The following is a 144,179-nucleotide window of genomic DNA, read 5'->3' as shown; positions in this document are numbered from 1 at the left end:
GGTATGGGTTTTTTACGTTCTTCCTGGGGAAGACTGTCATTGATCCCCTTCCTCATAACCGTGGGAAAAGCTTTGGAACTTGGTCATAGTAGATACCAAAAGCTCAAATGAGAAAGGACGAAAAAAATTACAGACCTGAAAAAATGTGAAAGAAACCCAAACTCTATGCCTTTTAAGTCACTTATGACTCACAGTTTGACTGACTGAATTTGGCAGCATTTGTGGTATTTTGGGTATATTTGTGGAAGCCCACAACAGTGGCTTTTGTCGTCCTTTGTATTCAATAATTCAACACAGATTTTAGTCTTTTAAATCATTGGTGTCCTTTTGAGATCTTTTCAGGAGTGAGAGTTAGCTTTGAATTACTTGAGAAGTATTATTAAATAGATTATGTAAAGAAAGTGTGATCTCCTTTGGAGGTTTTCTATCCTTTTAATCAGGGGCAGAACGCCTGGGAGCAGGGCCAGAATTAAGGAGCTGGCAGGGACTGTGCATCCTATAGAAGAGGGAAGGGAATTTGGAGTCTAAACCTGAGCAGACAAAGGGGTGGAAGAGAATAAGCCAAAAGCGGGGTGTGCTGCTCCGAGGAGAAGGGGCAGAAGCAGCGGGAAGTAAGGCGTACTGACAGCAGCCACTTGACCAAACCAGACTGCACCATCTCTTTCACAGCTGGAGTCAACCTGCGTGTGGTCTCAGAGTTGCAGTCCCCTGCCCTTGTCCTGTCCTTAGGGACAGCACTCTGCTGAGCTGTGTCCCCACATCGTCGTCTTGCTTCTGCCCGCTCAGTGGCAGGTCCCTTGGGACAGGGTGGTGGGCACGCAGCCCTACGGCGGTCACCCTCAGAGAGTCTGCCGCGAGCCTCTGACTGACCCTCCGCACTACTCTGGGCCCTTCGCCTAACGTAAGGGGGCTGGAAGAAACGGAGGATTTCAGTCTTGTTTTGAGCGAAGAATCATCATCTAATCTAGCTGCTAGGACGAGTCAGCAGAAATAACTAAATATGGGCAAGTTTTTAAGTGTGTGGTATGAAGGTGAATCAGCTGCAAAGCTTGGCAGCTCCAAGCACCTGAACCCTGGTAAACTGTGGTTTTATTAAATTACAGTAAGTTACAGAAATTAAGGTTTTGACAAAGATTTTTACAACACTTAAAAGAAATTATTCTGACACTAAAGGATAGACAACCATCTAAGTCTACTTTCTACTCTTTGATTAAACTAACTAAAATGCATTTGAATATAAGGTAAATTAATCTTTAAAGATGATATTAAAGTATTGTACAGTAATAATGTTTTATGTCAAAAGACATTTTGTGTTATATAAAAAACTCCAGCAGAGCTCAGATAGTTTAGCTAGTTCGAGATCTGAAGAGAAGTATTAAAAGGGCATCAAAGGTAAGGTGTTGTTAAACTCCTATAGACTGCTTCTCGGAGTTGTGTAAATTTTCTCCAAAAACCAGGCACTGAAATTTAGTTAGAGGTAAACCTGTTTGACTCTTGGCAGAGCGGTACTGGAAGTAATATAGCTGCAGTCCTTTCAAATGCAGAAGGTGATCTGTCCTGAGCCAGTCTCTTTATATGAAAGTAAAGACTTTGAACGCAATGCACAATTTCCTCCTTTTTGAAACATTTATTTTTATTTACTTTGTAAATATGCTAGACAGATTTTCAGTAAACAATCACTTCGTGACCCATAGGGACAGTTTCTGTGACTTGCTCGCACTTTGCTTAGCTATGATTTTCAGTTTGTACAATTAATCAGACGAACTTACAAAGCAAGTAAATAATACCATGTTGTAATTAATCGCTCTTGACTTTGCTTTTTGACCTTTTTGGATGTCTGAGTATTTTTTCTTCAAAAGGCGTGTAAGAAAATCCTGTGACTGCTTTTGAAGAGCCATCCCAAGCTTACTGTACTGCTAAGAGCCACCAATATCACAGTCCACGAGGGATCACGTCAAGTGGGTTTACAGAGCATCTCACATCCATTGTTGCTTTCACAACCTCCCATTGAAGGCAGTCGAGACGTACCCTGTGATACTACAGTAGTGGTACATAGTGATTTATACACTAGACTACGCTTTCTTGTGTCTTTTTTCCTTCCTTATTTTTTTAACCAGTCCACATTTCGAGACTAATCTTGTTATGCTTTTAGTGACAAGAGAAACTTCAGAACTTCTGACAATTCCTTCACTGTGCATCTTTGACAAGTGGAATTAAATGTCTAAGTTAGGCTAGACATCTTTTCGCAGTTGCGTGTAGGCTAAATTTAAATGTGATGTAGATGGTATTGCTATGTCAGTTTGAATGCAAGGAAGAAATGCAGTTTTAAGCAGGAAAAGGAGCTAAAAGAATTGATGAGACAAACTGTATCTTATCTGATATCACCTGTAACTTTGTGGACTTATCTGCCCGTGTAAGACGGGTTAACGTAAAATAAGGTGTACAGACCTCACAAATACAGCTTCATGCTGATCCCTATAAAAAGTTTTTGAAGAGAACGCTTTTATTGCAAATGAATGCCGATGTGCATGATAGGAAATTTATTGTATCACAAATAATTTCCTCACAGAAAAGTAGGATCTGAGAAATGCACAGAATGTGTTAGTATATGGTCAAGCGTTTTTATAAAAAAAAAAGTAGGAGTATTTCCATGGGGAAGCCTACTGGAATTTTCTTAGTAGGGGCCGTTTGCTTTTCTTCTCTTGTACTGCAGCGTTATCTCCCATTCTCCAAATCTTGTGCTAATTAGCCTCCTACCTGCTTTTTCCCAATGCCAATTCTCACTGTCTCACACCATGTTCAGTGTTTGAATCCCCTTCCTTCTGTCTTGTGCTGGCTGGAATCCATCTCTCTGCATGCTGAATATGTTAATTAATTTTCTCGTACACTGGACTGATATATAAACTTGGTTTATCTAATCACACATATGGGTCATGTAGTTTCTTGCAGAATACGTGTACTTTCCTATATGTTCTGTAGTAACACGGGAAAATTAACTTGAGGCCATATCTCCAAATACATACTTCATCATCCCTAGAAACTGAAAGTGTCGGTCAACCAGAAATGCATCGTGAAGCAGTCCATCTCTGGTTGCATCCCTGCTTTCCTTTCAATGCAGTCACAATTTGCTCTTTGAAAATGGAGGAATGTGCAGGGAAGGGACGGCTATAAGGTTAGCGAGCAGTGTGATAATATTTGAAGTTAGAACTGTTCTCCTGCAAAGTACATCACAGGACAGAACAGTAGAAAGCGTTTGTACAGAATATTACGCTGCATTTGGGGTTACAGTGTCTGTGTAAGGGATCATTAACAAATAACCACTTTGTCCCTAAGGAAAGGTACAATCTCTGCTAACTTTTAAATACTCTATTTACATCGTTTTAATATCAATGAGGGTAGAAAATGGTAACAAACATACTGATTAACACTAGTGCAACTTCCTGTGTGTGGGAATGGCTGGAATCAGATGCTGGAGATGTTTCAAGTAAGCATAGGTATAAAAAGCTTGCCCCTAAATAACTCCATGTTGCTTATATTTCAAAAGAAATTAGCTTAGGCTTTAAGTCAAAGTTTTGATACCGTTTTCAAAACCATTGACAATGGTTTTGTATTCTTGAGATACAAATATCTCACCTGTTGTATAGTTTAACCAAATTTTTAAAATGTTGTTCTTTTTATGTTGTTTTTTTTACTGTTTTTTTTTTTTCAATTTCAAACATTAATTTATTAAATCTTCTTTCTGGTGATCTGAAACAAAAATCTGATCTTTGTACCCATCATGAGAATGAACCACTTTGTCCAGTTGCAGTCTTTTATCTTTCTTCGTAAAAGAGATTTTTCTATGCAGTTTTGTATCTTTCCTCTAGTTTTGCAGTTCCCCTTTTAGAAGGAATGACACATAAACATAGAATTCAGGTGAAGACCCATTATTGATTCCTTGAGGAAATTATAGTGTTTTCAGTGCTGTTTTCCATCCAGTTCCCTGGGTATCTTAACACTGTCTTACCTTTTTCTGGCACAATGAGCAGATGCTTATGCTGAGATTTCTACAGTTAAATCAATGGTCACAAAATGTATTTGGTCCGATATGATTAAGTTAGACCTCTTGTAATTTTTTTTTTTTTTTTTTTTAGTTTGCATTACTTTGTATTTTTGAGCATTAAGTTTTATTTGTCTTTATGCTGCCTGTTCAGCTTGATCGTTTAGGATTTCTGAAACTTTTCATGGCATTTTTGGTTCTGACTTGTGAGTTGCTTTATGTCATCTGCATATATTTTTTTAATTTACTACTCATTTCCTAGGAGATTTAGTCAGAAGTATGGAGCGATTTGTTACCATACAACCATTTATTTTTATTCTTCACTTTATAGCCAGGTTTTGACCCAATATGATAATTTTATATTGGGCCAAAATGTGCATTACACATTAAAGGTGAGCATTTAGCAAGAGATCTGCAACATTCTGATGTTACCTCAGCACAAGAAGACACTTCTGTTAAAATCACAGGCTTTACAAGTTTCAATTATCTTGGCTACCTTTGAGTTTTTTCAGTTTGTAAAGTATTCCGTTGCATATTCATTCCATATGCTAAGGAATGATATATTGCAATATTTTTTTTATTTTGCTGGCAGCCATCATACCTGTAACCCTGTGAATGCACTGTACAAAACTGAGCCCATCCAGAACCGAAGTGAGGTATCTTGCTCAATAAGGACCTTTCACCATCTCACTGGTTTTGTTTCAGCTGCTCTACCTTGTTTCAATGGAAAGGAAACAGTGAATAATAATATAAATGCAGAGTGAAATGAAAAAAAAAACCTGTCAATAATTGAATGGAAATCCTTTACTTCACTTTTGTCAATGCCTACTTCTAATCTTACTTTGCTATTTTTGTCTTTTTATTGCCATATAGTTTTCAGACCACATTAGTCCTATCTTGCTTCACTTTTAATAGCTTTTCTTTAAATCCATTAATACTCTAAATGGGATTAATCTTTCTGCTGTCCAAGAATCAGATGGGAATCCTCACAAGTGTATTGTTGCAATTTAAAAATCAGAGTATTATGCGCACTAATACAAAATTTGAAATTTTGGTAACCATACGTCCCTCACGCATGTGAACAGAGGTGTCTGTTCAAAAGATCTAGCGTGGAGGTTAGAGAGCAGATAAGTAAGCTGTTTTGCATCCTCCCTTTTTCGTCCTTGTCCTTTGGACCGTGCTTTTGTGTAGGTGTGTTCTCAGGTGTTTGCAAAAGAGAACGCAGTAGGACAACTGTACGGGTAACTGGATTTTCACAGCTTGCTTAGTGTATACCACGTCTGCAGGCACAGCTCAGGACTTAAGGTGCAGAGCGCTGCCTTTTGGTTTGGTGGGAGGAATGCGCTATGGCCACAGTAAAGGTCCTCTTACCCTCAGCAGGTTCGCACAGGTGCTGGTGCTTTCAAGTAGATCTAGCTTGGAACCTCTATTCTGAATATGTCTTTGATACAATCATAAAAGTAATGAGAAGATGGTCGGTTGTTGTTTTGAATGGTTGGGTTACAGGAAATCTGTGAAACGCTACATTTCTGAAGATGCGTGTTTTAATTGGGCCAGTTGGCTTTGCTTTCACCAGTTTTTTGCAATGTGACACGCAGCAGATAATATGACTGGGAAAGACCAGCGAATTTAGAAACACAAAGCTGCTGACTTGCAGTTACTGTTTGCCAGCAGGAAGGAATTTATCTCCTTACTTTTCCCTTGAGGTCTAAGCCCATCCCCTCCCCCCACCAGAATATTTAAATATGTGTAGAAACAATTCTCAAACCCTTTTGAATCAAGTTTTCTCTCACCTCAGCTGGCTTCATTTCTTTATCTTGGCCTCTGTCGGGTTCCCGCGTTGAGCTTGTAATTCTTTCATTAGTGCTTCTTTAAGGAAAACTGCAAAATCTGCTGACACAGAATTTTGTTAGCTGTAGGAGTAAATCTTCTTTAAATGTCAAATTATGTTCCAGGTACATTGCTCTTAGTATCACTTCAAAGCTGAAGTTCACGTTGTATGCTGGCATGCATCAGAACGCTGTGTAGCATGAGTCATGAAGAAACCTGCAGACTATCTTTGAAAAAATTATTTATGCTGTGTCTCTTATTCTGAACTGTAGATCTGAGAATGCTTTAAACAAGGTTGAATTGTCTAAAACTGTTAATGAAAGAAAACCAGGGACCTAGAAGATAAGAGTAATGTCCATGACAAATAATTCAGAGGAACTTCTGAATATTGTCTGGAAATTTTTTAACCTTTGTCTTTTATCTCCATATTTCACGGAATCACAGAATTATCAGAGTTGGAAGGGACCTCTAGAGATCATCTAGTCCAACTCCCCTGCCAAAGCAGGATTGCCCAGAGCACATCACTCAGGACTGCATCCAGGCGGGTCTTGAAAATCTCCAGAGAAGGGGACTCCACACCCTCCCTGGGCAGCCTGTGCCAGTGCTCTGTCACCCTCACCGTAAAGAAGTGTTTCTGTGTATTTGAACGGAACTTCCTGTGTTCTAACTTGTGCCCATTACCCCTCGTCCTGTCACTGGGAACCACTGAAAAGAGCCTGGCTCCATCCTCCTTCAACCCACCCTTTAGATACTTGTACGCCATAATAAGGTCTCCCCTCAGCCTTCTCTTCTCCAGGCTAAAGAGTCCCAGCTCTCTCAGCCTTTCCTCACAAGGCAGATGCTCCAAGCCCTTAATCATCTTAGTTGCCCTTCGCTGGACTCGCTCCAGCAGTTCCCTGTCCCTCTTGAACTGGGGATCTAAGAATCCCGAAAACACTAGTGATTTCACCAGATGTACTCGCCTTGGCTTTTGAGCCAAATCTGCTGCCTCTACATTGAGTGTTATGCAACTGACTGGTGCAATTCATTTGACTAATTCTTTCTTATCAAGTGTGAAAGGTGCAATAATAATTCAGTTTGGAAGAGAAGCATGCTCTGGGTTAAACATGTAGTAGCTCATTGAAGAGTGAGGTACCGTCACAGATAAACACCATCTTCTTTGGAATCTTCTGTTTGAGCAAAGTGTTTCCTTTCCTCACATTGAATTCTGTTTGATTTTGAGGAGTGTAAAGGTCTCTGATGTGTTGTGGAGAAAACAGAATGTGTAACATCATATGGTGATGGTAATATAATAGTTACATAACAAATCTTTCAACACTGATACATGTTACCAAAATCGTTAACCTTAGAGTTCAAATATTTGGGTTTGTTATTCACGTTTATACAACGCTGCATGGACGCTGCAGGTGTCCCTTCCTGGTACATTGAGAGAACTAAAAGGAAGGGCGGCTTTAAAAATAGTAGGATGGGAGTGTGGCTGGGTTGGATGGTGACCAAGCATCTCAGAAGGCCTGTAGTGACTCACGGTCTCAGCTGTCTCGGCACTGCCATCCCCGAGCAGCCGCTCCCCAGGACAGCCACACTGCTGACCCTGTGATGTATCAGAGCTGACTGCAGCTGCTTCAGAACTAGATGTAGCTCAAGAACCACACGTTGGTCCCTCTGGTATAGGTTGTTCAAGTTTGTTACGTCTTATGGTTGTTGGATGTGCTGTACGGTTTGTTATGCCACTACAGTGTGTAGGTATTACAAGGCAAGAAGCATATCCCCGTGAAAGAATACACGTGAGTATGAAATATAGATACTTCACATTTTTCTGAAAATCTCTTCATGTATCGCTTCGATTCTACAACAGAACTTGTTTTCTGAAGTTCAACTTCTGTTCTTAATAGACATTGAGCTTTTAGGGATGAATGCTGATTAACATGACTGACTTTCTGTGCAATTTGTTTCCAAACCAGTGTTTTTAAATTGGAATTTATTTTTTATGCCTGTGCTATGTATAAGGTATTAGACCTTCGCTGTTTTTATTTTATATCATATCACACGTTTTTTCTTTCACTGTAACAGCAAAATCAGCGTGAAAGCATGAATCTCATATTCCTTGTTCTTCCATTTAGTGCTTTGATTACGTCATAGATTTTAGCACATACAGAAGGCACACACACTGAATGCTTTTCTGACTGTGGATGTCTTTTTGCCTACTGCCATCACAATTGCCTCATGTGCACTTTTTTAGTTGATGCTGATTCTTACTGACCTTAATCCCTCTTCTGAAGAGAAATGCCTGTCGAACCTTGTAATACTGTCAAAAAGCATGAAGTTCAGAGAATCACAGCCTAGTGATGGAAAAGTCCTGTTAGGTCATCCAGTCCACCTCTTGCCAGCACAAGATTCTCCACAGGGACATACTCTGTAATGCTCTGCCTACTCAAGAATGGTATGTAGTTCTTCGGCTGGAAGTCCAAAGGTTGATCCATTGTACGTGTAGATGTCCCGTTGCAACATTTCTCCTCTGTGTTTGCTTTCACCTGGAGACCATTCAGGTAATAACTGATTGTCCATCCCGGGCATCTATGTGTGCGTGGGGCTGTGGTGTATCATATCCAAAAGGCAGGAATGAAACCTGGCAAAAGAACAAAATGCTGCCAGTGTCTGAAGGGACACGTGACTGAGCAGACGAGTGTTCTGCTTCTGCACTGGCAAGCAATTCTGGCCAAGAAGCTGAGTATCAGTGACTGTTTATTAGTTTAATAGAACGGCAGCTGTTTTCTCAAGTATCCCGACATTATATTGGGTAAAATGTTGAGCTTAGCAAAGCTGTATATTTCTTTCAGGTTACCTGACCTAGAGAGCAGTATGGAAAGCTGCATATCTGACAGTAGAAAGTCCTTTGTGATACTGGAGGATCTTAAGTAAATGATTATGGATTGATATTCCTGAAATGCTACCTTGCTGACAGTAGCCTCAAGTGAGCTCTATATATACATCTCACAGTCTGTGTATTTAGAATGAATGTAATATATACCTATTAAAAGCTGAGAGTTGGTTCTTTTACACAGTCTGGGGGGGGGGGGGGTAAGGCTTCTCATCTGCTACAGACTGTGTTGAGCAGAGGCCGGGGTTGGGAGCTTTTCATTTTGGAGGCTTTCAGATGTGTATTTGTAGTGGTCTTATTTGAACTAATAAAGTGTTTCTCAGGGAACAGCCCGTAAATCTGAGACGGGGTTTGGAATTCAGTATGTTCTTTGGGGCTGTAAGGAACAGTCCATCAGACTTCTCTGGCAGATTTCTAATCTGTACAGCCAGTCACTATATGCTTAGTTTGTAAACTGTAGGTTGTAACCATACACTAGCCAGTCATGTTGCAAGCTGTAAGGACAGTGGCCGCCTTGAATTACTATTCATATAATTAATCCTTAAAATAACTGTCCTTTCCAACGTAGGGAAAAGCTTTAAAGGGATATCTACAGTAGAATTTTTTTTGATAGTGGTTTGATTTAGCTGCCTGGTACAATATAGGAAAATAGTGCTTTAAAAGCTTAGAATTTACGATAGAACATATAATGTGCCTTTTTTATTGTTTAGTCTCAAGGTGTGCATTTTCCTGTTAAAAAACTGCAAAATTTTAGTATTTTTGTGCTAGATATTCTAAAAGTGAAAATAAAAAAAAATAGTGAACTTAAAAGTTAGTTTAATTGTGCCAAAAGGAAAAATAGGCATCTTTGAAACTTTTTTGTTTTTCTCCAAACATCTCCTGAGAAAACCACGTCTACCTCACATTGCATCATCAGACTAATCTTTTGATGAGAACTTCCTCTTACAAGGTCCTTCAGGACTGAATTCTTTGAGTTCCTGAACACTGAGCAGCATAGCTCATACAGGTAGTAAAATGGTGATTCATATCGAAGACAAATTTTTAACTCTGTAAGGAAATGCTGGAGTAGATACAACTATTGAAAATATCTCTTCATCGATATGTGGTGAAATCTACGTATGCAGTCCTCTTCTGAATTTTGGGGTGCGTTGTGCTATGTAAAGTATCAGTTCTATGACAACATCAATATGACAGGTTCTACTCTCAAAATTCTTAATAAAATTGATATTTGCAAGTGAAATATAAAATTCCGTATGGGGAGAAGTATCATGATGTGCAGAGCAAAGAGCAGAATTGAGACTAAGGGATGATCTTGCAAATGTAAACTATAGCGTGTGACGTATGGAAAAATATGTATGTGCAGAGATCTGGGTTTTCTTAAAATACTAACTTTATCTGTATCATTCTCATCAGCAGAAGAAAAAGAAAGATTAAATGAAAAAATACGCTTTGGGTTGAGCCGTCAACAAAAAGAAAAACTTTCTTTTTTCTCCCAGACAGGATTTGAATTTACAGTCCATGTGAAAAATGGTAGAAGCAGATAGGGTTTTGAAAACTCAAGTCCTTAGTTTATTACATACTCTTAAAACTTTGAGAGCAAAGTTGTTACTTGAAACAAAAATGTCATGTAATTTATGAAGTTAATGGAAGGTAAAACTTTTGACATTCCTTAAATTTTAATCCCTCTGCAGTGCATGTGATTTCATGTGATCTCTCGCCCTCTGAGAAACTGCTTCATTATCTTGCATAACATTTTGGCAGATCTCCATCTTTGCTCTGCTGAATAAAGGAATAGTGTTTCTACAGAAACAAGTTTGAGAATTTACAAGATGGAGAAGGAGCTCCAGGTTTAAAATCCAGTTCTTAAATAACCACTTGTTAGAAGCCAAGCTTTTTTACTGCAGTCATGTTGTTATTTTGGGGGGAGCTGAATTTCACAAAAAATTTTTACAAAAAATTTTTGCAAAATATTTAGAAGCAGTTTTCATTCCTAAAATAACAAGCTGGTACTATTTTCTTCTGTCTTTAGAATCAACACTTTTAATGTTGGGTTAATTACATTTTGTAGTTTTCAATTAATAACTTCATTCTGGTCTCTTTTCTAACTTGTGCCACTATAAGCGGCATCAGAAGCAGATACCCGGTATCATGACAGTTTTATTCTGTTGTAGAGTTACAGGTTTCTTTTTTACCCAGAGAAAGATCCTGTTCATATTGTATCGCCTAACCTCTGTTTCTACAGGGTGGGTTTTTTTCCTGTACACAGTTAAATTTAAGATAGGGAATTTTTTTTTTTGGGGGGGGGGGGGGAGGGGGGAAATAGCTATATTTAAGACGCACAAAAAATCCGGAACTATAAATTTCAGTTCAAAATTTGTCTTTCACGCAGAAAGAATTCCCAGAGAGTGGCTGAAGTTGTGTGGTTTCCCTTTGCAGGGGAGGAAGGCTGCAGGAGCTGCCTCTCTGTCTCTCTGCTGTGCCGAGGGGTCTGAGCCCCGTGTCCAGGGTGACGGGCACCTACACGGACTCACTGCCCGCAGGTCGCAGGTGGAAGGGTGCACCGGGCTGTTGTTGGGCTGAGAGGTCTGACAACACGTGCTGGAAAAATTCTGTGCGAGGGCCTGCAGCTTCCCGTGGCATTGGGGAATTTAGAAAGACCCTGTGAAAAATCACAAGGAAAGACACAATTTCTGTTCAGTTGCTATTGGGATATGCAGATAGCGCTCCGTAGTTTTCTTACTGTTCGCTTTTTCTTCGACAGTGACAGATTTAGCCAAATACAGTTCAGAATTTCAATTAATGTCCTATTATTAATAATTGTAATTCTTGAATGCCAGGTTTTAAAGGAAGCATGTCCACTTTATGCTGCAACTCCAAACCTGTGCTGTGACTCCTCTTACTGCCGAGATCTAATTGTAAAAAGAAGCTGTACACTCTTTAGGTCTGAAAAAAACCAGGTACTTGGCTAAAGATTGTTGTGTGTGGGTGCGTGCATCTATTCACGCCTGTGTGTGTGCATGCATGGAAACTAGAGGTCACGTGGATTGCCTCAAAATGCCAATTTGAAAATGTTTATTTTACTAGTAAACAAATCAATAGCAATTACTAAAGCTTTTATTAGATGAATAATTTACACTCGCGTAATGTCATTGATTTAGTTGTTGTGGATGCACTTGAAATCGCTTCAGCTTCACTTACGTAGTTTTAATTTAATGAATTAATGGATGAATCTAATTCCTCAGAGTGTTATTGAAGTTGATTTAAATGTGTCTGCACTAAACTGGATATGAAACTAGTTTAATTTAGAACACGACAGCAAAATATTTCATGTGTACAGCTGTAGCTGATACTTCTGTGTACACTGTCTTCGAAGTGGTGTAGTATCAATTCCTGTTACAGTACTTCTTCAAACTTAGCGCACGACCAAAGGAGTGGACAGCTTCTTTCAGTCCACAGACATCCTACCCTAAACACGATCAAGTAGATTGAAAAAATAATCAGAGACATTCTTACTCTGATTTGCTGTGTTCTGGTGTAGAAATTTTGTCCAAGATGTGAGTGCTGCCCTGATGACAGCAACCCTTCACTAAGGAGTCAGCCCGTTCATCTGAAACAACTGTATTCGCTATTGAGCCAGGAAGTTTAGCCACCTGCGTAGGCTTTTTGTTATCTAAGAAGTAATCAATGCACACAACATTCTTCAGGTATTGCTGCATTAGCTGCTGAGTTGGAAATGTCATCTGCCGCTCGGGAAGAGAAGGTTAAGTCTTGAGAGAAATTAGGGGATTTGTTCTCTAATTTAACATTTGATTCTGTTGTTCTGCTAGACTACCACAGTGAGTGAGTAGTTCCTACTATGAAATGGAGTAGAAATAAAAGCCAGTGAACTCTAGCAGAAAAAGGTAGGGAGGAGGTTTGTCTCTGTCATGGGAAATGGAGAAACATGGCCCCTTAATACGCGTTTGAGCGGTGTATTTCTTTGCTACAGCAAAGAGGTGAGCTTACGCACAGCGCTGTTGATGAACTGGTGGTGGTGTCCTTAGGACACCAAGGAAATTTCTGTTAAGTAACAGGATCCAAACTTGCCAACATACAAGTGATGTACTGGTAGTAAGACCGGTCTTTTAATCCAAGATAACTTGCCATCGGCTAAAAATAAAGTTTATAGATATGACAGAATGAGCCCTGGTAGAAAAACATGCCGTTGGGACCCACAAAGGCTGTAAACACTTTATGATATGTGCCAACTCCATTTAGATTTTCTTTTTAAAAAAAGAGGGGACAAGTTGATGCAGCAGACTGATGTAATATTTGATTTACACTTTATGTAAAATAAGTGATTTTGTGATGGACGTGTTTCAGGGCATATGCTGCCCACTTAAAACAAACAGTTCTGACTGCAGTCACATTTAAAAGATAAGCCGAAGTTGTCCTCTGAGAAAAGGTACGTGGCTGTGAACAGTGAAACTGAAATTTAGCTTATGTGCGTGTTACACTATTAGTACAAATATAGAACTACTGAATGGAAATGTAAAAAGTTTCAAAAATTTTGTGCGTTTATTTTATTTTGTCTGTTGAGTCCACGTGTGTTTTTTCACGGCAATATTTTTTCCTAGGTAAAATCACTAGGGAACAAAGTGCGGATAGTTGAGATGAATTTGGGGTGAGGTGTAAAGTGTGTTAAGCTAGTCAAGGAAGTAAACATACTCTATTATTATTTATTTTCAGCAGTGAAATATACCCCGTGGAGAAGATTCTTTCACATTCGTGGGAGCAGTTAGACTAGTGCTTAGTGAGCTTTTCTACTTCTGTTTCTACTTTTGATCTACTTTTAATCGTCCCACTTCTTATTTATCACAAATGTACATGGATTGAAAAATTAAAATTCTTGCCAAAAGGCATGGTGCCACCCTTAAAAGTAGCTTCTGTCGGATCTGTCAGTTGATAACTGAGTAACGCATGATTTTTTTTTTCTAGGTCATTTGAGCATATGAGGCAAAGATCTTGCTGATGGTGCGGCTGGTATCTTTGTCCTATAACATCTTATCAACTAAAAGATTTCCTTCTTAATTTGACTGAGGTTGAGTTAAATAGTCAGGAAGTACAAGGCGCAAGACGTGTATATGGCATACTGAGGAAAAAGATTTTTAAAAAAGCAAGAACATAATCAAGGCCTAAGAAGATGTTTTATTGAAATGAGACAGCATGGAGAAACAGACTCTAAAATTAGATAGGTAATAAAGTAATGCTCGCAGCAGTAACACTGAAACATTGGGAACTGATTAAACAGACTGAAAAACTGAAAGACCCGCTTTTCAAAAAGCAGCCCTGTGTGGAGTAAAGACAAGGACTAACTTAAAAGAAAGCACGGGAGGCAAAAAGTTACCTTTCTCTATTGCGCATTTGACTCCAGTTGAGCAGTGCACAGTATCTCTTGAACGTGTGTTAGGAAGTACTTCCTTGCAGCAAGCCTTTATCCATCTTAAATATAGCCGATAGAAATCCCATTTAAAAACAATTATTTAGAAGGCTGTCCTTAAGTAGAACCATTATGCAAACCGAGAAATACCACAGATTCCTGGCATTCTCGTCCTTAGTGCTGCAGTCGGTCCCTCCAAGCTCTGTTGAGGAGGGAGAGGAGCTGGGCAGGGCTGTGTTTCAGGCTGTGATGTACTCGCAAGAATGGTGAAATCGTTATCACCAGCCTGCCAAAACGAATCCTGATAAGGAAAAGTAAACAAATCCAGGGAAAGTAGAAGGGTGACTTTTTTGCTTTCCCTTTATTATTCCTCCAGGGAAGGGTGGAGTCACAAGGAATAATAGTACACGTTTCCTTTAACATTTAGAGACAAGGTGATTTCACTAGCAGAGTAAATATTCTACGTTCCATTTATGTCTTGCATTTTGTATTTCAGAGTGGTTTCAGAAGTGGAAGCTCTTCATTGAGTTTTAAGTCATAGCACGTCTCTTTATGGTCTTTGCATAAGAGAATAAATAGCAGAGAGTTCAGTTACAAAAATTATTTTCTAACCTTTATATTCTGATTGAGATTTTTACTTTTGGTTGGAGTTTTGAAGCCAATTATAAAAGTGCTGTTGTGGCTTAATTTAATCACAGTGATGATCTCTAGACAGCTTTGTAGAAATAAATAAGGCTTACCTGACGTCTTTGAATTATAAAGGGCCTGCCCACTTATTTATATAGCTGACACATAAAATCATCTTCCAGGATTAACAGTTTCACATAACACTCCCAATTTTGTATTTTGGTTTTAATTGTGATAGGCTGTAGATAGTTTAATACCACCATGCTTACGGGCGTATGCCAAATTCCCTCTGGCTGTCAGTGAGATTCTGTGGGTATTGTGGATCCAGATATTTGAATCTTTAGTGTAAAAATAAATGTCAAAGGTATGACAATGCAAAGGGCCAGATTAAAGTTCTGTAAATTTTGGTAGAACTCGAGGAGTCTTACAAGAGAGTTTGTTCAGTGTGTGTAAGAATGGCCTGGCGATACAGTCACGATTCCCCAGGCAAGTGGGAAAAACCTGTTGTGTTAATAATGGTCATTTTCTTTCAGCCTGTTCAAAATATGTCTGTAAGTGAGAGGAGGTCAAGCAAAAGGTTTAACTGGTGTCTCAGCCTTTTTTTTTTTTTTCCCCCCTCATTATTTTAATCTCTTGAGTTGAAGCCCTATTTCAGTTTGCAGGCACCTCCCCACTGTTCTGTATTCACACAAGAGAATAGGGGGTTTTGGAGATGTAGTTGGTACTCCCACAACGATGGTCTAAAATGAAATATTATGCTTTCCAATCGTATGTAGAAAGTATAATGTACATTCCTGTCATACAAAACATGGTACGTTTTATCATTTTTAACATTTTCTAAAATTACATAACTTTCTTTCAGCATGTGTACTTTTAAATGTAAAATGCAGGAGACAGGGCTTCTGCGCTCCTTATTTGATTTTTAGGTACCACGTTTACATTATATGGTTATTTCAGAGGAGATTTCAAAGTGCCGTGTCAGAGCAGTCCTACCACGCGCTGCGGTTAGCTGAAAGAAAAATTAGCTGCTCTCTGCAGCATTCTTTCAATGCATTTTTCTTGTGATTTGTCTTTCAATTGGCCGTTCCTCTTGTGGAATTATTCCGTAGTTTTAATTGAAGAAGAATAAGAAGTAATACTGTTCTGTTCACATAGTGGCTCACTTGCTGAACAGTCACGACGTTTGGAGCCTTGCCAGTTGGTTTGCCACTGGAGGAAAAAGTTATGATCTAGACTGTAGCATACTTTCAGAAAGTGACTTCAATTACCTACCAGTCAGCCATCTTTATCTTGAATAAAGGTATCTACAGATGGTGAGTATATAATCTTCTCCTTCAGCACAAGTATCAGTAGCTCAAGAAAAACCACATCAAAATCTACATTAGATACACAAGTTGGGAAAGCAAGCTCTCTTGCTGTTTGTATGAAACCAATTTTTTATGTCTATAGTAAAGTCTTTCTTTGGAGACTGAAATTTGGCTGTATGTTAAGGAAAACCCCTGCTGAAACAGAGTGGTACAGTGCCATCTAGCAATTCCCAGTTTAGTGGTGTTTACTGTTGTTTGCAGTGAGAGACCTCAGCTGGTGATAGCATCTAATTGTGCAAAGAGCTCTAATTGTATGTTCCTGCCCTGAAGAGTTTACACAGTTAAATATAAAAGATGGACCAAGCAAAGGAAGGAAACACGCAAATAGTTGTCCACCAGGGCAACGAGAGAACTAAGAATGGCATCCATCCAGGATGCCACTGGACCTCCAGGCCAGTGGCCTGTATGCTAAATGAGAGCGCCTTAGGGAAAAAAAAGAGGAAAAAAACAAACAAAAAAAGTAGTTGAAGGAGTAAACCTGCTCTTTTACTTTGAGAGGGTCAATACACAAAACCAGATTAGAAAAATCTGGTTTTGGATATCGACCTATTTCTTTTAGACGATTGGAAGTAGAATGTCTCTGGCCTTCCAGATGCACCCCCTAGATTTAATTCCTGATGATTTATGTGTCTCCTATGGCATATATATATTAATATAGTAAAAAAGCACTGTCCAGAGGGGACAGTGTTTGGATTGAGTTTTTCTGGAACGTTAGAAAAATCCTCCAGATGGCAGACTAACTGCTTCAGTGTATATACAGTAGATGGGGATGTAGTTGTATCCCTCACTAGAAAACGTTCCTGGTTTTGAATTGGTGTTGATAGAGTAACTGATTTTTTTTTTGAAGCAATTTTGATCAGAACCTGGGGGAAATTACGCAGTTTAAGTAATATTATAGTGATATAATAATAGATAAGGTGCTGACTGAGCACCTTACCTTTGTTCTCTTCTTAAATAACTAAAAGTCAGAATCAAACTTACTTATATGTGGAGTGGCTTAAAAGATTTCATTAACAGTAGAAAGAAGATGGATATAGTAGGAGGATGTGGGATGTTTCCAGGTCATGTTTCACATTCCATTTATTACTGCCCAGTGCAGCAGTAGTGGTACGAGAGCTTCAAAATGTAACACAACTGTGAAGCAAATTCTGTTTTGACACTTAGTTTTTACTTAGTGCACTGTAATTGCCCAGAAAATTAATTCTCCCTTCTCTTCAGAAATCTCCCCTGCTTAATGTCTTGTCAGTAAATCTGTGTGGAATCATAAATTTGATACAGAATTTGTCACGTGTGCCATCTTCATATGTTCTGACTCTTCTTGTGCCTAGCATCTGTTTCAGCTTTTTCAAGACACATCTCTGGAGAATTCATAATCTCTTTATATTTGCAGGATTTCTCATTCATTATCCAGTAACGTAGACTTAAATTTCAATAGAGGAGGTAATATTGTGAGATTATTAAATATATTTCAAATTTCTTCTAATACAATTTTGCTGCTGGAGGCAGCAGGAAAAAAAAAAAAGAGAATTTTGTAACTTTCCAAGTCCTTACAGATTATCAGCATATATGCTGCAGGTAAGTGATAGTCCATCGCCCCCAGAATGAGGGTATTGGCGCCGTTTTGGCATCTTCATTTTGGCTTCTTCATTTGTGGAAAGGCAGCAGATAGATGGATGCATCCCTCCACTATTGCTTCCAAGTCCTGCAGGATGGTAAATGATTTCTAAAACAGCATTTTGATAAATAAAACATGAAATACTCTTGAAAGAGGCTTGTCCAGAGTTCTCCCTTTTTTAAGTACAGGGTTTGCTTCGAGAGGCATTTTGACACATCTGGATGCACAGCATGTTCGCTGAAGGCAAACAGACATGGCAGTGATAAGGGACAGCTGGGTCCTGCTGGCTCAGCACACTGGAGGCTGCCACTAAAATGCTGACACTGCATCGTGACCGCAGTTCCCAGGTGATCACTCCATTGCCTGTGACATTAGAAATCAGCAGAAAGTTGGCTGAGGAGTCATTCATGCAAACTCAGAGAGAGAGAGAGAGAGAGAGAAGGCAAAAGAGAAACCACAGCTGACTCTCTGAAGAAGAGGCAAATCGGTGAGCCCGTTACAGAAGTTTTGGTCCGTGCATTCCATTCCTCAGATAAAGTTAGAGGTAAAGTCATATTCAGGTATATACATTCTGTCAATTGGTATACCCTGATGTCAAGAAATTTGAAAAAATACACAAATTTTATTTAAATTCACATAACTGGTATAAACGCATAGGTCTTTTTTTCATATTAGCTCTCATTCTCTCTATCCATTTTTATCTTTTTGCTGATTCCAGGGGGATCAGCAGAAGGAGAGGAAGGAACACAAACTTCCATGTGGCTTATAGGCATTATTTATCATCTCAGTATGCAGTTTTTTTTCATTGGTAGAAAGAAAAATTTGGAACACTTGGGCAACTCAAGTCCTTATATAATTTTTTTTTTGCTTTACCATGGGTTTTATAGTTTGACAAGTAAAAGTTGAAATAAGTGCAGAAAAGAAGAAATGCTCATAAATATTTTTTAGGTTAATGGCATATTACATTCAGTTAGAGCACTAAAGCAATTCCAGAGGGTTTTTATTTGTTCAGAGTTCTAAGCCTAGAGTTAGGCCCTGGGACCTCATGCTTGTAAATAGTTTGCAAACCATCAGTAAATATGATTGAAAGGCATTAATTCCAGAAAGGCATGTATGGTTGCTTAAAATATCAACAAAAATGTTGTTAAAATGAGAAATCGCATTCTGAGACGATTTGCTCTGTTATACAGCTGGACCAAAATAGGCAAAGTGTGTACAAAGTGAAGTTTGCCCTTAGCCTTTTTTATGTTTAATCTAAATTAGATGCCTTGTCTGCCAAAATACGGCTTTAACAATTCAAAATGAAGAGCTGTAAAGTACAATTCTCTTTTGAGAAAATTAGAGTTTGCCAAAGGAAGGCTGTTAATGTGTGCTGCTCACTACAGAGGGGGGGAGCGGAATCACTGTATACACTGATTTGGCAAAATAGCTAAAAAAGTATTGTCTTTTATTACACTATGTTTTAGCAAGATAAGTCTACAGTGTATCTAGTATCTCAGAATTAAAATTAGAACTCATTAAATAGTACATAGTTAAAAAAATTAAAAACCAGTGACCATATACTGTTTCTTTTGTGATTTGCTTGGGGAAATGGCATTGAATGGTGGGCACGCTGTATTAATATTAAGTATAGGATATATTGCTATGTAAATGAGATTAACCATGGAAATCTCCATATCTGTCAATATTTGGAAGTTATAAATGGAGATACTTGGAAAGAAAACAGGAAATACCTTTTAAACTATTTTGAAATGTATTTTCTTAGAAAGTATTGTTGTAGATTAGTTAATTATTCTGCTTGGAATTCTTGAATTTTTAAGGCTTAAATTTAAAAAGTAAAAGGCAGGCATTTCAGCTTTTATATGGATTTTAACGTGGCTTTAGTCATCGCCCACGATCACAGATGACAGACGCGGAGAGGGCTGCAGGATATTAGCAAAGGATAAAAGGCAGGTCAGAACAGGAGGGGAGTGAGTTAAACTGTGTTTAGATAAGCTGGATATATGCAAGTTGGCAGTTGCCGATGGAATTCATCCTAGACTACTTACGGAAGTAGCTGAAGCAGTCTCTGAAGCATTAGCAATTATCTTTGAGAACCCACAGAGGATGAGGGGGAGAGGTCCCAGTGGTCTGGAGATGCGCATAATGCAGCACGTCTCTTTAAACAGGAGAGAAAGAAGAGCTAAGGAATCGTAGACAAAGGAGCTTCGCTAGTACCAGCAAGATACTAGACCAAATTGTTTAACAACTGGCTTATACCATCTTGAGGGTAGTAAGGTGGTAAAAACATTGACTGTACCTTTGTGATGTACAAATTATATCAAGGCAAGTTCCTTACTTTTTACAATAGTTCAGTAGCCTGGGGGGAGGGGAGGGGAGGGGAGGGGAGGGGAGGGGAGGGGAGGTCCAAGCAGTGTTAGATATCTGACTTCAGCAAGGCTTGGAACACAACTCCGTATAGCATTCTGATTGGCAGTCTAACAAGGTAAAAATAAAAATCCACTGTTAAACTGTTCAAAGCAGCATGCTCGGTATACTGCTGTCAGAAAGGGTAGCCGGTTCAAAGAGGGTTCGGCACTTGTGCGTCCTTCCATCCCTGTCAGGACAGTTTCCATGCACAGTTTGTGTGGGGGTGCAGAGAGTATGCTTACAGAACATCTGGGTGATAACAGCCTGAAACTGCTTCTAAAACATGCGAGGGGCAGGTTGGAATTTGCAATGCCCTTGATTAATTGGAGATATGGTCTGATATCAATAAGACATAGTTCAGTAAATTCAAAAGCAGATGGAGGAGAAATACGATGCAAAATATAAAATGAGGAATAACTGGTTGGCAGCAATAAAGCAATGGATGAATGGGCAATTGTGGAGGGCTGCAAACCGAGTGTGTCAACAGTGTGATGCTTTTTCAAAGAAAAGCAAACATTGTTCTGAAATATATTCATAGGATTGGCAATTTCAGATGTATTAGTGAGACCTCCTCTGAGGTCAGGAGTAATTATTCACTTTTTGGCTCTGCCCTTAGGATGAAAACAGATAACGGTGTACAGAAGAGAGCAGCAAATATGGTATGTTTAGAAAAATTTGCCAAATGGGGTTTGCTAAACTTAGAAAAGGGAAGAACAGAATAAACATGAGTTTTCAAATAGGTAAAAACTTGTCGAAACATAAACAGCAACCATTGTTCTCCAGGACCACTGGCTGTAGGATGAGAGATACACAGTGCTTTGTTTGCAGCAAGAGTGACAGACACAGGTCAGCTCAAAATCCGTCTTTTTTGTCTTAAATCACATTTAAGTGAAGTCGTGAACTGTGGTTTGTGCTGAGGTACACATGCACAGGCTGTGTTTTGGAGATTTTTGAAAACAACTCTGAAAAACAACTCGTAAGAGATCTAGTTATATTTATCTTGACTCTCTGGGAGAGAATGGGCTAAGTCATACAGAACATTTTAATGAGATGAAGGCTGGATTTTGCTCTACAGCCTTACCTGATTGTTACTGTACAGTCTTGCCGGATGATTTGCGGTGATCGGGTTAGGGATGTGTGGGCCCAGCAAAGACGGCCATGAGGAGGGCAGCACCTCCAGAACAATTCCTGTGACTCGCAGCTCGCTCCTAGCGACTCCTTGGGGAAAAAGGAGCGGACCTTGGCCTGGGTGAATTGTCCTTCAGGCTGTCAATCAAACCCTACTGGGCTAGACGATCTCTTGACGTCTCTTACAGCCTCTAATTCTGTGATTCTTTGATTATTTAAATGTCATTTTCTGTGGTCCGACTTACAGGCTAAACCAGCGAGTTCTATTTAGATTTTTCACTTTATGGTTCATTGACTAAAAGAACCGTTCTGGTCTGTTGGTTTACTGTGGGTGATAAACATGTGGCTAGCCAGTACTTGGTAGGGAAAAAGAATATTTCCTTAGCATTCAGGTTAAAATAATTTTGCATCTGTGCATTCATATGTTTCCCTAAAACAGAAAATATATCTTTAAACTTGGAAAAGTTTAGAATGTGAATAAAATCACGTTTAAATATTGATATGGTTGATGAGATAAAAGTATGTGACATATGAATCTGTATGGTCAGCTAATCAAATGTCTTGCATGTCTTCCGTATTATTATAAAAGCCCAAACGTTGCATCTTAAGGCAAATTGTGACCATATCCAGTAATTTTTAATGGTTGACTTGCAATAATGTCTAAAATCAGTGTTTCGCTAAAAACACTTATCAGGCTGTTGTATACAGAAAGGTGTCTCTTATGAGCTGGACTCTGTAATCACCCTGAACGTTCACTTTCTCTCACGTAGCTGGGTACTAGAAGGACGAGTTAGCTAATCAGCTGGTGTACCCCCACATCAAAACAGATGCACTGATTTAGACGCCTGGAGAATCTTAATGCGACCTTGAGTTCCCGCAGTAAGCTTTTGGTAACAGCTAGACACACTTGAATTCCTCAGGACCCCTCTGCATGGGCTACCTGCATTCCTGTATGGTCAGAATCCACTCTGATGTGTAGGTAAGATGTATAGGGCAGACTTACCTTTGGTTGCTGTGTCTTTGAGTATACTGGACTGAAATATGTGAGTTGAACTCCTTCATGTGAATGATGCGTGTATCATGAATTCCCTGTCTAGTTATATTATAGAAATATTCCTTGCTACTGTAGCGGCAAGCAGGCATTTCAAGCAAGGAGTAGAAATCTTTTCCTAAAAGTGACATTAAAGCTTTTTTTTTTTTTTTCACGTACTGTTTTATTTTACAGTAAACAAGATGATAGGATGTTTGTATTCAAAATTCCAAAACTTCCAGCCTAGAATATTTTGAGGAGAGGGAGAACATGGCTAGAGGTCACAGGTTGAGAAGCTGGGTGATGCTTTTAGTGAATGACTGCATTAGAGTACATGGAAATACTGCATCTCGCTGGGATAGTGTGCTTTCTTCAGTCATGTACTATTTAAAGTAAAAGGGCTTTTAGTTTAGTGTAGGCAGAGCAATTAGCATTCCCCTAGAGGGAAGTATATAATTATTTTGGAAAATAAGAAGCATGATCAAGAGGTTTCTTAACACGCTCAGCTAGTTTTCTTGGTGTTGACAGGATTTTCCATTTTTTGTTGTGTATTCTTTAATACCAGGTATTTCTGGTTCCTGTCCCAAGTCATCTTCTAAGGGGCCAAAAATCCTACAGAAATGAAGACAACGTCTTACAAGATAATATTAAAAGCACTGATAATAGTAGCAAAGAAGCTGTGTAGCTAGTAGAATACGATGACAGAAATATCTTAATTTATGTATGTTGGGGTGTGGGGAAGCTGTTTCCCTTTCACTGACATTGTTGTTAGTGAATTGTTAAAGTGTTTATTTTGTTATTGATGAAAAAAAGATGGTGATAAGCAAAAACACTTCCTGGAAAAAGGTGCAATATAAAAAAACCTAGAAGTTCAGTGGACTTTCTCTCTCAAATGATGTAGCTGAAGTGCTGCTGTAGAAGACAGTTGCCTGATATGTAGTTGTTTCTGGAGTATTACATGTTTCTCAGTTGAAACAGTAAGGGTGAAATGGTGCCCCAGGATACAGAGTCTTGGAAACTGCAGCATACAGGATCCCCGAGCTGATGTGAATCCTTGTGCTCAGGCCAGCATCTGGTTTGACGAGTGCCCTTGTGATGGCCGTCCAGCCCGTCGGTGAGGGCAGTACCTGGACCTTCATGGCCTGGCCACCTCTGCAGGCTGCTCCACCGCCGGCTCCACTGTGGGTTGGTACAAACCAGGGCGGATCCACAGCACGGCACGTCAGTGATCTGTTATGGGTGGCCCCGGCTCCTGTCGTCTTCTCCTGCCGTGGTTCCACCAGCTCCACAAGCCAGCCCCGCTGGGACTTCAGCAGCCCTTTGAAGTACAGGCTCTGTGGTGTCTGTCCGTGCCAGAGAACAGAGCAATTTTGTGCAAGTTCTTGAGCAGATCCTATGCAGCTGACTCTAGGAAACCGCAACCATGTTCTGGATCGCTCTAGGAACCAGATGAGCAGCCTGTGTTACTGTCTGGCGTTACCGATGGAGCTGCCACATCAGCTGCAGAAGCTGCTGTTCCTGGGCTGGATTCTGCTGGTCCTCCTACTCTTGTAGTACCGTGCCACCGCCAGTGACTGTAGAGGTACTTCTGCACTGTAAACAAGCATGAACATCAAAGTCCTAGAGGGAGAAAAGAAGATACATTCATGATTTCCTACTGCATTTGCAGAGCTGGAATGTGGTTTGCAGTAGTAAGACACAAGCTTCAGAAGAGGCTAAAAGGATACGTGTGTGTCATTAATGAAATCTGCATAGCTACTTCTGTTGATTGCACTGAGAAATCTGAGAGAGAACTAATCCAAGTAGCAGGACATCCCTGTGGTAAGGACTCACTTAAATAAATCTGCCTGATTCTATTTCATTTCACCTGGGCAGATGTGTCTGATTACTTTCCTTCATGTCTTTGTACTGGCTTTCTGTTGAGAGGCTGCAGCTCGGCCCATCTTTGCCAATGGCAGCAGCAAATTTGGAATCCATCCATTTACAAAAATCAGTTAAGCCAGCTGCAGTGGCTGTGCAAGGAGGTACTGCCTTACCTACTAAACACGAATGGCTGGGAGGGGGCTCGCTGTGCTTAGGGGGGGTCCCAGTAACTCAAAGGAAGGAGCTAGTGGCCAAGCTGGGAAAGAGTGTGACTGGCTAGAAATGAGGAAGAAGGTTATATTCTGTACAAGAAACTTGGAAGATGACAGAGCCAAATGTCTGGAATGCTAAAGTGGAGAGCAAATCAAGCAGGCACCTTTCTAGTGACCACAAGCCCCCAGCTGTCAGAAGCACACTGCGTACTCCCCCACTGCTTCCCCATGGTGACAGATGTCCTACTTTTGCAATTCAAAAATCTGGTCGTGCTAACTTATGAATTATACAAGGAAAAAACCACAAAAATTGCTTCACCCATCACTGAAAAGAAGCTACCTCTAGGCTGCAACGATGTCACTGTTTAATGGTGCGGGACAACTGTATAGAGCACTTATGACTTCAGGAAAATGTTAAGCATAAGATGGCTATTCATTTTTTAAAAATGACCAGGCTGCTAACACTCTAACGTTGCACACATGGAAGCACAGACATGTATGCATTGCTTTTTCATGGCCACGCGTTTTCAAGGCGTTTTATCCTTTATCTGATTGAAAACAGTACCTTAGTGCCAGATCCTGTGTTAACCTTGGGGAAAACTGACTGACGAGACTGTCACTCTGGGCATTTCTGGTAACACCTGCACCTTCTCCCTGCTGACCTTTTATACAACTAGCTAGCCAAGCTAATCCGGGCTGGTTTAAAGGAAACAGTGAACTGCTTTTCCAGCAACTCTGATTGCAAAAATATATTTGCTTTGATTTATGAAAATTTAAAGTCTTTTGGGCATAGGGGATCAAACTTTGTGTATACTTAGTAGCATTTTTTTTTTTTGCATTATTTATGTCCACAACTGCAAACAATAGCAGCAGCATTTATACTTGGGAAATATTGTGCAGTTAAACATGGCCTGAGTTAGTTGTCTGCAGAATAAACTTTCTGCTCTCTGAAGGAGGTAAAAATATGGTAACAAAAGAAGTTCTGAAAAAATATTTGAACAGAGAAAAGTACACAGGAGTGGCAGACTAATCCTGGAAAATAGTACAGTACTATTTTCTAGTTATATGCCAAAAAAATTGGCAAACATTCGGGTATTGTGGCTTGAACTTGGGTGGGAATGATATTTTAACATAATTGTCTTTTCCACTTACATAAAAAGCAGCAAATGCTTAATGTTATGAAAGGAAAAGATGAATCTAACCCTCCCAGTTCATTGAACAAAGTGAAAAGACCTCCTTTACTTGTTTTCATTCTGGGTAACAACTATCGATTCACATGTTGGGAAATAATTAATCCATCCATCATTTTTGTCTGTCATGCACAAACATTTTTATTGTTAGTTTAAGTATCCCAGTGCAGAAGTAGCGGAAAATTTAGATGGGCTTCTCTCCTTCTCCTCTCCTCCTTGTATCCTTCATGGCATAATCCCACAGTTCAACCTCCATGTCCCACACAGTTCCACAGACACATGTGGCCTCCTGGACCATAAAAATCAGAAGGCTTTGGTGGCTTTGCTGTAGGCCAGTGTTTTTGGAAATGCTCAATTGCTACACTCGTTTTCTGTATATTACTACAACATCACTGCTTTGCCCCTTCCTCCAAATTCTGTTGAGGTTAAATGCTGTGCGAGGTTTCCCGCAACCCTAGTAGCATTTTCTTTGCCCGGGGCCCGCTGGGAGAAGGAACAGTTTGCAGATGACATTTATGGGATGAGATGATGGCACATGTTTAGGACTAAATGGAGTTGTCAGACACTAATTGATTCGCATGTCAACCTCTAACTACGCATGAGGAGGAGATAGGGAGAATTACAGCTTGCATCTTGTTCCGGTGTTTGGATAGTCTCAAAAATTGTCTCTCTGCATTGTACATACTGTAATAGGCTGAGACCAGCAAAGTACATGGGTTTAGATGTTTAAGTTTTGATATGCATTTGAAGATGAATAGCATTAGAAATCTTGGTTGTGGCTTCTCTCAAAGTAAACGTGTCTGTGTAATGCAACAGAATATATAACTGTAAGTGCTGTCATTGCAAACTGTCTTTTGGAGTTTCTGGTAAAGCTTTGATTAGGACAGCCGGAGTTGAGATTCTTTTCTGGGTAGATGCTGTACTTGAATGACCTTAGAGGAGGAAAAAAAAAATCCTGTCTTGAAATGTTCTAACTGTATGAACAGGAAACGCATAATTTTCACTCTAATTCCTTCAATGAACTTAATATAAAAATAACCTGCCGTTGCTGTAAGGTTAATGGTGCAGAGAATTTTCGCTGGAGTTGGGCTGACTTGGGCAATTCTCTTTCATCCTCTTTCTCCCAGGCCACGTGGTGTTTCTCGTAGCGGAGCGGGCTCAGACTGTGTTTAGAAACGCAAAGCTGTGTGGATGCACGTGTGCATGTGAAAGCAGGAATGTTTACTTTCCGACTAATTGAAATGCGTGAGAGAATAAATGTGCATTTTTTTAGTATATGGTTGCGTCTGCTGCAGCGAGTTGATCCTTAGTACCTAAATAACAAGTGTGCTTCTTGGAAAGAGGAGAAGTGTGACTATCCTACACATCTCGAGCCCCTGCCCTTGTTCAAAACCCTACTGAGTGTCCCTCAAAGCTCCCCCCAGAATGCTCCCGACTTCTTCGGTTATTGCTGCAGTGCCACACACTAACAGAGAAGTCACCCAGAAGCTGTTCAAACCTCCTTCAGAAAGGCTCCAAATCCAGCCTCTTGTATACATTACAGTCAGCAAATTTAAAAAAAAAAAAAAAAAAAGATTCTGCTATATTATCATTTTCATATCTGCAAAATGCTTCTTCAGTGCTTTGTAATGTATGGCATGAAGAAAGATGAGCTGTTGCACTTTTTCTTTCCTGAACATTTCTTTATGCAGACTTCTCCTACTATAGGATTACAAGCTGGCAGAATAATGCCTGACAGGAATTGATAAAGAATTGCAACATGAATCCCTGCAGGGCACATTGGGGCAAGTTTGTTATAGGAACAGTCTTCCTCTGTTTACACGAACAAAAGCCGGGCTTGACAGTTTCACTGATCAGCAGCTTTGGGAGTGTGTGAACTCACTGTTATTCTGCGTGGCTTTTTCTACAGTTTTCCCGATGGTAGCAACAATCTCTCTTTTTACACTGTTCTTTTTCAGAGTGTTCTCGCTGCTATGCAGTCCTTTCCAATGCAAAGCTTATAGAGTATCACCCATCAAATTAAACTTATTTTACCTTTTACATTTATTTATGAATGAGAGCAAGTGAAGAACGTGAATGTTGAATGAAAAACGTGTGGTGACTGCAGCTTGGTTTTCATATACTTTCCAGTGAGATTTGCTTCCACAATTATTAGGTAACAATCCATTTAAAATGAAATTGTGCTCTGCCGGAAAGCAGGTTACACCCACGGTCGTGCGTACGGGTACAGTTCCATTGGTAACTTCTGTGAGGGCTGAATTTCAACCGCGCTGTCATCATCGTCCTTGTGTAGGGAAAGTGATGCGTTTCAGTCGTATAGCTCCTTCAGGCTGATGAATCTGTGCCTGCTATTTCATGTTGAAAGAATGCGTTTTATTTCCAGAGCTTTTAGTCCAGGATTCTGCAGAGGCACGGTGTAGCACCTCCATTGAAAAATGACATTGTACTTACTGTGCTCACGGAATTCGTGGGAGTCGTGTGCAAATGAGACAAGAGTCATTAACTTTTAGACAGCGCTTTCCTCCTGCTGAGCCCCCCAGAGCAGTCCTGCTGGGCAGCAGTGCTCCGTGAAGCTCTGGCACCACAGAGGAGAGGAGCGCAGCATCTCCCCAGTCGCGTCTGCTGTGCCCTCTCCGGCCAGGGGCAGAATTCATGTCATGGTTTCCAACCCAGAGTAGGTGGGAGTGTTTTCTCTCTGAGAGTTAAATGGTGAGCATACAAATTAATTTGTGATTATTATTGCGCACTCTTGACAGTGTGTTGACTCATGACACACGACTATAGCAATGAAAGCTCTTGTGATGATTTTACATTGATTTAATTCCATTGGCGTCAGCGGAGTAATTTTTGATTTATGCCAGCACGGTCGTACTTTGACTGAGGCCTGGTGAGAAGATGGCCAAGTTGTGAATTTTACGTTGCCGATGGCATCATCAGAAAGATTGTGGTTCTTTATCCATTTTGCAGAATTACTCAAATCTTCCTGACTTCTCTAAACTTAGAGTAGAAACACTTTTTGAAACATGGTATCTCAAGTGACTGTGTAGCTAAGAATGTAGAGAAGAGCAAGGTTTTTTTCTTTGTTACTTTGATTTTAAAAACATCTGAAAGATTCTTTCAGCATACAGGTACTGCTTCATTGCATGTTTCATGTTAGTCATTTTGCAGTTGTGCTGTAGCACTGGACCTAAAGAAATACAATAGCAATTGTAGGTTATTTTTCCCCCCTTTTCCTTTCTCTTCTTTTCTGTTCCTTTTCGTTCCTTTATCCTCAGTTTAGGGTGTGACTGTACAGAAAATTGTCCTCTCTGACAGATGGAAAACAGAATTCCATCACAACAAAAAATTGCAAGGCTGCCATACCCATCCCTGATTTGTATTCTAAAAATAATAATTTTCCTAACCATATGCTGGGAAAATTTGCATCAAAATTAATGGGAAGCACAACAGCATTTTCCATGGTAGTATGGCCAAACTTTAAGTCCAAATTAAAAAGGACTTTAATCTATCGGTCAGCTTCTTGTTATTTGCTTTTCCTGCTACACCCACTTCCGCCACTTGGAATTATGATTAAACAAAGAAGTAGCAGAATCAGTTGTGGCCAGAGATTCTTGTGTGCCCCTTCTTTTGCCTCGACTTCCTCTAATTTGTTGCTGGCAGTCTCTGTGAGAACAATTGTAATAGAAATGGCTTCGGGTTACCATTTCTTTGAAAAATTGCTTCTAAAACTCTTGGGCGCAAGAGCAAAATATGTGAAGTAAGTCCAGCTGCTGTTCTGCAAGTGCTGTGATACTGAACAGCTCGACTGCGCTGAGAGGGAGGAAGGGCTGCAGCCGGGGAATTGCCAGTTCAGTTCACCAGATTCGATTCACAAGCTTCATTCTCCTGGAGGCTGGTGACCAGTGGGTCCAAGTGGATGTTTCAGCTCCATTTCTGCACAACATTTCTTTGCATGTCCATTAGACAGTCATCTACAACAACACTCATGTCATCTTGCGTAAGAAAGCCACAAATTCACTTCTCCAGCAGGTCTTTGTGGGAGAGGTTTATTCTTTTCCTAGTAGCTGCTGTGAAGCTAGTCGGTATAGGTAGCACGCTCATAAATGATATTGTAACTTCTGGGTAACTTCTGCAGGGCTGAGAAATACATGTCAGACAGCCCCTCCATCAGCCCGCTCCTGCCCCGGTTCCCTCCCAGGCTGCCAGACTGGAGAGAGAGAGACGGGAGAGGCAACAGAGGACTGTTCTGTTCGGCCGGTGTTGTCCTGCCTCTGGATCTGCGGGCACAATCCAACCCAAAGTTGCTTCAGACTCGGAAGCAGTTTCTTACAAAGGCCAGGAAATTGCACCCACCAAGAGAGCCGTGTGCTCAAAAGAAAGAAATGCGCTTTATAGAGGGTGCAAAGAGCAGCCACTGTTGTAACACAGGAGTCCCTAGACAAAGTTTTCATTAACAACCACGAGCTAATGCCTTCTGAAGGTTCACTTAACTTCACTGGGGGGAAAAAATAGTTTTGGTCTTTGTTGAAAAGCCATTTAAATGTAGTATCATAGCATTGTCACTGATTTAACCTCCAAGGACGAAATGGCAAGAAGGCTAAAAACTGGAACCTCGTTCATGGTGGTTGTGAGACAAATACGCATTTATTACATCAGCAGGTGAGCAAGCGCTTCCGTATGGAGTTAGTCTTTTTGTGTACAGAAACGGATGTATTTGCAAATGCTAGTGTAGGAAGCTATTTCAAAAATGTGATTAAAAGGCGAAGAGGAAATCATACCCCTTTATGAACGGTCTGCTTTGACAGTTTCATATCTCTAAAGTCTTTCTTCTTTTCTGCTGAGCTAATTAGGATTTCATATAACCTAGTGTCATCATTTAACTTATAGGATAGTCATTCTCTTTAGAGAATTATGCTATTGAAGCATGTTCTAATCAGCCGGTATTAGTCCTATTGTGTTGAGTATTAGCAGCAGAATGTGTGGGGGGTTTGGGGCGTGTGAAAAGGAGTCAGACTTTAAACGCCAAACCAGACCAAGAGCTATTCTTCTGGTACAGACAACTGCAGATTTATCAACACTGCTGTTTTTTCAGATTGCACATATGACTCTCTTATACTTAACTATAAATAGAAAAGACACGCAAGCACTGGCGTAACCTTAGTATGTTTTCAATATATATTTAAATTATCTGGCATTTGCTTAGGGACTTCAAATTTCTCATTATATATGCAAAAAAAATGAGTGAATAGTTTTGTAAGTCACACAAGTTATACAATTTAGTTCAAAATCAGGTTTTAAGTTGTTTACTCAATTACTTATAAATCATACAAGTTTTCACAAGTTATGAAAAGTACTGTGGGGACATAGTTTTTAAAAAGTTCAGTTAATAATCTTTAATTTCCGACTTTTAAACACTGATAATATATACCTCATTTAGCATCGCTTGGGTGCAGATAAAAGTGTTAATGTGCCCGGGTTACCATGGACCTGGTTAAAGCTGTATTAGTTAGAACTCAAGTTTATATTACTTTCAAAACCTATCCATTTCGGCTGAAATATTCCATTCATTTTGTTGCCTAAAATTTATGTTTTGGAAAGGCTAAGTAAGATGTCGGGGATTCGTTTACTTATTTGGTTTGAGGGGTTTATGCATTCTTTTGTTCGGACAATACTTAAACTAAATCATAAACTGAAATATCATCTGTAAATAATCCTTTCCAAATGAGAGTGCATAAGCAATTGGCTTTGACCCACCTGATTAGTGAGTGTGTGGAATCTGACTTCCGAGTGTTTGCAGCAGAGTTGTTTTCTTTATTTTGCTGAGCTCGTTATTGTGCACCTAGGAAAGGATGTCCTTTACACGCAGGTATCCTAATTAACTCTGCAGAGAGCTGGCTGGCCAGCCAAGGTCAAGGTTAAGGTGGGAAGGTCTTACCACTGTGTAGGATCATTCATCCAGACTTCTGAGCAAACAGAAGAGAGAATTCTTTCCTGCAGCCTGGCTGTGTTTGTAACACGTGCAGTGGAATTAATTTTCAGTTAAGAATAATGGTGTTTATAAAGGAAGATATTGCAATGAAATCCCTAATAATGTAGCAGAATTGAAAGATAGACTGTACCTTAATTCTACGTATCTGCAAAAGGCAGTAGTATTAGATCACACTGTTATTTAGACAGGTGTTATGACTGCACAGGACTCCACAGAGGCAGAACAATAAGATGGCTTCTGCTCAGAGATCCTGAAGTAAAAGATGAGAGGCAAGTGACGGTACGGAAGGGGCAGCATGGGCAAACAAGGAGACAGCATTGGGCAGTGCGGGAGGAATGTTCTCAACGCTCCTCCTGTCTAACGCCTGCCAAGGTTTTGTAGACAGAGGAGAAGTTAAGAGGAGTTTTATTGCAAGAAGCTCTTTTCAAGAATGAAGAAGGTACAAAAATGCTGATGTGAAGACTTAACGAGCCTTAATAGAGGCTGACATTTTTGCCAAATCAGAGATGAGAGCTGCTATTTCAGTGTTTAGAGAGATCTGATTGATAGGTAGATTGAGGAGGTGTTTGTGTAAGGGAAGGATGTGAAGACCATGGCACTAAAGGCAAGCTTTTTACTATTCCTTTACTTAAAGCATGTTGCATATTCTTCATAAAATGCTACGACGGTCTCTAGTTGTCAATCATCTGTAAAGTTTTTCTTGCTACGCATACAAGTTTAAATACGTAAGAAAAATAAAAAAGCTGGTTTGTATTTTTTGAAAATGCTTTATAGTACGTTTAATTGAACGGGAAAAAACCTCAATAACTAGAAAAACAAATGGTGTCAGTTCAGGATTCAGTTAAACCTGGCATTTATAATGCACTCTGGCTTACAAAGACTACTTTGAGTAGCTTGTAATAGCAGAGCTCCTCAGATCATAGCATAGATGAAAGAGGTTGTTCCACGAGGAGTATCAAATTTAAACTAGTCACCTCTGGTTTGGCTTTTGAAATATGACAAGAGAATCAATGACCGCTGCTGTTAAAAATCTGAGGGAGCCTTTGGCTTACTAACAGTCTAGATATTAACAATTTTGAAGTCTCTTCATACCAAGGGACTATTAAGATGAAACAGTAGCTTTAAATTAAGTACCATCATTCCCTCATTTATCCTGAAGGAGAGAAGTAATTAGGCTTGTTTATCTGAGAGAAATGAAAGATCAAATTACAGGGAATGCCCCTAAACTGACCCTGTGACTAAACCGAGTTTACCAGAGACTTCATCTTTTTCAGCGTGTTAGCTCCCATTCTTTTCAAGCGTGTTCCCTCTTGCTGTTTAAATTGAAAAATGCCAAACCGTGAACCAAATGTGTGGTTTTGCCTGTTAGCAAAGTCAATGATCCCATGCTTCAGAAATCATACGTTCTCTTTTTCTTCTGTAAAGGTTGATACGGTATTGTAGCAAAGATTTTGAACTGTGAGTGTCATGTAGAATACAGGCAGCAACCTTTTCTATTTAGTAGGGTGATATTCCTCTGACTCTGCGGTTTCAGCTGCGTCCTTATTCTTTTCCTGCTGACTCCAGGTGAAAGTAACACTTGCTCTGACGGCCAAATCCACAAAACTGCAAAAATGAGGATTTCAGGACTGTAATGAGTTCATTCCCAAATAGCAGAGTGTCAATATAGTTGTCCTTTTAGCTCATTGCTACCTTTTGCCTTGCCACAGGTGATGCGCGGAATTGAAGAATTTTGAACGCGTTGAGCGTAGGCCTCGCTGGCACCGTTGGGTAAACCTGAGGAGCTCTGCGGCAGTTAGTGCTACTGAGCGCCAATGAAGAGGAAAGCAGAAGAAATTCTAAGGCCTTGGAAGTTATTAATACTGAAAAAACCTTGTAAAATTATTTTTTTAAAAAAAGGGTTTCTGATTTCTCTACTGGCTACTTTTATACCCGTTGTGAAGTTTACTAAGTAACTCATTTCATTGATCTTTTAGAATAAAATTCACAAAGCCATTTAAAGAAACTGCTATGATAGCTTTTCCACATTTCCCTGATGAATATTTCACACTTTCATTAGATTTCTTCTGCTTCTATTTCTAGCGAGGGCATGCAACTCATTCCATATTTAAAGCCCGTTCTGTAGCATAGCTTCCAGCCAGGCAGTGGCCCTGTTTGAGACAACATGGCTTTGCTGGGAGCTGACCCTCTTTACTGAGTGGTACCGGGCTTTAAAGGAGGAGCATCTAAATGTGAGGAAGTATAGCCTAGGTGAGGCATTAAGAGTAAGAAACACCCCAATTTTTTATTTCTGGTTTTGTCACCTTCTGTGCAACTTGTCCACGTGGTTTGATCGCTATTTTTTTTTGTTTTCCTTCCTATTTAGATGGCAGGCGCTTTGGGGCAAGCTTGATTCTTATTACCTTATCAGATATTTCAATTGTATCAATGCCAATAGCTTTATGGGTCCAAGTGTCGCATGAGGGATAGGTGTGTTGAGCAGCTGCAGTGGTGGCGCGCCCCTTTCGGGGCAGAATAAGATGGGAATTGTAAAATGTGTTGTGTTTTACGTGCTGTATGCAGTAATTTACGCACGCGTGCCTGGAGACCAAATGGAATTGCTTTTTCTCTTGTATGAGGAAAAGCTCGAGGGAGGAGGATCTGGATATCAATCTGTAGAAGGGAAAATGCTGTTTCGCTCACACGTTAGTCTGGTACATCCAGCTTCCTCAGATTCCTCTGCAGAGCTGCTCCCCTAGCTCTTCCCCAGGTGGCCCTTGAACACGGGCGTTCCCCTTTTCTCTCGGCTGAAGGGGCTTTTTGCTTCTCTTTTTGTATATGCTTCCCAGCTGGCAAAATAAGACAGACTGTAGGATCCTTCAAGTTAATAGTCTTTTGGATACGTACAAAATATCCCTACCTGGGAGTCCTGATGTGGCTTCCTGCTTGTTCTTCCAGCAAGTCACATTAAATGATCTTGGTGTAGAATTAATGCCTGGCTATCCCAGTTAAGTTAAGCAGACTTCGGTTATGTTATATTTCCATATTCTGCACTAATACACAGTCACATCTCACTGGTCACAGTTACCTTACATTACTGCTGAGTTAGACGCATACATGAAGCAGGTTTCTTTGTAGCAGCACAAGAGAATTTAAAGAGTCATAACTTTATGCAACTTCTTGGTAAACTTTTGGATTCGTTCCTATCGGACTGTGGGGCTGCTGGAAGTCAAGAATAATACCGAATACTGCCCACGGGCCTGTGCAACATTGCTCTGACGCCTGCTTGGGTGACCTCTGCAGCCACTCTCCGGGCATCCGTGCAAGTATATAGCTACGTGTGTAGCTATTTTAATATATTCATGGGAAATGCTAATAATCAGTGAGAATTCAGTCCAACCCCATGGAATTAAGAAAGTGCTTGATTACTAAAGAGAAAGTTCCAGCTTATGTAAACTTACTTTATGCAGTGTGACTGCAAGTCTCACACGTTTCTTTTTTGTTAAGTCATGACATTTGGAATTAAACAGTCCAAGAGGGAGAGAGTATTTTCAGCATATAAGGAACTGTTGTCTGAGTGTGTTTCATACTCTTCCATTTAATGCTTTGCAGTTTCTTTAGTGGATTTTGTCATTGACTTTAATTGATATATTTTCATGAACTGTAATTTACCATTATAATTATGTTTTTCAAGTGCTTGGAAAATACAAAATGTTATATCAGTGTAAAATTATTACTGAGAGCAATGAAATTGACACTCGGTGGTGATTAATATTTATTGTAGAAATGCTTTCTTGCTAGCAATTGAACATAAGAGGGGAAACAGTGTGGAACTGAGGAGAGCTGGAGAGCTGTGGTCCTTGTCAGAAGGTGGGTTTCAGTGCTGTAGTTAGTTTTTGGCGCCTTTGTACTCATAGACAAAACTGTCGCACGCTTGCAGTCCCTGGAGAACTTCGAAGCCAACCTTTGTAACCATGTTAGCGGCCTGCACCTCTCACACAAGTTTTTGGGGTTCATAGTGAAAAGTAATGCGGACTTCCTTCAATACTGTTATTAAAACCGTATTTAGCCTAGAGGCATCAAGTGGAAAGTGAAGGTGCTAAAGACCAGGTACGGCTCGACATCAGACAGACTTAGCTAAAGGTAAAACTGTAACTTAACGTCTGTACAGGAAGATGCTGTAACAGGCTATTTCAAACTGGCTCCTAGAGTCTTGGATCAAGATCCTCCCAACATTTATCGTATTTAGTACTCAATAACAGAAGTCACAGATTTGGGTTTAGCATATGTAATTGTTCAAAATTTATATTATTATGTCTGATTATGCAAAAATATGCGTATGCAAAAATATATAATACACAAAATTTGACTGTCTGTCCATAGAATGAGATGTTTACTATGCATAGGAAACCTTGGAAAGAGCAGGCTTTTGGGGAAGGGGAGGTGAAACTGGCTGTTAAGAAGCGCTGAGGAAGTGTTTGATGTATGTTTGCTATCGGCAGATTAGGGTTCCCCTCTGCAGGTATGTTCATGGAAAATGCTTACCTCTTTTCTGTTCCTGGAGAAGAGTAAATAAACACAGATAAAGGGAAGTGTCTTAAGAACTGTTTGAAAACAAATTGCGGAAAGTGACTGTGCAGAAGAGTTAACTGTTTCTTAAACAGTCATTTATTTTGGTGACATTTCATGTTTTTTAAGCAGGAAAAGCAGCTAAACCACAGTCCTAGAAAGCCGTGAGCTTTATTTATGTATTTGTAAGCCTTTTAAAGTGTTCTTTCTTGAGACTGCATAATGAGTAAGATGCAGTTATGTTATGACCACGGCACAATTTTTATTCACAAATTAAATAGCAAGTGTGAAAAACACAGAAATCAAGAGGAAAAGAGTAAAAAATTGCAAACTAGGTGCTTATTTGTGCATCAGTAGCGAAGGAGAGTCATGCGTGGTGCTAGAACATGTATTTAATCCTGTGGCTGCTGCTTTCCAGGTTTGCTAAGCCCCGGTGTGGTGGCATGGAGCCAAATATGTCATTTTTTCACCACCTCATTGTTTCTCAATCAGTAGGGAATCCCCAGTTTATTTACTAAGAAAGGTCTCATCTTCCTTTTCAATTAATGCCAAAGGGGCGGAGTTGGAGCCGAGCAGAATGTGATGTTCTTTAACGTTGTATGTCCTCAAGGCTTTTAGTGTATGCATACATGTTAACTGATTTAATGTTTCTGTGAATTTTACCCAGAATGAACGTTTCATTTTGTGGCAATAATTATATAATGTTCTAAAAATCCATCATTTAAACCCGAAGCTGTCAACTGCACTATTTTCCATACAAATTCAGAAGTTAGTTTGTTATGTGGCGTACAAAGGCGGTTTTGTTTTAGACACAGTATGTCCTCTTAGCTGGAGAGGATGGTCTGCCAAGAAATAAAGGGAAAGATGCATGTGGTGCTGAGGAGGTGAGTGGGAGTCCTATAAAATGTGCATCTTTGTTACACTTGAGATTTTTTAACACAATCAAAAATAACTCTTCACTCGCTGTGGAGGGCAAGGACAGAGGGTGGGTTTCATTATTGCAAACCCAGATTCTGCGGCAAGCTAAGATTTTTGCACGTCAAAATACGGAAAGGTGTCTGTGCCGCGTTCCTCAAAAGCCGGGCGAAAAAGCGCTTTGTCTGGGAGTCGGGGTGTGGCATTTCGGCAGGAGTTGGAGGGTCAGGTCCGAGCCAGGGTGATGTGTAGAAATGCCCCGGTCCAGTGGAGGGCTCGGTCCGCCCGGGTCCGTGGAGCCCCGCGCTGTGCCCCGGCAGCACTGCTCTCCCCTGGGGACGGGATGCAGCAGGCCAGTTGCCGATTGGGACGCAAATCCCTTCTAGCAGGGACTGACGTGGTCCCTGGGAGTTCGAGTCCACAGTTTAATGACAGCTTATCTAAATGTCATTTGCATATGGTTCAAAAGTTAGTTCGTTATGCCGCATAAAAACATAGCTGTGTTTTGGAAACTGTGTGTCCTTTTAGCTGGAGAGGACGGTCTGCCGGGAACGGGCGCGGGAAACTGGGGAAAACTGCTGAAGTTTACCAGGGGGAACTGGAAAGTGGTGATAGGATATTACCTCCCGTCCGAATCCGTTTGATGCGCTGTGTCACCGTCGAGTCACGGTAATGATTTTGAGCCAATTCAGAAACAGCTTTCTTCTAAATCGACGTGGCAGGCTGGAACCAGAAGGAAGTGAACATTTTCAAGAGGAATTTCCATGAATGTGTCCATCTATATATATGATTTTAAACAGATCACCTTATCGAGTAAATTTCGAGAACCGTACTAGAACAAAAGTTACATTGATGGAAACTTTTTGATGGGAATAAAAGTTAAAATCTGATTAGTGAATTGATTCCTTAATTTGTCTGAATTTAATTAATTACTTCACTGCTGCAGACTCCTCGGATTAAGGCCAAGCTGCAAATGGAGTTGGTGTTGATAAGTCTCATCACCATCAACAGCATCATCTCCAGTTGGAAAGTGATAGTTATGGCACTAATATAAACAGTAAAACTGATCACACCACAACTTTGGATCCTGTCCGGCTCTTACTGAATTCTAGGGCAGCACTCCTGTTGGCTTCAGTAGCGGCAGGAACAGGTCCAACGGAATTATCTGACAAGAAGATTTTTCCTTAACTCTGTACTGGCTGAGCTATGTAGGCAAATTGTTAAAAAATCTGATACATAATCCAGAAGTCTTCACAGTTAGGCACTGTCTGCTGGTGATAACAATTTATTAGCAAGAGGATGTTCGCTCCTCCAGCTCTATCGTGAGAAATAATGCATGTTTCATGCAAGGTTTTGTCCTCAATTCTCTCTTTCCCTGATAGTCTTTGAAATTTATGACCTTAAGAACACACCTAATGTTGAATTACTCTGTTATTTATTCAAGTATTAGAGAATGTTAAGTACACTTTTTTTTTTTTTTACAGACCATAGTTTTTCAAAAGAGCGCTTAGAAGGGATTTTTAAACTTCAACTGTGTGTTACCATTAGCAGAGTTGCAGGCAAAAATACTATGGTTTTGCCTTTTTCATGTCAAGACTGGGAATGCAGGATGTTTTATATATCTTTGGAGCCTGTAACGGCATAAAAATGACTGTGAATGGTACCGCCTAGATTTCTAGTGTATATATTGAATATATTTCATACCACTGTTTCTTATGTCTAGTAAAACTTGCTTGTTTGGGTGTCATGGACTGCTCTGTGCAGAATGCTGTAAGTTAGCACATGCCAGGAAATTCACGGCCCCGTGCAAGGGTATGGGAGGCAAGTGAGCTGTGCTGCCTCCAGATGATACGAAATACTGTGTTTATAGCGGCTGCGTGCTGTGCCGTCCTGGCTGGTGCTGTGGAGAGGTATGTAAGGGTGTGGGTCACAAGTTTATGGCTCTCGCTCCCTGGCCCAGCAAAGGACCTGCGCACATAGTTGGGCAGAAATTATTTCTGGCTTTGGTTAGAACAGATTGCGTGCGGGGACCTATTTTGGCTAGCATACAAATAAACTTAATGTTGACTTTCCAAAGTATGTGTGCTCCCAATTGAAGTTGGATTTTACTTTTAAAAGTAAAGGTAGTAATGTCAGGCTTTTGATGAGGAACTTCATTTTGTCTGTCGTTTGACGCTATGTAATACAAAATTGATTTCATGTTATCTGTATACAGATAAATTATTTTTTCTGTGATACCAGGTAAAATGTCGGTTCTCATTCTACATCTACATCATTATTTCTTAGCACCGCATTATATCCTTTGCAGCAGAAACAAGTGAAAACTCTGGTAGGCTTCTCGAATAGGACAATTCTTCTGCCCTTTAGTTTTGTTTGCATTCATGTATGTGTGTGTAGGTTTTTACTTCAATTTGTCCTAGTTCTGGAAAAGACCTGAAAAAGATTTTTTGGGTTGTTTTGTTTTTTTTTTTTTTTTTTTGTTACTGACCCTAGAAGAGTGTATAAAAACAAAATATTCTCAAAACTTGGCAGCTGAAAAAAGCTTCTCCTTAAGCAGCCGAAATACTGATCTGTGATTTCCTGTGAGCTTGTGCCTGACTGCCCTACCCCTCCTACTGCCGTGTCCTTCCCCACAAAGATCCCCTCTACTTCTGTTCACAGCCGCCTTCTCCTCAGTACTCTTCAGCCTTCCTGTCTACCGTCGGTTGGGAAGAGATAGCAGGTAGACAAGATGATAAAACAGGTCTGTTTTCTTAGGAAACCTAGAAAAATGATGAACAGGCACTTTCTTATTTTGGACAAGAAGACTGATTAATATAATCAGCATCGTCAATCCCATTTGGCACTAGTTATTGCTTAAATATCATCAACAAAGCATACCGTAAATGAGCTTGTAAGAGGAAGCAATGTAGTCACGTTGTCATCATTTCACTGGAGGCTGTTGGTAGTCGGGAGATACGTTCGTCAGACCTTGCTTTTACTTCATCTGGACAGATCAGTTTGGCATGAGAATCAATTAACATTGTGTATTTCCAGTGTCCTTCCAGGTTGCAGTTCTGTTCTCTTTGTCGTTAAAACATGTGAATGTCTTTTTAATTTTAAGTTAGAAAGGTTTTCCTTAGTACTGAGAGTTGACGGTGGCAGTCAAAAGTGTATTTTAATGCGAAATTAAAAAAAGGTAACTGTACTTCGGTGACAGAAGAAATAGCCCTTCAGTACTGTTTACCTTTTTTTACTTCCATTAATTTTCTTCCTACAACTTGCTGCTACTAAGCACAAGGTTGTTTCTATATTAAAAATACAATTTTTAGATGAATGTAAAGGATGTGATGCAAACTATTAATAGGTTTAAGGAATTAATAAAAGCAAAATTCCACTTTGTGCTGTTTATCAGAATTAGGGTATGTTTGTGGTACTGTTGATATCTGGTATTTATTCTGCTCAAGCTAAAAAAAAACAGTGTGAGCTTTTTGCTAGAGGGTATTTCTTAAATTTTACTGTTACCATGGATAATGCAAGTTGACAGGATCTATAGTTGAGGGGCTAGTCATATGGAGTCTGCATCCAAGGGTTCTATTTTGGCAGGCAGAGGACAGGTTGGAAACACTTCAGCAGAACGATAACGTTCTGCTGCTTTCAGATACAGGTCCGTGCCAGGCGTGTACACAAACCCTCCGTACAGCCCGACGAGGCGCGGGTGTCTTAGAAGTACACTGTGAAAAAATGGTCATCGTAAAGGCAAACTGTATTCAAAGAGACATCAGATACTGGAGCAAAGACTTCTCCAGAAGCATCCTTTGAGGAACGCGCGTGTGTGCGCGTGTGTCAGTGCGCAAGTGGAGGAAAACTCTGGGTGGTGAAGGTGACTGATGGCAGTGTTTAATTTCAAGACCGTACACAAATGATTTCTAGGCTCTGTGAGCTGTTCTTGGCGTCTGATAGAGCGGAATAATGTTTGCACGTGGTTTAACTACATTTCCAGTCTGGCAAATCTATGTTAGAGATTTTTTTCTTGGTCTGCGCCTGAACATTGTTCTGCAACTGTTTGTGAACTTTCGTACGGGTGGGACGCTGAGCTGTAGCCAAGGACACCTGGTTTTCCCTTTTTAATCCTGGAATTAGCGCTAGTATGAGGAATTAAAGACTAGCCTCCAGTGGAGTTGGGAGCCTGTCAGGGAGAGCGTGGTGGAGAGGTTTGTGTATTGTATTGCCAAGAGCTCTTTGCCGCTTTGCCCCGTGGCGAGCAGGGCTTTGGGGTAGAGGGGCTGCACCATCAGCCTGTTGGCAGCTGGCTCAGCCAGATGCTGCCAGTGCCAAATGCCCTACTCCGGGCTCGAGTCGTTTAGATACAGATGAACTGAGCTTTCCGTTCCTGATTTCCAAACTGCCTTTCCTAAAACAGCACGGGCCTTCCCCACCCTGCTTTTCACCCTCAGAGTTTGGCTCGTTACCTAAATTTGCCCTTTGTTCTGCTTAAGTGATCTTGGAGATGACTGCAATGCAGCAAGGCAAGCCGAGTCCTAAAATGAGTTGCAGGTAACTGGCTAGGGAGTTCAGAATAGGGGAACTTAACACAAGAAGAGGGTGACTGTCAAGTATAATACGGAATAGAAAAGAAAGGGGAAAACAATTAGGAATATATTGATTTAAGAGAGAAAGTGCAAAGAGGAAAGCCAAAACTCACAGTGAAGCATCCAGCCAAATTTTTCCTGCTGGTGAAGCCAGCCCCCAGACAACATGGAGCCAGTAATTAGTCAGCTGCTAAATGGTAAAGTCTGTGTTTAGAAGGCTGAAGGAGAGAGCTCTACCTTCAAAATAATTTGGAAGCAGTGTTGCGAATAGTGTACCTGTGACTAAAAAATGTATCCTAGAGGATAATATCAGCATCCCTAGAAAACAGGGATTTCGGTTAGGATGGGCTTGGAACACAAGTGGATTTCTTAGCTGGTTTACACAAGTGGAAAATACCCCAACGTGCAGTACAGGCACAGGACCACAATTTGCAAGGAGTGTTATATTCTCTTAGTCTTCCTATCAGTGACATAGACCCGTCGGGAGAGGTGGTAGATACAGGCATGGCTTTGTGGACTGAAATTTTTTGGGGTATGTTGCTGTGCTGGTACTGATCTTACAGGTTTTTAAACTGCTTTTCTTTATTTTCTTGAGTGAGGAGACCCTATACTTGTGGAGTTTCTCCTGTCTGACTAATTTTAAGAACTGCATTAGACAGTGCGCTATGCCTGCACTTAAATAAAACATCAGCTAAATCTTTGTGCAATCTAATTGAGGAGAGGTTGGGGAAAGATTGCTGATTATTCTTTAATATCCTAATAAAACCTTTTGGCATAACTGTGGCTTCTAGTTTCACTCAATTAAGCGAACAAGTCCTGAGCATGCACAAAGACCTATGTTAAACTTGCAGATAGACCTGAGGAGAAATTAAAGGCAATGAAATGAGACTAGCTACTGCCAACAAGGAATTAAAACTGAAATATAATAAAACCCACAACCTGTCAGGCTTTTTTTTTTTTTTTGATTAGGTGTCCTAAATGGAGTAGTATCTGCTCCTTTTTTTCTTCTTCCCCTCCTGCCTCTCCTTGCAGTACTTTGGCTCAGTATTTCGTACGGATCATGGGCTGGGCACTTCTCTGCCTTCTGCACTTGCTCAAATTCTCCGTCTCCTGGGGAACAGGGAAAGATGTCGGCTCTGGGTGGCTGGAGGTGGTGAGGAGCCGGGAGGAGCAGGCAGGGGCTGGCGGCATGCTTCGGGGAGGAGGGGGCTGTTGTCTCTGACCAGGCTCTTCTGCTGGTGAAAGGTCCCACGCCAGGAGCTGGCTTGGCGGGTGCTCGCAGAGGGGACACTGCACAGCGAGTTGTCCCTCTGACATGGCCAGTGTCTCTGCGGATGCTGACCCCCTGCAGGGACTTGTCAACGCTCACCGTTGCCTGTAGAGATTCTGTATTCGGTTTTACGTCATTTCAAGAACATCGAGTCTCGCAGCTCCTGTCTCCCCACAGCTGTAGTAGCTCTTGGAATGTTGTGCCCCACTTCTGCATTTCTTCAACTGAAGTTACTGATTGCTCACTCCTGTTTTCTTCTGCAACAGAGCGGGTATGCTCACGCTCCTGGGCACAACGGGTGGCCCTTCAGATGTTGAAGTGCCTGCAAAGAAAAATAATTATCATTAATGAGCCCTGGGGGAAACGGGGGCGATGAATTTCTGCTGTGCTATTTCTGTACCCCAGTGCTTGCAAGGTTTGTAATTTCTGATCTGCGGTCTCTCCCATCTGTGAGTTTATCTGTCTGGGAGTAGCAGGTGACAAATAGAAAGTTTACAGCTGAGAACACCCAGGCGAGTTTTCTTTATTATTAAAGTTTAATGGCTGTAAATGGATGTGGAGTTTTACGTAGCCCTGGCCTAGTGAGGCTGGAGAAGGGCAAGGTGATTCCGAACAGACCATATGTCACCAGCTTGGGTTTCGTGATTGTTCCTGGGGTAGAGAGCACCTAAGAGGCAGTTTTACTGTTCCTGAGTAAATGAGATGCTGTTCTGTGTGCAGACAGCAGTTTCTTTAGCCTTTCCAGAGGAGATTTCTAAGTACTCTGAAGTAAGTGGCAGAAACAACAATGTGCAAGAACAATGTTTCCCTTAATATCTAACCTAATCAGTCGGCAAAAATTCCAGTTCTATAACTAAATTTCAAGTATTCAGTTTACAGGGAGACTTGGGAAAGTAGGGGAAGGCCCAGAGGAAAACTGATAAGAGGTTGTTATGAGTGCTTGTTTGACTAGTAACTACAAAGCCGTGTCTTCAGTGGTGAGGAGGGCAGTCCCTCCCAGAAGAACAAAAATGATCTGGTACAAGTTTTGTCATTGCAGATATGAATTTTGTGTGCTGAAGGGGAGATTAGCACAGCAGCCTACAGATCCTTAAGACATCTCCCAGGGGAAAAGGATTAACGAGGACTACACTGACATCTGATAGCTTTTGACTGTTGGATGTTGATAAACATTAATCATTGAAGAAGCTTCCATGAAAAAATGAAAGTTTTATTTTTACATAAACCTGTAAGATGCAAATCTATGAATATGGTAGTTTTATAAGCTGTGTAATGCTGTATTATTAATATAGCGTATTAGCATATAACTCATGTAGTGTATAACGTATAACAAATCCTAAATGATTTGTTATAGTGTGAAATTTTTGGTGTTTGTCTCATGCAAATGTTTTCCGTCCTAGGGAAACTGTGAAAAGCATAAAAGTGGAAATAGGGGGAGGGGAGGTGCACAGAGTGCTTTGTAAAGGGGAGAAGGCTACTGAGCAAATCCTTTCCTTACAGACAGTACTGCATTGCCACAATTCATTAAATGCCAAAGTGCGGGAGAACCAGGATTCTTCCTGGCTGTGAGTTTAGCCACCGAGCAGATTACTGTCTCTTTATACTAAAACTTGCATCAGCAATAACAAATATAATAGGAAGTGCTAAGTAGTTTCTAGCACCATGTCCTTTTTTTCTTTCATTTTTGAAGTGCAGTTTGGAGCGAGGAGAGGGAGCACAGGGCATCCCATCAATCTGGCGCTGAACAGGTCTTTGGAGTATTTTCCCTGAACGTTCAGTGGGACAATTTGTTGCTCGGGGTTTGCTTGGGACAGAAACACCACTGTCATTGTCGCAGCACAGGAACTTTCCCAAGGTTCTCTTTCTCCCGTTCCTCTAATAAAAAAGGCCTCTGGTGAAGAGCATCACTGGGGAAACCAGCTTCAGTGCTCAGAGCAAACAAGTCATCGGGCAAAGGCATGGAGTCTCGTGGTAGTGTTGCTTCATCTCTTTGACACACACCTCTGCTACGAGTCAGTGCCACATACATACAGGGAACAAGCTGGCCTCAGTCGGTGCTATAATCATTCCCTTGCTGCCACGGTCAAAATTACAGTGTCTGAAGAATTCTTTCCAGATACTCATCAAAATGTGAGTGTGTTCTTGCCACTAGCAGCAAATCCCAGTCACACCCTCTGTGCGGCCGAGAAAGAGTTACTCAACAGTCTGAAGCCAGAAAGTACACGCAGATGTCTGGAGCGGTGTGCGAAAAAGGTAGAACAGCAGGAGAAGAAGTGCCATTGAGCGTCTCGGTGGAAGACATGGCTCGTAGGACGGAGGAGTAGGAAGCTGTGGGATTGCCCCTGGACTGTCTGAGCCCGCTGTTCGTCACTCGCGGGGATGTGGCAGCGAATGTAGACCAGGACTGGTGGATTGGGGCTGCGTTTGCCTCATGAGAGAACATATAGATAGAGAAGTCAAAAGGGGAAGAGGCGCGGCGGAGTCTGTGGAAACCTGGCAGCGTCGATGTGTCTTCACGCTGAGAGCACTGCAGGGTGGGAACTTGTTTACCCATAAAGCCGCTCAGACCAACTCGCGTGTAGGTGCCATGGAGCACTGCTGCTGCCGTTTGGGAGAAGCAGCAGCCTCTCCAGATTTCCCTCCCTTCTCCAGGCAAACTGCTTTGCCAGCCTTTCCTCGGCCCACCCACTGCGCTGCCATCCCTTACGGGATCCGGTCACTTCCCCACTTCTCTCTAACCTGCTTTTGCTGTTATGAGAATTCTGTTGATTAATCATTTGGGGACATTTGGGGAGAAAATGGGAATAGTGTCCTGATCTTGAACTCCTGCTCGCATATCTATATTAATAAGTCATGGATAAATAGATGTTGAGTACTTCAATTAGGCATCCTTCCCTTTCCTACCACCTTCTGTTTCTCTTCAGGTTTTAATCTCTGTGGGTTAGAAAATGCCAGCAGACTATGGGGATTGCCAGAAACTAATAATAATTAAAATTCCTTGCTATAAAAAGCAGCGTACTCTGAGCTGAAAGCATTAGAATACTTTCCAAGAATTCCAGCATATTAAATTCTGCTGTGACATTTGACTTATAGCATGGTAACTTTTTTTTCTGCTTCAGCACAGTGTAATGACAGTAAGTCCCAGTTTTGTAAATAAGTTCCCACACAAATTCTTCATGACATCGCGTGTGGGAGTTCACATAATCAAAAAGGAATGTTCCCCTCTTCTTAATGTTTCTTTACAAACCTGTCTCCATCATTTAAACCAATGTAAACATTTGTTTTTTAAAGACAGGTGTCTACCTACCTGAGCTACTAGATCTGTGCTTGTTCACCTCTCTGCTGTATTCTTAATTGAACTCATTGATAAGCAGATTAAAAAAAAAAAAAAGGAAACCCTTTTGTAATATTCAACAGCATAATCCACTTGCTGCAGTCGATCGGACTGGCTAATTCAGGGTGCTTTGGTGGCAACTGCAACCTCAGAACTGGCTGAACTAGTTACATAGGGATTCCCCAAGCGGTGTGTTGACATAAAAGCAGCACAGCGGCCTTCATCCCCGGGCTCTGGGTGAGGTTCAGATCACAGATGTGGAAAGGAGGAAGGAGGACTTCGGCTCAGGTCTGTACTCTGTTGGATCCTGAGAAACTCCATTAAGGTCCTTACCAATGTAGTTAATTTAAGTTGGGCTGATCTGTTTCTGAATGATGCTGGAGACTAAACTTCAGGGGCAAAATGGGTAATTTAAATCCCCTTTCCCCGCCATCACTGATGTGTTGAAGCTAAACCTGTACTGTAGCTATGAATTTATTTTTATGTGCCAGGGCTCTGTAAGCAAAATCTGCACCACTGAACTAATACAAGAGTAACTCTTTTTAGTTTATAGCTCATGTACAGGGCAAGAAATCTATCCCTTTTTAGTGATCTGTGTTTGGTTGATGAGCACTTGTTTTATATTTGTAAAAAATTGATGTTACTTTGACATTAGCTTCACGAAAGGAGAGCTGTGTTGGAATGAAGACATTCTGTCTGTGAGGTGGTTCCCTCCTCAGGGCTGGCGTTCCGCTCCGAAACCGCCCACCTCCATCCCAGAGCCCCGGCTCTGGCCCAACGGGAACCGTCAGGCGCTCGCATGCCAGTGCGTTTCCGGAGCAGGATCAAGCGCTCTGCTGTCTGACTGTTGCTCTTGCACCATGGCACAGTGGAGATGGGTCAGACCTGTTAAAGGCAACATATTGCCAATTTGGATTTGAATTATAAGCGGATGATCGGTTACTGTCTTAGCGGTGTCAGGCACTCACATTCGGTTTCTGTGTGGTAGACAGGTCCACCTGCACTCTGAAGCAGTTTTGTTATGGTCGCTCAGAAACATGTTTTAGTAAGTTTTAATAAGTTCCTTCTGAGATGGAAGTACAACATTGCTGCTGCTGAGATTGATCTGGGCTACACACGCAGCTGGAGCTGGAAGGAGTGGGGAGCACTGCAGGTATCTCTTTGCATGCGTAGGATACCGACCCCTGAAACGCTAGCACCTGAGCTTCCTTCTTAGGAGGCTAAAGAAAAATTGAATTACGAAGCTTTGCATTGAAACGAGATATGTTTAGAAGCAAACAGGAAATGTTTAAGGAAAATAGGTATTCCATGTGTCCTGAATGCTTAGTTGTGGTACCAGTGGGAACTTTTTTTTTTTAATTTTTTGTTGTGGGGAATTCTGCATAACACATTGAATACTTTAACATTAAAAGCTGGTGGGATCTCATTCTTCAACCCATTTTCTCTTAGCAGCAAAAGCCACACAGTTTTCTCTGTATTCCTTGATATTTTTCAACCCATGTCTCTTGTTATTAATTTTTTTAAAGTTATTTTATTACATCCTGTCATAAGAAAAGACAAAAATAAAGTGTATATCTATTCGGCCAAACAGAAGGAGAAAGAGAATGGAAAACAAAGACAGAAGGGTCATTCACAGCAATTAGACACCTCTTTCTCCAGTAACAAAGTAATTGCCAATTATACAAGTGAATTCAGATCAATGGTAGCAATATTTTCAGAGCCTTGACCACACCACAAAATAACCTTTTATTTTCTGTGGGCACATCCTTTGTAATTTTGTTGTGTTTTAGATTGTCCTATTTGATGGAAGTTCTGACATTTTCATGTGCTAGCTAACACATCGGTGTTTGTTCCGCTTTTCTACTTTTTCTGGGTGCGTATATGCTCTGTATAAAATTAAAAATAGGAGGCATGCTAACGTTTCTTTTGTATTGTCTGTTCAGTTTTGAGTACTGCACAGCGCGCTATAAGGTGCTGTGACATATCAGTTACTTATAAATGACTTATGTGGTTCTGGTATTACAGTAGGAGTCATGTGGAAAATGCCATGACCATCTGCAGAGTGGCAACCTGGAAAGACTGTAATACCGTGTCCAGCATCCATTCCTTCCACATGGCACTGAAATCAGTCTGAAGAACAGCACTGTTTGGCTATAAAACGATTGAGGCTGATGATACAAATAGATATTAAGAGTGTCTCCTGTGTACATCTGAAAGCATCAGTGCAGTACCGCATCAATGTCTTGTATGAGCTGTTTCAGATGTAGAAACATTGAAAATATTAGTATTATTCTAAGGAGAATAACAGGATGGTCACAAACAAGCTGAAGTTACAGTGGACCGGGCAGCAGCTGGATAGTTTGTAGACAGCAGGGTAGTCCTGAGCAGCAGATGTGCAGGAGGACGTGGAAGCCCGGCATTCGCGATGCCAGGCCCCGTGGCCAGCCTGCTCCTCCAGCGCTTTTCCAGCTCCTCAGCCTCGTTGCTGGTTTAGCTTACATATAGAGTTTTATTTTTTGGGTTACGAGTCTAATTTTTATAGCTCTTTTTGCTTCTGACAGTCAGTGAAAGACATAGAATCATAGAGTTGCTGAGGTTGGAAGGGACCTTTAAGATCATCAGGTCCAACCATTAACCTACCCTGACAAAACCACTTCTAAACCATGTCCCTAAGTACCACATCTCCCCTTTTTTTAAACACCTCCAGGGATGGCGAATCCACCACCTCCCTGGGCAGCCTATTCCAATGGTTAATAACCCTTTCAGTGAAAATTTTTTTCCTAATATCCGATCTAAACCTCCCCTGACATAACTTGAACCCATTTCCTCTCGTCCTATCGCTTGTCACCAGGGAGAAGAGGTCAGCCCCCACCTCTCTGCAGCCTCCTTTCAGGTAGTTGTAGAGTGTGATAAGGTCTCCCCTCAGCCTCCTCTTCTCCAGGCTGAACACCCCCAGTTCCCTCAGTCGTTCCTCATAAGACTTGTCCTCCAGACCTCTCACCAGCTTTGTAGCCTTTTGTAGGCCCATCGCCCAGCTCTGAGCCTTGGGACGGACAGTACCAGAGCCCAGCAAAGAGGCACAGATGGGACACACATGCACAGAAAGGTGGGGGGAAACCTTATGTCTTGGTGTCCTTGGTCTCCATCTGCACGTTCTCCAAAATCATCTTGCAGGTGGTGGAGCAGCCCTCGAGGGTGGAGTGGATGCTGATGGCTTTTTCTGCAGCTCCTGCATTTTCTTTCTGGTGCACATCAAACTTGGACATTGTCTTAGTGAGGGGTAAAGGTTGATTCTATTTTTCCCTTAGCTCAAGGGGGAGCCTGGCGTCCTCCTGTCCTCCTGCCTGCTGCAGGGACATGCAGAATTCCAGAGGACTCGCGAGAGTCCAGGAGAGAATTCCCATGCTATGCTTGATGTGAGGAGGCCTGTGTTTTTCCCACTCCAGCTCCCATCGTAGGAGGTCCGCTGGGGATATGACGAAGTATGCTTGTAGCATTCTGCTCATTTTCAGAAGGAACTGCCGTGACCCGAGGCGTGGACAGTAGTCAGGCAATGCAGATAGGACTTCAAGTCACTTTTGCCTTCCCCTGGGCTGCACCTTCCAGAAGAAATGAAGTGCAGTATCTGCCCAAGGACATACGGACGAATAAAAACTTAATTTTAGTTATTCAGGGTCACCTGGGGAGCGAGGGGCTGGAACGGAAGGACAGCTTTGAAATTCTTTGATTCTACTCCTGCAGTCGGTGAACAAACTCCACTGATTCTTCCACAGAGCTGCTGTAATGCTCTCCTTGTTAGTACGCTGCATAAATAACCAGCTGCTGCCTCTTGCCTTTATTTCCAGCTGCTCGCTCCTTTAAAAGACAACTAAAAATGAGATAAATAGCATCCTGATAGCTTTCTCCTTTCGGATAACTGCTGTGGTTACTGTGCTGCGGCAGACTGGGAAGAGGGACTCTGGCAAGAGACGGGACGCCTGGCTCAGAGCAGTATGAGGAAAGAGATATAGATATGGGGTGGTGGCGTGACTCTGTGATGCTGAACTCATTTCCATCAGGATCTTACTGCGTGTGAGGTGCTGGTAGCTGTGTGTAAGGAATGACAGAACCCATTCCTCTGAAAAAGCGCAGGGACCCCTGGCTTAGAATAGAATTCATTTTCAAATGGAGGCCTTCCCAAAATATCATTGTTTTGCGCTGGGATTATTGCCAAAAATATGTTTTTGTGACATTTCATAAACGTACCTGCATCCTTAGATAACGTTATTTTTGTTGTTGCTCAAAACTGTTGGCAAGAAGAAACAGAAAGAGGTATAAACTCTATCAAAGTAAGTGCAGGCAGTTACCTGGCAAGACAAAGTGAAAGTGACAGAGATGGTGAAAGAAAAGCGGGATTTGAAACGCAGCAAAAGTTACTGTCTTGCAAAATTCAGTCCAGCATGTGAGTTTGCTGCAGTTGAGAAATGTGATCGAAATGCTCATCTTGAGGTTCGGGTGAGGAGAAGTTTCCAGGCGCAGCGCACAGTGAGGCAGCGAGTGAGTAGGCTAAAGGCGGTCGAGAGCTGGAGATATTGCGGCAGCAGCACCGATGAGAGAGCGGCTCCTGTCCGGGGTCAGGAGAAACATCAGGGAGACCACGGCTGAGGGTGGACTGAGCAGAGGAGGACATCCGTGTCTGGAATCAAAGATGCAAAGTGAAGGATGTCAATGAAGGGTTATCAAGACGTTTCAAATTCAGTTTGGAGATAGATAAGAAAATCGTGAATGCAGCAAAGACATGTTTACTGTAATAAATAGCATTTATGTGACACATCCATCACGAGATCTTGAAGTGGTTTGCAAAGGCACTTACATAATTTATTTTTACTTTATAGGTGATCAAACTGAGCAAATTCAGTGACTTGAGCAGTTACACAGAAAGTCAGTAGTGCAGCCAAAGCACTGATATAGAGCCGCTGCGTACGGTAGTGTAACTGTAAAGATGCTAGAATGTGCTCTTTTGTGGAAGGTGGCTGCTCGTCTCACCGCTGACGTTTCTGTGTAACTGAACCACCAACGTGCCACACTGCTGTATTATCATCCCTGCGTTACTGGTGTTCAGAGCATCACAAAACTACATCTAAGCATTGGAAAGCGGTGTCAAATGTTTATCAAGAGAGCTTGCAATTTCTCTTCGCATTTTGTCTGCATTTCACAGCATATTATAAGTGGCACGTCAGTAAAAAATAGATTCAGTCTTGCCAGCAACAGAAAGCAAAGGAAGCGGCGGTAGTTGGCTCCCAGCAATGTTCTCTTGAGAACAAGTCTGAACTGAGGCAGCTTTAGGGCTCTTTAGTTAAATTAGAGTTTTCCTTCAGTCCTCTACATGATGGGGTTGTTCTTTTAAGGACACCACCATTTTGGAAACCTCCAAAGAAGATGAAATACCGTCTTAGGAAACAGGTGTCTTGTTGCACTGCCTGGGTTATAGTAGATACTAGATCACGGTTCACTGAGAAAATACCTCTCAGTACCACACGAAAGGCAGCAGAAACATTCTGTAACGCTAGAGGAAAACTATCCTAGCTGCTAAGTTTTTATCTTTAAGGCAGAAAAATCTTGGGGGGCATCACAAAGAGCCACAGATACCTTAAAAGGAACAAAGGACGGTCGTGGCCGTCCCCGTTACCGGCGTTCCGAGGCAAAGCTGGAAGGTGCTGCGCAGCTCAGTCTTCTCTGCTGCCCACTGTGTCACAGCACTGCAGGGAGCTGAGTTTACGTGGTTATTTCAGTTGTTTGAGGCATTTTCCAGAAAACTTGTCTTGTTGCCCATATTTTGTTCTAAGTTATCTGCCACTTTGATTACTGTACTGGATTCAATTTGATCTGTGGATGAAGTTTACGTAGATGAACGTAGACCTGGGTACATTCCAGTCCCCAAAACAGCTGTTTCTTACCTTCCAGCCCCTCATTTTAGCATCACCTTTTTGCTGATTCTCCTGTATTCCCTAGTCATCGTATCTCTGAGATGTGCGGTGGCTTCGTTGTAGTCGTTGCCATGACACCAGAATGGCGTAACAGTGCTTCCTCCACATGGCTGTTCACCACTGGAAATGGTGCTGATTGTCCTGGATGAACTGGATCAGAGGATGAACAGATAGTCATCGAAATTATGAAGTCGGGTGTCATGATTTATTGCTGTCCAGCAGTGCTCAGTCCCACAATCCTTGGTGCTATAGGGTCTCAAACGTGCTGTGCAGGGGAGATCAACAGATCTCTGAGCAGGAGGATGTGGACTTAACTGGAAAGGCTCTGGTGTGGAGTGGCCACGGCAAAAAGAAGCAAGAGTGGTTTAATCATGGGATAGTCACAGCATGGTGACTCACTGATCATGGGTAGATTGCTGCACTCGCATATTCAGAACCCACCAGAGGCTTTAAGTGTGGACAGGCTTTGGCAAGAAGCTGAAAAGTGCAAAAATGTTTGTGCAAACAGAGAGTCCTTTTTTCTCTAGCTATCAAAAGCGCTGTCTCCTTGTATGCCTGATCATGAGGATGGCAGTACTCTCCCTGTTTTGCTCAAAGCTGTAAGCAACCTTCAGTAATGTGGATAGTCAGAAAATATGCCAGACTTATGTAGTGGCCCTTAAGGAAAATTACTCACTGGAGCCATTTATACCAGCTTATATTTGCAAGGAACAGAAAAAGATATTTTTGGTCTAGTATTAGGGATCTTAAATCTGTAAAAGCAAAAATACTGAAAGTGTTTATGTTTGCGTGTTGAATGGTGCTTAAAGGATACAAAATATCAGCAGCAATCTGCTGGAAAACCTAGGTATAGATAAGGTGGAAGTAAAAACAATTGCATCTTAGTTGATCATTTTCTAGCTTCTCTTTCGGTTCCTGACTCCAGCAGTCATTTTACTAAATTTTGTTCGTAATTTTTTTTTTTTCACATTAGCTTTTAATGACAGGAGAAATTCTCATATAGGGGTGTGCAGAGCTGACCTGCTTTTTATAACTCTTACAGTATCTCTTCGAGAAAGGAATAAGGAAAAAAAATGTAAAAGCACACTCTGCCAAATGGCAGTAATGTCTCCTGTCAGACAGCAGAAAGGGGGGGGGGGGGGAGGTATAACAAAGCTCACTGCTATTACTTAAGAAGCCTGAAAAAGTGACCTCCACCGGAGGTGGAAAATACTTTAGGCAGATAGTTAGGGAGGTTGAAAATGTGCAGAACCTAGAATTAGTGTTCTGTTGTAAAAACAAGCCAATATAGAGGTGCAAACCCTGAGAAATTCTAATTTTCACTAGGAAGAAGCAGTAACGATAGGACTGTGGAATAATTCAGGTTAGAAGGGTCCTATGGAGGGCTCCAGCCCCCTCCCGGAGCAGGGCCAGCCCTGAGGCCAGACCCGGTTGCTCAGGGCTGGAGTCAGTCTGATCTTGAAAACCTCCAAGGGTAGAAGGAGAAATGGAGGTGATAATACGAAGAAATTAAAAATCAGTTTGTACTTTGCAGTGTAACGTAGCTTTCAAAAAAGCCCAGGCTGCACTGCATCTGCAAAAACTTCATGCTGTAGAAGAAAGTGACAACAGGACAACCTGTCCAATCCCTATACTTTGGTGGTACATAATAAGCTATAATTCTCGGCCTTGCTGAAGTAGCAGGCGCTTTGAGACACTCAGTCAGGAGAGAAGAAACGAAATTAAAATTTCAACAAATATGCAAGTTGCATGAGTTTTTAAGAACGGCTACCAATATTTGGCTTAATTTTGTCCTTTTCAATGACAATTTTTTCAGCTGTACTGCGCATTTATGTACCACCGGATAATTTCTAAAGCGCCTAAAAAACGTCTTCAAGTTATTAATTTGGCCATATAGCCCCCATTGATGTTTGACTGATGTAGAGAGAAGTGAAGTGCTTAACCCGGGGTCACGGAGCGTGCCTGTGGCAGATGGGTGGTCAGACCCAGGTGTTTGTGCCGGCTCTGGCTCAGCGGTCCCCTCCACCAGGAGGAGGTGACAGCACTGAGGTCATACAGGAGAGTCCTCTGTCAACAATCCATACTTGCTTCTAAAAAGGTCCCAGAAAAAGCTTGAAAAAGGAATGTTGAAAAGCAGTATGCTTCGTGCTATGTGTTTTACACTTTTTTTTCCTTCCGATATATATAACGTAGCAAGAATGAAGAGCCTGGTAAATGACCTCCATATGAAGAGACCCAAAAACTAGAAAAGAGAAATGAAAAAGACTGGCTTTGAGGCTGTTTACAGAGCTGGAGGGATGAGAGGCTAACGCAGGCCAGAATTTAACATCTGTATCCTGCTGCTGCTAAAACATGGGTGTAGTCACAGTTGTTTGCCCTTTCACTGCAAAGTGGAGGTTAATAAACATCCCTGACAATAGAAGCAGGTATGATTTAATCACAGCTGTTGCCACAGACAGGACTGTGCCAGTTATGCTTGCATGGCATTTATATTTACAGAAACAGGTTTGTTCAGAAGAAAATTACCTGTCTGTGAATCTGTGCTTACATCAAAGTATGTCTATTAAGTACTTCTTCCATATAGCAAAGAATGGAAATGGAAAGGTAACATCGCTAATTAAGTATTTGTTTAAAATATTGAAATAAATGTTAAAAATAGAAAAAAAAAATCAATTTCTGGAGGATCTTTTTATTAAATATGTTTTCATAATCAGTACTGACTTCCCCGGAGAGGAGAAAGGGCAGAGGACGGTTTCCACGATAACTATCAGATTGCTTATGAAGGTTACTACAATATTTGTCTTGCCCGTTCCCTGCTTTGCTATGCATTCAGAAACAAATTTCTGTGTTTTCAAGAGCTGTTCAAGTATAATTAGAGGCTCAAAATGAGTTGAAATCTCAGCTGGCGGCCTAGCGATTTGTTTTCGTGTGGCAAGTGATTCGAGATTTATAGACGCACAACTCTGATGGAGTAAGGGAATACCCTCAACCCAAGTACTCTGTTATACCCCTGGTTTTATGCAAGATATAATGCACTCGGTGTCCAGCTGCGTGCTGTCTTCTGCCCCTTGGCAGGGCAGAATCTTCGTGGCTGCCGTGCTCCGTCTCTCCGAGGCAAAGACCACAACGTACTTGTCATAATGTCGCGTAATGGTGCGTTTGTTTCATTTGCCATGCATTGCAGCGACAGGCTCATTTCTCAAAACAGGAGCGGTGCGGGGTGTCAGGCTGCCCTGCAGTCGCAGGGAGGTTTCGGTGGCAGGAGCGCTGCCGATGGAGCAGCCCCCGCTCCCCGCGCCCCCATCCCAGCCCTCTCCGGGGAGCTCCGGGAGACCCTGGGCAGGGGTGGGAGCTGCCTCCCCCCACCCAGCCCAGGCTGCGGGCCAGCTGCAGCACTGCCACCCTCTCCCTTCCCCACTGCCACCCTCTTCTCTCCCTCTCCCTCCCCGGTGGCGGGACCGGGCGTTTAAGGGGGTTATGCACATGCTGCAGAAACAAAGACATGACTCCCAAACAACTTCACGTGCCTGACTTTCTAGAGCATCTCTGTTTCCTTATATTCAAAGAGCCTTTTAATAAAGGAGTGCATATGGTGGCTTAATTCATTTCAGTTTCAAATACAAGAACCTTCTCTTTAAAAACAGAGAACACGCTGGTGCTGTAGAATACTATTTTTCGTACCGTCTAATGAATACTGGTAAAGCAGATTGTACCCAGGTGTGCTCCCCACTGAGACCGCTCCTTCCTCTGTCCCCGACTGCCCCGCAGTACTGTATTGGCGGAGCCCTGGCCGTCGTCACTGTCGACACACATTTTTGGACGGGGAGCTGGGGGAGCGTCATGTAAGCTCTGTATTTGCCTTTTCAGTGCAGGCAGAAAGACAGAAAAGAGTCGTTTTAATTAAAAATCAAGACGTTTATTTGCATATGTAAGACATACATTTGGGAGACCTCAGTCAACTTAGCCTTGAGACCACTGGAATTATTTTTGCAGTGGCATGAAGAAGGCTATGATGTAGATGTCCTTCAGTTACACAATCTAATCTGTTGTCTTAGAAACAAAATAGTATTTTTTAAACGGAATATGATACATAATGAAATTTTAATTTAAGAAGTTATAATTCAAATAACAATGTTCACGTGCTCCTCATCCAGCTGGAGTCGTGACATTAAGTCACGTCTCGGTAAGGTGTCATTACTTGCGTTGTAGCATTCTCACGTCCTGACCCAGTGAGGTGTTCTGAAGACACGTTCCCCTCGCAGCTCCCTGCCGCTCTCTCGCCGGGTGTGCAGGATGGGGCTTGCGCTGCCGGAGGGATGGAGGCGTCCCTGCTCACGCCCTTGGCCTCGGGCCCTTCATGACCATGCGTGGGTACAGCTGACCCTGCATAGATGTGAGCAAAGATTTTGCAAAGCTCAGAATTTGTTGGGTTTAATATAATGAGGGCAACAACGGCTACATTATGCCGTGCCTTTGCAGATGTAGTAAATATTGTACATGATTTGTAATCCTTGTTGAATATGCTTATGTAGGTAGAGATTATTTCCCTGATTTCCCCAAATGATCTAAGCGTTCAGTGATTACCCCTCTAATTTATTTCTGTGCCAAGAATAACAAGCGGGTTAACTGCTCGTGATGCGGCTCTGGCCGGGGAAGAGAGAGGAGGTTTCAGGTGAGTTACGGCAACCGCTCTGGTGCCTGGGGGGGAAAAGGCCTCCACCTCCCCTTCTCCCCTCTGCCCTGTAAATCTCTGTCAACCCCTGTTGCTGCCTCCAGATTATAGGGCTTTTAAAGAGAAACTCTTAATTATCTTCATAATCAATTTGTCGGGGCCATTAAGGCCTATTAGCGCAGCCAGGGCACTGATGCAGTTACAGAAATGGGAAGACATAGGCTGGAAAGAAAAATGAGTGCATACAGGAAGACAAGCATATAAAAAAGTTTTTTCTTCTAGTAAAACGTTTTTGGATGTTTTCCGTGGTGACTTAGGGGCTGGGCTTGCTCTGGTTTTTGCATGGTCTTGGCATATATTGTTCAGAAACCAAAGAGATGCCGGGTTGTGAAAATAGAATACAGCTACCCCGATAGAAACATTTAGAAGTAGTGTGAAATCTGTCGGTCCAGCAGCACACGTATTTGATGTTAATATATAAAACATAAAAATCAAATACACAAATACGTGTGTATTTGATGTTCTGAGAGATGTCAGTATGACACATAGCCAGGAAACAGCCATAGGGATTATTTCAACCTCTGTATTTATAATCGGGTCTTGGGAGATGAAAAAAAAAGAAGTCTGTTTTGAGGGCTAATGAGAAGCTTTGGAAGAGTATGGGAAAACAAGTCTAAGTAAAGTATCTGTGGAAGACAACCTTCAAAACACTTGTCATGTTTGTCGTAAGAAGCTGTATAAGTCACTTCAATGTCAAGCATCGTGTTGGCGATTATAATATTTACTCGTCTTAAAACAATAGAAGTTACAATATTATATGACACGTGAAAGTTCTCACACTTGGCAAAATTGGCTTCTCCAGTTTTGAAATGGCTTTCAGAAAGACTCGCTAGTTGGGGAGCAAGGTTTATGGGGAGAGGCCTTATCTTTCATTAGCCCAAAGCATAGGATTAGAAATAACAGACACATTTTGAGGCAAAGGGATCGAGGGACCGAAAACAGGCAGAGTGACTGGGCTTCGCAGGGAAGCTTGCTTAAATGCTTGTCCTTGCTTTACCTGCTCTGAAAACAAGAAGCATTTCAGTCCCTAGGCTCTTGCTTTAGCACTTTTCACAAGTATTAAAATGTCACACGTTTAAAAAAAGAGACGGCAGTTACAGCTTTTCAGCTTGCACGCTGGATTGAACTGACAGATGTGTAAAGAAAAGATTTAGCTAATGAAATTGATATAATGTGCACTTTTCTGGGAAGCCTGTGCTACCGAAAAACAGAAATGCAAGATGTGAGAAACATTCATCCAAGTGTGGTACATACAGCGTCTGCCCTGTTAGCTTTGCACCAGAAGTATTTTTGCTTGGGATCTTTCTGTGCTGTCTGTGCACCTTTAGCTAGATTGAAGCATCGTTTTGATGAGAGCCTCTTGGCATCACTGTGACACGGGCTGTGCCACGTAGTCCCATGCAACAAGGAAGGTTTCTCTGGTAACGCAGCAGAGTCAGGAAGATTTCTGACTGCATATTTCTCAGATTTAATGTTGGAGTTTATGTAGAGATACACCCTTAGTCACATATGTTTATCTTCTCAAGTGCTGATGTGTTCTGAGTAAGCAAGTGCACACCCAGTTTGAACCAGTAGCGCTAAGAGCAGAGCCGAGCCCCCCGTCCTGGGGACAGGTGCCACCTCTGAGTTTCTCTGGAGAACTTCTGGTGTGGCAAGTGTAAATCGGTGTACAGATCGGTTCGCAGTATAAATGCCTAGAGAGCTGGAGAAAATCTAATCAGCTGAGAGAAATAAGTGAAGTTTGGACTCTGTATCAGTATAAGCAGTGTGATGACTCATAAAAAACAATCTCAGTTAGAACTTCACATCTTTTTGAACCTCTTATTTACCATGTTGAACATATCCAATATTACTCTGTGGTCGAAACTTGATTTTGTAAATCTTGAACTAAAATTGTATTTAGTTATTTTAAACAAATATCTTATTGAAAATGTATTTCAGGTTGCAGTTACCGGGATCACGTGTAAAAAGCATGCATGTTTTCTGAGGGCTTTTGAGTGAGTCAGTGACAACTGGTTTCACTGAGTCTATATCCAGCCAATACTGTATGAATCTCCAAACTAAAATAATAGGCATCTAAGGATTTCTTGCACATGCATGGTGGCATATCTTGCAGGACCACTCGAAAACTGTAATGCAGTTATCTTAGGAGTGAAGCAAGCAATCTCAGCTCAGATGAGGCAAGGATGCTTTTTGTCCACAAGTTTGGAAACCTGCAGCTGCGGAGATCTACGTGCTTGAAGTGTAGGTTAATGATATGTAAGTGAAAATACATCATCATGTTGTCTTTGCCAGTAAACGCAGATTAAAACGTCCCTGTCTTTGGCCACTTATTCCCGCTTCTGTGTTACACAGATAATTTTTTAACCAGTATCACTTCAGTTATCCTATGGAGGCGGTGACACGGTGCAAGAGCAGAAATGAGTGGTCAATAACGTTAGAAGAATGCAGAGCTTCCGTCACGTTGGTGTATATTGCCCGCTGATTTCATGTGCGATGACATACCAAAGCCCAAAAGCCAACCCGTGACATGTTGTTCTTTTTTTTCCTGACAACAACAGGTCAGGAAATAATGCAATATCCTCCCACACTAAGCACTTTCTATTCGATTATCCCCTCTTGTGTATTGCCATCTCGAAACTGTTACATAAAATGAAAACCTTTTAACTTATTTTAAAAACTTGTAATGAGTTTTAGTTGTATAATTAAAAAGATTAATATTACCCACACTGTAACAGTTACAGAAGAAATATTCCACCAGGGCATACTGCAAAACCACACGTTGTCCCTGGGAGCTAAGTTTTGCTATTGATTGCAGACACAGCTAAAATAGGATATGTAGTATCACGGGTAACCAGATGTCTCCTCAGTTGCTAAAAACTAAAAGTGACTGAAAAGCACTCTTAACTTTAAGACGGGAAGTACGGGATGGCCAATAAATTTGTCTTCAATAAGATCTGTTGAGGGTGGAGGCTGAATTATTGAAACAGGGAGTTAAAACTCATAAAACTATGTTCTATGGCAGTATTTTATAGGAAAATACTATTTGGCACATTCGTGTCCCAGGCTTAATGTATTTTTGAATGGTAATGGTTTTGAAAGGGAGCCCCAACAAAACCATCGCAGACCAGTGGTGACACCACTGTGCAATATAATCATCCAATAATATATAGTTAAGAAAGCTGCAGGTGGTACAAATAAGATGACTTGAGTTTCTTCCGCTGACACAAACAGCGATCTTTTTAAAGTGCTTTTCTTTTAACTGTTTTTAATATCTGAAGGTAGAAACCAAAGCAAATACGAAGGTGGAAAGGGTTCATAACCCTCTGGGCGTGACCATCAGGAGCTTAATCCCCTTACTTACCTCCTCTAAACCTCACTGAAGTCACTCTTATAAAGCAGGTGCTGCTAGGACAGAGCTACCAACTAAGGTAAAGATTACACTGGAATTACTGGGTGTAATCTGGTGTTCCTACCTCTAAGTACATCGTTAGTCCCTTGACTTGATGGACTTGTGCATGTGCGTTTTAAAAGAATAGTTGGAGTCTTGTACCAGTTGTAATGGAAAAGGCTGGAGGACGAAAATAAATTTTGAGATTCTAAAAGTCAAAAGCTGAGTGGCAATAACAATAATAGTTTTCGGTAATTGAAGTTTTGACATATTTGCAATTACGCAATAAAGTGTCTCTTATATGAAGAATTGAGAAGCAAACGAGCTCACACTTCTGCGTTATAAACTTCGTTAGTAGTGTAACAGCTTTCGCTATATATTTTGGTGTTGAATATAACGATTTTCAGTACTTATTTTCATGTTCTCTATGCGTGCCCTTCTCATGAACAAAAATGAGTCACAATAATTTCCTGTGCTGGTCATCGCAGCCGCAGTATTTGTGCTCAAGAACTTGGAGAAGTGAGCCGAGGTTTCAAAACGATCTTGGTTGGAAAACCGCACCTCTGCAACCCCCTCCCTCCCCATCCTGCTTGGTCCTTATACTCGGGGCTTGCTCTTTGGGTGTCAGAGAACAGTTTTGTCGCTGTATCTTGTGCAAGGGTTCCTGGACAAATCCTGGGTTTGAACAGGGAGTTGTTTGCCAGCGAGGTGATCAAATCAATCAATTTTATTAAGCTGGCCCTGGGCTGCCTTTCCAAAATACTCACAGTTTGTAAGTAACCAAGATCTGTACCCTGATGTGCGTTCCTTCCTCGCTTTCACTTACCCAAGTTACCTGTGCAGTTAATCTTTGGTACGTGTTGCTTGCTGTCTGGGCAAGCATTTTTAAGAGTGAACTGCTAGTCATGCTCGCTGAAAGCAAAATATGGAAAATAAGAATTCTATATCAGCGGAGCGCGTGTGGTACTTGTCTGTGGTGTACCTGTTTCTGGGACTGGAACCACATCAGCAGTGAATGTACGCCTGCTTACGTTTCACAGCCGTCTTTGATTATTTTTACTGTCACTTCTCTACCAAATAAACCTGGAGAAAGTAGAACAATTCAGAATATCTGACATTTTGACATCCAGTGGCTACTTATAGCGAAGCATTTCGTAAAATCAGCCTTGATCAGCTGCAGGGCATTTAGATATACAGTCCCGTTCACAAAACGTCTGTCTGGGATGGGAAGTAGAATAGAATAGTTTTACATAACATTTCTGTAATAAATTAGCTCTGCTGTCATGAACCAAGCTTAAAACTCATGGATAACATTTTCTTCAACAGTGGTCTCAGATTTTGTCACTACACATAATTCTACAGATGACAAAGATTCTCTTAAGACCCGGTCCAAACCAGGGAGACAAGAGCTTCTTTTTATAAGGATATCCCAAAATAATAACTAAAGAGACTACTCTTCAGCTCTGCAGTGATAAATTCTTTAAGTATTTTAAGGCTGAAAATAATCTTGCTTTGCCACTGCAACCTACTTTTAATTCTATTTGTACACTTGCCATTTGTTTAAAAATCAAAGTGATATTCTGTCTGAACAGAAAAACCTTGCACTGTGTTAAACCTAATACTTTTTTAAGGTGTTAAGCAAGAAATAACAATGAGTTTAGAACAGCAGGAGTTTAAGACAGCCTGCCTGGCAAAACAGGCTGGGTTTATTCCCATTCAGGGCATATCCAGCCTCTGGTGCATTCTTGATGTGTGTGCTTTAACCTGTCAATGAGAGGTAAAGTACAGTTGTTTAGGATTTTTTCTTTGTCTAATGGTTCCAGTATGTGAGAGGCAATGGGTCTGTCCACTGTCTGTGGAGCAGTTGTGTGCAGTCGCTGCAGAAGAGGCAACTGCAGTGGTACACAGCCTTTTACAGAGGAGGTGGATATAGGAAGCAAGTTTTAACTGCGTGGAAACGGGAGGGAGATAAGAATCATTACTAGACAACATTACTACGTTAATCTTTTTCCCTAGGGACTTGATTCAGCAAGGCACTGAAATTCTGCGTAATTTTAAGGACATGAATTTCCCACAGCTTTCTTGAAACCGCTTTCTTGTGTCTTGAGGTGGAAACAGATACTTTCTTCTCTTGTGGTTCACAATTCTGATTGTGAAATCTGATTTTCTCTTCCCCTTTTTTTCTTCGTTCCTAAAATGCTGAAATCAGGTGGCAATTACAAATACAGAACGTACAATATCGACTGAACTGCTTGACATCATTGATAATATATAGGCATATTTATAGCTAAGCATCTCCAGACTACCTCACAGGGCAGCAAAACCATCTGATACCTCTGAAAGATCTTCGGTGAATTGTTCTCTTTCTGAGCCACACACACCACAAACCCCACAGGAAGTTGTCTCGGTAGCGGCTGCGGTTCTGCAGTTTCCTTCTTCCCCGTCCTTAAGGGGTCAAAACATTTCTTAAAAAGTTAAATTGACACAGGGTAGAGAACAGACTTCCTGCTCTTGCAGTGTAACAGATACACGTGCCTGCGGTTTGAAAGGAGGATTCACCCACCTGATTGTCCTTCTGTGTCCTTTCAATCAATTTAGGGTTATGGTTTGAACTATACGGATTAAATAGTAGTTTTATTTTTAGGTTTCCTACCAAGAAAATATAATAGTACTTTTTTTAGACGTCTCCCAGGAGCAGGTATTTAAAGGATGAGTAAAGCACTTGCTTTTCTTCAGCTGTTGACTTTTAAGACAATTTTCTCTCTACAGATGAGGAAGCCACCCTGTTTGCAGGACCTAAAAGGGCAGTATCGGGAATATGATTTAAAATTCTGATCCTTCGGCAAACAGATGGGACTTGGTATATAGATCTGTATCTGACTGAATGTGCTATATATATAGGGCATATATATGCATAAACACTGACACATATATATCCCTCACTATGTATCAATATGTGTATATGTATACATAGACATTTACTCTTTCCTTAAAGCCTTTTTAAAGCAAATACATGAATGTAGTGCTATCCCAACAGTTTTAAAAAATATAACTTGCTCATTTCAGAGATGAATTTTGAAATACTTCATTAAGAATTTAAAAAAAAAGGTAAATAGGAGTATCATTCAAGGTTTCTTTCACTTAGTATAATTATCTTAGTTTGATTCAAGCAACATTTGACGAACATTTGATCTGGCATTTTCAGTACTGTTGATGGTAACTTTGCTTGTGAGCAATTTATTAATGAAGAGATGGAAAAGTTCTCCTGAAGGAAGAACTTGAAAGGACAGGAACATGTCCCTGTTATTGCTTTGTTTAAAAACAAGCAAAAACATTCATTAAAATAATTTGCATCTATCAACAAATATATGCATTTTACCAATGCTAGTAGAATAAGATGGCATTTCTAGCTCCTCTAATTCATATCAAGAGTAGAGATGGAGTTTTAAACAACTTTTGGAAGGAAGGAGAAGGGAGATGGGGAGGGAGGGAAGGAAAAGAAGGACCAAAGAAAAAAAACAGGAAAAATGAAAAAAGATTGAGAGGAAAGAAGGAAGGAAAGAAAGAGATAGAAAGAAACAAAAAAGGAAAGAGAAGTAAAGGAAAGAAAGGAATCCCATTAGTCTGTGGGCCAAAAGAGTATATATGTCCTCTCCCAGACTGGCGAGAGATCATCTGTGATCATTTTATTTCCACTGCCAGATGTTTCAAATGCCTAGATAGAAGTCCTTCCTTGACAAATAGTCTCCATCCTTGTCAAATTCAGTGGATGGATTGATGGCATTTTCTCATCCAGTGTCAGATGATACAAAAATGGCACCCCCGTCTTTGCTGGAACTTTCTTCGCTTAATATTTTTCTTTCACCTTTGTATTTGTTCTCCATCTTTCTCCCAATACCTGAATAACAACTTTCTTTCCCATGGTCCTTCTCCCTTATTTTAGGGATCCATCTCCACCTCTCTGTGTTTGCATGCCTGCGCTCCTCTTTCACTCCCCTCTTGTACGTATGCCTCATCTTGTTTGACGGTCTTTAGTCTTTGTTCTCGGTCTGTCCGCCCCAGCCTGCAGGCACTGCCCACCCTCCTACAACTGTTCTTATTCCAGGGGGGGCAGATGAAAGGGAAGGATGATTTTCCCCTACTCTTTATCAGGTCACTCTCCTCTCAGTTTCTTCTTCTGCGTCTCCGCACCTTGAAACCTTCCCCCTCCTTCCTGTTGTGATCTCAGCCTTTTCCTTCCTTCCTCCGCTGGTCAATACTCCCAGACTCCGGCAATGAAGCCCGTGAGCACAAAGAAATGTCACACTCCACCTTCTGCATGGGTAGATAGATTAAAAAGGATAATATCTGAGGCTTAGTTACATCTAGCAATTAACATATAAAACCCGTGCAGTAGTGTTTTCATGGCGGGGGCCAGCAGAGGAGCTTTGGCAGAAGGCCGTGCTGCAACACAGGAGACCTCCGACGGGGACAAGCCCCTCCGGAGCTGAGCACAGCCGCTGCGGGAACAGGGGGGCGACGCCTTGGCATTCCTCCGGTGCCGGAGGGTCGGGGATGGTGCTGGGGGAAGCCAAAGGTCCCTGAGGCTCTGGGGCTGTTCTGGGGAGTGGGCTGGCACTGTGTGCTCTGAGGGAGAAGGTGCTGAGGGTCACTCTGCCTTCTCCGCGCCGTGGCCGAGGAGTTGGCCTTTCCCCCCGATTGCGGACTGCTGCCTTGGGAATTTGCTTCAGCTATTTCCTGCAATATGAATTTGTTTATTTTCAAAGCAGAACAAACGTAAAGCTCATACAGTAGCTTTGGGTAGGGCGTTTCTTTGTAGAGCAGCGATTTGGATCATTGAATTATTGCCTCTTTTTAAGACTTGAGATACTGCTGAAGACGGCTGGGAGCACAAAAGCAGCTGGTGGCACATAAAAAGTACAACTGCAAGAAAGTTGTGGCTCTGATACCATGCCTTTTGCTGTCACCTATGGCTTGTGAAATGTTGGGAAAATGAGTGCAGAATACTCCCCTTTTGGCCTGTGATTTCTTTTCCTCACCTCCTCTCCTTTCCCTGGGAGCTGGTGGATCTGGTTAGTCATGGAACTTTTGCTCTAGTCCAATATTTAAAGCGTAAATCAATCAACATAATAAAGTGCGGACCGTAGGGATGTGGGAAGACACAGAGCGTGCCGTCTTTTCCCCAAGGTTGGAAGCACTGTAGCGGGCGGTTCTTTGGGAGGTGGTTCGGGTGACAGAGGGGTTGGTCCCACAAAGCTCCCGCAGCCCCAGCCGCATTTCGGGCGGCGCGGGCGGAGGCACCCGCCTCCGCAAGGAAGAGAACATGTTTAAAAAGCCTTTTTCTAAACGGAAAGAAAAAAATATGTTTGCAGTGTTTCTCCCAGTGCTTAAATAAATACTTACTTTGTAAAAGGCACTAAAACCTCTTCGCCTAAAGTACTTGAAAAAGTTTATTTTTTGAAGCCGCGGGGAGCAGTTGGTGGTGCCGTAGGAAATGCTAAGGCGATGCAGTCACCACCTTAAACCAGCCCCAATCTCCCGAGCTGTTTTCTTTTTGTGCCTTTATTGCTTTTATCTCGGGAACAAAACGTACGATTAGGAACTCGAACGCGCGTGTCCCGCCCCTTCAAACAATGGACCAACGCAGCCGCAGGTCTGAGCGCTGCCCCAGGGACACCCCGGGCCCGCCGTCCCCGCCCGAGGGACACCCCGGGCCCGCCGTCCCTGCCCCAGGGACACCGGCGCGGCCGCCGCCTCCCCCGGCCCGGCCCGGCCCGGCCCGGCCCCGCTCCGCGCCGCCCCCCGCCCCGCCATAGGCCGCGCTGGGCCGGCAGCCGCCCGGCCCCGCCGCCCCGACCATCGCGCGGGGGGGTAATCCCGGCGGGTCGGGCTCTGCGGGCCGCCCCCACGCCAAGCGCGGGGCGGCGGGGGCGGCGGGTCCGGGGGTTGCCGCTCGGGCGCCGCCGTTCGTGAGGGGGGGGGGGGCCGGGCCGGGCGGCGGGGCGCGGGAGGCGGGGGGCGGCGGGGCGGGGCGCTCCCCCCGCCGGCGGGATGGGCCGCGCCGGCAGTCAGACATGTCTGTGGCCGGGCGGGGGGAAAGGCACGCGGCGGGCGGGCGGCGCGGCCGCTGAGGGGACGGGCGAGCCGAGGGCAGCGCGGCCGCTCCCGGCGGCGACGGCACCGGCCTCCCCCTTCCCCCTTCCCGCCGGGCGGGAGAGCGGCCGGACTGTTACCAAACTTGAGCCTCCGCTCCGCTCCGCTCCCCTGCCCCTTTCTGCCTCCCTCCTCCTCCCCCGTCCCCGCCCCGCCGCCCTCCTCTCCTCTCCTCTCCCTCCTCCCCCCCGCGCCCTGCGATGTTTATTCGGGCGGCGGCAGCGTGAGGCGCGGGCGGCGGCGGGGAGTTTCTCTCCCCCGGCCTGAGTAGTCGCAGGCGCGCACACGCTCGCCTTACTCCGGGGGAGAGAAGGAAACAAAATGTCTGCCAGGGCCGCGGCGGCTTCCACCAAGGTAAGGCTCAGCCTCGGGGCGGCAGCGCTCCCTCCCCGATCTACTCCCCGCTGTCCGGCCCCCTGCCGCGCCGTGGAACCTCGCCGGGCCCCGCCGACTGCGGCTTCCCTTGCCCGCCCTCGGGCTGCGGGCAGTCGCGGGGGGCCGCTCGGGCCGAGGGGGTGGGCGAGGCGGGCCGGGGCCTCCCGGCCGCCTTCCCCGGGCGCCCGGCGAGCTCGCCTTCCCTCCCGTCGGCTGGCCGCGCCGCCGAGCGCGCAGGTGGCCCGCAGCCCCCGGGGCCGCTGCCCAGCCGCCCGCCCGCCTACCTGTTGGACGTGCGGCGGCGGGGTGGGGGCCCGGCGCCGGGACGGGGCCGCGGGCGAGCCCCGGCCCTCCCCCCAAGCCGTGCCGTGCCCGCGTGGGGGCGGCCCGGGCCCCCGGGAGCAGCCCCCGGTGTCGGCCGCGGCGCGCTGGGGCAGGCCGTGCCCCTTTGTTCCAGGCTGCGGGGTCGGATGGCAATTAGGAGAGGCTCGAGCGGGAGAGTCCTGCACGGCAGGATTTTTGTGCAGCCGCTGAATCAGCCGGGGATGATTGTTGCTGACATGCGGTAAACAGCTCTGGGGCGGCGGTAATCCCTCAGACAGTGGTGCCGGCCCCCCGCCCGCCCCGCCGGTGCTGGGGTGCAGGTGCGGGCTGCCCGCCCCGGCCGCCGCCAGCGCCGCCCGGCCGCCCCCGGGGCGAGAGGTGGGGTTAAGGGACGCTCAACAGGTTATTTTTCTTCCGTGCGAAATTAAAGGGTTCGCTTTGAAACGAGTTTGAATTTAAATCTCGAGGTAATTTCTAGCTGCGAGCCCCGCGTAGCTGCCCCGGCTGCGGCGTGAGGAGCGGCCGGCCCTGCTGTGGCCGCGGCTCGGCGCGGCGGCGTTTGCGCCCGGGTGAAACTCGGCGGTTTCGGTCTGATGTCACTTGCTGGTATGCGCTTACTCAGGCCGGCTGCTCGGCAGGGTGAAGCAAAATACACACCTGATTGCAGTACTACCCGCAAACTTCGGGCTGCCCGAAATGCTAAGTTACTCGTAAACGTACTAGTTAGTTGTAAGACGTTGTCGTCTAGTTGTGAGGTGCTGGTAAGCTGTGGCGATTTGATCGATTCCCAAAGTTTTACTTCCAAGAGGTATTCAAGGCAACTTCGGTTTCCAGAGTGCGATTTTAAAAAAACTTACAGGCCAGTGTTGACCCTGCGGAGTGTCCCAGTGCCCAAACCGCCAGAGTCGCACGCCCCTTTCGAAGTGTGCTTTCCGAGATCCTGTGTTACGTTTTAACATACATGTGCACACCTTTCAACAATAAACGCGTACGATCGGAGAAGTAATTTATTTCGGGTGATATTTCAAACTGGTGGTGTCGCCCAGCTACCGAGACAGATAAAGCATGCTTTTACCCCCCTGTTCAAATGCGTTTATATTAACAACAAACAGGACTTTCGAAGATGAGCGTTATCTTTGCTCCTAAGAAGAATAGTGTAGTGTTAGAATTCTGCCACACAAGGAATTGTGAGAAATTGCATCAGCTTAAATTTTGCAGGTTTTCTTTCGTGTAAAATTGGTGTGTGAGGTTCCCGCTTCCAGTTCAAAATACTCTCTTAAAATACAGCTATTTTGTGAGGATGTAGAAAAATACTGCCTTCCACAGGTGGCATGCGCTGTCTTAAAAAAAAGATTAAGTTTTTTGAAATACAGAAGTATTATCTGTGTTGACTGTAGGCTGATGCACAAACTGGTGTAAAATTGAAAGTTGTGGCTTACTGTAGCAGTTATTTGAAACTTCTTCCAGATCGTGGTTGTATCAAATGGGCCCTTTGAGCATGTATACATGTATACAATACTAGCTGAACTAATTATACTGAAAGGCATGTTAATTTAAGAATGTTGCAAAATGTAGTCTCTCTCCATTTAACTCTTCGCTGGTATACTTTCAGATTTTATAAAAATCATGTATTTGAAATAGCACACCTCTTTCTCAGGAAAAAAAATAAATTTTATAAGTCCTGGAACTCTTTCAGTGTAAACTCTTACAGCCTGTAATAGCCTTCTGTCAAAGTTATTTCTTACTTTTTTGATCTAGATCACAGAGGTGTCTTTAGTGCCTAGAATCTTACGCATACGGTTCGTATGAATTTCCTTTTCAAAATAAATGCTTTCAGTAGATGGGTAACGTTATTTCTACTTCAGCCATTAGTTCCTGAGCTGCTGTTCATAGGGTTTTAATAATTGTAGATGGAGGGGATTATAAATATTTTAGAAATACTAGAATATTGGAGGACTTCTGTATTCAAGTTTCAGATCTTGTTTCCTTCAGTCAGCCCTTCAGACGTGGTATCTGATTTCTCATTTTTGGGGTTGTAATGAATTAAAAAAAACTGTGAATGGTTTTGTCTTCATAGTTACTAAACATACTTTTTAGCTTTGTGGGCCTTGTGTCCGTGTCCGCCTTTATCCTGGCCCACTTGACCAGAAGAGAACTAAATAAAAAAAAAAAAAAAAAAAAATTCATTAACTGAATAAGTCTTATTTGTACACGTGGGAATCTTGGCTGGTATGATTGATTGTGTTATGCCCCGTTATCAACAGTCTTTATGCTACCTTCCGCTGCCCTTCAGTTTTGGTTACTTAACTTTTTCCCTGCTGTGCTGTAAAAGAATGTGTTTTTTATTAAGGTTTTAAATGCTTGCTGTAGCTGTTGGCAGTATACAACAGAGAATGGTGAGAGAAATGAAATCTTGCTTGCTATCTAATCTAGTGGTGACTGCAAAATATAGGGGGCCTAATCTCTTCTGATGTCTTTTTGAACAATACTAATGGATGCTGTGGCAATGACTGTGTCAGGGTATTAGTAATGAGATGTAAAGCTTTCCACCTTTAAGCTGAGGGTTCAAATGTAGTCCACATTAGTTAAAAAAAAAAAAAAATACAAATGCTTTTAAGGAGTAAACGTGGGGACAGGACTTCGTGAGTCCTTGAGCCTTTTTGAATGCTGAACCTGAGTTCTTGAGACTTCCTTCTAGTTTTACATACGTGCATAAAGAATATTTCCCAGTCTTTCACCTCAGTCCTGTAATTAATTGGATTTTGGTTGCTCTAACTGTCTTTCCAGCTCCAGGCACGTATCTATTATCTGCCACTTCAATCGAGTTTCTTCTTCTCAAGTTGAGAACTTGATCATGTTAACGGTTCAAGACTTGCTGATTGCAGGGACTCTGGTTTCCTCTGTTAGAGGGAACGACCGGTAGTTTTCATAAACGTGGGTTAGTGTCCTACCCCAAATTCTACTTGGAGATACCAGTGTATTTTTTTCCTGTAGAGGATGTATGTGCAAGCTTATAAACTGTTTTAATGTGCTGTAACCGACGATATAGCTAAGTTTGGAACAGTATTTTGTTGTTCCTATTTAAGTCTATATGAATGCTATAATGTTAGATCAATTCTCTGACTGTTGATGAGATTCTTCAACTATAACAACAAAGAAGATACATAGAAAATGTAAGTGGTGAAGTAGCACCAAGTATTGAAGTAAGCTGAGGATTTCATTTAACATCAGAACCTACCTTCTGTTTGGAAAAAAGATCCTATAAAATGACTGCACTTAATTTTGATAGTGTTTCCATAAGTTGTATTTGAACCTTAGGAAATACTTATTTTAATGTTTTGTTTGCAGAGAAGAAATTATCTATGTAACTTGTATTTTGGCTTTGGATTTTCTTATGTTCTTTTACTGTTATGGTTATGACTATAGGCAACTTCACCTACCACGTGATAGTGTAGATGCATTTTTCAGTATGAATTATGTTGTAATGACGTGAGAAGAGCCATGAGCTCCACACTTTGTAGATCATTATGAAGTATATTCTGGAGTTTGCTTCTGATTCAACATGCAGCACAAAGATTACTGTAATGTAAACAGAGCTTGCGGTCTGACTGTGCCTGGGAACTGGTTCCACCTTTATAGGGTGGAAAATTGTTAAGACCTTATCAGTGACCAGCTAGCTAATCTTTGTTTCAAGGAAAACATCTAGAAATGGGTTATTGTATGTCATAGGTATTTTGAGGTGCACATTGTACTACTGCTTATGTACTATGAGACTAGATATTGAGCTTCTGCCTATGTGAAAAAAGGCTCAAAAGATGCTATTTTGAATTGGTGCTTGAAGTCAAGAGTGGTCTTTGAGCTTGAGTATATGTCTGCATTGACACTACAGTGTGCCATAGTGGTCAAAACTTGCTGGTATGAGGACTCATGAAAATACTTGGTAACAAGACCTCAGCCTAAGATACTGGGTTGAAAACAGAACTGTAACTAGTGAACTATTCAAGCTGTGAATTGTGCTAAATACTTTGGATTTGTTACTTGAAGTGCTACGCAAAAGTATTGTCTATCTCAGGTCAAAGCACTCATCTGGAAACTTTGATACAGAGTTCGTGAAGTGTTTGCCCATTTCGCAGGCCATGCCAATAAGCTTGCTGTAGGAAATAGGACCCTCTCTCCTGTTTTCTTTTCCTGTCCTCTATAACGAGAGGAAAGCTGATGTCTTGTGTATATTGGGGGCGCAGGGGGAAATCAGATTACAGTCGCGCTGTGGGGAGAGTAAAGCCATATGTGCGTCTATGTCAAAATCAATAGTCCTAATGTTTGGTTTATTAACACTGTGTCAGATTCTCAGTGTCTGTTTGAGTTGAGGGATAGTATTTGAAGCAAATGCTTATTGTTTATAGGATGTCTGAAGTTATGTAATCTGTACAGCAAACTACCCTCTGGTTAAGAAAGACATCGGTCATTTATATCCCCTGAATTTTTCCTGGTTATCCTAGTACGAATGCAACAAAAATGAATATCAAACTATGCTCAGTGTTTTCTCAGGCAAATATATTGCTAATGACTTCTTCACTGAATGTACTGATTAAGCAAACAGCCGTAGGGAAGTCTTAAAATGAATTCCGTGACTCTGTGCAGTGTATTTATGCTGAGTCCAAAAAGTCCTGAAATGAAAACATTGTCTTGTCTTATAATTATGCTATTTTAGGGACAGATTATTTAAATATGCGCTCCATGCTCATAAATAATAGGGGTGCCCTTGTTTCAAGGGGCTGTGATGTGCTTTGGTGAAGGATCTGAGAAAATGGAGAAAGGTGTTCATCTGAATGCTGTAAGGTCGAGTGTGGGTCCCTTTGATCCTGAAGAGTGACGAGTGCTGCTGAGGCCACAGGTGTGGTGACTTGTCTAGGGACAATGGTGTCTGCTTGGTTATCCGTGGGATTTTTGTGCTGTGGTGTATCCTTAGGTAACTCCTTAAGCCAGAAGCCCTGTGGGCTGTTTGAGTCATGTAGATGGGCTGCTGCAGGGTTGGAGAATTGCCCTGGTGTGTGCAGGACTGGGCACTTTGCTCACATTTGTTGCTCCTGACTCTGCAGGATCTTCAGTAGCTCTCTAGAGTTGGCTCCTGGCTTTGCACATGAGGATTTATTTAGACACTTGGAAAAATTAAATTTCTTGTAGGTGCTAAACATTTAAATATTGGCTTTATGTTAAAATAATATTTTTTTTTTTCCTTGAGGGTATTTTATAATCTCTAATAGGATTCTTTTTTCCTAATCCATTATAAACAGATGTTCTGCCCTTTTGTGGTGGGGGAGGGCAGCCTAAATTCGGTAAGATGATAGCAGCAGGGAGTGTTGCGTTGGAGAAGTTCACGCTCTTATGAGAAGTGGGCAAGCGTACTGTGACTGTTTTTGGCCTGCACAACTCATCATAAGGTGTCTTGTTAGTTTTACATAGCAGAGGAAGCAATAACAAAACTTGGTACTGTTCTGACAGTCTTTTTGTCTCCCCACCCCACCCCCACGTAGGCAAAGTATTGATACGCTAAAAATAGAAATGGAGCAAAAGTAGGCAGTTTCTTTGATTTGTAGTTCCAAGCCTTTTTTCCAGTAAGTACTGCACAGAAGAGCAGTCTCCTGTCTTCCTCACCACTGCCTTTCACATTTGAGTTCTTGCTTAGGAACTTAATTACAAAATATTTCCCCCACCCCTCCTAAACCAGGCAGTAATTACTTTTCAACTCGTGATCCTTTGGGATCCTATAGGCTGTTCCTTGCCCAATTTGAATGAGGTCCAGTAATAGTGTCTTCCCCTCTGCCCCACTGGGTCAGCAATCATTTTAACAGATGGCCCCCATTTACGTATCCGGCTTTAAATTTCTCTTGTAAATATTAAATGGCCCTGTTTCAGCTATTTGCACTCTAGGCTGGTGACTGTTTCTTATGATGTATCCAGGTGGGACATAGAATAAGCGAGATGCATTGAGAAAGAGACAGTGTCTTTCAGACTTGTAAATACCCTTCAGAGCATATGGTCAAGCTTTTGGACATAGCTCTTTAAGAAGAGTTGGTGTGGCTGAAAGAACATCCATGGGTCTTTCCTGCAGACCTTGTTGATTATCTTTCTTTAGACCACAACCCCTACAACGGTGTCGCTGTTGCTACAGCGTTAATGACTTGGTTAAATTTATTATGAAGTTGGATAATACAAAAACTATGAAAAAGTAACTTGTGGCTGAAGAGAAACTGCTCAGATTTTAAGTAGAGTTAAATAAAAGGAAGTAATAACCTTAAATTATAACTAGAAGCAGTAACATAATTAAACAGGACAGATTGTGAAATTTGAACAATGATGTCAGGTTTTATAGTACTTAAATTACGAGCAGTGGTGACATGAGTTTGCAAAAGGACTGACCTGGCACACATTGCTATAAAATGATTTTAAAAAAGAAATTGAAAGGTCTTTAAAAAAAAAAAAGGCAAAGGGGGGAATATTTACACAGTTGCTTTCAGCTTCATTGAAAATATAGTAGGCTTAAATTATGCCATCTAAAGCTTCCTTTCTACTTTCCTCTAGTAGAAAGTAACAATTGGAATTACTGTAACTGTAAAACTCTAGAAGTAACTTTAAAAGGCGCTACTTGACAATCTGGTATCAAATAATTAGTCAGTTGTAACTAATATGTGATCAGGATAGTACCTGGGGCTCAGTGTGCCAAGTATTGTTTATCTGAACAAATTCCAAGGCTCATAATAAATCTGTAATTCATGTTCATTTTAGATGGCTGGCTTCCCTAGAATGAAATCTGGGAGAAGGCCAGATCATATTAACCCTCTCAGTACAGGATGCTTGTTTCAACACTTTGTCTCACTTGACCCAGCATTGTTCCTGTATATTATTTGGAAAAATACTCCTTTGCCCGTGAATGCCTCTATATGAAGTAGCTTCAAGTGTAGTGTTAGGTAGAAAAGGTACAGGCTTTTCCTGTAAATCTGGACTCCCTGAAATAGTGTTTCCAGTGGGTATTAAGATCTCGAAGGTATGGCTTTCTGACAAAAGAACTTGTGTTTCCTTCAAAATTGAAATTAAGTTGTGGAAAGTGATTTGCCATCGCATAGAGGATAAAGCCTTCTGTTAATAACCCAGCTATGTAGGAATGGAAATTCCTGGAGGGTAATCTTGTATGAGAGAAATAAAGGGACTTGCATTTTGTTTGGGTTTTGCCCCCTATGGATAATGTAGACTGGATTAATGCTCCTAAAACAGGGAGTCTTTAGCTAGGGAATACAAGAAAGGTCTACAGGTTTATAAAAAGCATATTAATGGCTTCAACCAAGAACATGTTTCATCTGAATCGGATCCTGTGCTATAGAAGCACTCTGTAGTATGCCAGCTTATTTTGTACAGTCTTGCTCTCGTAGTTTATTGTAGTTTGCTTATTGTTGGTAATTAGATGGTAAATGTTCCTAGAGCAGCCCAGGAAGCTGCTGACTTTCAAACCTATCAGTAAAATTGTTTGAATACCCTGTCAGTATGCAATTCTGAGTATTTATTTATTTATATTCATCTTGCAGCTGCTGACCTCTGTATTTTATGCTTTTCAGGTGCGGTAGTACCAGTTAGACTGAAAAATAAGTGTTGCTTATCTGTAAGGTTGTAAGTGGGCCATGAAATGGTATCATCTTGGGGGTGGTTAGGAAGCTTCTTGACCGTATAGCACTAGCTTTATCAGAATTGTACGTTTTTGTTTATGCTGCCATCAGCAGCAGATCTGCAAATCTTGGGTAAAGGTCGTGTAAACCTATGTACTGTTACCTTCTCAAGTGAATGGTAGAGGCACTGTATCACTGCAAAGTTGTCATTGTCATCCATCCCATCCCCCCTGCCTCAATTATTCTGATATTATGAGTCTTGGTGGAACATTGTCTTTGCGACTCAGTATTTCTTAGACATCTCTGAAGCTGAAAATGCCTGCATTGGGGTATGCTTCTTCATGGAGGTGCCAAGAGTGCATCACATGAAGCTGATCTTTACAAACAAGGAGGATTCGGAAATTAATAAATAGCAGACATGTTTCAGGCTATTGCAAGGGAGTATTGTCTCTTGAGAATTAAGAGGGGGAAGCTGGGATGGCTAGGTTTGTGCAGTACTTTGTTGTTTTGAATTCTCTCACCTTCTGAATGAAAGGTTGGCATCTGGTTTCTCAAATGAGCTTTCACCATGGGGAGGCCCAAGATCTGTCTTTGGTTTTGTTTTAATTGTATTTACCTACCTTTCCTGGATTTTTGTGCAAGCTTCTGTTGGCTAAGCCAAAAGTGAGGACTGTGATGGGAGGAAAGGAACTACAGAAGGAAAACAGTTAGGGAGAAAAATGCTAGGTGGTATTTGAGGGAGAAAAGAATGAAAGGAAAGAGGTCACCAAAGGCAAGCAGATAGTTTTTAATCCTGAGTCAACTACCTGTTCTTCCTCTTCTTTCTTGCCTCTGCCCTCCCCAGCAAAGAAACCAAAACTTTAGCACAAAAGCTGAGATGTCTGGACTCTCCAAGTAATTATTGCGAAACCTTGTGTTATATGACTAAGCCTTGCTCACAGAATTGTCTCATCAAGACTAACTGCATAGTTGTCTTTAAAGATAGCTATTAAAAAAAATTAAGATCATAGTATGAGACCTAACCTCCAAAAGAGCCATAATAAAACAGTAGAAGTTTTGCTTATGTTGCGGGAGTGTTGTTTCTTGTAGCTGTCCTGCGAGCTTACTTGCTTGTTTCTCTGCTTTCTGTGAGAGAGGGCTGAAGGCAGTGGGGAGAAGAAAAAAATCATAAAAGCTTTTTTAAATGCTAAAGCAAATAAAGGACAGTTTGAAGGACGCTAGGATTCTATATAGAAATTCTAGATAATAAGACCTTCTATAGCAAGCTGGAAGTATTTCAACCTATAAGAATTTAAACTTCACATGAGGAATAAGAAGCTGTGAACAAAACATGCTGAAACGTACCTACTGCTTATCCTTTCTTGTACTGCGTTTGCAAATAATGGAAATCATCTCACATGCTAATTTGGGCGTTCCTCTTCAGTTATAGTATTTAGCTGAACATACTCACAGGTAACTGGGAAAGGGCAGAATCTCGAGTATGAGGATAATCTGGCAACTTACATCCTCTTAAATGCATGTCTGTACTTTTTTTTTTTAAGTCTTGTGTAGATAGCCAGCAAAGCAAGCATCATCTGAAAGTCTTTGATCTCAACTGGTTTAAGTTCCTCTAGATGGGACCTGAATTACAGGTGGAATAAAATGAAGAGCTCACCCTTGTGAGAATACTGTGCCATTTTCAGAGAGAGGAGGTGCTGACCTAAATGCTCCCAGTTGCTCAAAGAGCGGTAGTTTGAATTAGTTCAAAAGACAGTAACAGTTCTTGTGAAATGGAAAACTGTTCTTACAAATGACATGTTCTGGCTTAAGGAAAGTCCTTCTCTCCTCCAGCTAAACCAGTCTATTTAAGGAAGGGGGCCAGTCCAGAATTCTTGGTTTCACAATATGCCTTTCGCTTCCAGCTGTGAGGGAACACCACCCCAGTGGTCTAAAGGCACAACCCCTCCCACCCCCCCAAATGCTCTGTGCATACTGGAAGTATTGTTAATGTTAAGAATATGATTTTTCTTTGTTCATATTTGTCAGCTTCCTCAAACGTCCTGGGGTTTCTGCCCTCCTGATGCTGGGGAGGAGCTGGGGTGGGGGCTGTTGCATGCTGAGAAGAGCTGCAGATCGGATTGAAAATTGATGTCAGTTCCCCCCACCCCCAGAAGAGAATAACATTTCGGGAATGGCTGTCTAGTCAAGGCAAACTGCCACTCCCCTTGGGAGAGGAGAGTCCATGTTCCAAGAAACATCTCGCCGATAGCACTCTAGTCCCTGTTTCTCTGCCGGTATGCTATTCCCAGGAACCTGTCTCACTCTTTATCAAGTGGGGTTTCTCCAGTTAAGTTTTCCATCTGAAATACCAGATTACGTAATCAATACATGCCTTGTTGCAAATGAGATTTTGTCATTTTTGTCTGATTTCATAGCTGTCTGTCCAGCCTGTTAAGAGGAATTTTGGGGTTGGAAGCTGAAATATATGTGAAGTATATGTTTGGATTTTTAGTTTTGAAGAACTCTCTTTGCCTTTGAGGGTATATAAAGGCAGAAGTGATTAATTTGAAATAAACCGATGGCAGACTTCAAAGGTATTCTTACTTGTGTTTATCTGCAATTGGTAAATACCTCTATCTTGGGAAGGTGTGTAAACAATAGTAAGAAGCTGGTTGCTGAGAGCATTGCTCCTTCAGAATGACTAGTGGTGTTGCTTTTTTTTTTTTTTTTTTTCTTCAGCATTATGAGGATTCCTCTTCAGTCACTTGGATTATTGATAATGCTAGGACTGTAAACTTTGGCTGTAAACTTTGGTTGAAAACAATGTGAGATGTGTCTTGTACTTCAGACTGTGCTAGCATCTTAGTTTAAAATCCAAACAGGCAGGAGATGCCTTTTACACTCCAATGTGATATTTCTGCAGCTTGCATTTTGTTAGCCTGAACTCCTGATTACATTGACTAGCTTCCTTTAAAAAAATAATAATCAAACATGCCTTAAGTCATCACTGGTAATAAAAGTAGTTGAAACAAAAGCAAGTAGTCAGAGAAATGTTGTATGGGCTTTTTCCCTCCTTCTCTACAATTGAATGAAAATTGGGAATTTTTACGACGTTCTTTGTATTTGTCCTTGTTTTGACTCCCTTCTGTGTGAATCAAGAATGTTTGAAGTCACCTAGAGTGAAGTAGTAGAAACAGATGTTGTGGTGGTGGTGTAGTGGAGTAGGCAGGCAGTGGCTCTCTGTGCAGCGACAGGGCTACGCGGGCCGGGGCGAAGTGAGGTCCATGGCGAGCTGCCACTGCAGGTACCCGCTCCTCGGCCCTGGGCTGGGATTACTGTGCTCTCCGCTGTGCTGCGAGACGGGAGAAAAGCACACGAATCAAATAGCGAGTTGAAATAGTTTGACTCTTACTACAATCCTCATTAGGCTGATGGCAGCTAAATTCTACATTTTAAATCTTTTGAGGCAGGTAGGCTGAGCGATCCAATTTTTATTTTCCATTTTGAGAAAAATATTTGAATAAAGTCAATAACTGGCCTTGCATTGCTACGAGTAAGTTGCTTGGGTTGTTTATAGCTGGCAGTAATAATTTCTCTTTTCTGTTACAGAAAGTACCGTTTGTCAAATGGAACTGGATGCTTAGTATGAAACTAGATTTTGCTTGCTCTACCTTTTAACTTCCAGAACAGAACCTTGTAATTTTCTCAGTAGTTTGGCTCTCTGTATTTCAAAATTAGTTTTATAGAAAATAACTAAACATTTTGGAACACTTTTTAGAGAAATAAACAAACCTCAAAGATATTTATACTTAATAAAATGCTACAGACAGTGTTAGAAGACGTAGTGAATAGCTTTCACTCTGTCAGCAAAGCAGAATTGTCCATGTTTTAATGTTCCATTATTTTTTATTTGTACGTTAGTCCGTATTTCCTGGATATACTACAGTGTAGAGGTTAGTATGTAGCTGACCAAAACATAATACCTAAAATCTGTCTTTACTGTCCTAGCCCTTCAAGCAATGTAATTATGTTGCTTCCAAGCGATAAGCCAAGGCAATTTACAGATTACTGGAATGCTTGAAAACACTGACCTTTCAGGTCACTCTGAGCGCTCCCATTATGCAGAGATTGCTGTGGCACTGCTGTAATGTGCTGGCCTGTCACATGCTGACTAACTTGCAGAAAGCTTTGATGCAGCTGTTTTAAAAATGCTTTTGCTGACTGATAGGCACTTAGGCTACTGCCTGTGAACAAAGCTGGTGCTCCTTCCCTGCTTTTAGCCCCCCCTTTGCTGTAACAACACTTCTTCCCTGCAGACTACACGCAGTTCTTATCTGGGCCCAGTTGTTGACTTGTCTCCATTTAAATTGTATTCCTGTTAATTTTCACTTCAAAAATAGTCATGTGGGAGAGAGATGGGGTTCGTGGGGTTTATTCAGAGCTGCTGCAAGCAAGCAGCCTTGAGAGGTTGATGGGGGGACTTGAAAGAGTGGGTGGATTACAGGGAGAAAGAGTGTGTGTGACTGGGTAGAGCAGGGGCGGGAAGGGATTAAAAAACAATGGGCCTTTATTGATGATGACCAATACAGTGGAAAGTAGTTTCCTGAAATGTCTGATGTCTTCTCTTGAATTCGTACAAGAAGTAGGAAGAAGCTGATAAGTAAATGTTTCCTTTGAGTATGTGGTGCTTAGTGGACGTCATACACAGTAACTGTAATGCCATTGCCTTCTTTCGCTTTAGAAGCGGGATAGAACACGCATAAAAACTAAACTGACTTGAGTTTTTGATTAATCTCTTTAATGTTATTAATAGTTGTTATTCAGGTAGTGCCTGACTTGCAAGGATCATGGGAAGAGGGAAAATAAGTCCAAAAGTGTAAAATCTTTAATTCTAGTAGCCTGGCTAGAGTGTTACAAGGATAAACTGGTTTTTACTTTCCAAAGATGTTTACAGAGAATCCATATTCTCACTGAAAATAAGGCGCTGAATGTTTGCAGGAAGTGGCCGTCTAATCCAAGTAAGCCTGTACAATAAGAAGCATAATAGCCCATAACCTACAAAGGGCAAAGTTTACCGATTCACATTCCCTGGAGTCAAAGGTTAAATTGTATTTATATATTCTATAACCTATAATAAATTGGTTACTTATGCCTTGGATACTAAGTGTGTCTGAGTTCAGTGTGTTTGGATCAAAAACTAAGCACCTCTGTTCTAATCTGCTGAGAGGTGGAAAACAGGGTAGTAACACTTGATATCGTATATGTGTATCATGTATGAAGTTTTGTATAAATCCAAGACAGAGCTTCTGTTGTGCAGCATGGCATCATTGTCTTCTTGTTTGGGTGGAGTGTGACTACCTGTTTTTACTGCGTTTCCAGTAACTGCAAAATAGGCACAACCTGTGCCTAAAATCTCTTGAAGTGGTAGTGTAGTGCATATTCAGGGATAAGCAGCTGGTGTATTTAAAATTGGTTTTGCTATTTGGCTAAATATTATACAGTGACGGTGCATTAAAATGTAAATTTGAAGTTGTGAAAGAATCTAATATATTTTTCCTGCTATAGCAGTGCAGTGATGAGAACAGAATGAGTAATGAATTTACAACAGGAAACTAACCGAACGGTGTAATTCCATAGATGAGTATTTTCCTGCTCTTCTGGGTAAAAAAAAAAAAAAAAAAGTCTGCACTCTTTGTAGTGATTGATAGGGCAAGAAAGTTTGTTCCTCATGTATATTCAAATTATCTTCTTGTAGTTGCACCTTTAACTTCCATGGAGGAAAAATATTTTCTATGGCTCAGTTCAACATTTGTTAATCTGGATCAATTTAAATGGTGCAGTGAGGCAAAAAAGATGCATTACTACACCTGTTGATAACATTACAGTATCTTTTAGAGGATTAAATTTCAAAAAGAACGACTTCTGAAGGTGAACCTACAAAAATTAGTGGAAAAGATGCAACTAAATCAATACATTGATACAAGTACAAATTTAGATATTGTCACTGCACTTAATTTTCTCTTATAAATTATTAGAACTTGCACGACTGAAAGTATGAATATTAAATCAGTCAAGCTTTGAAAGCACTCTTTTTTACAGTAAGTTTACTGTTGCTGTTCAATTCTGGTTTTACTGAAAAAAGGCTGTACTACAGCTGTCTTTCCTGGAGGTACTGGTTCATTTCTCATCTCTTTGTTCTGACCAACTTTTTCACTCTGTTTTTCATCCTCACCTATTTAGTCTTAAGGAATTTTTCCAAAGAATACTCTGGATTAAATGGTATCTCTGCAAACCATAGCCTTTTGATAGTATTTTCCATTGAACTGACTCATCAAACAGATTTGACTGGTGTACGGAAGCTTGAGGTTTGTTTCTCATTTAGGAAAGATGTTCCTCTAAAAAGGAAAAAAAAAATAAAAGAGCCTAGCTGATTTTGCACGTTTGTAGGTGTTTCGGTTGCTTCCTTCTTCCCCTGCCATCCCCAGCATCTGGTTCGCGTTGATGTGTAACTTGATAGTTTTTTGGGGCAACAGTTGAATGAACTGTAGCTGTAACCTAGGATAAACAGGTCGTTGGCCAAAATTATACAGGCATTTCAGCTGTTAACCAAGAGCTTATCCAGTTTCTTCTCCAGCTGGTTGGATAAACAGCTAGAATGTCATTCATGCTCTTTCATTTCAAAAAATGTGCTGAGTAAATGAAAAAGACATCTGCCCATTAAGCACAGATGGGAAATACTTGCTAAGAGGTGGGTTTGATGGGTAGCATGTCTGAGTAGTTATGTATAGACTTTTATTTTTAGTCTTTGTTTTCAGAGTTCCTATCCTGAAATACTCTACGTGCTTGTCATCATCTTCACTATAGCTTGGCTAGCAATCAAGGATTATTCTTTATGAAATGATGATTACCTAGGGAGAAAGAGCAGCTTCTCATAAGTCTGTCTCCTAAATATGTAGCGTCTCTGCTTGTGTTACTTACTGCATAGTTGATTATTATTTCAAAGTTGAGTGGAAGCCATGTCATCCACGATTACATTATGGACGTGTTGTTAAGTAGTGATTAGTTTGGTGTTCTTCACTTCATGTGTCTTACCTTGCAAAATCAGAACAACGTACTTGAACATAATGTGTTCTTTTTGTTTGTATGTTTATAAAAGGTATCGCACTGACTGCTGTAGAAAATAATGTCATTGATGTGTCTGTATTAGGTACTTAAGCGGATAGCTTCATAGGCTGAGATTGAAGGTAGCTCTTCAGGCCTGTAGAGCTAGGGAGACTGCCAGTAGTTCAACTGTAATGGCAAATCTAAAAATGCCATGACATTCTCTTGCTATTCAGCCTGCCAACAGAAAGCTCTTGGTGTTACATACAGTGCCGATATGTCTAGGTTTTCCTTGTCAGACATTCTTGATGTGTGTCAAACTGCTACTTGTATTTACTGCGTTTTATTTGTAGCTTTCTTTAATACCTCAGTTAATTTTGGTGTTGTTTGTTTTTTTTTTCTGGTGAGTGCTTGTAGGGTGTGCAAACTTTCTTCTTCCTCTTCTCAATTTTGAAAAGTCTGTGAGATAACTAATGCTCATAATTAAATAATCTTCACTTTCAGTCACGTTGGATGCTTTTTCTTGGACTGATATAATATGGCTTATGCTAAATGTTCTTTTAACTTGTGCTGGAGTAGACTATTTGGAGGGGGGGAGAGCCTCTTAAATGTGTTATGGAACAAATGCAAAGCGAGACTACTAAAAAGCAAAAATGCTTTGTAATTCAGTCAGCTGTAGCGTTCTATCAGACTTGTGTAGGCTGACTTCCAAGTGCAAGCTTCAGATACTGCAGTTGTGTGTGTTTTGATGCTTATCACTTGCTTACACAAAAAGCTGAGATTTCATCTTGGAAAAAGCCGTGTACCCAGTTGTAGTAGCAGGAGAAAAAAGAATCTTGAAAGTATGGTTGTATTGTATCCTAAAACTAAAGAAAACGTAAGTAAATCTAAAATACTTCCTTTAAAAATTATTTCAAAGTAATACTAATGTTTGTGTTTAATTATACTGATGCAATGATGTGTGCTGTGTAGGTATGGGACTGTAGATTATTTGAAATAATGGCATTAAGCTATCCTGTACCTAATGCTTTGCAAGTATATGCATCAATAATCTGCACTATTGGTACGATAATACATGTATTTTATTATTTGAGAGTAAATATGGCTTGGGAGCACTGACACCTGAGTTGACAGTGCACTGTCAAGGAAAAACAGCGCCAGTGTGATGATATGTACATGCAAGGTGATAGTTGGTACGTGCTCATGGAACCTTAATGTGTTCAGTTATGAAGTATTTGTGAGGATCGGGCAGCTAAAGTATGTCCTTAGTTTGCTGTGTAATTGCAAGATGTAAGCAGAGATGGAATGGGAAAAGAGCCTTTTAAGTACATTTTTTCTGTATTGGCTTGTAACAACTTAAAGTTGTGCAGCAATCCTAAAACTATGTTGCTGACTTAAGCAAGGCTCAGAAAAGACCACGTGTTGTCACAAAAATGACCTTCTGAGTCCTTGACTTGCAGATACCAGTAACACACCTGATGTTTGGGCTGCTGGTGGTGAGGAACATCCCAGGGCAAGAATGTGCTACAAAAAGCAAAAACGGAGTGAAGTTCTGCTCTTGAAAGAACTTAAGGTTAGCCATGAAATTAAATGGCATTATGTTTTGGTGTGCGCCTTGCCTCTCGGGAGTCAAGGGGTTGGCTCAAGTAGGGCAAGAGTGTGGAAACACTTCTGCTGTTGATTCTTTTTTTTTTTGTGGAACAGGATTGGAGCTAATATGCAGCGATGTGAACAAATATATGCAGAGGGGAAAAATGCAGCCAAGTGGGATTTCTGTTATCTTTCTTCCATGCTTCTTTTTGACCTTTGTCGCTCTTCAGGTGAATTTGTTCTCTTTTGTCAACTAAAGCCTTAACTTGCTATAGAAGGTGAAGCTTAAAGAAACAAGGTAACAGATGGGAAAGACTTGAGCTTCTACACTAGTTATCTCCCCTGGTCTGTAACCTTTTGTTATTTTCTTAGAATATATTACATTAAGAATGTAGAAGTTCAGTGGAGCTGCTTTCTGTACCACAAGGAGCAAGGAGTGCTGGAGTAATAAAGGGGTGAGGTAAAGGTTGTGTAAACTTGAGTGAATTTTCAGTTTGCAAACTGGAATGTCAGGTTATAATTTTGACTCTTTCATTTTTTTAAGTTGAAGTACAGTTGGAACAACTTTCAACAAGGGAGAAGTTTGCCCTTGTTTAAGGGCTTTGGGTTTGCAAAGTCTCCCTTTTTAAATATGATTCCAGATAGTTATAAGATGCAGCTCTGGTAGAAGCACAATGCATATTTTAAAGTAGCCCTGATCACTTCTGCCCACATAGTTTTCTCGCCTATTTGGGAATGTGCATTCCAGAGTGGTGATGAATGGATATGATGCCATTTTGGTCAAGAATATAGTCCTGTATCCTTGATATACTTGAATTTGTGGGAAGAGAAGTTACAGCGTCATGTGGTTAAAGCTGCTGGTGAGGCAGTTTGTTCCACTTAAATGAGTTTATTTTTAATTGCTGATGTACATACAAAAGTAGCTTTGTGACCATTTTTAAGGTTCAGCTTTGGCTTTCTGGGTGTGGCTTGTTTTCCTTTGATGGAACTGTGCTTTTAGTCATGCTTTGGCTTTTTTTTTTTTAATCACCTTAAATGCTTGATTGGGATAGTGAAAAGTGAAGTTTAAACTGCAGAGGAAAGGCCTTGAAGCTATTTGATCTGAAAGATTTTGATTTTTGGTAATTCCTCACTTACAAAGCTTTCTAAATTTGCATACTAAGTTTTACGTAAAATTCAATGTTAGTTCGCCTGCAATGGTCAGAATAATTGAAAGTCTACCAAACGGCTCTACGTGAGAAGAGGGCATTTTATTGGGTTTGAAGCGGGCTGTTTCACTCTGTGTGCATAAAGGCAACCTGCTGCTAGGAAATCTGATCTAGTCAAGGACTAATGCTCTTGAGGTGTTAGTTAATTCCTTTGTCCCTGCCCCTGCTTTGATGTGCAAACAGGAAAGAAAGAATCCTAGCTGTTTGTCTGTAGCATGATGGTTATGTAAATCTGAATACATACCGAGTTTAATTTGAAGCCTGTGTAAAGCCTCTTGTCCAGTAATTACTCTGTCATTTTGTTCTAGTGACTTCGGCCAATGTCTCTGCTCCCCTGGCTTCAGGAGGGAAGGGAAGGAGACTGGGTGTTGTCTCCAAACTCAGTGAGTGGGAAAGGGCTAGGGTAATTCTTCAGCCTGGGATTCATGGGAGTTCATGGTTATTTGGAGTGGGGGTAGGGATGCAGTCTACAGAAGACAAAAACCGCCCCCAAAAAAACAGAACACGTGGCTTTAAAAAAGGCTTGCTTTTCTTAGCTTAAGTTTAATATATGGCGGTTTGCATCCAAGTTTTCTTAAGAGGTCTGCAAATTGGGACAGGCTTTGAACCCCTGGCATGGTGAAAGGCAGGGGTAGGATTTGGGGGGTCGGCAATCCAGGAGGAGGGCTGTAATCAGGGCAGCTGGTGGTGCTGGGCCATGTTTCAGGCCTGCTTTTATTGCCTCTTCTCCAGCCTTGGCTCCCCAGTAGAGTCGGTTTCATTACTGCATTTTAAGAAGATGCGGAATTATGATGGGAATAAAAAGATGTTTCTGGCTGGTTTTGGGTGGCAGGGGCATCCGTGTTGCTGCTGCGTCTCCTTTTAAGGGAAGGAGGAGGGGGGAGAAAAGTGTGGAAATGTCTTGCTGGTTCTTCCTTGCTTGCTGATTCTTCTGGAGTTGCTGTTACTTTTTCCTGTACTTGTTACTGGCCATGGCTCCTGAAGAGAAGGAAGCAGATCACTTAGGAAAAAGGGAAAGGATAATGAGTTGGAAGGTAAACTGTGCACGTGTCTTCCGTGAAACATGTTTGTAAGCCTTACTTTGATAGCAATGAATCTTCTTTTGCCTTCTGAAAAGAAACATCCTTATCTTTCAGATTTCTAACAGCATAGCCAGGGTTAAGCTTTAAAAACAGAAATATCCCACTCTGGAGCTGTCTGTGAATAAGCAATTGTTTGTTACCCACCAAGGCAGCTAGGGTTATCAAAGTGATTGTGTGTATGTTGTTACATGAGTGATGTTTCTGCATTTGTAGTCAATGAATAACCCACCAGTTCTTATTTTGTTAGCTTCTCTTCTTGCCTGTTGCTTTTCCACCTCAGGAAAGCCTCACCAATGCCAGACTGATTCCTAGATCCAGTTCAGAGTAGCTTTGCAAATAAAGGAGGTACTGTGCCCTGAGGATGAGAGTAGCCTTAAGCTTAGGCTTTTGCTACTCCTTAACCCTTTGTATTGTCAAGCAGCAGCCTGAAGGTGCTATTTTAAGGATTATATACATTCTGACAGGAGAGTTTGCTTAAAATCCTCTGGCTGCTATGTCTATCTTCTGCAGTATTGTTGGACACCCACTCGGCTGGCTCACACAATTACTGAAATAACCTGTCCCTTTTCTTAGACCCCCTTCGCCCCTTTCCACCACGCTTTTGAAACTGAACTTTCCCAGTCACTTCAGCTTTTCTTATTAGTAGTGCGTAATTTTAATCAATTTATATTACATAGACACTAAACAAAAGGTTGTAATGGACTGATGAAAATGAAGCAGTCAAATGAGCTGTAGGAGTATGCTCCTTGGGATGTGGGCGTTTGTCTGTAGGTCTGCAGGCTACAGAATGCAATGAAGGGCTTGGTATAAAAAAAAAACAAATGACTCGTGTCTCCTCTCTTTTCCTGCACTATATTGTCCAGTATTTAAATACTGGTAGTAGTGACTAATATTTCTTAATATGTTTTTTTCTTCTTTTCATTCTACATCTTCAACTTATAACATTACCTGGTTTTGAGTTCTGTCAGTGCTGTTCAGTTTTGTAATTGGATGTAAGGATAGTTGTATCATGACTTGTTTTTTTTTTTTTTTTTTTCCTTCAGCACTTGGTTGGTGTGTTAGCTTTAGAAAGGTAGTTTTTCAGGAAGAAAGTCCTGGAGCAGACTCGTGCATATAAATAGGGAGACTGGGAGACACTTGTGGTGAAGTAAAGTGTCAGATTGTTGCGTATTAGATTTTGCCTGCTTAAACAGATGCCTCTTCCCCTTCTTGAAGCTATGTATTCTGGAAAACTGGGTAAATGAGTACTCCAGTTCATGGTGAAGTAATACAAAACTAGGAATTGTTAATTGGATGGGGATAGTCCTTTTTGCTGAGGAAAAATTATGTCTTCCACTTCCCATACTTGCCTGATAAGAAAGTTCAGGAGCTTTTTCCTTGCTGATAGCTGAATAAGCCCTTTGGACACATTAACAGGAATCACTAGTGTAGTGTTTGTTACCTTGTTCTCCATCTGAATCTCTTGCCTGCCTCTGACCAGCAGGGTATTGCAATGCTGCTCTCATTCTCATTCCTTCTCTCCCATTGAATTCGGGTACTTTTTTTTCTCCCTCTCTCAACTTACAAGCACTGCACTTTAAAAACAAGACAAAAACCTGTTGTGTTCCCTGTTAAGTACTTTTTTTTTTTTTTTTAACCAAACCATTTGTTACTATTGACTCCAAAGTCACTAACAACTTTCTAACCAAAGTAGTTACTCTTTTTCAAAGAGCTGTAATATTTAACAGTATTCACCATCTCCTCCTCTTTAAACTCCTGCATTTCTGTATCCTTGGCTTCTAACTTACTTCCTTGGAGAGTGTAATGGGAGCTTGGAGTTGGAATGTGTTCTGCAGATGCTCTAGCAGCCATGTGACTGCTAAAATTGAATCTTCTTAACTGACAGTTACCCAAATTGAGGGTGGAGAGAAATGCCATCTGTGTGTGTGGTTGTTCAGGGTAGGGAAGTACACTTAGCCCAAAATTTCTTAGCAAGAGTGGTTGGTTGAGACTGAGAGGAAGAAATTTTGTACCTATAAAAAGAAAAACGACAAAAAAAGTCTTACTACGCAAAGTGACATATTTTTTCAGGCTGAGATTCAGGGGGGAAAATATCAGGAAAAAAAACCTGTGGAATTCTGTAACTACAAAAGTAGTTGTCAGCTGCTTCTACCAGGGAAACAGCATTTCAGATCTTTAATTTTGGAAGAATTTGGTAAACTAACCATAAAATATATTGGTTTGTTGTGGCTGCGTGGGCTTTAAAAAAACATAAGCAAACAAACAAAAAACCCCAGACATTTTGAGGAGAAATTAACCTGTGTGCGTTGTTGTTTTACTGTCAAGCTGGAAGATGGCAAGGCTGTAATTCTGCATCTGTAACTTGAACTGTCATGCAAAGCTCTTAAAAGTCTATTTGATCTGATTGATATATGAAAACTTGGAGTAGTATCTTGGGAAAACAACCCTGCTCTGTTTTAGTGGGATACTGTTGCCTATTCTGAGGCTCTCGTTTGACAGATCTTCAGAGTATAATGATCTAAAATGGACAGCGTGCAGTGCTTGGTAACTAGGTTATGATTTTCTGGATTAGAAACAAGGTAGGAGGCGTTCTGTCTCAAAGTGTGTTGCTTGAATGCTTTCTTTGCTGCTCTCATGTCCAACTTCATGTTGGTAATTTTTTGGTGGCCATATCTTACAAAGCCAAACTGCGCACAAGTGTATCTTTTTTTTAATTGAAAAGCACTGGTCAGGTACATAAGCCTGATTTAGGTTTCTTATCTAAAACTAATACAGTATGATTTTGTTTTCTGTGGTACTGATACTGTGCTCTTCTCCTCCCCCAAGGGAGAACTAAACTGGAAGAGCTCCAACTAATGTTCTTAACTGAGTGATAAACGGTAAGACGGCGCTGCAGGGCTGGAGGCTGTGTCTGCAGTTGAGTGATTGGATTTGGTTTTAGGAACATGCTGGAAGTGTGACTTACGTAGAGTCACAGAGTAATTAAAGTTGGAAGGGACTCTAGAGATCAGCTAATCCAACCCTCTGCTCAAGGCAGTACTCACTAAATCTGGTTTATAGAATAATGGCAGCACAACCAGGTCAGAAGGGAGCTCTGAGATAGATTGTCTCATCCAGCCCCATGCTCAAAGCAGGGTCAACTACAGCAGGTTGCCCAGGATCTTGTCCAGTTGAGTCTGGAACACCTCCAAGGCTGGAGATTCTGCAGCCTCCCTGGCCAGGCTGCACCACTGTTTCACCACCTGTATAGTTTTAAACCAAACCAACCAAATGGGTACCATCTGAGTGGAATTTCCCTTTCCAAGTTGTGTCAGTTGCTGTGAAACGGTGGTCACAGCTGTGTACACTTAATGAGCTTCACTTGTATACTTCAACATAGCTTATTTTACTTTGATGTGAGGCTGTTGTTTCAGCTCTTATGTTAACAGGGTTGGCTTACAGACTATGCCATGGGCAGCTGCTGGCCATACAGTTGAGATGAACTGATGGACAACCGATACAGGTAGAAATGACCACATACATAAGCATAACACTTGCACAAGTGTGATGAGGGAAACTAGTAAGAGGGCAGTGTGTACTGCTTAAACAGTTACTTGTGGTAAAAAAAGTGCTTTTCAAGTTGCATCCTGAGATTAAAAGAATTAAAGTATCACATTGAGTTTCTTGAAGGTCTTGGTTTTGTAATTATTTGGGAAAAAATCTGATGTGAGCTAAAGTTGGACTTTTAAGAGGAGATACTTTCAGTTACATATTAAAAACTATACTAATTTTGGAATCTTTATGTCCTAATAATACTGAGCTAGAGCAGTGTGGTAGAGAAATGACGTAAAATAAAACCAAAAGCAAAGCACAAGCTATCTGTTCTTCCCTTTGGCAGCACCACTTGTGGAGGGGGGGAAACATGGCTTACCCCTTTGCTTTTTAGCCTTTCTGTTCTGTTGTGACTTCCGGTTCCATTTTGCTAGCATGCTGGCCTGGAGTAGTGATCTGCGAAACATTGCTTTGCCAGCACTTTGGAGTTTGTGATCCTACGTGCCAGCTGGAAAGCAAAATGGAAAGAAGCAAAACAGACGAGGATCCCAAATTCTAAAGCACGGTTTTCCCACGCCTTAGAGATTGTGAAGCTAGTAAGCTTTGCTTTGCTGCTGGCTGATACTGTTACCAGGGTGTTTGAGTGGTACTCTTCATCTAAAGTAACTTGACCTAAGATCGTTTGAAATGTTTCTGCATTTGGGTTTTACATTCTGGTTTGGTTTGCCTTCTTATTGCTGAGTATCAGCCTTCGGCCATTCAGGGACAATGGTATTCACTAGGCCCATATCATAAACTCTTCTATAAATATTCAGATTTAACTGGAGTGACAATCCAGTATTTAATTATTTCACTGAAATGCAATATCCCCCCCAAATTGTTTGTATACTGTTCTTGTTTAGGGCTTGTTTTGGAAGAGTCGTCTACCATTTTTTGTATTGAGCAGCAGCAACAACAAAAAAGAGGTTTTGTGACCCCGGGAGATGAGAGCTGTTTGTGAGGTGTGAGGCTTGGACGTGAGAGGCCATTCTGGAAAAGTGAGTCATGCTGAAAAAGAAGTTGGGTATTACATGGGATGAGTTAAATACTGAGCTTTTTTTTTTATTTATTTATTTTAGTTTTAAGAGAATAGTGCCCAGAAGTCAGAGCAAAAATGTCTGAGTAAAACTGTCTTGCACAAAAAATCATCAGGAAAACTATCAGAAGGGGCACTTTTAGATGTATGCGATATCTACGTGCTCAAAATATAGCAAGTAATCATAGGAATTTTAGAGCAGGAAGCAGTGGAAATTGTGTTTAGTAAGGTAGTATCCCATGGAATGGCATATGATTGTGGAAGCATAGGGAGAACTGAGCAGAATGATGAAGCAGCCTAGTTATTTTTTTAAAAAAAATATATAAATTGTTTAGTCATAGTTTTTCTTCTCGAGGTTGCTATTCATGATGTAAAGATGACTTCTGTTATCCAGGCAGTCAGTATGTACTATTGTAGTAGAAACTTTGTACTTCCAGATCGATCTAAGTACAATTAAGTTAATTTATTCTAACAGGTGGTGTTGAGAATTCTGTATGTTGTTTTTTGGTTTGGTTTTTTTTTTTTTTTTCCCTGTAAGTTGGATTGCACATTGTCGTCTGAAGACCAGCTTTAATTATGTGTTTCTTAATACAGACTTTTCATGAGGAAGCCTGTAGGCAAGTGTTTGGCAGGAGTGGAGCTCTTGACTAGAGCTTGGGACCTATGTAATGTATGAAATGGGGTTTGGGGAGGTAAAGCAGCGCACAGTGCAAATTTTTTTTTTTTAGTTATTGAGTACATCTGCTTGAGAGAATAAGGTTAGTATTTATGTTTCCAAAATAGATGGTTGATGTCACTTCCATGGATGGACAGTCAGATCGAAGGTGAGACTAAAGACTGGCTTCTCCACTTCAGTGTTGAATGAATTAGGGTTGTTTTTTAAATGCAGGTCTCGCAAGAGGATGTTTTAGTGGGTGCTTACTCCTCCACTTAGCATTGCTGTGTAAAAGAGATAATCGAAGAGCATCAGGTGTGTGTTGTTTGTCTCTGCAGCAGTCCCTGAGCTGCTGTTTCTCTGGAGTCTCTTCACAAAAATACACTGAGGGAAACAGTCTTTCCTCCTTGCAAAGAGCGATGATCTAGTGAAAAACAAAGATATAGGCTGCTTGCGGAGTCTCTCACAGAGGCACCACAGTTGTGAGTGCAAGCAGCCAGCTGCCTTTACCCTGCCTCAGAGTACCCTCCTCTCTGGCTACACTTGCTCTAGCAGTTAGCGTCCAGTATTTGAAATAGCTCATGTATCGCTAAGATACACTGTAGAGTGGATGTGGTGCGTTGCATATGTTGTATAAAGACTCTCATTTCAATTGATTAAATCAGACTGATAATAGGATTCTGTTCTCACTGTACTAATTGCAGGGGAACAACTGTTAAAAAAATCAATTTTTAATTTTTTTTTTTCCCAGTCAGCTTAATTGTGATGAGACAATTGTAGGGAATCTATTGGAATTTAAGGGGGCTGTAGTTATACCAGGGAAGGACAAAGGTGAGTTAGGAAGTCTTCCTGTTCAGTGCTGGAAACAACACACAGCTCCAACTGAGTGCTGAAAGATGCTGTGTGCAGGGAAACGACCTCTTCATCCCCTGCTCTGGGCTGGCTGAGGAAGATTCAGTTTTCCTTTCTGAACTTCCTCAGGAAGCTGTTTGGTTTGGACGCTGGCTTTTTTTTTTTTTTTAAAGTGAATGTTAAATGTCACCCCCTAGATACCCAACAAACCTGCAGAAATCATCCTACCAGTTGCACATGCTAATGGTTACGATAAGCACTTTTAATTCTTGTTGCCCCAAGTGCAATCAAAATGTATTGATTCTGCATTTAACCTTTAAAACTTTGAAGCTCAATAGCATCTTGCTGCTGAAGTAGACTTTCCCAAGAATAATTGAGAATTAATTTTGGAAGCCAAATAGAAATGCAGCAAGATGATAAAGGGGTATGAATCAGGTGTGCCATTCTGAAAAGACTGACTGTAGATATGTATTTCTTTCTTTTGGTACAGCCTCTTACCATTTCTTCTTTCTCTTTTCTTTTTCTCTTGCCTTGAATAAGAAAACTATTTCTCGAGGTTGCTATGGTTTTATCAGGACAATTAGGAATGCTTTTTGGTTGTCCGCATTTTACCGGCAGTAAGGTATACACAAAAGCTACAATGTGAGGCTGGAAGCTCGGAGCAAAGATAGTGTTCTTTATATGGTTGAGGTTGTGATCTGAGCATTCAGTTTCTTGTATTTTGCTTGCTGTGGTTGAAGGGGTTAGAGCAGGGGCTTGGGTCTGTCACAGATAGCTTTCCTCTCTATTGTGTCTTGCGGAGAATAGAAACAATATGCCCCCTGAGGTAGCAGAAGTGGTTGCTTCATTTCATTCTCTGCAGGACAGCTGTCCGTGCTCATCTGCAAGACTAGGTTTGTAGAAGTACTTAAAGTACTTCATTGCTTCCCATGGTAGGTTACTCTTGTGTTGGCCAGAGGAAAATTTGAAAATCTGCCTGGTCTAAGGTAGATACCTAGATACGATTTTCTCTGAAAAGGTAATAATCTCATTGTCTGTAGTGAGAAATGTGTGGAAATACACAATAACAGTGGATATTTAACACTTACCGTTTATTTATAGGAAATTACTGTGGAATTTTACTAAGAAATAAGGTGATTGAAACCTCCTTTGACCACGTGTCAAAACTTGATCGTAATTAAGCAAACAATTGCTTAAAATCTAACATCATTCTTAACACACTTATGAAAATCAGTTCAGTTAAAACAAGAAAGACAATTCTAGTAAGTCCCCCTAGACTTGCACAGAAACATTGGGAAACTATTCTGGCTTTGATTTCAAGAGTATGTAGGAGCTTTGGCCTTAATCTGAGCTCTTCTGCTAGGTGTAGAAGTCTAAAGAAGTAAGTGTTATCCTGCAAGAAACTTTACCTCAGGAACCTTGCATTATTTTAGGTATAAAATACTAATTTCTGTGGCTGTTGTTTGAATCTTTCCAAATGTGAACTTGAACTGTCTTCTCAAGCCCCTGGGTGGCTCTGGTGCTGCTGCCGATTGCAGCTTTTCTAGCTGCAGTAGAGGTAAAGTGAGCAATGCTATTTGCAAACCTGACAGCATCTCTCAGGCTGGTAGCCAGCAAGGCTTGTTTTTCCTTCACAATGTTTTAAGGAACAATCTTGATGCAGAAGTACAGAGTTAATCCTTTGGGGAAATTCAGTCTTATGTATGTGTGCATGTGCCCAGATGCATGTGTGAAGGTGAAAGAGGTGTATGAGAAAAGGCGTGTTTTAAAAAAAAAAAAGAAAAAAAAAAAAAAAAGAAAAACCCCGGCCCTTGAGAAACAGGAAAGAAATGTGGTGAGAAGGGGAACAAAAAATGTTTGTTGTTGTTTGAAGGACCCTTGTGGCCCACAAAGGGAGCTTTCTGAGAAGATGTTTACTTTCCTATGTTTCTATCTCAGGGCAATTTCCAAGATGAAAAAGTTAAACAAAATTTGATAATTCCAAGTGTCTGAGCAAATGACAAGTTGCATTACTTCCATATTGATGAATTGCAACTTCATGTATGACTTTATCCTTTAAATAATAATAAAGAACACTCTAACCCACAAACACATCCACGTGCCATATGCAGAGCTGGGAATGCTAGTCATCGTCTGTATAAGGGTGTTTAAGATGACCTTAAGGAAACTCTTCATTTTAATAAAGTATAAGCATAAAATATTTTTTTTTCAACACTGAAGTCATGATACCATCACGGTCTTTCTATTCCTTTTTATTCTTAATACGTGTAGAGAACCATAGGTAATATAATATCCAGAGTTGCAGAGTTCAAGTGCTGTCAGTTGTCCACTTGCATTTCAAAGATACTTAATGCTCTCTGTAACCTTAGATGGTAGCATCTTGGTGTTCTCCTATATTCCTGGTTTCTGGGGTGTTAGGCTGTATGTATTCCTCAGCTCCTGCTGAATCATCATTATATCCCCTAAATTGGTGGTGGGTAACGTTATTTGGGGTACCAAGCTTGGCACCAGGAGCCACCAGGGCTGGCACCGCCACTGCAGACCTACGCTGTCTGCCCCCACCCCTTAATTACAGGCAGACTTGGGAATTAAGTTCTTATAAGATTCCTGAAACTCAAATGTTGCATGAAAAATAGAATACTCTGAGTATGGTGGAAGAGCAGCATCACTACAGGGACCTCAGCTGATGGTAGCACAAGCTAGTTCTTCTGCCTTAGCTGTCAGTGCTTAGTAGGGTGAGTACCTTCGCAGGTCCTCATCAAACTTCTTGGTCTTTTGTGAGTGAATGCAGTTCTTCACAGATGAGAAACTAACTCGCGTAAGCAGTTTGTGTCAAGGCCAACAACTCACCTCAGGCTGCCTTTGAACTGTTTTCGCTGTTCTTGATTGGACTGTTTGGGCATGCAGAAGGAATGAAAATAACATATTACTTAGTTTGCTGTTTAACTAATGGGTATTTGATGTTTCCGAGTCTTGTGAATTTGAAATGAATGTATTAGTAAAATCTAGGGGAAGTGATAGCAATAGATGAGGAGGTGGTGAGAGCAAGAAAATGGAGAACAACAAGTAGAGAGATTGAGCTTCTACAGAAAGGAAAAAGGCATTAAAAATGGGAGCCCCAGCCAGCAGATGGAGCAGTGAGCACCCTGTCCAGCTTTAGAAAGGCTGGTGAGTTTATGTGGGTGGTTTTCTGGGGGTTTCTTTTGTTTTGTTTTTTTTTCTTTTTTTTGTGAGGTAGTAAGTCTTCTCAGCAGTTCTCAGAGGCATGGTACATAGGTCATTTCCATGTTTCTTAGTCATTACTTCACTGTTTTTGTTATCTTATCCTGCCCCAACTCTGGAATTGCCAGTTCTCCCAGATCCAGTGGGAGCAGTGCTTGGCTGGTTGAACTGGGTTTTATCAGTCTTTGCCGTATCCACAACGAGCTGGTGCGTTTGCACCGTGCCCTGTGGACTGAGTGCCAACAGTGAGGCACAGGAACTTGGCCCCATGGTGCCTCGTTAGCCAAGTGGCTCAACTGTGCTGCCGAGTGCTGCTGGAGGGCTGGACCTGCCTGGCGCTGCCCCGACAAGGGTGATACGTGAGCCAGTCAGGTTAACTTCTTCGTTGATAATTACAGATAGAAATGAGGCAGCCTATTTCAATTAAAAAGTGAATTGCAATTTTTGCAGTCCTTTATTGGATTCCTCTTGCACCCTTTTCTGAACAGGAGCTACTCAAAGCTTTTTCTTTTAGAATTTTACTTTCAGAGATAGTTCTTCGCTTGCTGATGAGATGCTTAGCCTGAGAAGCTCTTGCCAAAACTAAGACAGAATGAGAGCATCAGAAATAGGGAAAAAAATCAGTATTCATTAACCGTTTAGCAAGCAAAATGTTCTGTTTTGTTTCAAAGGTGGCTTTGTGTGTGTAAATTGTTGCTGGTTTAATATATATTTGGTCTACTTTTAAAAAGCTGGAGAGAAATAATCTAATTCTGGGGTAGAGTTGAATCAATTTGTAATGCAAAGGAGTAGCATTTGGTACTGAATGCGGGGAGGTGGGGGGGAGCTGTTTGAATGAAATATATCCCAATTAAGTTGCACCAACACTTTCAGGAGAAGTGAACCCTGAAAGAGAAATGAGCGGTGCTGTAGCACATCCTAACCATTGAAATTAGAGTACAGAATGTGGAGGAAAAAACCCCACAGCTTTTTGGAGTCACGAGAAGAACTCGCTTTTTAAACCTAGTTGCAAACTCTGATGTGATGAAATTGGGTAATGTTTTCAGGGGTATTGATTGTGAGAGTAAACACTCTTGCTGCTGTACTCCAATATAATACAGGACTGGATTAGAAGGTAGGAGTACTTCTTGTTGTAGTGTCTGACTTACTGTAACTGAAACAAATTAAGGTTAAAGCAGATTTTTCAAAAAAACAACACTGCCATATTGCAGAGATGTTAGTGTTCTGATTGTGTTCTTTAGTTAGTGGATTGCTTGCTTATGAGAGGGGAGGGTGTGTGTAGCAAAACCCTAGGCACTCCCTCTGGAAAGGTGGGAAACGTAGCAGCAGGGTAGCAGGAATTCCATGCTGTTCGCTGTGTGTTTCCTGCTGCCTTTCTGCCTCTTCTCAAGCCTTTGGCTCCCCTAGTTTCCCCTCCCTCACACCATCTTCCCTTTCCAAATGTTTGCTTGTTGTGGCACAGTAAGCAGTGCAAGTGTGTCTGCTCTCTTAAGCTAAAATGCAGGTATGTAAATATTGTCATAATGTTACTGTTTAATCTAACTCCCTTAGAGAGGACCTTGTTTATTTCTGCACTGCTACTGTTCACCGAAGAAATTTCCCTACACTAAGCTATGGAGTCTGTTAAATGTGACCTGTATGCATAATACAGTAGCAGAGGTACTGTAACTTATAGCTGGGCGTTCATAAATTAGTGGCAATCTGCATACAGTTAGAACACGCAAAAAGAGAATGTTCGCGAAGGTATGAAATTATAGGTTAGAATATAAATACAGCTGATCACAGTGGAAAACTGAAATTGGGCCTTGGACTGCCTTCATTTACTGTATACTTAATGTGCAACCAAGTGAGCCTACATCACAAATGTTTCTTGTAGTCCTTCCCTTTAAAGTTCTTGATAACTTCATGTTCTGAAATACACAGCGATTAGAAATCTGTTTTGCCTGTTCTTCCCCTGCCCCTCTTCCCTAGGAGCACGGGAAGTTCAGATGTGACATATAAAGACAGGAAATGTGCAAAAAATGTGCCAGCCCTACTTCTCTGTGGCTACTCATTATGAATATTAATGTCACTTTTGAGTGTAAGTTTCTACTTGTGGTATTATACATTCGTTTAGTAGAGATTTTGATGGTGAAGTCTAATCTTTGGGTTTTTCTCTCCTTAGAGCACAACAATGGAAGAAACAGCTATATGGGAACAACACACAGTGACTCTTCACAGGGTAAGTTTGTACAATTGGTTGTGTGTGCCTAACGCAGGATACTGGTAGCTTTTGAAAACAATAGGAAAAAGCCAGATGTCAGGAAGTAAAAGAAAAGGAAACTGTCATATTCCTTTGTTTAAATTTAGAAGTGTTGTAAAAGCTCCGTTTGATAGTAGCTCTATTCGTTTGTTGAGTTTCAGAGATAAGCTTCTCCCTACAAATAACCATGCCAGAAACAAAGCTTTAAATTACTTCTGTACATAACTGAAAGTAGTTAGAAATCTAAGTGGTCGTGAACGATTGTCCTGTAACTATACTTAAAAGTTTTTAAAACTTTATTTGCAGGGGCATAAAACAGTGTGGTTAAGTATAAATAAATGTGTTCAAAACTGCCTTATTTGCTTGACACTTTCTTAAATTAGTGGCTGAAAGTAGTGTTTTTGGGTGGTCAGAACATGCACTTTACACAAAGGAATGTGTATGAAGAATCAGTGAATAGAAGGACAGCTTTTCTATTCAGACAGACTCTTATTTGAATTACTCTCAAATTGATTTCTGATGTAGCTATTGTGAAGCTGTACAAGAGAGGCAATAAGGAGTGAGTTGCTCAGGAAAGTCAGAACAAGGTGGGATGTCATTTCTGGCAGCAGCTTAGTATTAAAACGACCCTGGAATTATGGCCCAAACAGCTGTCTACGTTCATTCTAACAAAATGAGTTTTCTCAAGGAAGCAAGTTATATCATGTACCTTCAGTTCTTCAGCATCGAATCAAGGTATTTTAGAATTGTAACATTGATCAGATGAACGGACCTTTGCGACTAAAAACGTGCACAAATAGATCAGCTGGTCAGATAAAGTGTTAATTCTATGTACAAACCTATTACCTGTTGATTCTAATAAGTTTAGTGTTGTTGATTTGAAAATAACTGTTTTAGTACCTGCACTCTTAAGAAAAGAGCAGTTACGCTCAGTTTGCTGAGAAGGCTGTCTAACAAGGTACCCTGTCTCTAACTGCAACCACACATTGAAAGAAAAGTGTAAGTAAAATTAGAAATGTGTGGAGTTACTTATCTAGGCTACTCTTCAAGCTTCCAACAATGTTTAGGTCAACAAGTCCTTGAGCAAGAAGTATTATTTGTATATGTAATTGCCTTTTATGTTTTCTTCTTGAAGCTGTCCAGTCATCCCTGGAACCTGCATAAACTTAGCATTTTTCACTCATATTACTGATAAAATTAGTAGTGTATTTTCAAATCATAGTAGTGTGTATTTAAAAACAAGCAAGAAATGCTGTAGCAATACAAGGTTGGCTAGTAGACTTGGTGATAGCGTAGTTTCTCTCGAAGGGGATATTTTTCTGGTTAATTGGAGCAGTAACTTCAGTGAAACCTGAAAAGTCAGTGCACAAAGGAATAATGAAATGCTGCAATATGGGGTTACCTTGAACAAATTTTGAAATGATAGGTAGGAACTAGAAATCATGTCTTTGTGCTTGCAGCATAGTCAGAAGCCCTTGTATAGTATAGAAGTGAAAGTATGATTTCATTATAATTCTGCCAACTGTACTGGTTTAACTGTTTTGTTAGCTGAGTAAATAGCTCTCATTTAGATGTCGAAGGCTGATGGCATGTACTGTTTAGTGACTTCGATGGCATTAATTTAGCCAATTAAAAACAAACAAACAATGTTTCGATCTGCCAGATAACAAAACCAAAACTCTTATGCTAATGTTAAGCAAATTGGTGCTTAGAATTTATCCTTAGCACTGGGAAGAGGATTTAGGAGAGCGACTGCATATTTGCTTGTGGGGGTTTTGATTTTCCTTTCCATTTGTGACATTCTTGGAGTGTTAGATTATCAAGTAAATGATGTTACTTCAGTTTAGTTGGAAGGAGAGAAATGCAGCCAGATCTCAGTTATCCTCAAAGATATCTAGAAGTTAGTAGAATTGGAGTAGACTCAAATAGCCACTCGTGAGTGGTTGTGGAATATTTTCTGTTTGAGTTTATCAGCCTCACTTGGCTGAGCTTACAGAACTGCTAGAGACCATCTACTGTCAGCCATGCAAAAACCATTTTGAAGATCTGAACTTGTTTTCTCTAGTGAGGCTAACTAAAAAGTTCTTCTGATTTTGGCAGTAAGCTGACTGTGAATGATGGAATTAATGACATTTAATACAAGTTGAATTTCTACAGGGTGGATGCAAGTCAGGCTTCACATTACTCTGGCTTCCCATGTTATTGGTATGCCTGCGAAGCTTGTGGGATTCACCAGAGTTTTTTGTACGTTCTGTCACTATTTGCCTTTGGAAATGAGGCTAGACAAGTCATTGGAAGAATCTGATCCAGAATAAGTTTCTCTGAAGCCTTAGTAAGTCCCCCTGGGAGAGGCAGAGAAGTCCAGAGTTGGTGTCAGTCTAGATCAGCTCTTGTCTCTTCGCAATTACCTGCTTAATGGCAAGCAGATCTGCTGTCTCTCCAAGTGCTCCAAAGAAACTATGTGACTGTGGTTTCTTTTTCCATTTTAATTGGTTTTTATTAATGGTATTTGATCAAAACTAGTTAATGAGGAAGGACCGCTAACATCTATTATAATGAGCAGCTTTAAAAATAGGGGGGAAATGAAAGTAGTTTGTTAGGTGGCGTGTGTGTTAGCAAAGATACATAGAATGTTCTTGACTACGTTTATTCCTGTTTTGAGACTCATTTTTGTCCTGTTGGTAATTCCAGCACTGAGAGTTTTACTTTGTTTTAAGCCTGTGCTCTTCTCTACTATAACTCTGTTGTTTGTGTGTATGGCAGAGTAGAATTTTAACTCTTCTTGGGCTTAATAAAGGCAGCCAAAACTGTAAAAGAAAAAACAGTTTTAGTAGTAATCATCAAATTTTAGGAAAGTAGTTATCATTTGTGTGCAATGTCTTTCTGAAGAAAAAAAAAAAAAAAAAACAAAACCCAAAACCAAACAAACAAACAAAACAAAACCCCCCAAAAAAACACATTAGGAGGTACTACATAAGGTATTCTGTTTGTGTAGCCTACTGATTAGCTTTTTTAACATGTCGCTGTGCGAGGTATTAAACATTTTTAAAAAGTTTCTGCGTTGTTATAGGGGGCAGTTACCGATTTATAAATCGGTTAACAGCAGTTCAGAAGTATTGTTACACACCTTGAAAAGATACAAGTTTTTCTTTTTGAACATATTTGGATCCTGTAATGGCCCTTTAAAAAGGGGATAGTATGGTATATAAACTTTGGAAGATGAGCTTTACAACAGAGAAGGGAGTGCTTTAGGGAGTTCTGTTGAAGAATACAGCTTTGCTCACTTGTTTTGAAGGGTTTCTTTCTATCACTTTTACTTTCCAGAGATGTCATTACAAATTAGGGACAGAGTATACTTAATCCCACTATTTGCAGTATACATGTGTGAATTCAGGCACTCTGATGTGGTTCAAACATCAGATTTTTTTTTATTTTATTTTTTTTTATCCGTCTGCTTCAGGTATCTTAGAGAATCTGGAACAGAGCATATAAGCAGTCTGGCTGTGCTGTGATTTAACAGCAGTTGGTGAATTCCAGGACTATTTTCGAAAGACTTGCTAGAAACTTTGGGGGAGGAGAGGCTTGAACTTCTAACCAAGAGGTTTTGTTCCCTTTCTTTACTACCCTTCCAACTTCCTGGAGTGCTACCTTAGCTCTTATGAGATTGAGCTGGTAAAGCTTATCTGGTAGCTGCAGTTTATCTTTTATTGAGAGATCTTCTGGTCCTATACACTTGACTGTAAAGGACTTTAAGGAGGAACAGTGCACTTCCTATATTATGTGGGTTTCTTCATACATGGAACTCAAGTTCTGTGTGTCTGTGTTAGATGTGCCTCCTGCCCCCAAGGAACAGAAACCAGGTATGTACATACCTTTCTGCTTCTCCCATGCCGCTTTATTGCGGGAGAGCAAAATAGTATAGTTCTTTTTTTCTTGTGTTGTCACTACAACATCTGACAGGTAAATTTGTGATGTGGCAGATTTAAAAAAAAAAAAAAAAAAAAAAGGAATTTTAGTGAAGATATGTGTGTATACCTTGTATAATCTGTAGCGATCAATATTTTTTTTTTTTCCAAGCATGTCTAGGAGCTAGGTTCAGTTTATCATTTATGTCTAAGATGATGTTAGGCAGCAGGATAAAATGAGAAGTAGTAGGGTGAGGTTTGCTGGAAGATCTCTCATTTGAGCTCTTAAATTTTCAAAAAGGTTTGGGGGTTGATTTGAAGTTTCTAGTTTGGAGAGTTTCTTAATTTTCACTTACGTTATTAGAAAGCCTTTATCTGACTTGTGATATTTTTTAACTTCTGTCTGTATATGAAACTGCATTGTTTCAGGGCTTTTTGAAAAGAACATTAAAGTATGAGACTAGTTGTCTTAATATTGGTGATTTGGTTTGCAATTCTACTCTAAAAAAAAAAAAAAGAGTGGCAAACAGCAAGATAAGGTTTACAGTGAGTTTCTCCACCTCTGCTAGCCTTAGCCTGATGATTGTGTTTATTTTCATGAGTGGAGAATTATGAGAATTTTTTTTGTTGATGGTGTAAGGAAAGATAGAGAACATTTAAACGAAGTTTAACATAAATGTCTTTGTTATCTCTCTTCTCCCTTTCCTTCCCAACCCAAATGTAGTGCTAACTGAATTCTGTTTGTTAGAGCAATGGAAAACTGAAAGATGAAGCAGTGGCAGGGGAAAGGGGGAAAATATTACTGTTCTGAAAGGGGTTTTTGTTATAGATTTTCATAGGCTGTTATATATTCTCTTTGTTGACTATATAAAAAATAAAACTGAAAGAAAACCTCAGCTCTGGTTATAAGTAATCATGATGCTTTAGACTGTCTTCTTGCATGGCACAGGGTTTCACTTAGTAATTCTTGAATCTCAGCCATGATTTCTGGTTGATCTGTCTGGAATGTATCTTGAAGAGATGTTCAGTCTTCCTTAAATGAATTAAAATCCTTGTAATGGCAGTCAGGTGGAAAATGTTTCAAAAGGGAAACATTGCACCCATTTTTAAAAGGGGTAGAAAGGAGGACCCTAGGAACTACACGCCTGTCAGCCTCACCTCTGTGCCTGGGAAGATCATGGAACAGATCCTCCTAGAAGCTATGTGAAAGCACATGGAGGACAGGGAGGTGTTTTGAGACAGCCAGCATGGCTTCACCAAGGGCAAGTCCTGCCTGACTGGCCTCATGGCCATCTATGATGGAGCAACTACATCAGTGGACAAGGGAAGAGCTACAGATTTTGTCTATCTGGACTTCTGTTAGGCCTTTGACATGGTCCCCCACAACATCCTTATCTAAATTGGAGAGATACAGATTTGATGGGTGGACTGTATGGTGGATGAGGAATTGGTTGGATGGCTGCATCCAGAGGGTAGTGGCCAATGGCTCAATGTTGAAGTGGAGATAGGTGACAAGTGGTGTCCCTTAATGGTCTGTATTGGGACCAGCACTGTTTAATATCTTCATCAGTGACATAGCCAGTGGGGTTAGGTGCACCCTCAGCAAGTTTGCAGACAACACCAAGCTGAGTGGTAGGGTTGACATGCTGGAGGGATGAGATGCCATCCAGAGGGACCTGGACAGGCTGGAGAAATGGGCCCATGTGAGTCTCATGAGGTTCAACAAGGTCAAGTGACAGGGTCCTGCACCGGGGTCGGGGCAACTCCTGGCTTCAATACAGGCTGGGGGATGAAGGGATGGAGAGCAGCACTGCCAAGAAGGACTTGGGTGTACTGAGGGGTGAAAAGCTGGACAACCGCATCCTGGGCTGCATCCCCAGCAGTGTGGCCAGCAGGGCGACAGAGGGGATTCTGCCTCTCTACTCCAGTCTGGTGAGACCCCCCTGCAGTGCTGTGTCCAGCTCGGGGGTGGGGGAGGGGGAGACAACATAAGAAGGACAGGGGCCAGTTGGAGTGAGTCCAGAGGAGGCCATGAAGATGCTCAGAGGGCTGGAGCACCTCTGCTGTGAGGACAAACTGGGAGAGTTGGTGTTGCTCAACCTGGAGAAGACTGGGGAGACCTTATAGCCCCTTCCAGTGCCTAAAGGGGCTACAGGAAAGATGGGGAGGGACTCTTGATCAGGGATTGTGGCGATAGGACTAAACTAAACTAAACTTTTTAAAAAGGGCAGATTTAGACTAGAGAGAAGGAAGAATTTGTTTATGCTGAGGGTGGTGAAACCCAGGCCAGGTTACCCAGAGATTTTGAAGATGCCCCATCCCTGGAAACATTCAAGGTCAGGTTGGACAGGGCTCTGAGCAGCCTAATCTAGTTGAAGATGTTCCTGCTCATGGCAGGGAGGTTGGGACTAGATGGCCCTTAAAGGTCCTTTCCAACCCAAACTATTATATGATTCTATGAAAATGAATGTAAAAAAGCAGTAAGGTGTACCCTCTTCACGCATTTGTTAGACCAGCTTGTTTTCTTCATACGTGGTAACGGTATTTGCTAACTGTTGAAATCCATTTCTGAACAGTAAATCTCCAAATCTTTGGTTTAATACTGTATGGTCCTATTCACTGCTTACAGGCTAAATCTGGACCATCTATTTATGACCTCTGTTTTGGGGTGAAATAGGAAACGGGTTTTTTTGAGCAGTAATTGCTGTCTGAAAAGCTGAGTGTTGTGTGTCTTGCAGCCAGGCGCGGACTGCCGTGTTCGTTCTGCTGTCACTGTAAGGTTATGAAACTCATTGCTAGAGCTGGGTCATGTTTGTCGAAAAGTCTGAAAAAGAAAGGGATAAGTCTGCCAGCATGGAGTGTATGCTGTGTGAAAGGGAGAGGAGGCATTGACTGAAAACTGGTCTTTTCCATCGAGTGACTGTATTTTGCATAGTCAAAAACTTCAGAATAAATTCTTGAGCAGAATACAGCATTTAAACCACAATATCCTTCTGACGATGTTTTCTGGGCAATGATGGAAGAGCTAGATAGTTTGCAAATGAGTTATATTTAGAAATTTTATTTCCCACCCTCACTGCTTCCAGGCAGAAATGTAAGCATCATTGTTGTATCTTGAAATATCTAACAGGAATAACTTTTCAGAGGCACTGACCTTGCTGTAGTGGCAGGTCACCCTAGAGGGAAAAGATTGAAGCAAATTACTTTTGTTAAGATGCAGATGACTTGCAAGTGCTGACAAGGTTTTGATGTATTTAATGGTACAAGTGATCTTGGTCTTAGGAATAAGAACTGAGCCTGCAGTCATACTACTGTGTGCCATGATCCTGTCTGTTCCTGAGCAAAGCGAGGTCAAGATGGGTAAATACTATAATGTGAAACTTCAAAGAAAGTGTTGCAGGAAGCGGTACCGGTTTGGATCGGTATCTCAACTCAGTGGCACAGTGTGTTGTGCTTACTGTTGATGGAGGTCTTTCTGATGACCCCCTGAGGGCCAGGCCATAAGAGTACAAATGAAAACTCTAATATTTTGCTTTTGGGAGAAATTGGGTAGTTAGTGTGAAACTCCTTGCCTTCTAAAAGTGGTGGTGGTGGTGGGGGGGTGTTTTTTAATCTCTCTCCTGTTCTTGGATTGCATAGCATTGCATGGTTCATTGATCCTTCTGTCTTCCCACATGCTTTATTTGTCCCATAGGACCTTTTTGTGTTTGACACAGAAATGTGAATTTTGACCATGTAAATAACAGAAAGTAAAAATATTTCTCTTGTTAACATTATAGGCCCCTGGATTTGGATTTGGTATTGCAATATCTGGAGGAAGAGATAATCCTCACTTTCAGAGTGGTGAGACCTCAATAGTTATTTCTGATGTGCTGAAAGGAGGCCCAGCAGAAGGACTGCTACAGTAAGTGCCAAACTACACCTGGATCCCGTGTGGGACATTCATGTTTGTCAGTGGTAGCTTAACCTCTAAATTGTTTCGCTCTGGAGATACCTATCTGTAACTGTTTGCGTAGTAGCTTTATAATACAAGTAGTTTGTTCAGGGATGCCCATTCCCCAATGTTTTCCCCTTGTCATAAAGTATTTATGCTGTACCTTGTGATGTTTTTTATTTAGAGAAAATGACCGTGTTGCAATGGTTAATGGCGTTTCGATGGATAATGTCGAGCATGCATTTGCTGTTCAGCAGCTGAGGAAAAGTGGGAAGAATGCCAAAATTGTAAGTGAATGCCTTGAAGATTTAAAGATTTACTTAAGTTCTGTAGTTATAGGGCAAAAGTGAAATGGTGTAATGTCTGCGGTGAAATACGTGCATGATGCAAGGCACTTGAATAATATCTGTGTGATGCATCAGGTTTAAGTGATGATCATGACATGTTTATCGTGTGGGTCACTCAAATTTTTTTTTTAAAACATGAATGGTGATGTTTAGGTAGTGCGGCACTGGATACGTCAGACTCCTTTTCTTTATGGTAGTTCTCAGTTTGCCAAAAGCTTAATTCTCAGCTTTGTTTAATATTTCTTTGCTTTCTTGAGTGCACTCTTTATCAAGTTGTTTGAAGGCTGGTGTAAGCTAAAGGACTTCACCCGCTCTTCAGGCACTGACATGGTTGTTCTTATGCTCAGTAAACAGTTCGCCAAAATAAACTATAATTACCTTAATTCCTATAATTTTGTAGGCTTATTCAAAGTGGTTGGCTTTTGAACTTCGCAAAACAGAGCAGGACATCACTAAAGGGTAGTAATCCAGCTTTCTGTAGAACTTTGAGATTTATGTTACAAAAAATAGAACACAAATGCAGCATGTTTAACAACTTGTTAACTCAGGAAAACGGACTTCTGGGGCTTGTAGGAAAGCTTTTGTGCTGACAGGTTTCTACTGCTCATATGCTTTAATACAGCTGCAAAAAATTGTGCTTCGCGTTTGTAGATTTAGCAATTCTTTAAAGCTTACACAAAACGAAATGTATGGCGAGCTGTGCAGGGCTTCTGGTATAAGTATTTGGTGTGCAGATTTATGTAGAGAAAAGCAATTAATGAAAACTTTATGGTATAACTTGGTTCAGTTCTGTAACAAATTGCAAGTAAACCTCTGAACAGGGTTGGGTCTTACTCTGGAAACAGCTGTTTGTGCAAACCAACTTTGCACTTTCAGCGGCAATGTTCCCCTTCCTCTGTGGCTTGCATAAACGTTGCTTTGGAAGATTGGGAGGCTTCAAAGCTGAGGAGAATTACTGTCAATAACACACTGAGCATACAGTAGATTACATGTTAGCAAAACAAATTTTTAGCAGTGCCAGTAACTGATTTGTGGGTTTAAGCAAAGAGGAAGGGTATACAAATATACAGCTCTGAAGACAGAACGTCGTGTTGTGCTACAACGGCTGCTGTTCTTACCCTTTTGCCACTTTGCGGAAGCAAAAAAGGACTAAAACATCTGTAAAAACAATCAGGCTTGTAGTAACCTGTATTGATGAGTCTCCTGTATTAATTGGATATAATTTTATAATGAGGAAAAAAGAATTCAGCACGTTCACAAACACATCTGTATGTTTTCTTTTGAGTCCGGGGATTAGCTTGGCTTGTGATATTTAGTAACACCAGAGGCTGATGTCGTGTTTGTTTGTAGACCATCAGAAGGATGAAGAAAATTCAGATTCCAGTGGCTCGACCAGAACCTGAACCAGTGTCTGAAAATGAGGATGATAGCTATGATGAAGAGATTCGTGATCCAAGAAGCAGCCGTGGTGGCCCAAGTGCCAGCAGAAGGCATGAGAAGAGCTGGGTAAGAGATCGAAGTGCTAGCAGAGAGAGAAGCTTATCACCGAGATCAGACAGAAGGTCGGTTACTTCCAGTCAGCCTGCAAAACCTACCAAAGTAACACTGGTGAAATCGAGGAAGAATGAAGGTAACTTGTATGTAATTCTCTTGCTACCACTTTTGCTGGGTTTTAAAGGCCAACTGCCTCTGTCGGTGGTGTGTTAAGGGCTTCATGGCCTGTATGAACAGTGCTGTTAACAGTTTCTTTACCCACTTTACCAGTAGCCAGCAGCAAACTTAAAAACTGCTATTGTATTTCTGGTGGTATTTTTCATATTCCAAAATACATGTGCTTAATTAAGGGTAAAGTATTATATAGCGTAAATAGAGCCCAACTGTGCACCTGACATCTGGTTGTCAGTGGCTACATACCTTCTATATACTTCAGTTGAGTCTTCAGTGTCTGTCTTGTTTGAAAGAGGGAAACTTGTAGGTAGCATCTAAATTAAGCTATTGAACAACAGCTATGATTACAGGCAGTTAGAAAAGAGATTGATATAATGGTAAATCCATGGCGTAATTCCAGTACAGCCCTTCATGTGTCAAGGTCACTGTCCTCTGTGTTTTCAATGTAAATGTTGTGTAAAGCAGTGTTGTAAATCTTCAGATACCTCCCTCCTTTATTTTTACTGTTGCTTCATCAGTTTTCTTTTTTCTTTTATTGCTATTATATAAAGAGTATGGTCTACGGTTGGCAAGCCACATATTTGTGAAAGAAATATCACAGGATAGCCTGGCAGCAAGAGATGGCAATATTCAGGAAGGAGATGTTGTACTGAAGGTATAGTAAATGGTGATGGTGTTTGTTCGAAGGGAAAACTCATTGAATAACAGTTCTTAGAATTAGCTATCTCTTAATAGCATAATTATTGTTAGCAGAAGATGTATCTTTTTTCTTACTAAATTATTTCACGAATGAGGATGAGTAAATTTAAGTATAAATCAACCTCTCTAACGGAAGGAAAATTATAAAGCCTTTTTGGTTTTTGGTATTATTCCCCAGGCCTTATTCAAACAAATAGTGCTTACTGTAAATGCATAATAGAAAACATATGGGATGGTATGAGACTTTGGTCCTACATACTTAAATATATAATATAACGCTGTGGAATTGTGCTGTAGAGCAACACTAAAGCTTGCCTTCCGGTTAAATTTTGACTTTTGTAGAAACCAATATACCCAGGGATTTCTAATTCATACTCATTATTTTTATTTCAAGATACTGCTGTAAATGTGTTGGTGCAGAAAAACATACCATTCTTCACTCTGCTGAGCAGAGCAATGCTGGTTCAAAAAAGATAACTGACGTTTTAAAAGTTTTGTATTCATGGTAGAGACTTTGAAAGATGAAAAGAATTTTCTATATTATGCTGTAGTTTGGATGAGCCCAATAGTATTCCATTGTATTGTGGTAATTTGATAAATAGCTATTTCTAAATATCATCAGGCAGAAAACCACTACCTTTACTGGAGATTCGCTGCTTTTTTTTAAGTAAGTTCATATCTGCTCTTTTCTTCCTCTGTTCCAGATAAATGGCACAGTGACGGAAAATATGTCCTTAGCAGATGCAAAAACGCTAATAGAAAGGTCAAAAGGCAAGTTGAAGATGGTTGTTCAGAGAGATGAACGAGCTACACTGTTGAACGTCCCTGATCTTTCTGACAGTATTCATTCTGCTAATGCTTCGGAAAGAGACGGTGAGTATAAATAAACTTGGTTTCCAAAGGGAGAGAAGAATTCCCTGTGTTGTGGAGATGTGAAATACCTAAGTGGGATGAGAGGGTGGGGAGGAGAAGAGTTAGGAGTAAGATTGTCATGTGGGCAAATTCTTGTTTGAATGTGGTTGAAATCCACACCATCAAAAGCAGAGGAGAAAAAGATACAGTTCGTGTTCTTGCAATTGTTCTTTCAGGAATATTAAGTTTAGTTGTTTTGAAATAATAAACATAGATTTAACATCTTCATAAAAATTCTCTGCAAAAGCTTATTTCCATTTGAGCAGGTCACGCCACCATTTTAATTACAATCATTTCATGAAAAAACAACTTTTATTTAACAGACATTTCAGAAATTCAGTCGCTGGCATCAGATCATTCCAACCGATCACATGACAGGCCCCGCCGCAGTCGTTCACGATCTCCTGACCAGAGGTCAGAGCCTTCAGACCATTCCAGACATTCTCCACAGCAGCCCAGCAACGGCAGGTGATGGTAGCATTGTATTATTTTTAAATCAACTCTTTAATGTGACATGTAAGTTGTAGGAATGCTTGGATTTATGCAGTGTAACAAATGTGATGCAGAGCTGTAGTAGTAGTAATATGGCATTCTTTCTCTCGAGAGACGCAGCTGATAATTATCTTAGACTGCAAGAGAAACTGAACATTTAATTTCAGCGTTATCCCTTTTTTAAACTTAATCTTAGAGCATTGTTATATGAATGACAATGTAAGTTTGATAGTGATACATGTTATCAAAGCATATGCAGTTATATTTTGGTTATAGAAAGCAGTTAGCTGCAAGGATATTTGAGATGACTAGTAGCACAATTCTATCGAATGTCCAGCCTGGGTAAACTTGTTGAAATCTTGCATTATTTAGCGATAGGCTTTTTATTTTCCTCACGAGCCTTCTTAGTTATCTTACGTTTTTGAATACATTTAATTCCTACAAAATAACGTGTATTGCACAGCAGATTTGGCTTTTGGACTGTAGTTTTTAATATTTGAACTTGGCAGTGGGACATTCATGATAATTCTGAAGTCTAATTTTAAGTCTAATTTTATATGAATTCAGAGAGAAGTAATCTGTTGTATGGTTTGGAATTTTTTCTTCTGCCGTGTGAAACTTTAGTCTTGAATAACATAAATGTGTCCTGTTTTGCTTTTCCACAGTTTGTTGGAAACGGACATGTTAATTTATTGAAATAGAATTTCAGTGTTGGATTTTAGATTCTACTAAACAGTTGTAAGAGAAAAGTTTACGTTCCAAGCACTCATAGATTATGGAGCAAAACTTAGGATTGATCTGTTGCAAATTGCAAATTACGAGCCTCTGTTTGAAGATTTTTAGATGCTGTCAAAAATTCTGAAAAACAAATAGCAGCTGGCTGTGCCATAAAACTAAGATATGGCTGATTGGTTATTAATAACATTTTGTTTGCCTAAGGGAAAAGTAACACACATACCTTCGAGGTTTTTAAGAGTCTTTTAAGGGTTAATAAAACTGCAAGACAGACCTTACCTGCATGTAAGCCTGGCTGGGGTTATGGAATACAGACATTTTTGCTTCTCTTCCACATACGTTGTTTGGGGGGACCACAAGGCATGAGAGTTTGTCTTCAAGTGGGAACCCCGCATTAGTGAGAGAAACTTAAAAGCACAGTCCCTGATGCAGGGATTTGATTGTGAAGGTTGAGGTCTCTGTCAGATTTAAAACCTTTAGTTCTTGACATGCACTTCTAATGCAGTGTGAAAAGGGCTTGTGAAGGGAGGAAAAAAAAAATCCATCAAAACTGAAACTATGCCTGACTCACCCCAGTGTTAGTGCTTTCCTGTCCTATTACAGTGGTTTAGGTAGATGGTCACTTCCTCCCTGCGGACTACACTGTCAGAAGAATTAAATCCTTCCTGAGAAGGAACTTTGAAGTTATCTCAACTTTGAATGCATCCGCTATATCAACTTTATGAGCAAGAGCTACCTTGGCATGGATTGACTTCCTGTTGGACATGTCCCTTTCAAGATCAGAACATCTGGCCCTGAGCCACAGAAAGAAACATGTTAAAAGCAACTTCTCTTTGGAGTGGTTATTTGTGCAAGTTAAAATCAAGCTCCAATCAATTGTGTAAGATCAAATTAGTTGCAACTGCTTCATTACTTAAAATTTGGTGAAAAATCTGGAGGAAAAAAAAGCTTGAGAACAACAAGCTGAGGAAGAAAAGGTGGAAAAAGTCCTCAAACTGATCTTAAAGAGGACATTAAAAATGTATTGAAGCTTAATGAGTCTTTATTTAGACCCTCTTCTGCTAAGTGTTTGTATGTTTTTTAGGAGAGAAATTCCAAGGGAACCCTCTTACTCCTTTCATACAAGTTGAACTACAGGCTGACACTTGCAGGTGTCTGTGCTTCAGTAGTGCTTTGAGGTCTGGCCAGGTCTTCAGGGTTGTCCACCTTTCAGTATTCCATACTGGTACCTGCAGCAGGGTGCCTGCGGTTTTCCTGGGTATAGAATTCCTGTTTTGCTATTTGAACATTCTGCCAAAGCATTAAATAGCACTTGTAGTTTCCTTTAGTCCAGAGGAAGTTCACAGATGTCTCTTGAACAGTCTTTCTAAAACTCAGATTCTATAACATGTTCTTTTAATTTACTAGTAAAAAGGACTAATTAGGCTTCTATGTTTTTTTCGCTTGTGGAGGATTGCAAATTATCCATAGTCAGTCTTGAAAAGAATCCAGAGAATGAATCTTGCAAATCTCCAGATAGAGATAAATACTCATAGCTCTGGAGACTAGGAAAATTTATAGCCATCTGATACTGAATTAGGTAGTAAGTGAAATATAAGATACAAATATGCCGTGGCTTCCAAGAGGAGCTCTCTGAGCAGATCGTGTTTTAAAGGTTAAGTATAGTTTTAAAAGATGCATATAATTTTAAAGATATGCAGAACAACAACCGTTTAGGCAGAGGAAAAATGTATCTTAAATATAGAATGTCAGCTAACATCGGGTAAATTTGTATAATCTGTTAAGAGTTGTGCTTAAAAAGTGAGAATGAGCAAAAGAGGTCTCTGCACCCTAAGTTGGAAAGTATTTGGGGGACAAGTATCATACATAATCTTTCTTCCCTATCTGGTCTTACTGGTGGCAGTAACAAGTTGTTGAGCTAGCTAAGCTTTTGGTGTGACCCATCCAGACCTGTGGCACTTAGAGCTGGTTGCTGATGGACCTGCCAGATGGCATTGGAGGCTGCCACGCACCAACTGACACAACTCCAGCTTGGGAGCCTTGCTGCCGTGCTGCCTGCCTCACCTGGGCACTGGAGCAGCAGCAGGGTTTTCGGAGATATTGAACACTTCAGCCTCAGCGAGACAGATGTGGTGGCTTGAAGAAATCCCTCTGGAGGTCATCGTTATTTCTGGAAGGATGAGGTTGACTTCTGTAATACAGTTGTCAATTTACGTATAGCATGAGAGATTTGTTCTGCTGGTTTTCAAAGCAAGCTGAAAAACTGGAATATAGGACAGAAATCAACCCTGTTGTGAGTGTACTTAGGAAGATGCCTCTTGGCTCGTGCTGTCTTCTCATGCTAAATGGTTGAGATGTGTGAAAAACACATTGGGAAAGAGCCTGCATGTTCACGTGATTCAAAACTTTCTGTGCAAACATTCCAACGGTGTGTTGCAGACAATCTTGTTTTGTTCTGAAGTCATAGCCACAGGTGATGGCACTAGTGTGTAGCTGACTGCATTTTGTGACTGAAGGTTATTTTAAAATGCTTCGGTTAGGCAGACTTTAAAAAAAAGGTGGGGGGGAGAGGGAGGAAGTGAGGAGCAGGGGGCCCTGACACAGCCCAGATGTTAAACAATAGTGTCTCAGTGCACACAGTGACAACACTTTTGTCTCTTGGGAGGTGCAGCTGTGTCACTTAAGACGTTTCCATCGTGTACAACCAGTGACGGCATTGAGTTGTTTCCTGTATCATCTTGCAATGCAAAATACTCGGTGCTTACTGAACGATTTAAGCAAAATCAAGAAAAATTTTACTCTCCTGCTGTTCTGATTTTTCCTTTTTGTTCTGTCACGATTGTGTTTCTGTCAGCCTTTTCCAATTTAAACTTTTTTGTCTTAATGTAGAGTAGAGCTAACCTTTTCCAGGCATTTTAGTTGGCAGGGTGTATTTGCCTACGTGCATACCAGTAGCCCAGTCTAGAAACATATTGTTTCAGGTGTTTACCTGGCTCTATTTTGTGCTGTGCTCTCAGTGTCTGTATTTTAGTTACTTGAGAGCTGTTTCTTCCATATTTATGCTCTTTTTGGATAAATGCAGGTATAAAAGCAGCATAAAATTGCAGTGGTTTTAGACTATGTGGGAAGGAAATGTAAAATGAACTTTGTCCTTGTGTAGTAACTGTGGTATTTCTGGCCTTATTTTTAAAGCAAACCAGAGAGACGGCTATTTTGGAATAATGCTTCTGTTAAGCCTTAAGAGGTGCTTGGAAACAGGTAGAAAGGGCTCATGGGGACATTTACGGTAATATCTCATTAACTAGTGCTCATTACTCAAAAATCTTTGGACAGACAGGGGAATTAGTTGTAGCTTACGGTACTACAGGACTTTTTTTGTTTATAATACATCTAGTATACATTTAAACAGCTAAATGTATGTGTCTGCTTTTAACGAGCCAGGAACTATTTTCAAGGGAACGAGGAACCCATTCATATTTTAATCTAGTGCTGGAAGTAATATACATAAGCTTTTAGCTTATGTACTTAATTTTATGCACAAAGGAGAGTATGCTAGAAATCAGAAAGAGGAATGAGAGAATTTTTATCAGTGAAGTTTGGGAACAAAGTAGAAAGCTATATGCTTACTTTTCATTTTGCTAGACCTAATGGTTTTAGCATTGTTTTAATCAACTCTGGAAGCCCCCCAAAAGGGGTTTACCTGACTAAAAAAAGGTATAAATAAGGATTTTAAAAATTAGGCCACTGTACTTGTTTTTACCAGTGACTTATAACAAGATGGTTGTTTAGAATGCAAGGGTGCCAGTGTCTTCCCAGACTGCTGTGATGATTGCAGTATTTTCCTGTATTGTGCTTTTTTTTTTTTTTTTTTTTTTTAGTTGCCTTTAGGCACACAGTTTTAAAACTGGCAGAAGAAAGTACTGAAAAGTCTTACTATGTCTTGGCTGAATAGCTAAGCTTTGTTTCTGATGTTTCAAACTTCACATTGCTTCAGGAAAGCACATTCTGCTTGTATTTAGATGTTTGCTATTTCTTTTACTCTTTCTCACGCGCCTTGGACGAGTAGATTTGCTGGCATTTGTTTTCTTAAGTCGTACTTCCAGCTCTTGAAGTATCAGTTTTGATTAAACTAAACAGTCTTTACTCTGTATAATGGATTTTTTCGGATATGTTTGTGCTTCATGGTAAACGTGATACTCATTATTGCCTAGCAGCACCATCTAGCTGTTGGTAGTGAAAAACTCTTTCCCCCCAATACAGACTTCTCCTTTATGAGAGGAGATGGACTTCCACCTGCTGACCAAGCTGTTTTTATCTCTGAGGAAGTACATCTATTCACCTCCTTGGCAATTAAGTCTGATACTGTGTAAAAAGCTGTGATTCATTTGTCTGTCTTCTCTCGAGTACTTCTTATATTGTTGTTTATTTGCCAGCTCTCAGGAATCGAATAGCTGTTTTCAGGATAGGTATTTTTAGAATGTACATGCTCTGGAATTAAAACTCTCCCTTTGATATATTGATCTACTTTTGTTTTATTAATGTTCATCTGCTCCAACCCTATGAAATCACTTACTATTCAACAGATAGCAGTGCAACAGTTAACACTTCAACATACCGCATATGTTCTGTTCAGTTCTGCTGTGGTACAGCTGGTAGCTGTACCTTTATATAACTGTAAAAATACCTGATCTTTTCGGCTAAAGCAATACAAATTCTCCTCGTTTGAACTTCAGTTGCTCTTATTTAAAGAACAAGATTTTTTTTCTTTTTTAACTTGTCATATATGCCTTTGTTTTACACTGTAAGCATGTATAGGAAATGCATAAGAAACAGTGGGTTGTCTTTTTACTGAAATATGCAGATGACTGAGTGTATGAGAAGCACTTCTGTCTCGTAATAGCCGTGGACTTGAAGGCCTCATCCTCTCTGAAGACAGAAATCGAGGGCACGTTTACGTTCTACCTTTTATCTCTGCAAAGCCCTACCAAGAGCCACACCAGCAGCACTTGTGTTCCAGGGCAGCTGCCACACAAAGGAACAGATAAATTAGCTTGATCACAGCAAAGCCTAATAATTAAGTCTAAAAATCCATGATTTCTACAGGGAGGGGTGAGAAAGACTATCATAAATGCTCTTCGCCCATTCTTCCCTTTGTTTCTCAATTTCTTCTGTAGCTTTCAGTATTGCGTGTGTATGGCTTTGGTGCTCGAAGCAGAGAGCAGTCTGTCTAACCATGTCCTTCTTTCTAAATAGCTATATCTAGAGAAGTCTTTTATTAACTTGAAGTTAGGGACAAAATGCTCGGATTTATAAGTGGTAAAAATTACTAATAATGCAATAGTCTAAGAATTGAACCGTGTTACATAGTAATTGGTAATTCCTTACCCGCCAAACCTGAACTTTGTGAATGAAAGGATTTACTCTTTAGTCTTAGACCAAGGTAATAGAAACAATTCTATATGCAGAGTGGAATCTTTTTTTCTAATATAGTCTTCGAAGCAGAGAAGATGAGAGGATAACTAAACCAGGAGCTGTCTCTACACCTGTAAAGAATGCAGATGATATTTCTAAAACTATGGAAGAGGTAGCAGTCGAACGAACTGAAAAACAAACTCCACCACTCCCAGGTAAAAACATTAAAATATATTAATTATGCATGTTGTTGAGAATGGATGATCAGGAAAGACTTAATGCCATTGCGTATTTGTGGAATGACTTTTAAAGTCTTAAAACAGACCCAGTCTTAATTATATTTATTTCTGAATACCAACAGTCTCTGTAACCATAACTCCATTTATATCTGAAAACCTAGGCTGGGGGGTCTGCCCATTATACAGGGGTAAAACTTCAGTGTTTAGAGGTGTATTTATAGGTGATCGTAAAGAGTTTTGCCCTCATTTCTCAAGCAAGTTTTAAAATCCATCATTTCTTTTCTGAGAGTCAAGCAGTAGGCTGGTTTTTATGGCTTACTGTAGCAGACCATATTTAAGCAAGGATGTAGTTAAGCCCGTTTAGAACTACTGTTCCCAAGACACAACTCGGAACACTCTGAAATGCTTTGTTACTGCAGCACTTACTAACTACAGTTATGGACCAAGAAGGCTTTTTAGCAAGTGCAGTACAACTAATAAAATCAGAACAGAATATCTTTTTTTTTTTTTTTTTTTCCCCCCCCCAAAAGGGAAGGGTAAGTTAAATGGCAGTAGATAAAAGCCAGCTGGTGTAAAAGAGAAAAAACATAAGATGATACGGTGATGGGACACTGTTCTGGGCAGGCTGACTAACAAGATTTTTGTTTACAGAATGAGGCACTTTAGTGAAATTCAAAGTGGAGAAAGAGGAGCTGTGCAGATGGTTAAGAGGCAGCTATTCTTGAAAGGCTGGGTGGGATGAGAAAAAGCACATTCAAGCTTGAAAATATTTGAAGACTTAAGGAATGAGCAGTGACACTTTTGCATGTAGCATTCAGTAGCTCAGTGACGAATTGGAACAGTTATGATGTTGATAGAGTCTGAAAGATCTTGAAAATGAGAACAGTAGGTTTTCTGATGCGACAGCCATTATTAAAAAGATTGTCACAGGAGGTGACCTTTTGCAGTGGTGTTATAAAAGATGCAAATGAAGTAAGTTTATATTTGCCAAGATACAAAAAAGAAGTGGTAGTGAGATTAGAAAGATGAATTTTGTATTTTTATAAGATATTGAAGATTAATGGCTGGCATAACACAAAGCCAGCCAGGATAGGAGATCCTTGAAATGATTCTTAATCCAATGTAATGTACTAATAATTCATTTGGCAAGCAAGTAATAAGTACTGTGGGGATTTTGTTGGTTAGTGGGGAGGAAGAAACGTTCTGTTCTTGGAGGAAGAGACACATAGAAATACTTAGCTTGGGTGGGATGAGCTGTAGGCCAGTACATACAGACAATTAGCTTGCCGTAATATATTGTCTGAGGAAAAAAAGGTGCGATACAGGGCATAGGCCTTTAGCAGCCTCACAGAAAGCTCTAGCAAAATGAGGATCTTTCAGAGACTTTATTGAAAATGTGCTTAGGAAAACAGTTGGCAGCATCTGTGACAGTTTGCTGCTTAGACTAAGAGCTAGACGACTGTCATGGTTGATTGTGTCAAAGGAGGGTGGAAGGAGAGTATTTGATCAGAAGCTTAGGCTGGGAAAGGGTCATTAAAGGCTTACAGGAAAATGCTATGTTACTGTATGGTAAGGATAAAAACTACATTAGAAAAGGTATTGTTACCAAATTGTTGTCTGAAATTCCCATTCAGACTAGTCTGTTCAGTGCTTTGAAAGGAAGGCAGCACAGTTCTTGGGAAGATCAGGGACTATCTCGAAGCCAGCCTAGTTTGAAATCAACTTTTTTCAAGTGTGCAGAGATAAGTCATAAATACAAATTCTTCTAACATGACCAGCCATGTAACAGAGAAGAGCTTCTATTAGTGCTTGTTACTGAGGGAAGGCTGTGGTGGCGGTTTCCTCCCGGTAACTCCAGAGAATCTATGCAGCAGAGCTATAATAAGTGTTTATCTTTAAGAACCACTAGCTGGACCAAAGTAGGCATTGAAATCTGCCGACCTCAAGGCATGCAGCAGTCGTTCAAGTGTGTGGTATTTTAATTTCAAAAATTGAATTCTTAGGAGGAAAGGCTGAGAGAGCTGGGACTCTTTAGCCTGGAGAAGAGAAGGCTGAGGGGAGACCTTATTATGGCATACAAGTATCTAAAGGGTGGGTTGAAGGAGGATGGAGCCAGGCTCTTTTCAATGGTTCCCAGTGACAGGACGAGGGGCAATGGGCACAAGTTAGAACACAGGAAGTTCCGTTCAAATACACAGAAAAACTTCTTTACGGTGAGGGTGACAGAGCACTGGCACAGGCTGCCCAGGGAGGTTGTGGAGTCCCCTTCTCTGGAGATTTTCAAGACCCGCCTGGATGCAGTCCTGAGTGATGTGCTCTGGGCAATCCTGCTTTAGCAGGGGAGTTGGGCTGGATGATCTCTAGAGGTCCCTTCCAACTCTGAAAACTCCGTGATTCCGTGAAGGAAGAGAGCTAGTGGAAAATGAACAAGTTATGTCAGATAAATCAAGGTGAGAAACAGCAGGGTTGAAAGTGGTCTTCTGAGCATGAAGCCTTCTAGTTCTTGTAGTTCGACAGTGTTCAGAGCACTTAATGAAGTACAAAGGAAGTTTTGGGATTTTTACTGAAGTAATAATTAGGCCAGTAATGCTGCTTTGAGTGGTATGGTGAGAGTGTCTTCTGTTGTTGTAAATTTCTAATATTTCACCTTTAAGTGGGGTAGAAGAAGGGTACTGAAGCAGTCATTAAGCTCTTAAAGGTGGGAAAATAAAGCTTAATTAAGTGACCAAATGGACATTTGAAATCCTTTGATATTTTAATAGAACCAAAGCCAGTGTATGCACAAGGAGGTCAGCCAGACGTGGATTTACCAGTCAGTCCATCTGATGGTCCTTTACCCAATTCAACCCATGAAGATGGAATGCTTCGGTAACGTAACTCTAAACTCTATTCAAATCTGCCTGGTCCTTGAGCAAACAGAGCTTTTATGCAAGATGATGAATAACCTGTATAAATCGTCTGATGTAAAGTCCAGTATGCTGTCCTGACACTTCTGTTCAGAAATATTAGAATGAAGACTAGGTTTACTCCTGAGCATTGTTGGCACTTACATTGTGTAATATAGCATTTTTAAATCTATTAATTTTCTACAGAAATGAGCAGTTACAGTGATCAATGGGTGAAAAGAATTTGTGGTGTTTCTCTCTCCCTGGGCACCCTCACACCTCCTGTCCCTTTCCATCACCAGAGAGAGGAGAGATACTGTAACACATTATTTTCCTTTTATAATAATTGGAGAGCAATGAATGAAGGTCACTGCAGAAATGTGCAAAGTCATGACATGGAAATGGGCTGACTTCATCTGGCATCTCCATTACAGACATTAGTGTGCATGAGAATAGATTCTAGGTTGGTTTTTTTTCTCAAATTCATCTGAGTCTCTTTACACCCAAAACAGATCTATATGCTAGCACAGGTCTTTAAAAGGAGGAACATTTTTGGAAGGGAGTGTCAAAGTGCCTCATTTAAATCACTGTATGAGCGTAAGACAAACAAACCCCACTAAACAAGTAAATACAGGTGGGTTTTTTGGAGTGCTGCTAATGTGTGGTGTAATGCTGCGGTTGATAAGCGTCTAATCGTATGTATAGCATAATATTCTCTAATTGAAGTGATAGGCAAGTTAGTTCTTTGCATGTGTTCGGTCTCAAATTTACCAGGCTGTTTTATACTTTTATGCCTCTAAGTGGAATATGTTTTAAATCTCTAGGCCAAGCATGAAACTGGTAAAATTCAGAAAAGGAGATAGCGTGGGTTTGCGACTAGCGGGTGGCAATGATGTTGGCATATTTGTAGCTGGTGTTCTGGAAGACAGCCCCGCAGCGAAAGAAGGATTAGAGGAAGGGGACCAGATTCTCAGGGTATGTCAAAAACAATAACAGTACAAATGTTTTCTTGTACCAAAGCATGTTTTCTTTCTGTAGCGTTGAATATATTGCCTTTGTAGTTCCTGCAGGTTTTTTTTCTATATGTACTTATTAGATGACTTATTAGCACCAAAATCTCCTGTTACTGTACTGTTGCTGGGAAGGTTAGTAAGTTTTTAATCCAATTTCTTAGACTGATTCAGTTGATAAAATTGTTTTTTTTTTTAACTGGTGGGTCACTGAATTGTCAGAGGGCTCTGTATGTTACAGATGTTTATAGATGCCCCATAATATTGATCTAAAGACTAAAATGAACAGCTACCTGTTATTCTGGAAGCTGTGCTTTTATCAAGAAATGAAGTGGGACTATTTAGAGGTACAACTTGGCAATAAATTGATTTAGATTTCCCATTGTGTAGTTAAATGTCTGTTATAACTCTGTATGCTGAATCAAACTGATTACTTTGTTGATACCAGGTAAATAACGTAGACTTCACGAATATCATCAGAGAAGAAGCTGTCCTTTTTTTGCTTGATCTTCCTAAAGGTGAAGAAGTAACCATTTTGGCACAGAAGAAAAAAGATGGTAAATATTTTTATATTGTGAGCAATGTAGTAGACTGCTTGGAACAACACGAAGTATAGTGAATAATCACTAACTTCTGGCTTGCAGGAAATTGGCTCCTTATGAAGACTGTCAAGTTCTTTTGGCTTTGGGATAGGTTACTACTACAAATGGACTAGGGATTGTTATTGTAACAGTACACCCCTCCAAACAAACAAAACCCCCAAAAAAACCCAAACTAAGAAAACACCAAAACATAAGCCCTAGCATCTGACAAAAGTATTGGCATTAAACTTTGGGGGCGGCAGGATAGTCTGTTGTAGTTATGCCACTGAAAATGAGTTATTAGGCTGAGAGAGTTGGGGTTGTTCAGCCTGGAGAAGAGAAGGCTCCAGGGAAACCTTATAGCTCCTTCCAGTACCTAAAGGGGCTACAGGACAGATGGGGAGGGACTCTTGATCAGGGAGTGGATCAAGACCATTCTGTGATTCTATGTGTGTGCACACAAACTTCTTTTCCAGTAAGATTCATTCCTTCCAGGGAAACTGAATTAAGCTTGCACTGCCACCAAATTTTTGACCATTAAAGTTGAACTTGTGTTGGTAGAGTCTGCTATTAATAGTTATGCTTCTTAAAATAGAGCAACTCTGAGATATTAAGGCTTCTTGAAGTAATACTGTATGTTTAAAACAAGGAGACTTAAGGTGAGGCACTGCTTTGAGTAATTCTTGTGAGCATTAGGATGTCACTTAAGCTTATGTAACACTATATTTTGGGGTTTCTTTTTCTTTTTTCAGTTTATCGTCGCATTGTTGAGTCTGATGTAGGGGATTCTTTCTATATCAGAACTCACTTTGAATATGAAAAGGAATCTCCTTATGGACTAAGTTTCAACAAAGGTGAAGTGTTCCGGGTGGTGGACACTCTGTACAATGGCAAACTGGGTTCCTGGCTGGCAATTCGAATTGGCAAGAATCATAAGGAAGTTGAAAGAGGTATCATACCTAACAAAAACAGGTACGATCTTAAAATACTTCAGTTGCTGTTTTAAAATTACAAATTGAAATTCTGCATCTGTATAATGAATGATTGGACTTGTCTGCAGGACGCTAGTGTTTAGAACTGATTCAGTGAGAAAAAGTGACAAAGTGTTAAAAAGAATTGAAGTTAAATGTCTGATTTATGGATTTGCTGTTGACCCTTGTACAGTCCACAAAGAACCTTAAAACTTTCTTTTCAATACAAGAGACAAGGCTATATAAAACTTCAGAAATGTGATATTGGCCTCAGTCATTCAGTTTTGTACTTTCTAATATAGAAACAACAAAAACTTGAGTCAGCAGGTGGTAGTGGGGTTTTTTTGGAATTATAAGCTTGCTAGTCAACCATCACTTCAGAAGCTAACTTCCTTGATAACTGGCTGGGATTTGTTGTCATCTTAGAGCTGAGCAACTAGCTAGCGTACAGTACACGCTTCCAAAGACAGCAGGAGGAGATCGAGCGGATTTTTGGAGATTCCGAGGTTTGCGTAGCTCAAAAAGAAATCTTCGAAAAAGCAGAGAAGATCTTTCTGCCCAACCTGTTCAGACAAAGTTTCCCGCCTATGAAAGAGTTGTTCTTCGAGAAGGTATGGCTGTATTCTTACTGTTGCAGGTTAACAGGTTTGTGTGGTTTGCTTTGTATTAGCCTAGGTATTAAGAGTATCTTGCATTTGTTTTAAGCAATCAGTGTATTTTGACTCTCTTTTTCCTTCAATTCTAGCTGGGTTTCTCAGACCTGTAACCATTTTTGGTCCAATAGCTGATGTTGCGCGGGAGAAACTTGCTAGAGAAGAACCAGATATCTTTCAAATTGCAAGTAAGTGTGAGATCAGGTTCTTTGGCAGTTAGGAAATAGTCAACTTTCTTTTGCTAGATTGTTTGTTTCCACATTACTACTTTATTACATTAACTGTTTAACAAGATGTTGAGCATGTAAAGGAACAGACTGAATGGAAGCACTTTCACTGTTTGGTTGCTGATAATTCTCTGAAGGTAAAAGAACTATTAGTTCTGTTTATAGCCTTTTCAAATTTCATTTTAATTCAATACCTTATTATACTGTTTCTAAGTACTTTTGTAAAGATGTAGTTATTTTTGTGGACAAATTGGTGGGTAGATTTTCATGTATTATTTTGAAGCAGGAGGAGTGTCATCAATCTGAATTGACAGTTTGAGCTATGAAATGGTTTGTTTTATCTTAATGAGGGAATGCAGAATATGCTGGAAATTTACAACAGATTTTTGCTGTGTCCTCTACCAGAAAGCGAACCAAGAGATGCTGGTACTGACCAACGTAGTTCTGGCATTATTCGTCTTCACACTATAAAACAGATAATCGATAGAGTAAGTCTTTTATTGTCACTGTACTTTTAACGCAAGAAGAGTAAAACTGGTATCATCGAGTAGACCTTTGGGTGTTTTAAATGTAGAAGAATAACTAATGAGTGTGCTTGCTTTAAAAATAGCTTTCTCATCTTTCTATTGGTTAATTAAAAAAAAAAAAAACAACAACAAAAAAAAACCCACAAAACAACCAACAACCCAAAACCACCCCCCCTTTCCTTCCCCACATTAATAACTGCAGCCTAGAAGTAATTCTAGGCTTTGTTCCAGGGAGTGTTGTCCTCTCTCCATTAAGGCTGTTTTAAGTTGTTTCCTCTTTCACTTCAAGCCACGGTGTGACATTACAGCTAGAAATTGTTATGTTATTTATGGAGTCATTAGTCTTCCCACACCCCAATTTACAAATTAATAACTTGACGTCATTTTTTTGTCAAGGACTTGGGGAAAGGATCCTTCAATCTCACTTCCTTAATATCCTTTAAGCTTCTGACATTAGTTCATGATACGAGGCTCTACTCCTCACCTTTTTATTTCCTTACTTACAAACAAACTGCAAGTCTTTCAGATGTCCAAGTAGGGGGGGGTAAAAAACAAAAAAAGCAATTCTAGTAGCTAGGTGGGGATACTGTGTGCTTGAGATGAATCTTGCACTGGATGAAAGCTGGCCAAGCTCTTGCATTCAGAGTGGGGTTTTTTTGGAAGGAAGATGGAGGTGTGTAATGAGACAAGGTCTTGTGTTTCTATCTTTCCTTTTTTCCTATTAGCAGAATACTAATAGGAAACTGCTTAGTTTTAGTCTAGTGCATGCTGACTTTGAGTAGATTTTTTTTTTTTTAATAGCTTTTTAAGCTCATAGTTACACAGTCAGTCCTAGTTTTTAAAACATATATGCCTATGTTGCCTGGTATTGGAATTGGTTTGGCTTCTATTATTCAAATAGGAAAAGATTAATAATTAATACTTTGAAACAAGGAATTCTGTAAAGGTGACACAAAATAAATTTGTGGGCGCTATTTAAAAAAAAAGTAAATTTAGTATATGTGATTCACTTTCTTCCCTCTGTCTTTTTTTTATCACAACAGGACAAACATGCTTTACTAGATGTCACTCCTAATGCAGTGGACCGTCTGAATTATGCCCAGTGGTACCCTATTGTAGTGTTCCTAAATCCTGATTCTAAGCAGGGTGTAAAGACTATGAGAATGAGGTTGTGCCCAGAATCACGAAAAAGTGCCAGAAAGCTGTATGAAAGAGCTCACAAGCTACGCAAAAACAATCACCATCTCTTTACAAGTAAGTAATTACATATACTGGGTTAGTATTTCTGAGGGGGAGGGAGAGGTGAGATGAGAATAACTTCTTCCTCCAGACTTTCCTGCAAATGGACCGAGTCAAGCAGTTTTTGACTTGTTCGGGCTCCCCAGTTCAATAACCAGTAGTTAATTGATGTGTGCTTTATTTGCACGCGACCACACAAATGTAAAGCAATCTGAAACATCAGAATGACATTTCTAATAGATCTGGTGGCTTTGCAGGATCATCAACTGAAATCAAACATTTGAATAAATAGAAAGATGATGTAATTTTATTTTTAGTCTGGCTAAACTGAAGCCCTGCTTTATTCTAAGCTACTGTTACCTCTGTGTTCCCTATGGGATAAAATGTCCCAAACAACATCAGGCCTTAAGGTTGCTTTGAATATGAATATTTACATTACTATTTAAATCTCATGGTTTTAATCTACCAGTTTATATTGCTTTTATTACTGGTGGTACAGATCCTTCTCATAGTTCTGCAGAAATCACAAGTCAAACTAACCTGCTGTACTTCTAGCTACCATTAACTTGAATTCAATGAATGAAGGATGGTATGGAGCTCTAAAGGAAGCAATTCAGCAACAACAGAACCAACTAGTATGGGTTTCAGAAGGAAAGGTAAGAAATAATATGCTTGGGGAGAAGTGACAGAACTGTATTTATGAGAGGTTTTTTGTTCTTTCATTCTTCCTGATGTTACAGATATGGGCAGATGCTTGTGGAATTAAGTTTGTCGTTTTAACCATCATTTGAAGATTGAAAGCAGTAATGCCTCATGGCTGTGTGAACTGCTTAAAACTAGTTTTTCGCTATGTTAATGCAGTTACGCTGTTAATGAGGGCTGTGCAGTTGTTGTGCATGTAGCAGTGTAGTAAGTGAGAGCATTTGCCCATTGCCACTGATAACTGGAGGATATATTACTGCTTTGAAGGCTTTGTGGGGATTGGAAGACTTTTGTGAAACAACTTCTGGGTGTTCTGCTGCATTGGTACAAGGGGCTGGGATTACCTAATGAAAAATGTTTTTTTTGTTAATAGAAAAGCAAGTGGCATGTTCATGTTCTTTGAGAACTGTGTTCTGTCAGTTGTGAGAACACAGATGCAAAATAACAAGTTAGTATTCTCTGTTCCCTGCTAAAACTCCACTTGCCTTCTCAAGCTGCACGTTACACTATGCACACTAGATCCATCCTCTTGAAGAACTAATATCAAGCAAAGTGCCAACTACAAGTAAGCAAGTGATGAATCAGCTGTTGCTACGTGTTCCTTAATATTTGGATCGTCTGTTGATGTTCAGACTGAGCTCCTTTCATCTCCGTATATCTACCTTCAAGTTAATGATTCTAATACCATAATATCACTTTAAAGTGCAGCTTTGTATCTTTCCAAACACTTTGATTTCCGTGGACACTATGTACTGTCCCCTCCCTTACACTGACAGTTGTCTGACCCCTTAGTAAAGTGATTCAAAGAGCGAGACTGCAGAAAAGACTTGTAGGTGTGAGCTTAACATCGTCAACGACTGAAACCCGATTTCTCCTTCCCTGTGACATTCAGACTTGTTGGATTTTCTAACTGTTCCTGAGCTGCTGGATTTGGAATATAACTAACTCTTTTAACTACCAGACTTTCTGTTGTGGTTCAGAACAAGATGGATTCATTCCATTTGTTTGGTTCTTATTATTCCCCCAGAAGTGTCCTAGCTTTACATTGCAAGAAGGGCATTCTTTAAAAGGTATTTCAATAAAAGTGTACTCTAATTTTGTTTGACACAGGCAGATGGTGCTACAAGCGATGACCTTGATTTACACGATGACCGCCTTTCTTACCTCTCAGCTCCTGGTAGTGAATATTCAATGTACAGCACAGACAGTAGACACACATCTGATTATGAAGACACAGATACAGAAGGGGGTGCTTATACTGATCAAGAACTGGATGAAACTCTGAATGATGAGGTTGGGACTCCTCCTGAATCTGCTATTACACGTTCTTCTGAACCTGTTAGAGAGGACTCTTCTGGAATGCATCATGAAACTCAAACTTACCCTGCTTATGCATCTCAAGCTCAGCCACAGCCAAATCTCAGAATAGATTCTTCAGGATTTAAAGCAACTACTTCTCAGCCGGTAAGACAGTGATTTTATACACTGACCACTGTATGTTTGCAGGTTGCAAGTTCTCTTGAACAAGAAATCTGTGTTTATAGTCTGCTTACCAGTATTGTGAGTGCATATAAGAATCTGTCAACAGCAACAATATGTTATAATGAACTGGGGAATCGGCTTGCCCTGCCTGTTTTAGTGACTCGTTCTGATAGGAGGGGGATTAAAGTACCGTTCTAATTTGATGAAATGTTTTTTGCTTTTTTGATATTCAACATAGTGAATTTCTGGAAGTGCTAGTGCATGATACTTTCAGTACATTTCATTCTACATCTAGCTGTGTTGATCAAAGCGTCATTTAAATTATTTTAATATAAATCAAAGTCATACAGTGATTCAGTAGCGGTATATTTAAAATATTTTAAACACTTCACAGAAAGCAGAAGCCTCACCTGCAGTCCCTTACCTTTCCCCGTCGCCTGAATCAAACCCTGCAACCTCATCAACCTCTGCAGTAAATGCTAATGTAAACCTAACTAATGTCAGACTGGAGGAGCCTACCGCTGCTCCTTACAACTCTTACCAACCACAAGCGGGCCCCTTAAGAACATCAAGTACTGAGGGAGCTCATATAGTCCTAAGAGATCAAGAGCCATCATCCTTATCGCCGCATATAGATCCAGCAAAGGTACCTGTGCCACACTGTTGCGCTGATTTCCTGCTATACATCAAGCTAGCACATGATCTTTTTGTTTTGCCCTTATTTGTAGAATTCCTTCTGATGTTTTTTTTTTCCCTGTAAGAAATCATGCAGGTCACAAAAAAAACCCAAACAAAACAGTGCATCTGAATTGCTAAGCATCATCTAATGTTTCGTGTGCATGGCTTCAGACTGTATACTTTCCATTTCTCAAAAAGATGACATTTTTTAAAACAGGCTGCATTCTGTATTTGATTTTACTTTATGTGTAACTTTTTTTAGCTTGTCAATGTTCTACTGTTCATTAATGAGGCCTTGAGAAAAATCTTATTTCCCTAAAATGACACTAGATCTTTGCATACTTCAAATTATGCCAAATCCTTGATCATGAAGATTAATCCGGTTTGTTGGATGACTTTATATACTTCCTCAGCAATGCTAGAACTAACTTAAATATGTAAATCAATTTACTTCCACTCTTCCCACCCCCTGCAAAAAAGTGTCTGTTGTGTCCACTCCCCCCCTTCCACAACACCAAACCCCAAAGATGAGAGACTATTACCTTTGTCTTTCCCTTTTAATCTACTTACATGTTTTTGCTTAAAAATAGGACTGGAAGGGGTCTCTTGAATCACCAGCTTCCTGTGATTGCGAACAACTGCATCAAATTACTCTGCTTTTAAACAAAATTAAAGCCAATATTTATTAACATTTAGGTTTGTTTAAAGTATTGCATTTCAAATGCAGCTGCAGTTACTCTTCATTTTAACTGAAAAGTATTCCTCTGTCTTTAACAGGTATACCGAAAGGATCCGTATCTTAACGAAGAAGCGTCCAGACAAAGCTATGTCTTAAAACAGCCAGCAGTTAATCACCCAGTACAGAGACAGGAAAGAGACCCAAATCTGATCTATGAATCCCAGGCTCAGTATGCAGAAAAACAACCGAGTAGGGACTATGAACAGTCAACATACAGGTATGATTCTACAAACTATGTAGATCAATTTTCTCGTGGTTATGACCCTCGCTTACATTATGATGACCGTGTGCCTCCCTATGAGGAGCACTGGGCATATTACGATGAAAAACAGCCCTATAACCAAACAAGAACAGTTTATGAAAACCAGCCTCCTAGGGATCTTGATTCCAGACAAAATATAGAAGAGAGCACAGAACGCAGCTATTATCCAGCACAACCTCGTTTTGAGGAACCCCCTCCAATGAGCTATGATGGCAGACCTCGCTATGAGCATGCACCCAAAAACTTCAGCTTACCACAAGTGCGATACGAAGATCAACATACTGTTGGATATGACACGCATGGTAGATACAAACAAGAAGCTCAGCCATACCAGTCAGCCATATCTCGATCTCCTGAACCGAAGCAGTACTTTGATCCACATATAAGGGGCTATGAACAAGGTCCTCCTCAAGCTTATAATGCTAAAGCTGGACATTATGAGCCTTCTCATGGCACTTCAGGTGTTTCTCTTCCTCCTCCCCCTTCATCACAAACCAAACCAGAAGTTTTGCCTTCTAACAGTAAACCACTGCCTACGCCGCCATCTCTAGCAGAGGAAGAAGAAGATCCAGCCATGAAACCACAGTCTGTGCGAAGTAGGGTTAAGATATTTGAAAGAAGAAGGTCACCATCTTTAGAAAAAATGAAGGACCCAAGCGATACATCAGCTGTCAAGGTAAGTCATTCCATTTCTTTCAATTCCCACTTTTTGCTAATGAGACTACATTGCGAGAAATAAAATACTGTCTTGGAAAGAAAGCTTTGCTGCTTGTGGAATAGCCTCTTAGCAACCTAACTGCAGTATGTTTTAAAATCAGAAGCTGAAAACTTTTGTGAAAACACTGAAGGGGATCTTGCCCTTCTGAAAACTCCTCCAATTCATCTTTCACTAAAATTTCATTCTGTTTTTTCTTTTGGGGGAAGAGGAGCTGGTCTTGGTTTTCTTAGTCTTAAAAGTGCTGTATCTTTCTAAATGTTAGAATGTAAGAGAATGTGCTGTGTTTTCCTTTACAGCCTCCAGAACTAGCACCTAAGCCTACACTTGCAACTGTGAGTGGTCCAAAACCAACTTCTCAAAGCCAGTATGAACACGACAAAACAACTTACAGGTAGATGCACAACTGATTAATTAAATTTAATTTTCAGTATGAGATTAGAATATTGAGAAAACACATCTTAGTGGTTCAGATTGGAGAGTCGAGAGTCAAAGTGTGTCAGTGCGATTTTGATGTCAATAGTGAGGCAGGGCACAGAGTCCGTTCTCATTAACGTGATTGCTAGGAAGTGGCAGAAGGACACTATGTTTTTTCCACGTTTTTGTGGAAGAAACTTAGCCAATATCTCCATCTTACTTTTTTCCTATGTTTAATTGAGATAAGTAGAATGTAAAACAAAAGGGAAAGGTAAGGTAAAAGGGAAACAAGGATTTTCTTTCTATATGCTATGTCACAGCTATCTAATTTCCACGCAGTGTAGGTTAAAAAGGCAAGGTGTGCAATTACAAGAATTACATTTTGGTTGCTTTATTACTAGCTAGGTTATAAAATAGAATTTTAATTTGGGTACTTATGCTTGTTCAACTGTGCAAGGCAACTGTATATTATTGTTATTCTTGGTTAGGGCCCCAGAACCACAGAGACCTCAAGTGAAGCCACCTGAAGATATTGTGCGTTCAAATCATTATGATCCTGAAGAAGATGAAGAGTATTACCGAAAGCAGCTCTCATACTTTGATCGCAGGAGTTTTGAAAATAAGCCATCTGCGCAGGTTCCTGCCAGCCATCATTCTGAGCCTACTAAACCAATACATTCACAGAATCAGATGAATTTCACCAATTATTCTAAGTAAGTTTGGAAGATTTCTTTTTTTATTTTGAAAAAGGAGGGAGGTATATAGAACTAAAACAAATTCTGCCTCCATCAATGGAATTCCAGGGGTTCATAACAGCTACTTGAAATTATTTTGTATTCACAAAGTCAATTTCTCCGTTTAGATTTAGCTTTAGTTTGAAAACACACAACTGCATAAGGTTTTATTTTAGTAAATGAACATTTTTGTATGTTTCAGGACCTTCAACGTGCTGCTTCTTTTGCTTAACACTTACTAACAGAACATAACAAAGTATTTCCTTAGTCTAACTAATTCTGAGTGCTTAAACATCTTTCAAAGCAAAGGTTTTGGTTTATTCTAGTTCTGCATGTATTTATTCTGCAGACAGGCTTGTACACATTACCCATGTTTGACATTAGGAAACTGAGCCTTTAGGGAATATTGCTGAGGCCAGAGTTGAATCTGCTGATGGAAACATCTGTTTCCTGTATTGTTCTGCTTCCTTGGTTTGGAACATTTTGATACAGAAATTGTGTGAAAGCTCGTGCACAGATTTAGCTAAGGTAAAGAACTGTCTATCTTGGAGGATACTTGTGCAAACTTTGTGAATACTCTCCACAGTTACCTAAATTTAAATCAAACCATAACAATGTGTTTGTAGCTGTTCCTGTGAAAAGCTTTCTTGGCTTGCTGCATGTAGGCTGAAAATTGGGCATTTCTGAAGGCTTGGGTTGCATCCCTGCTTGAAATCTGGACTATGCAGGTCAAGCTGAAAATCTGGCAACCTTAATGTAAATGAGATCTTTAGAGTGAAATAATAAACTAGCTTGCTGAAGTTTTATAGTGTTAAGTGTATGTGCAAGCTGTCTTTCATGGGCTTGATGCACTGTGTTCCAGTGCTTGTCTTAAAGGATTTGAGCTACTAGGACTGGGGAATCCTGTTCTTATTTGTATAATATTGTCTTATCTCCAAAGTCTTCCTCTGTGAACTGAGAATGTTGGAATCACTCCAAAAGCTTGATAGGTTTTAAAGGATTCACCTTTTTTTTTTTTTAATCAACAAGTCTGCATATGGTAACAGTTTCATATTTTACTTTTTTATATGCTAATGAAGGAATTCTTATAGTAATCTGTAATCAATTCTGATTCTCATTCAAAGATGTTCTTTATTCTTCCTTTCCACTTGCCTGGTGTCTTCTGATGGGAAGATGGCAGCATACCTGTCCTGTTGTCTGGGCATCATAGGAAGAGACCTTTAAAAAAAAAAAAGTCTTGGCTGGCCTCCTAATGTATTGCAGTAGCTTTCAGAATTATGTTCCCACATACAAAAAACGATCTTACCCATAGATCTCCATTTTGGTCTGTAGACATGGGCTGCGTTGCTATTGTAAATGCGAGAAATGCAGTAAGCTTTCATTAAGTAATTGTGACGATTGTAAAATTCTTCAGATGGGGAGCACACAACTATTGAATATTTGCTGCAGAGCAGCCAATATTTGAGAGAGATTGTTCCATACTTCTACCTACTACTTCTGTCTGCCATGACACTTCTGTGCTTTGGCCACTCAATTCTGGTTTTGTTTTGATCGTAAGTTAATGTATAACTTCAGGGCTTGTACTTGTGGGAAGGTGACAACTTAGTGCCACAGAGGAGTCAGATAATACTGTTTTTAAGGCTGATAGTTTCATATGTCTGGGGACAAAAATGTGTTGTGTTTTTTCTTTATGAAAGAATGTAACCCTTAGCAGGAAGGGACAGGCATGGGAAAGAAAATTTACCCAGGGTAGTCTAGTGCAAACAGACAAAGACTAAAATATTAATGGAAGTAAGTGGAAAGAGATAAACAAGAACACTGCTCAATTGGACAGTAGTGCTTCTAGAAGCATACTGCAATGTCCTTGCATGGAAACAAAACCCAATTGCTGTCTTAGAGCTAGCATTCATATTTAGGACTTTCCTTTCACCAGTTTCCAGTTTGTACCCTGTTACTTGCTTGTTATTCATCTTTTTTCCACTGAATTTATATCATAATTGCTATTCTGTGAATAAACTTTTCTAAAAATAAACAGGACTAAATTTGGATGATGCAGGAACTGTTGATTATGCAATCTCTTGCTCCTGCATAATCCATATAATGTATTCTGGGTACAGAGGACAGATTTTATTTATTCACAAGCAATAGCTACAACTTTTTCGGTTTTAAAATATTAATGTACATTAAATTATGTAGAGTTCTTTGCCACTGAGTGAAAGTATGTATTTTTCCCATTACATGTGTACAAATTTGTTTACTCTTTTAATTTGTTGGGGTTTTATTTGCATTGTTAGGAAACTTACGCCATTACTAAGGCTGCTTTGTATGGGAGGTATCATATCTGCATGTTACAGTTGTCAGTAACTGTAGAGTAAGGGATAGTTTCTCTTGTGAGAAAATGGTAGAACTTGTAAATGGATGTGTTTCAGTGGATCTAGCTGGAGCAGTTGATGAGGCTGCTCCCCTGTGGCTGAGTAGTGGGCTTGTTCCTTCTTGGTTCAGTGTTGTTACCTGCATTAGCTTGACACGCTGCAGAAGGAGGTAGCTTATTTAAATTTTGTATTAAGTAGGGTTAGGACTACTTACATGACTAGTTACAGCCTCATCTGAGGAGGCAGTAAGGAACAGTGTCCTATGTTAACTTCTTAAACTGCTCCAGCTGAGCTCTTAATGTGTCTGGTACAGAGTTGGAGCCTTTTGGATGGGAACTCGAGATCAGCAGTGCAATTCAGTAAATTTTCTGTTGTGTACGGAGACTTATAACCTGTTGCCCACTGGTTCGTTCTAGTAGTTTATTCCTGCTTCATTTCAAATTAAACTAGCAGGTTTGTAACAAAAACGAAGTGGGAAACAGCTTAGAAAACAGCATATCGATAGTTAGAGGAGCTTTGTTTATACACTCACAAGTTGTAAGCAAGCATTTTGTCGTGGACCACTTTGCATACAGGTTCTGAGCAATGTGGTTGAGATTGTGGCTGACCCATGGTCAGGAGCCTAGGACAGAAGGCGTCATGTTAAGCACAGCTTTGTTCTGGCTGTTATTTTTATTGTCACAGCGCTCTCTTCTGCTCCCTCCGTCAACATGTACTACCCTTCTCCATTTTTTAATTCTTCACAAAGCTGGCAAGCAGTTCTGATTAGGCGTGGAGTGTGTTGGGATTTTTCTGTGGGCTTTTGCAGAGCTGCCTTCCCCTGGCTAATAGCCCCTCTGGGAAGCAGGGTTTTCTGAGAAAGCACCCACTACCTGCCTGGAATAAAGACAATCGTGGGTGAGTGTGCAGTAATAACTTCTGTCGTTGAATGAATGGCTTCATATAAAATCAGTGGGAATGGAAGCTTATACAGCAGATCTAAAATGATCTTTTTTTTTTTTTTTGCAACACTGACTTCAGACATATGTTCGTACAGGTGCCCTTTAGCTTGCTGAGGATCACATTCGTGTGGTCATCAAGCAGAATTTCAAAATTTGATCAGCCCTTTTCTTAGTTTCATAACATACTCCTCTGAAGCAGTAAGACTGTTGGTGTCTACAGTTGTTGCCTCTTACTTTTTTGTGAGCGTGCAGAAAGTGAAGGGATGAAGGAAAGCTGTCCTGATGTAAAATGGATTTTCTTGCAGCATATGAACTAGGAAATGATTGTTGAACGCAATCAGAAGTGTTTTATGATGTGTGCTCTGCTATTGGATGAGCTGATAGCGCTATAGAAATATCTGCTGTGACTGTACCCTCTGTACATGATCTGCAGTACAAAACCATCATCATTCTGTGTATGTTAAGTCTGAAGAAATTAATGCAAATTGGACCAGTGAGAGATGGGATTTATATTTTATTCACTTTTTTCGATATATTGAATAACTTTGTTTATTCAGATTGTAGCAAGTGGCTTAGTGTAATCTTTCTTACTTTTGATACCTGTCACTTTGAGATCTTGACCACCTCCTAATTCACTGACAAAAAGCTCATGCTAAAAATAGTATGTGATCATTGTACATACATCACTTAAAAGTAGTGTGTCTTTGTTTCAAAAACTTTGAGAACTGCTAGGACTAACATAAGTGTGAAGAAATAATATGCTCAAGATAGAATGACTATTTTCTTTCATTCTTCTATTGCTGTTTGCTTTGCCATCACCTAGATTTCTTGGCTCTTACACTAGCTATGACTACTTGAAAAGGAGCATCAAGTGGTAAGACTGTTGTTGATGTGAGGATGTTTTCAGGTGTCCTCTCACTGTTACATTTCATCACAGGCATTATGTGCACTTAAAATTTTAAACATGCAAATTCTGAATGTAAGTGCAATATATTGGAGTCCAAAATTACAGGTATTTGTGAAATCAATCATTTCCGGAAATAAACTTTTGGAGAAATATTTCTAGTAGAATTAAAATCTTATTTTCAAAACATTTTTAAGTTATCTACACTATGCACATAAAGCTAGTGAAGCTTAAGCTGATTACATTTCTAATTAAGATGGCATTGTTCAAATACTAGGTGTATTTAGAAAAGTTGTACTAGAATCCGTTGTCCTATTGGCTAATTACGCTTTTCGAAAACAACCCACCCATCCCCCCCAAAAAAAAGTGGATTTATATTTTTATTTTGAAGACCTGATAAATTAGAGAATGCTTCTTCATTGAAATTAACCCCAAATGAAATTGAAAAATCAAGATTTTGTTAGGCAGTTATGCAAATACACCTGAAATGTCATCTGCCTTTTGTTTGCCATGGTTTGTGTTACTAATCTTTTCCTAAAGATTCAATGTTGTCTTAATCTCTTGTGCTTATCAATAAATGTTTTTATACTTGAGACAGGATATGAAAGAAAATCATGTTATAATGTTTATAGGAAGAGATGGAAATCAGGTGATCATAGAAGAAAAAAATAGCAGTGAATGCAGGAGCTCAGAGCCATGGGGAAACGGAACAGTCAAATGTGGGTTTTTCTTTTATTTCAACAGGGGGAAACCAACTGATACAGAATCAATGGATAGGCCTGTTGGTGAAAAACGCTATGAGCCAATCCCTCCAGTTACAACTCCTCCTCCTGCTCCTTCGGTCCAGTACACACAACCTCAGTCAATTAACAGTCCTGTCCTGTCCCTGCCAGCACATCACAAGCCTGCACTTTCGGAAGGTGAGCAGCTGGGAAGCCAACCTGGCTCGGGTGATAGCAATATCCCTTGTCAGGGGCTTCTGTGGTTTCTTCAGCATGTCTGCCCTGGTAACTATGGTGTTCTCTAACTGAAACTTGTTAGTGAAAATGGCTTTTTACTATAGTGAGGTTGAGTTTTGTGAAAAGATTTCGTGATCCTGTCTGAAACTGCAACTTCCAGGTCTTAATAGTCACTATAACCGTCTCTTCCATATTTAGTGGTCTCAGCAAAGATGAAGGAAAATTTCCAGTATTTAAAAAATGTACCTCTCTATGCTTTGGACCAGAATTTTTTAGGCATGAGTTGTAGGTTTCTAAAAACAGAAGAAAAAGTTGGTTTCGCTTTCCCCTGGAGAGGATTGCCCAGTCCAACTCAATTTTCCAGTTTGTGCAGGTGCATGGGAGTATTTAGTATTGGTTTCCTATTTTTTTTTTTTTTTGTGGTGGTATAAATCAGTCTAACCTTCTTATTGAAAGGCCATACCATTGTATCTAACACAGGTGTTTAATAAAACATTAGATAACTTGCCTGAACATCCGAAATGTAATAGGAGGATGCATTATCTAGGAGAATTAGGCTGAACCTATATATATTTTATATAGTAGGTTAAGAATTGACTAAAACGTATTATTATGCCATAGTGAATGTGACTAGAATTTCTGATGGTTGCTGATGAGTTCTGGTATTTTTATTTGCATTGCAGTTAACTCTGTGTCTGACCCTCCTCCACCTCAGAATAAGCCAGCAATTTTCAGATCCTCTAGAGAGGACACTGTGCAGTCCACTTTTTATCCTCAGAAAAGCTTCCCTGACAAAGGCCCTGTCAATGGAACTGAACAGATCCAGAAAACGGTCACTCCTTCCTACAACCGCTTTACAACAAAACCTTACACTAGTGCTGCAAGGCCCTTTGAGCGCAAGTTTGAAAGTCCTAAATTCAACCATAATCTCTTGCCAAATGAAGCTCAACATAAACCAGAGTTGCCATCAAAATCTCCAAATTCTCCTCAACCAATTTTGAAAGCACACAGCTCATCGCAGCCTCCTGAGTTTGATAGTGGAATGGATACCTTTGCTGTCGACAAGCCTAAATATCAACCAAATAATGTTAATGCTGTGCCTAAAGCCATTCCTGTAAGGTAAGCTGCTGTTTTTTTCTTTCCATTAGCACGTCTGTAGGCGCTCATCTATGAAACCTCTGAAAAATACATCGCTTCCCGCTCTGCCCCCCGTGCTGCCAATTTCTGTTGATGTTACAGTTGAAAGGTTGATACGATGATTCTAAAATTCTGCCAAAGGGCATTGAAGAGCATTTGGATAGATACTGAAAGTATGTCCTATGTCCCCGTATCGTCCTGCATCCTGTTATTAGAAAGCGGCATAGCTTTTATTTCCCATATCTCATACTATAGTTATAAATCTTCTGGTAGGTAGTAATCATTTGTCCTCTCAATTTGTTTCTAGAAGATGGAATTAATTTTTAAGGGTAGCTGTGGCACCACACTGTATTCATTCTACGTGCTTAGAGAGACACCTCATGGTAGACACATGTAAGGGATATTTTAAAAATACTCGTAAAAAGTGAAAGTCAGTTTAGCAGTTTCAGATTGGTTCTATTTACTATGAGACAAAACAACAACTGCTTAAAAGCAGCTTGTGCTTGCCTAATATGCTTTAAAAACTATGTCAAGAGCAACAAGATAGTATTACAATCTTAAGCTGTTTGATGACTTGTTAAATTCTTTTCACTAATATTTGTGGTATAGTCTTTTATTATTCTTTGATTTCAAAATAATAATGCGTGAACCAGACTTGAAATCTTGCTTGATGTTTCAGAAACTCAGAAATGTAATAGAAGAATTAATCCTATTTCTTAAGCACCTGAGAAACGTTTTGATGCAATGTAGTTCTCAAAATTTCTAGCAGTCTACAAATTACTGGTTGTTTGGAGTACAATTCTTCAGAAATTGATCTGAAATCTACTCAAACTAGCCATTTGATTATGATACCTGTGTCTCTTGTGTGGGGTGTCTTTTGGTGGTGGTGGTGGTTTGTGGGTTTTGGGGGGGGGTTGGGTTGTTTGTGTGGGTTTTTTTTGTGGGTTGTTTTTTTTTTTTTTTTTACAGGCTTTGTTTTCAATGTATATTGGAATAGAAGGGTTCAATGTGGATTGAATAAGAATTATTACTCCTTATGGTATTAAAGTCCTAATGGAGTGTCGGGAAGAAAAAGAAGCTTTCAGCTGTTACTACCTTTAGTTTTACTAAGCTGAAGTGGGTAGCTGGGGCAAGCTCTTTCTGTATAATCCCAGAAGCAGGCATTTGAAAACATAAGATTCAATTGGTCAAAATTCTTGCTTTAACTATTTTCTGAATGTTTTCAGAGTTTGTGGGCTTGGGGGCGTGGGGTGGTGTGCACCTGTTCTCTTCTCGCGGCAGATCTTGAACTACTTTCATCCTGCACAATTGACTGTGGGAGACATTTAATGTTTTCCTAAAATCAAAGCTAGACTACTCTAGGCTGTGCTCTGCTAAACTGTTAGAGGCAAGCACGCCGCTGACTTTCAGGAAGAAAATATTGATAAAACTGCTGGGCTTTTTCTGTCTTATATTCAGCCCTTCAGCACTTGAGGATGAGGAGGAAGAAGACGGACACACTGTTGTAGCCACAGCAAGAGGTGTATTTAACAGCAATGGTGGTGTATTGAGCTCCATAGAGACTGGAGTTAGTATTATTATACCACAAGGAGCCATTCCAGAGGGAATAGAGCAGGAAATATATTTCAAAGTCTGCAGAGACAACAGTATACTTCCACCTTTGGACAAAGAGAAAGGTAAGAGCTGGCACTGTACACTGTTCTGTTGTTTAACCCTTTTCTAACAACAGCAAAATAGAATATGGAAATACCTTAATATGCTTCAATATATAACATATATTTCTATATGAAGATATGGAGTCTACATCTCACAAGAAGTTTAAGGGAAGCAATATTCTGCTTAATATTCAAAGTTGCGGGCAAGATGGACACCCTGAATTATAACTTGAGCATATCTAACTTGTAGACTTAAGTACTGATTTAAAACTTAGTTAGTGCACTAAAGAAAGGTTCTAAATTCTTTTTTTAAGAATCTTTGAAACTGTAGATTCCCTCACAAAGCGCAGGGATTTATTTAGGTGTTCTTATTAGAAATAAATCTTCATGTCACAGCGAGGACCAAAAAAACTACCAAGCACGTGATTTTAAACTAATTTGGCTTGAGTTAAATATTTGGCATTTGCTTCAACATTTGAAAATACCCGGCATCTTAATTTTTTTCAATTTCTCTAAAGAAAACAGCTTCACTGTTTAAAAAAAAAATAAAATCTAATTTTATATAAATAAAGCCATATTCCTGACTCTTCCTAATAAGTGTTGAGTGATATATCTTAGTTGAGCAATTTTTTCATAGTAAGTCTGTCTTTCATACCACTAGTCTAGTGTAAATGCATTTTCTGACCTTGTAATTCTCTCAAGTCAAGAAACTTAAAAGGGTTAATGTCATAAATTTGCTGCTAAAGCGTTACTTACAATCTGCAATTACTTTGAATAGTTACAAACCAAATGTAGCACGTTCCTCAACTGAATAATCTTACATTAACATTTGGAGCTGTAAACTAAAAGTAGACCTATGTGTTTGTATACTTTTTCTTTCGACTGTGCGGATAAGGCTCATAGGCTCTCGAGCTGCTGCAGGCTTTATTCAGCCCAGTGTGTTGAAATCCGTATAAGCAGAACATTGCAGCCGTAGCGCAAAGAGAAGCATGAACAAGGCTGCTTAGAGATTTGGAGATTTGTTTCTTTTGGTGCACCGGCTTAGAAATTGGTGGCCAAAAAAATTAAATAATCACAACATGATTTAATCATCAGACTTGTTTATCCTTTTTCATTTAGAGATTGTGGTGTGTTCCGTTGAAAAGTCACTCGAGTGGTCTGAAAGAGACTAGGAGAAACAATCTTGCTAAGTGCTAGTCTTTACTGACAGTTCACAATGTACCTATTTTTCTCTAAAGCAAAGCTGCTGAGTAGCTCTGTAATGTAATTATGCAGTACTTTGAACCTCTTTCAAGAAGACCCACTAACAGGTTTTTCTTTCCCTTAACTGTAGGTGAAACGCTTCTCAGCCCCCTGGTAATGTGTGGGCCTCATGGACTAAAATTCCTGAAGCCAGTGGAGCTGCGCCTGCCACATTGTGCGTCTATGACCCCTGATGGTTGGTCTTTTGCTCTAAAATCCTCCGACTCCTCGTCGGGTATGCTGTCCTCCCTCTGTCCTTTTGGGGCTTTTGGGTGCTATCGTATAATTTAAGTTAATTTGGCTAAAGGTGATGCTGTGTAATATAAAGAACTCAATCATTGTATTTGTGTCAAACTCTCCCATTTCACTTTCATTACAAATGTCTTTCTTACATTTACTCATGGTGCAAATTCATAGCTAAAGCCATGATAGCAGAAAAAGAGTAAATATCTCTAGTCTATTAAATATTATCGTATTTTTCTATCCTGTCTTCTTTCTTGAGGACTGCTACAGCTGAATACACTTGAAATGATAGTCGCACTAAAATTGAGAGGAAATGATTATGTACCTCTGATTGGCCTTTGTAACATAACTGGTGTTTGTCTGTTGCTTAATTAACCATATAGGACTCTGGCAAATCTTAACAATCTGCATGCTCATAAATCACGATTTAACGCTTGTTAACTGTTTCCATGTGTGCAAGTTGATGCTAACAATTGGGTCATTTAAGAAAACTATAGTGTTCAGTAAAAGCATTTACAATTCATTCTAATGTAGCTGGATTTCCCACAAGACTTTTCTTGCCTGCTCCTGCCTATTCCTCCTCTACCGCCTTTTACCCAGAAGTTTCTGGTCGATAGTAAAAGTTGCAACTAGGTTGCGCATTCATTTACCTGTTCACTTTTACCTCACTGTGGCTTTCTGGGACGAGGGGAAAAATGTATTGGCTGAAATTCAGTGAGGAGCCTAATTGAGAATTCTGGGCAAGTTTCAAGCAATTTCATGAAACGGCTGTGAGGTTACAGAGATGTAAAAGGGATGTTTGCACATCTGGGGAAAAAGTCTTAAGGCTTTATTCAGCTACCTTCCAAATTTGTGGAGGAAGGCTCAAACCATTAACGTGTCCGTGTGATCTAAGTAATGACTGCACGATGTACTTCTCTATACAGCATTTAAGCCACCGTGTACGCATATCTTCGTCACCCATGTATCTATCACTGTCAACACCAAAGCACTGATGCTTTGAAAGATTAAAGCATCGATCCCCTTGATGGGGATTCAATAACCTAGAGGTATTAACGGCAATAATTTTTAGTTGTTTTATATAAGCTATTATATGCATGTGTTGCATGCATCTATTTAACAACGTGTGATTACCTGGCAGTGTTAAAACACGGCCTCAGAAATGATAGGGTCCCAAAAGATATGACAACTGTACAAAAATGACACAACGCTTCCTTTGTAACTAATAGCACCTGTTCATGAACTTACTTGAAGGGAAGGGAGAGGACTCAAATGATCTAAACAGTAACTGCAGTTACTGAGGCATTTTTCTCCCTTTCCACAGTGGGATGTGTGTGTGCGCGCATGTGTGGGTGAGAGCAAGAGCGTGTATATTTAACCCCTAACACTTTCTGTACTGTAAATATAACACCACATTCTGTTAATCTGAAATGGGATGTATATCATAACATTGCTCTTTTGAGACAAACTTCAAAATTAGGCAATTCTGTCTTATGATATGTAAGTAGACCATACTGTGTCTTAAATAAATAATTGTTTTCTCTCTTTCTAAATTAGTTGGTTATGGGACTCTGATTTTTGAGGTGGCTTTATAATAAGTCTGTACAACTCTGGGTTTTTCTCTTTTCAGTCGTCTGCTCTACCTCATCTTTTCTCAATGTATCCATGTGCTGTCCTAAAAGTGACATTCATTTGCACTTACTAACATCCTTTCTGCCACATTTAAGCCTCATATATTGATATTTTACTGTTAAGCCCCTTCAAAAGCTTGAAAGATTCTGGTATTAAAACTGACTGGGGAAAAAAGTTGCCTTTTATGGCCACACCTATTAGAACGTATTAGTGAAAAATACTGAAAGATCACTTTATTTTTATTTCAAAGCAGTTGTATGTAAGTATGAGAAAAACGTGCTCAACAGCTAGAGGTTGCACTGACTACAGTCTAATCTGTACTATGTATTTAGGAGGAAAAGTTGGAAAAAAGTCTTCCATTCTCACATGCAAGACTAGGACCTGGTTGTCCTACAGTCCTGTTTTGCCTTTCTCCTAATATATTTGATTGTGTGAGTTTTGCATGGAATTCCCTGCATCTGTAAAATGGAAAATCCTCCAGCATTACTGAGCTTCTGGACTGAAATAAGCAGTCTCAGCTGGTTGCAGCAAACTTGTTTGCATTCTCTTAACTATACACAGACCACTTCTGTTCTTAGTCCCTACATCAGATGTTGCCATCGCTCAGTGCATTGTGTACTTCATTCTGTTTTCATGAGGTCAAGAGAATTATGTTTACGTCAGTCTCATTGAATACGGAGGTCTCAGGTGTTTGCACTCTGTGTGACCGGGTTCTCTCACTTGTTGCACGTTTCTCCAGGCAGATGTTGCGGCCAAGCTGTTTCATGTCATTTATCTGGAAGGCTTAAGAGAACTTCAGTGCAAATTTCACTGTTGTACAGTGGGACGATGACGCTTGTTGTATAGTGGCAGCATTTAGTAGTGGGTTTAGGTGGGTAAATGAAGAATACTTTCTCCAGTTGAGAGATACAAGTGACTGTGCAGGTGGAATGTAACCTTTGGTGAGATGGCAGCTGATGACTTCCCCTTGTAACAGTTACAGCGGACCTTTGACCATGAGTAGATAAGATCTTTTAAGTGTGTACCAGTTAACTAGAATCCCTTTTAGAATGTCAGTGTTGCAGGCTTTTAAATGAGCATACCGGATGGAGCTGCAAAATGACTACAATCCTGTCTACAATCATGTTCGTAATAGAAAGTAACACCAATAGTGTGTCATAGTGTTTAGTTACAACATAGCTTGTGATTTGACTCATCTCTGTTCAGAACTGTTCCGAGAAACTTCAAAGGCATCCTACCCAGATTAGCTTTTATCTTATTTTTTTCTGGCAATTTAGGAAAGAGCCAGTGAATACCTGATTCACTGTTAACACTTCTCAAATGGAAGCGCTGTGTTGGTGCTATAGAGTAGAATGACTTATATTTAGCAGTTCCCAGGTGCCACAGCATCTGTTTTGAATAACTGATCTATCCTGCATTATATGAAAATACAGGGTTAATTTTTTTATTAATAACATACAAACTGCAGATTTTTTAAAAGCAAACAGGTGTTGATTCAGAACTTAAAAGCTCCTGTCCAAAAAGCTCGGTTGTTTCAAGATGTACACTGTTTGACAGCGGATACTAAACACCAGCATTGTGTTTTCCTCCCACAGGTGACCCCAAAACCTGGCAGAACAAGTCTCTTCCCGGGGATCCAAACTATCTTGTTGGAGCAAACTGTGTCTCAGTCCTAATTGACCACTTCTAAATATTAAGTTAGCTGACTGAGTAAATAATGTGAAACTGAGATGGACCTTACATATAAACTGAACCACTCTATCAAGTATTAACTGTTCTATAAGTGATAATGGATCTTAGTGTTTAAGCATCTTGCTTTAACTAACAATGGTTTAGCAAGTACACTCTTTGAACCATGGTCACAATACATGCACGAGCAGGGAGTGTACAGTGGGAACAAGGTAGGGTTTGCAGGTTCTGTATGCTTTGGTTTGTTGGTTGTTCTTTCGTGGGGTTTTGTTTTGTTCCCCTCACCCCGCCCCCCCCTTTTTTTTTTAAAGGACACTACTAGTATTTCATTGCTTAAAATCTGAAAGTACAAATGGGATTATATTCAGAGGAACTGAATTTGATTCATACTCCACTGGCGAAAAACGCAGAATTTGGCCTGCGTTTTTACGACTGTGTGTTTGTAACTCACAAGACTACATTTTATACTCTAGTTTTTCAGTGAGTTTTGGTGTACCTGTCCAATGAAATGGTAATCAGCTTGGGGTAGCACAGTTTAGATCTCTTCCGCTGCCGAGAGGCTAATGCAAACACATCTGCTTACTGTGTATGGAAACACTGTGGTGAGAACAGGGGGGACAGGCAAAAGCATGTGGGATGACTATGGTTCAGTTGCCTCTGTGGATTTGTAAATTAACCACATTATTACAGACCTATTAACCAGCAGGGATGCCTTACCCTCATGTTTTTACTAGTCTTAGCTCTCATAGTTCTCTGTATTAAGTTTGTATGGCTTTTGTGCTTACCTAGATAATATATCATGAGAGACTGGGGAAAGAGGAAAAACAAACAAACAAACAAAAAAAAAAAAAAAAAAAACAAACCTTGTGAGTTTGGTTTAGAGAAGGAGTATTGTTTGTGTTCATCGGCCAGAAGAGAACCGGAAGAAAATGATGGTATGTTTTCTGCTATGCATTTGAAAATTTATAGATGTTATAGACTGCTTGTATATAACGCGTGCATACCACTTTTGTTCTTGGTTTGTAAATTAACTTTTATAAGCTTTACCTTTTTATATATATAAATATATATAAAAACAAACAAAGTTTCTTAAGGATATCTTTGTATTCTCATACCTTTTGAGCCTTGAACTTTGACATCTGCAGCAATAAAGCAGCATTTCTACAATATATGAACAAGGACATTTTTTAAAATGCACAAAGTTGTTACCTTTTTAAGTGCTGCATTTAAAGAATATAACTCGGAATTCTCTACTTTGATTAAATTCTTGAAAAGTATCCCTACTGTAATTTGTCATAAGGATGCTGTACTATGTGCCCTGAAATGTATTTTTTTACTAATAGACAATTTATTACGGCACAATGGCACTACTACTGTTTAGATAATATACCACTGCATTCTGTTAATGAGTTATTAGCTATTCAGGTGTGGCTGATTTTTTTTCTCTGCAGTTATTAAAATTCCACGTTTCTAAATATACAGAATAAAACTGTTTTTAAAATAATAAAGGAGATTGTAGTACCTTATTGTTTCTGAAATGCATTTATGCGAACATGACAAAATCAGTTCTTATTTTTTCCTCTGTAAGTAGACAGCTGGATTCTGCCGTATGTTCATACATGAAGCAAAGCTCTTCTGTGGAGTCAGTCGGAGTTGTCCACAGCAGGGCTTCTGAAATGGTGAACTCCAGTGTGGATGCATTGGAAAGACTCCATACAAGTAGGAGTGGTAGACTTGCCCCTTGAATCGATCACTGCTTTGGTGCTAGGTTGCTTATTACACCTCTTCTTCCACAGCCTTTGGTAGTGTTATAGCATGTAGATTTACACATAGTCTAGTGATACAATTTTAAAGGTATTCCTACAGAATC

The 144,179-nt window shown here is 40.6% G+C and overlaps 1 protein-coding gene across 1 annotated transcript; it reads left to right on the top strand.

Annotated features, from left to right (window-relative positions):
* Positions 1–66,710: 66,710 nt before the first annotated feature.
* On the top strand, positions 66,711–143,832 carry TJP1 (tight junction protein 1). The gene is made up of 28 exons (XM_082488506.1): positions 66,711–66,830; positions 97,293–97,349; positions 105,055–105,179; positions 105,394–105,496; positions 106,907–107,186; positions 107,776–107,879; positions 108,628–108,796; positions 109,159–109,303; positions 115,553–115,689; positions 118,476–118,581; positions 119,423–119,573; positions 120,057–120,165; positions 120,942–121,161; positions 121,587–121,771; positions 121,906–122,001; positions 122,446–122,528; positions 123,611–123,821; positions 124,362–124,462; positions 125,619–125,972; positions 126,385–126,636; positions 127,446–128,345; positions 128,684–128,778; positions 129,290–129,514; positions 134,497–134,672; positions 135,395–135,830; positions 137,307–137,524; positions 138,837–138,980; positions 142,216–143,832. The coding sequence occupies exons 1-28, from the start codon at positions 66,798–66,800 to the stop codon at positions 142,308–142,310; spliced, it is 5,310 nt and encodes a 1,769-aa protein (XP_082344632.1). The 5' UTR covers positions 66,711–66,797; the 3' UTR covers positions 142,311–143,832.
* Positions 143,833–144,179: the final 347 nt, after the last annotated feature.

Source organism: Vanellus vanellus, assembly GCF_965231255.1.
Source record: "Vanellus vanellus genome assembly, chromosome: 11".
Classification (NCBI taxonomy): Eukaryota; Metazoa; Chordata; class Aves; order Charadriiformes; family Charadriidae; genus Vanellus; species Vanellus vanellus.
The sequence above is the reverse complement of the archived record's forward strand: the minus strand, read 5'-3'. Positions and strand labels throughout refer to the sequence as shown.

What these genes read in the sequence shown, in the direction of transcription:
- TJP1 (XM_082488506.1), top strand. Translation starts at nt 66,798, where the DNA reads ATGTCTGCCAGGGCCGCGGCGGCTTCCACCAAG. An exon ending in CCAGCAGAAGGACTGCTACA is followed by an intron (nt 105,180 to 105,393) that starts GTAAGTGCCAAA and finishes TTTTTTATTTAG; the next exon opens with AGAAAATGACCGTGTTGCAA. An exon ending in ATCCTCCGACTCCTCGTCGG is followed by an intron (nt 138,981 to 142,215) that starts GTATGCTGTCCT and finishes TTCCTCCCACAG; the next exon opens with GTGACCCCAAAACCTGGCAG.